Source organism: Plecotus auritus, assembly GCF_963455305.1.
Source record: "Plecotus auritus genome assembly, chromosome: 2".
Lineage (NCBI taxonomy): Eukaryota > Metazoa > Chordata > Mammalia > Chiroptera > Vespertilionidae > Plecotus > Plecotus auritus.
This window is the reverse complement of record NC_137771.1, coordinates 35,278,976-35,423,154: the sequence shown is the minus strand read 5'-3', so window position 1 is coordinate 35,423,154 and position 144,179 is coordinate 35,278,976. Positions and strand designations below refer to the sequence as shown.

Genomic DNA, 144,179 nt, shown 5'->3' with positions numbered 1-144,179 from the left:
ACTCCACTGCCCAGAATCAGAATTTCTGAGGGTAGAGACTAGTAATCTACATTTCAGCTATTTCCCCAGATAAATCTCACCCACACACACTAAAACCTGAGAACTAGTGCATTAAGCCTACAGAAATTATACAAACATTAGCTATTATTATATAATTAAACTAATTTCTTCATTCAAACACTATTTATGGAATACAACTCTACTAGGACCTCTGTGAAGAGCAAAGAGGAAGGGGTAGTTCATCTGTTTTGAGTAATTTGCATCTATAGTGTTCTGGTATTTTGTTGCTCTGATATGTTTTCTTACACTTGACTTTTATTTACAAAAGACAACTAACTGTAAGGCAGGAATTGCCTTTATAAACTCTATACCTCAAAGAGTTTACAAAGCTACATAAGGTATTGCTCTCCTCAGCTCTCAGAAAGTTGAATTATGAATCACTAGTGAAGGCATAAGATGGTTAAATTTTTGTAATTAATAGTCAAATGTAGATTACTGCTCAAAATGTGGTCCACAGACCAGAAGCACTGGTACCATTTGGAAGATTGTTAGAAATGCAGGATCACAAGCCCATTCCAGACTACATTAATGTTTGAGAAGCACTGTACTAAAGAAAACATGTAATCAGTTACCTAACTTTTGGTGTTTTATAGGTATTGCTTATTGACTATAAAATCATATGATCATGGTAGAAATTTTTGAAAAGTGGGGCAATTCGTCCTTAATATAAAATGTATTCATAATTCTATTCCCTTTTCTTCTGAAAACATCAAAATATACATATTTTACAAAATTGGAATCATACCATATAGAGGATTTATATCTTCCTCTTTTCATTTAATTTATCATGAGTATTTCCAACAGTTATTTAAAAAAAAATAAAGTGGTACCTAGTTAAGATTTCCTTAGTATGGATAAGATAAAATGATGAATGAAGGCAGGCCATAAATGTGATATCCAATTCTAAAATGGCAGAGTTAAAAGGGGACTTAGATGTTATTTTGTTTAAACTTTTAAAGTATAGAGAAATTTACGCACAGGTAGAAAAAGTGTCTCACTGAAGGTAATTTGCTTAGGTAAACAAATGCACTGATTGAACTACTATTGTGTATCACGACCTGTCCGGTTGCCTGGAACTGTGGGGTCCCAAAGATGTGGGACTTTCACAGCAAAACTGGAACAGTCCCAGGCAAACCTAGACAGGTGAGCACCCTATTGTTAAGCTTTAGAGACAGAACAATTTATATCTGGCCTCTGCTCTCAAGTGGGAGAGACGCCGTTGTGACCAGATCATTAAAATATGGTGTGATTAAGTACCAGAAGAGCACGCAGACTGAATGAGGTGAGACTTCTGGGATCCTGAAAGCTATGGGAAAAGAAGGAATTTAAGCCAGAGTTAGGAATGGGTCAGTTTAGAAAGAATTCTCGTCTGAAGGATCACTACAAATTGCTGAGATTTTACTGTGCCCAGCACTACCCTATTTATTATCTCATTTAATCTTCACAACTACATAAGTTTAGATTTGTCATACGAGTGATGAAAATGCCATTGGAGGGTTTTAAGCGGAAGATTAATATAATTGTGTACTTTAAATATAAAATATTACTCTGGCAGTATGTAAAGTGCTTTTAAAAAATCCACTACATATGTGCTATTTTGAAATACTTTTAACTTAACTTCATCCCCAAGGCCAGTTTCATAAGAGGGATTTCAGATTCCCAATACAGTTTAAGATCAAATTAACTCTTCTATTTCTTTCGATGTCTTCTATCGACTTTCAACCAATGTACAATGCTAAAAATTGTGTAAGGAGCCCTAGCCAGTTTGGCTCAGTGGATAGGGCATCAGCCCTCAGACTGAAGGGTCTTGGGTTCGATTCTGGTCAAAGGCACATACCTCAGTTGCAGGCTCCATCCCTGGTGCAGGCAGGAGGCAACCAATTGATGTGTCTCTCTCATATCGATGTTTCTCTCTCTGTTTCTCCCCTTCCCACTCTCTCTAAAAATCAATGGAAAAATATCCTCGGGTAAGGATTAACCAGAAACAACAATGACAAAAAATTGTGTAAGGAAATCATGCTATTAGGTTTTATAATAGGGGCTTCGCGTCCTCTGTTGACTATGTGGCAATAAAACAGCAACCATTTGACCTCCAGTAGAAATAATTATTTTAGATGTTTACAGTAATTTTTTCTTGTTTCCAGGAAAATCAGAGGTCTTTACCCCTAAATTACAATAATTTATAAAATATCCAGATGCATATTTGACCCAGTTATTGGGTTTTTAAAAATTTCATATTTGTAGTCAACGTTTTCACTGTCATTGTTCCATTTCTTCATCAAAGAGCCATTTCCATTCATTAAATTGAACAGCTATTTGAATTTCATAATAGTATCATCCAGACTCTCATTTCCTATTATGCCTAGAATCATACAAATGAACTTTATTATCATTAATTATAAGTATAATAATCACTCATTAGAAATGCCATTTCTTTACAACTTCCAGATCGCCTAAGTTCATGCATGATAAATTGGCTCTCCAAATGAATTCCTGGCAGAGGCTGCAGTGAGAGCTCTACCATGTGGCTTGTGGCTGAGAAGAGCTCCCCCTGTAGGAGCTCACAGGGGGCAGTTTCTACATTGAGCATCTGCCCCTGGTGGTCAGCATGTGTCATAGCACCAGTCATTCCTGGTTGTTCTGCCATTAGGGTCAATTTGCATATTACCCTTTTATTATATAGGATGTAGCAGAAAGTCAAGCAACTTGACTTCAGAACAGTTCAGTCAGGGCTTCTCAATTGCTCTTCAGTTGTCTCATCTCTGACCTATGAATATAGTTCCTATAACATAAACCTTGAACTGTTTTTTCCCATGGACACAAATTAGCAGCTAGCAGAAGGGAGGTTATATGTTTTCTTGTGTACATGCAGAGGGAGAAAGCACTGTTTCTCAAAACCAGCAAACGGAAGTCCCAAACTCAAATTACCCCTAAACTGTTTTCCGTAGTCACAGGACTGCCATATTTGACTGATTTATACCTCACTTACCAGGGCAAATCATTATGTCAAGGGGGATAAGATTACTCTGCTTGGCTTCTGTCCATCAGAGTCCACCTCTAGAGCTGGGGTTGGAGTCAGTCATACAGGAAGGGAGGAATATCTCCCAGAGGAAGATATGAGAATGGTTAAGAAGGGGGAAAAGGAAGGTAAATGCTGGATAGGCAACCAATGAACCTCTAACATACATAACTTTTTGGATTGACAAATATGTATCAACTATTGCGGGAAGCCACCGTTTGCCAATACTGTCATGAGAGTGCACCAAGGAATGTGGAAGGCCGTTGGACTTTGCGTGTTAGCAGAGCTGATGCTAAGCAGCTCATCTGTTGAGATAGTGGTGGCTTAAGGCAATTCCCTAACCTGATAATCCTTTTACTGTTTACCAAACTTTACCGTTGATATGCCTGTATGCATTGCTAAAGGGCAAATATGTATTCAAGTAAATAAAAAGCGTACCAGGCCAGAAGTCAGTGTGCTCTTCACGAAAGAGACACCACCTGGCCCCACCCCTTAATAATTCATATTTCTTGTCTAGTGTTTGCATTTGTGCATCGGCCCCTCCTTCAGATCCTGAACCCAGCCGTGCAGGTCGTGACAAACTATTACTAGTATTGATGTTGAGGTCATCTAGAATTCCTATTGACTGTGGAACTACTGGCAGTTCTGAGCTTTCTTTCAACATTGCCCCAGCACATATCCAACTCTCTCTCCAGGAACTCCCTTTAGCCTAGCAAACTCTTGTTGACCTTTAAGGACTACTCTTCCCTGGGATGGTTTTCCTGACCTCCAATCTTGTTAGCCATTAGGGTTGACAGATGTCTGGGGTAGACCTGAATACTCTGTATGGATTGCTCATGTACTATGTACAATATAAAATATAATATAATGCCTTCAATCTTGTTATGCACCTACATAAGGCTCTCATAGCCCTCTGGTTTTCCTTCAGGGAAGCACTGACATGCTGAGATGTGATTGTCTGTTTCCATGTCTGGCTCTCCCATAGGCAGGGAGTTCCTCAAAGATCATGTTAGCATTTGGCTATAGCAGAAACCTAATGCAAACTGACTTAAACAATAAGATAATTAATTATTTCTCAAAATAGAAAGTTTATGCATTGTGCAGGCTCCAGGATTGCATGGACCAGTGGTTCGATGATGGCATCAAGAACCCATGTTTTTCCCCTCTCTCTATCATCTTCAGTGTTCACTCTCAGGCTGTTAACAGATGGCTGAAAAATTTCAGGCATTACATAATCCAGAAGGAGAAGAGGAACTTTCTCTTTCTTTGGAATAACAAAACATTTCCCAGAAGCTTCCCAGCAGATTTTCCCTCATCTTCTTGGTTGCCCCTACATTGGTCACTTGTAAGGGGAATAATTTTTCCACAAAGAGTCTAGTTTCATCTCCAAGGTAGGGTGGAAGTTGGTAACTATTTTTGTTAGTTACTACAACAAGGTCTTGCTGTCACTCCTCATCCCCTGGACTCTGATACTCTAATGTGCATGTGCCTTTGTGACTCCATTTCCCACCCCACCCTGAAACCCAGTACCATGGTCATACCCTAGACCCTATCCTTACCAATAAATGCATCCCTCCAAAAATCCCTAAAACTTCAAGTATCTCTGACTTTCTATATTTCCAGTTCACTTTTTTTTACTACTCCAACTCCAACAATCTTTCAATCCCATAGGGACTTACATTGCACGGATGACTTTACCACCTTTTCACTCTCCATCACCCCCTTCATGTCCTCATTTCCCTCCCTACCCAGTTTAAATTTCATGGTCAGTCATTATAATCACTCCCTTGTATATATTATCAACTTCCTTGCCACCTTTCATTTCACAATTCTCTTTGCATAAGACTACAACCCTGCACATATAACTCTCAGCTTATTTGTGCACCAGGACCCCTCAATATGATGAAGAAAAACACATAACAATGTTAATTAGTCTGACTCTACTCTTAATTTGTCTTTACAGCCCAGCAATCATAACACATTAGTCCATTTTATCTTTCATTATACTAGACTAGTGGCCCAGTACACGAATTTGTGCACAGTGAAAGGAAATTAATTAGAAAAACTATCTTAATATCGCTATTCACCCTTTCTCTATAATAGAAGTGTCAACCAAATTAATGATCAACAATGACAAATTGAAACACATGGCACCAACAAGAGCTTTATATGTATCATGCATGTGCGAGTCAACTTAGCCTTTTATATATATAGAATAAACTTGCTTAATTAGACCTGCTTTCTGATGTAGCTAAACTTTTTCCAGCCCAGTGAAGCACCCCAACTTCTCTTTCAAGTAATTGTCAGCAACACAGCAGTAAATATCAACATGAAGCAGATTATTATTGTAGATCATGCAGGGAGAACAAAGGGTAAAATATTTAACTGCAGCAGTGTTTGATTATATTCTTTGCAGTGAGAAAACCTGAAGTCATTTTCAAGGTCCACCATTTCCTACTTCTTTTCAGTCGGACAAGTTTCTAAGCTTTCTAAATCTATATTTTCCAACTAATGAAAAGAAAGTAGGATTCCACCAAGTCTCCTATCTACCTACTCCAGGACTTCTATGAGGATCAAAAGAGATGAGACATGGGAAAACGCTTCACAGACATTTGGTTAAAATGTAAAATGTTTGCACCTGGCTATAAAGCAAGTCGTGTTCCTGGGCTGAAGAAACTTCAAGGAGGCTAGTCACTAGGAAGAGGAAGCCAGGCGTTGCTATGTGACGTCATTACCCGGTGCCCACAGCCACCATTTCTGGGCTGGGCTGGGCTGTGGGCTGCATTTTCTGCCATGGGGTCTGGGCAGCATCGGCTGAGATTTGGTGGGCTGTCGCTCCGGGGTGATGGCGGGGCCTGTGTCCCACTTGAGGGAAGCTGAGTATTGCTTTGTGGGCACCAGGTCCACAGTAACATTTCTCTGTAAATGGCCAGTGTGTGTCACGGCAGCTCCTGCATTGAGCATCTGACCCCTGGTGGTCAGTGCACAGCATAGCGATGGGTCGGATGGTTGAACACTTGGCATATTAGCCTTTTATATATATAGATGACCTCCCATCAGATTTTTAATCTCCTGAAACCTCTAACACCTCCTTTTGTGTGCTCACTTTTAGCTGCTTTCTCTGATTCTGATTGTACTAAAAAAACAAAGGCAACTAGAAGAGAACTTCCCTAGGCTCTTACACCACATCTAGCTGCCTAACAGCATCTGTACCCATACCCTCTGCTTTCTCTGTTAATGTGTATTCATAGTCTGTGAAACTAGCAAACCCATACCTTTTTTTGTGCAGTACATCCCATCCCTTCTCACCAACTCTATTGATATTGCCCAGCAATCTTCCCATTCTCTATCCTACATCACCAATATGTTTTTAATCAGTGGTTCTCAGCCAGGGGTGATTTTGCCCACTTCCTCTCTCCCCACCAGGGCACATTTGGCAATGTCTAGAAACCCTGTGCTTATCACAACTAGGGAGGTGGGGGGAATTCTACTGCCATCTAGTGGGTAGAATGCTAAGAATGTTTCTAAATTTCTTACAATGCAAAAGGACTGCCCTCCACAACAAAAAAATTATTTTGCTCAAAATGTTAATAGTGCCAAAATTGAGAAACCCTAAACTAGATTCCTATAAGCACATCACACAAATGCTGGTATTTTTAAAAAATCACCCTCCCCTGACTCCCTATCCTCTTTCAACTTCAGCTCTATGCCCTGCTCCCCTTTACTACAAAAAAAAATCTACAAAAGCTTTATCTACTCTCACTGTGTCCACTTCCTTTCCCCTAAATCTCACTTAAAGTTTTTCAGTCTGGCTATGCCCCCAATATTCTATCAGAATTTCTTTTGTCAAGCTCACCAATAACCTCTATATTGTTAAATCTGACAAGTCAGTTTTTAGGAGTACATAATTGGGTTGATCACTATCTTTTCCTAGAAATATATTTTTCATTATTTTTCCTAGAATCTACCCTCTTCTGGTTTTCTGTATGGAAGTTCTTCTCAGTCTCCTTTTCTGGTTCCCATGTCCTAACCTGTAACTGTTGGAGTGCCCAGCACTCAGCCTTGGACTTTTGCTTGTATATAATCACTTCCTTGGTGGCCTCATGTGGCTTCAAATATCATCTATATGCTGATGAATCCCAAATTTTTATCTTTATTTTTTTTAAATAAATTTATTTTTATTGTTGAAAGTATTACAAATGTCCCGCCCCATGCCCCATTTTTTTTCCACATTGACCCCCTCCACCCCACCCCCACCCCTCCTAGGCCTTCCCCATACTATTGTCTGTGTCCATGGGCTATTTCATTTCCTAAACACCCTTTATTTCTTGTCCCTGCTAGTTTAATGACCTCCTTTCTCTTATTTATCTGGACAATATGCATGTAACCTGTGATTATAGCAAACACTTTGTGATATGTACCTTGACTCAAGGAAAAACTGAACTTTTCTCTTTTGTGTACCTACTGTGGACAATAAAGAGGTGCTTTAATAAATCATAAATTCCTAACTGGACAGGTCACAGTGGGTAGTTACACCTGGGCCTTAGTGAAAGGTTTTTAAGCCAGCCCTGTCCATTGTTCTTGTGCATCTAGGTTAACATACCTTTGAAATGTCCCTTTTCAGAGCCCTCCTATGAAAGAGTGACCACCCTCATGGGAGCACATAATCTTAACTATCCTGTAACCCAATTCCTGCCTTACCTTCTCCCACCTTCTCATAAACTTTCTTACATCATCTCCTTAATTTTAAATGCATAAAAGGAACTGCAAATTGTTATTCTCTAGAGCATTTGAGATCTTGCTCCCTGACATATGTCATCATTTTGGCTCAAATAAACTACAGGGTTGGACATTTCTTATTCAGATACACTGTCATTGCAAAGGCTTATAATCACTCTTGACAGGTCTCTGCCCCCCTTGAGACTGTGATAATCTCTCTGGAAGAATCCTCATTTTACTCTTCTCTCTACATAAACTAGTTTCCTGCAGCTTCTTTAAGAAATAATCAGCCCTGACCAGTTTGGCTCAGTGGATAGAGCGTCGGCCTGTGGACTGAAGGGTCCCAGGTTCGATTCCAGTCAAGGGTATGTACCTTGGTTGTGGGCACATCCCCAGTAGGGGGTGTGCAGGAGGCACTGATCAATGTTCCTAACTCTCTATCCCTCTCCCTTCCTCTCTGTAAAAAATCAATAAAAAATATATATATATATATTTTTTAAATATATTTTATTGATTTTTTACAGAGAGGAAGGGAGAGGGATAGAGAGCTAGAAACATCGATGAGAGAGAAACATCGATCAGCTGCCTCCTGCACACCCCCCACTGGGGATGTGCCTGCAACCAAGGTACATGCCCCTGACTGGAATCGAACTTGGGACCCTTCAGTCCGCAGGCCGACGCTCTATCCATTGAGCCAAACCAGTTTTGGCTAAAATATATTTTTTTAAAAAAAGAAATAATCACAAACTTGATAGCTTAAAACAAATGAACTTGTTTCCTCCCAGTTCTGAAGGAAAGTCCAAAATTAGTAAACTAGGCCAAAAATTAAAGTGTCTGTGTGGCTGTGCTTCCCCTGGGGACATCCTACATAATAAAAGCCTAAGTGGCATCACACACGATGTCATCACAAGATGGCCACTCTCACGTCATCACAAGATGGCTGCCACAAGCTGGCCATCACAAGATGGCTGTCACAAGATGGCTGCCAGGGGAGGGCAGTTGTGGGAATCAGACCAGCAGGGGAGGGCAGTTGTGGGTGATTGGGCAGGCAGGGGAGGGCAGTTGGGTGCCACCAGGCATGCAGGGGAAGGCAGTTGGGGGGGGACCAGGCTTACAGGGGAGGGCAGTTGGGGGCGATCAGGCTAGTAGGGGAGGGCAGTTGGGAGTGATCGGGCCGGCAGGGGAGTGGTTAGGGGGTGATCAGGCTGGCAGGCAGAAGCGGTTAGGAGCCAGCAGTCCTGGATTGTGAGAGGGATGTCCAACTGCCTAAACCAGCAGTTGGACATCCCCCAAGGGGTCCCAGATTGAAGAGGGTGCAGGCTGGGTTGAGGGACACCCTCCCTCCACCCATGCCTGAATTTTGTGCACCAGGCCTCTAGTTAGGATATAATCTGTCATTGTCTCCTCCAGCTTCAGATGATTGTCAGCATTTCTTGTTTTGTAGCTGCATCACCCCATCTCTTGCCTTCTTAGTTACCTTGCCTTCTCTTCTGTTTGTCCAATTTTTTTATCTTTAGCCTGGACTTCTTCCCTGCCCTCCAGACCCATATATCCAATCCCCTACTCATCATCTCCATCTGAATATTTAATAAGTGTAGTTTAAAGCTTGGCATTTCTAAACTGAGTTCCAGATATTTATCTTAAAACTTGCTTCTTCCTCAGCCTTATTCATCAAAGTAAATTACACTCTTCCATTTCGTTAAGGTAAAACCTTGGTGTCACCTTGACTTCACTCTCTCATATCCCAATTTGATCTACCAGCAGCAAACTTACCAAGCTCTACCTTTAAAATACTGTATATCAGAATCAGACCACTTACTACCTCTACTGCTACCATCCTGATCCTAGCCATCATCATCTCTTCCCTGGATTATTGCAACAGTCTCCTAACTGGTCTCCCTACTTGCACCCTTATTCATTATCAACACAGCAATCAGAATGAAAATGTGTCATCAGAAAGTAGATCATATCACTTCTTGGTTTTTCATTTTTCTCCACATAAAAGCCAAAATTCGTGGTGCTCTGATCCTCTGAGAGTAGCCTGTGTCATTCCCTTCTCCCACTTCTTCCCCTATAGGCACACATCTCCTAAACTCTAAAGGTCCCCACTAGGGGAGCAATGGGAAGCGGCAGCTGTCCCAGGCTAATCCCCTGAACCTGTCTCCAGGGCCCTCTTTTCTCTGACTTCCCAGAGAGCTAAGGCAGCCCAGCCAAGGATCTCCTGTTGCTTCTTCTACCCAAGCCCTTCCTTGTTTTACTTCCCCCAGCTTTAATAAACATAGCCTCATAGTCACCTAGATGTGTATTGTAAAAGTTTTTCTACACAAAATAAAACCCCCACAATTAAATATTTACTTTAAAACAAATTCTTAGAATACTCACTCTGTTCCAGGTACACTGGCCTCTGTGCTGTTCCTGGATCACACCAAACACTGGAGCCTCAAGGTTGTCTACTTGCTCTTCCCTCTATCTGGAATGCTCTCGTGGTGTGTGTGTGTGTGTGTGTGTGTGTGTGTGTGTGTGTGTGTGTGTGTGAGAGAGAGAGAGAGAGAGAGAGAGAGAGAGGGAGGGAGGGAGAGAGAATGCAAGTCTTTGCCTAAATACCATCTTCCTAGAGGGGCCTTTTCTATCTCACTGGTACTTCCTGTTCCTCTTCCCTGCTTTATTCTTCCTGGCTGTTAGTAGCATCTAAAATACTATATTTTCCACCATCACCACCCTACCCCCACCAAGTGGTTCAGTTGGTTGGAGCGTCCTCCCATCTACCAAAATGTTGCGGGTTTGATTCTTGGTCAGGGCACAAACCTGGGTGTCAGGTTCAATCCCGCTCAGTAAGGGCACATATGGGAAGCAACCAATCGATGTCTCTTTCACAATGATGTTTCCTTCTCGCTCCCTTCCTCTGTCTCCAAAATTGATAAGCATATCCTCCGGAGAGGATTCAAACAAACAAACAAATGAACCCTACAACATTCTCTATAAGAATATCTTAAAAAATAAAAAATAAAACACGATATGTTTTACATATTTGTCTGTCTTCCCCTAATAGAACGTAAGCTCCATGAAGCCATGTTGATTTGTTTATTGTTGTATCCCTAATGCTTGCCTCACATATAGGAGGTTCTCATACTTTTTTCTGTGGAAAGAATGAGGCAACTACAATGACCATTACAGGGAGGAACTGTCTCTGACTCATCTGAAACCCTGGTGTCCTACAGAGACACAGAATAGGGACCAGTAAAACAAATGAATCTTCATTGTTGTTTCGAGTAGTTTTACTTGGCATGTGTTTCAGTGCTTTCTTGAGTCTGATGGATAACAGTTTCTCCTCTTTCCCCATCCCTTAAATATTCCTATGGGGAGACAGAGATCTCCCTGGGCACTCTTTCTAAGTCACTTGATATCTGGGATCTCCTTTCTCCTTGTTCCTGGAACGTTTAACCCTGAGATCCCAGCCAAGCCCTGGGCATATAAGACAACATCACTCCTGCAGGCTCCGTTTTTTGAATAGCTGTGCTTTCCACCTAATTTTAGGTGCCTGACACCCCTATCAGATTGATTTCTCCTTCAGTGAAAAACAATAATTGGCTTTGCTGTGTCCTGAGTACTTGGCACAGGGCCTAAAACATACTTGGCACTCCATAAATGGTATTTGACTAAGCCTTTGCCTATTGCTACTTTACTTCCTATTATTTTAGAGCCTCATTCTTTCCATACTTCCATGTAGCCACCATAATACCTTAGTAAATTTATTAGTAGACATATCTCTATGGTGTTGTGATTAATAACATAGACTTTGGAATCCATTGAATCTCAGCTCTGCAATTTACTGATTATATAACTTTGGGCAATATAACTAACCTCTCTAGCATCTCTTTCTCTATTAGCAAAATGGAAATAACAATGCCACAGAAAATTATGGTAAGATTAGATTCAATAGTGTATATTAAATCCTAGCACTCCAGCACATAATAGCTTAATGAATAATAACACTAATATTTTCTAGCCAATAATAATGACAATACAACTATGAGTATCTTGAGGGTCAGTGACTGTATTTCTAGCATCTAAAGAGTGTAGACCTTACACTCTGTAAGGGAGGGAAATGATGAGGTATGGGGCTCCTGATGCCATTGGAGCCACATTATGAAGGATTAAGGAGTTTGCCCTTTATTCTTTACATAATGAAGAGTAAATCAAAGAGTTATGTAACACCTAAAGCAAAGAACAAACTAGAGAGCCTGTTTGTGAGTAGCAAATGAGGAAAGCCAGGAGAGCTGTGAGGGGCCACGTTAACAACTCATTGAACTTTATGGTGACTGACATCAGTAATGCACTTAGGCTATAGTTACATGATGTCAGGCTTTCAGATGAAAACGGAAAACTTCAGTCAAACATCGGGTTGTTTAGTCTACCCAACATCAAAGACCTGGCTGTTCTGAAACTTTCAGATGTTTGGCTGAAAGGTTTAGTTTTCATCTAAGGGGACTGGTATACACAATCACTATGAATTTTGTCAGCTTCAGGCTTGAGGTTTTCTTTTTTTAATCATAAAAACATTTTTTATGACAACATAAAAGGAATGTTTTTTAAAGAAATACAAAACCTCCTTAACTTTACCTCTTTAAAACAACTGGTTTTATTTTTGCGTATTCCCTTTATAGCATATAAAGTTTACATTGCATACCTATAGTGAACATATGTTTGTGTCCTTTTCTTTGCACTTAGTATTATGCTGTAATATTTAAATTTTAATATAATTCATATTAAAAATAATTACTATATAATATTATCAACTGAATACACTAGACTTCTACTGAATTTTAACATCCTGAGACTGTTGGAATTTTTTTTTAAATATATTTTCATTGATTTCAAAGAGGAAGGGAGAGGGAGAGAAAGGGAGAAACATCAATGATGAGAGAGAACAACTGATCAGTTGCCTCCTGCACTCCCCCTCCTGGGGACCAAGCCCGCAACCCTGGGCATGTGCCCTTGACTGGAATCGAACCTGGGACGCTTCAGTCCACAGGCCAACGCTTTATAACACTGAGCCAAACCGGCCAGGGCTATTGGAAATTTTGTTGACTCTAATTTTTTATTAAAATGAGTAAATTTTTGTTTATTGATTTTTTTCTCTAAATAATTTTATAGGATAACCAGTTAAAGGTCAAAGTATTTTTATGACTCAATATAGGTTTATATATACCAAAGTAATTATATTAATTTATAGTGATAATAATATTGAATGATAACCACAATCTTACCAACATTGATGTTATAATCTCCATGCTTTAAATTTTGGCCAGTTGAACCAGTTTTACATAATAGCATATATGTTATTATATATAACATGCATTATATATTATATGTTTTATGTAACATAATGTATTATAATCTATACTAGAGGTCCAGTGCACGAAATCAGGCACAAGTAGGGTCCCTAGCCCGCGATCAGGGCCATGTCTGCCGCCCTGCAACACCCCCTGAAGCTCCACAACGCTTGCCTCCGCCACCCCGCAAAGCTCCACAACACTCTCCTCCGCCGCCCTGTAATGCTCCGTGAAGCTCCCCACCCCACTACGCTCTATCGATGCTCCTTGCCACCGCCCTGTGATGCTCCAGGACACTCGCCGCCCCACAATGCTCCATGATGCTCACCTCCGCCACCCCACAAAGCTTCAAGAAGCTCCCCACCCCGCGATGCTCGCCGCTGGATGCTCACTGCCCACTGGCCACCGCTGTTCAATAGTCCCTAGTCCTGCCCCACCGCCATCCCCAGGGGGAGGGACCGAGAGGTAGTCAATGCACCTCATAGTGACTGGTCGATGGTCGTTATGGTCGCTGGCCTTTTATTATATAGGATACGTGTTAATCTCTTCTACTCTTCCAAAACATCGATAAAATGAGAAAATAAATAAATAAATAAGTAAAATGAGTACAAATGGTGGTTTTAAAGGTGTCAACTCATGATGAAAGAGAGTGTCAGTGGACATGTTTTTAGAAGAGGGAAAAGTTAGCAGAGTTGAGAAAGCTGAAGTGTATACTAAGAGGAGATTCCAATGGGATGCTATAGAAACTAACAAGAATAATTATTATATATTAGGAGCCCAGTGTGCAAAATCGCGCGGCACCGCCCACCCACCTGCAGCCCTGCCTTGACACCTGAACCTGTCCACGCAGAGCTCCAGTGTGCCTGGCCCAGCCCCCAAACCCTCTGGCCTTCTCTGGCCACTTCAAGCCCCTCCCTCAGTCCCTCGAGTCACCTTGGGCTGGTCCCGCCTTCTCCAGGCACCTCCCTGCTTCCACCCTGTCTCTGGAGCAACGTGGCAGCTCCACCCCGTCATGGCGCTGGAGGAGAGCGTGGAAGCCTCCCACCTGCTGCGCTGTGCTCCTTCCCCTGGCAGGTGGGCCGCGGGGCACTCAGAGTGCGAGCGGTGGGTGGTGAAGGACTGGTGAGGGGGGCGCTATGGGCTCTCACCCCTGCCCTCCCAGGCATGGGATGGTCCTGCCTCCTCAGGGTGTCTGCCTGCTTCCAACCTGTCTCCAGAGCAACGCCCCAGCTAATATGCTAATGACCTGGTTATTACCTGACCTATGTTACTTGTCCAAGGTCACATAGCAAAATCTTAAGCCCAGGCTATCTGGTTACAAGTGCATCCCCTTAACTACTACATTGTATTGTCTCTTAAGAAAGGCTCAGTAACTCTAGGCAGCTTGACTCAGTGAATAGAGTATTGGCCTATAGACTAAAGGGTCCCCAGTTCAATTCAGGTGAAGAGCACATACCTGGGTTGCAGGCTTGATCCCTGGCCCAGGTTGGGTGGGTGTGGGAGCCAGCTAATAGATGTGTCTCTCTCACATCGATGTTTCTCTCTCTGTGTCTCTCCCCTCTTTTCCACTACTCTAAAAATCAATGGTAAAATATTCTCAGATGAGGATTAACACACAGAGAGAAGAAGAAATAGAAGAAGACGAAGATGAAGATGAAGAAGAGGAGGAGGAGGAAGAAAGGCTCAGTAATTTGAGGCACAGAGAATTGTGGAAGGCAGGGGTAAGGTCTGAAGACTGGTTGAAAGTCTGTGTAGAGAGAAACTAGACTTGTAGGTCCCTTCTCCCAACTCATCCAACTGGACTACTTTATCTCCCCACCCTAGCAGGAGATTTGATCTCTGGAAAAATTGCATCTGAGAGGCTAAAGCCCAGAGAAATTAGGTGCAGTAATAGGGGAAGAGAAGTGTCAACTGAAAACAGGGGATTAAGTGAATGTTTGCTTATTGAATGGTAAGTGCTCCAGCCCCTTACTCAGCTTAGAATACTTGGATAGCTGGACAGCCATACCTGTCTCTACTACCCAAGAGAAGAAACTGCAGAAACTGATCAGTTTCAGGAAAAAAGAACTACAAATAGATATTTTGGGGTCCTCCTTTACTACCCTACAGCAGCAATTTTCAACCTTTTTCATTTCATGATATGCATAAACCAATTACTAAAATTCTACAGCCTAGCAAAAAATGTTTCTTGCTTATCTGACAAAATAATAGGTATAATTTTTATTTTTTTCATACCAGTCGCCTATTGTTGTGTTAGCTGTTGGCTTTTTATTTATTTATTTATTTGACAACTTAAGGGAAAAGAGGAGAGTGCCCATGACTATATAGTCAGGTATTTATGTTTTAAAAATTCTGTGGCACATGGGTTGAAAATTGCTGCCCTACAGTGAAGCCCCCAAACAACAAATCTTGTCTATTTACACAGAGCTTACAATTGACATTTTAGTACCTTACTACTTCATATGAAGGGCTGCAAAAATTCACCAAATATTTGAAAAAATACTCCAAAATGAGAGAAGCCAAAAGAAACAAACAGAAAATTGGAACTAAAAGGAAACTGGCAAATTAGGGAACAGAAAAAAATTTTTAAATGATCATCAATGTACTTAGATAAGAATAGATATTATATTCACGAAGCAAGACTAAGATGCTTGCCTGCCTTCCTTCCTTCCTTCCTTTCTTTTTATGAAAAAGGAATAATAAGCCCTAGCCGATTTGGCTCAGTAGATAGAGCGTCGGCCTACGGACCAAAGGGTCCCGGATTCGATTCTGGTCAAGGGCATGTACCTCAGTTGCAGGCTCCTCCCCTGCCGTGGCCCTGGCCAGGTCGTGCAGGAGGCAACCAGTTGATGTGTTTCTGTCACACTGATATTTCTCTCTGTCTTTCCCTCCCTCTTTCACTCTCCCTAAAAATCAATGGAAAAATATCCTCGGGTGAGGATTTAAAAAAAAAAAAAAAAGGAGTAATAAGGAAACAACATAAAAATTAAAAACATGACAGCAGAAACTTAAAAAAATCAATAGAAGGGTTGGAAATTAAAATTGAAGTAACAAAAGAAAGATAGAAAGAAAGAAAGAAAGAAAGAAAGAAAGAAAGAAAGAAAGAAAGAAAGGAAGAAAGGAAGAAAGGAAGGAAGAAAGAAAAGAAAGAAAAGAAAAGTCGAACAAAGTGTTTGACAATAGAAGAGAAAATTGGAAGGCCAATTCAGGAGATACAACATACAAACAATATGAGTTTCAAAAGAGAAAGCAAAGAGACAAAGTAAAACAAATTATGGAAAGAATACAAGAAAAATTTCCAGAACTGAAGAATATATGTTTTTAATTTGTAAAGGCTTATCAAGGGACTGAGCACAATGAATTAGGAAAATACCGGTGTCAAGATAATTCATTAAGAAAGTTCAGCCCTGGCAGGTGTTGCTAAGTGTTTAGAGAGTTGGCCTGGGCACCAAAGGATCTTGGTTGGATAGCACCGTGAAGGCCTGAGGAGGGGTGGGAGCAGAGTGGAAAAGGGGGATATCTGTCATACTTTCAACAATAAAGAGACATTTTTTTTTTTAAAAAAAAAAAAGATACTTCAGAACACTAGGAGATAAAGAAAGTAGTATGCTCAAGCTTCCAGAGGAAAATAATGGTATCATATATGGGATAGAGAGGGAATTGAAATAACATTAAATGACTCAACAAACACTAGAAGATAGAATACAAAGTAGCAATGCCTAAAAAGTTCTGGGTAAAAATTATTTTCAACCTAGAATTCTGTATCCAGAGACCTAACAATCAACTGTGAAGACATATTGAGACTTGCAGAGTCTCCAAAAAGAATTACTTCTTGTACCTCTTTTCCAGGGAGCTACTATAGAATATGTGCCAACAAAATTAGGAAGATAGAAAAAAAAGACAGAGAGAGAGAGGGAGTGAGAGTGTGTCATGGTATTGGTAAAACAGAACTATATAACGCAGGAGAGAGGTGAAGAGAATCCCCACAGTGTTTATAAAGGAAAATCCTAGGATGACGTTTAACATGTATAAAGATGGAGGAAAATGGAGGGCTCCAGGACTTACATCTTCAGGAAAATAAATGGAACAGATAAATTATCTGATGTATTTGAAAATGTAGAAAATCATGACATAGAGAACTAAGCAAATAAAAAATAAAATTATCAACAGATATAAGAAAAGTATGTACAAGAAAGGAAATACAATTATAATAGAGTGCTTAGCTTGTCAGTAAACAATCTATATATATAAAAGCCTAAGCAACCTTTATGACTGAATGACTGGAACAATCAGTCGACCAGTTGCTATGACGTGCACTGACCACCAGGGGGCAGATGCTCAATGCAGGAGCTGCCCCCTGGTGGTCAGTGTGTTCCCACAGCCAACCTCCCATGGCCCCTCCCCTCCCTGCTGGCCAACCTCCCGGGGTCCCTCCCCCCCAGCTGACCGGCCCCCTGATAGGCCTTGATCGCTGGTCAGGCTGAGGGACCCCACCCATGCATGAATTCATGCACTGGGCCTCTAGTACTTATAATAATTCAAAGAGTGAATTTTTATTTAGTCAAAAATTCTATTTTAACTACATTAGGAAGAGAAAATTGGGGCCTAGAGTGATGGAAGAGGGCTGAATCCTTATCTTTCACAATAGGAATTCAAAAGATAATGTCTAAAATCTATCATAATAAAAGTGTAATAGGCAAGTCAATCGAACGGCCAAACAGTGGAACGACCGGCCAGACGACCACACTATGACACCCACTGGCACCAGGCCAGCCAAGGCGAGTGCAATGCAATTGGTCGGGGTCCCGCCATCACCCCATGATTGCCCTGCAGAGGAAGGCCCAGGCCACCGGCTGGTGGGACGATCAATCAGCGGACTCCACAATCACCCCAAAGAGAGACGCCCAGGCTACCTGGCTGGTGGCACTGTGGCAGGTAGGCGGGGCCTCTCTCTGCAGGGTGATCGATTGCGGTGCTCCCAGACTGTGAGAGGGCACAGGCCTGGCTGAGGGACACCCCCCCCTGAGTGCACAAATTTCATGCACCAGGCCTCTAGTTGATAAATAAAAAGTACCACTATAAGCATATTCTTTAAATGGAAGTAAATGCCAAAAGAAATAGCTTTAAAAGTTTGAGGAGGAGGTTAGAGATTGAAGATGGGTGAGGCTGGAGGTCATATTTTTCATTACAAGTCTTATAGAATTATTTGACTTTATAAAAACAATGTGAATATATTATTTTGATTACTTGTTTTTTACATTTTTAAACAAATAATTTTATTTGAGTTATCTTTTTTCTTTTTTAATATACTTTTATTGATTACAGAGAAGAAGGGAAAGGAAAAGAGAGATGTGAGAGAATCATTGATTGGCTGCCCCCTACTGGGGATCTAGCCACAACCCGGGCATGTACCCTTACTGGGAATGGAACCATGACCTCCTGGTTCATAGGTCGGCGCTCAAACACTGAGTCATGTTGGCCAGGCTGAATTTTCTTTTTTTTTTCTTAAAAAACAAAACAAAACAAAACACTTTTTTTTATAATTGGTCCACGTTGGTAGAAGTTTGTTACAAAACTGGGCCTGTACAATGTGAGGGGAGGGGTCCACTCTGCCAGACATCAGCACTAGGGCTGGTGCAGCACAGAGCCCTGTGGTGGGCTTCTTCACCCCCAGGAAAGGGCAACAGGTCCAAACACAGCCGCTTAAGAGGAAGACGTCACTGGGGCCCTACACCTTGGCAATGGCAAAAGGCTTTTCCACCTCGATCTTGCAATGATCACATCCTTCATGGGGCTTCTCCTGACGATCCATCTCTGTGCTTTCCCTCTTTCCTACCACTTCCATGCCCTCTAGAACTCTGCCGAACACTACGTGCTTGCCATCCAGCCAGGCTGCTTGATTGTCGTGATAAAGAATTGGGAGCCGTTGGTGTCTGCTGGCATTGGCCATGCTCCCCCAGCCGGGCCCATAGTGTTTCAGCTTGAAGTTCTCATCCGGGAAGCGTTCACCTAGATGCTCTTACCTCCAGTGCCATCTCTCCGAGTGAAGTCCTGAATTTTCTTAATTGAAGATTTTGATCATGAGTTTCTATGCTGACTGCAAGCTACTTTAACAAGCATTTATGTATGTGTTAGGTGTCTTGCCTGGCACTGGAGATAAATAAATGAGCAGAATTAAATATTTAGCCTTAAATAACTCTTAGTACAGGTGAGAAAGTAATCAAGTAATTATTAAACAGATGACAAAAGCTATAATAGAGAATGTGCAGGGCATTATAGAAACAGAAAGGAGTGCATATAGGACTTTGCCTTGGGATAGGTGGATCTGAGCTGCATCATAAAGGGGGATAATGGAAGAGAGAGCTTTTCCAGGCAAATGGAATTGATGTAAAATGGTTGGAGGCAGCCCGGCTGGTGTGGCTCAATGGTTGAACATTACCCATGCACCAAGAGGTCACTGGTTCCATTCCCAGTCATGGTACATGCCTGGGTTTCAGGCTCAATCCCCAGTAGAGGGTGTACAATAGACAGCTGATCAATTTTTCTTTCTCCCTTTCTCTCTGAAAATCAATAAAAACATATATATATATATATATATATATATATATATATATATATATATATTTTAAAAGGGGTTAGAAGTGTCAGCAAGTTTCCTTTGTCATATTTGTTAAGGCTGGAAGGTAGGATGAATAGAGTGTGGGATTTGCCTCAGCTTTTGTTCCATTTTATTTGGGTTGGGTTAAGTTCTGTGACCTTTGGTAGACATTTTAAAATAACAGAAATGTGCCTGTTCTTAAAATGTAGCTGGGGTTCTGCCTTAGCAGTGGAAATAATGCCAACAGTTATAAATGGCACCACGTCACAAATGGGAAGGCCAGGAAAACACTAACATATGCAAACTCTTTTAGTATGTGTTCTCTAACAGCCTCAGTGTGTCTGATTTGCCCTGTGAGGGGGCCCCTGAGTTGTAGAGAAAGTTCCTGACTTTCCAAATTATGAACATAAGCTTTTTATCCAAGCCTCTCCAATCAAATAATAGGCATCATTTAATCATCTTTCAAAATATTATGCCAAAAGGGAAATAGATATTAGCTATGAAAATGAACACTAATCCAATGTATTCCTCGGTTCCCTTTCCACCATTTCCACAACACCAGCCTAGTTCAGAGCTCGATATCAGACCATTGCAACTGTGTTCTGACAACCTTCTCTATGCCTCCAGGCTCTTCCATTCAATCCATTTCTCCTTGCTACCAGATTGTTCTTTCTAAAACACAGACCTAATCATGGAATTCCTTTGATTAAAAAACAAAACACAAAAATAACTTCATTGCCTCCCCATAGCATACTAATTATGTGGTCTTGGACAAATGACAAAACCTGTTTCTACATCTATAAGAAGAGGGATAGCATCATTTATCTGAGTGAGGATTCAGTGATAATTTTCCTTTTGAGGTCCACTGTGGCCCTGTAGATAAACCTAAAACACTTGGCAGGCACACAAGTCTCTCCATCTTCTGGCCCTTTCCTACCTTTCCAGCTTCATCTCCCCCATTCTCCCTTGTATTTGCTGCTTCAACAATTCTGAAGTGCTTGAAATTTCCTAAGCTGTCCAAGTTTTTTAATTTTTGCACATGCTGTTCATTCTCTCTGAAGTGTCTTTCCCTTGATGTCTACTTACTCAGTTCTTCTTCATCCTTCAAAACTCATTAAAATATTTATTGAATACATAATTATACATAGTCTATGTTCCTCTAGTCACTTAACAAATGCCTAAATTCCATCTGGAGTAGTCCCAAACTTTAGTGGCTTAGATCAACATTTTATTTTTCACAATTTTGTAGTTTGGGAATCCAGTCAGGCCTAGGCTAGTCCCTTCTGTGCCACACAAAGTCAATTTAGGTAACCTAGAGGTATTCATTTAGCTTCACTCACATGCGTTGAGACTTGGAAGGAATGGCTAGAAAGCTGCCTTCATTTGGCCCCCTCTCTCTCTAGAAAGTCTCAGTGTGGTCTCTCCAGCAGAGTACATGGTGGCTCAGGACTCAAAGAGAAAATATCCCCTGGAGAATTACTAGTCTCTTAAGACTTGGGCTTGTAAACAAGCACAGTGCCACTTCTATTGATCAAAACAATCATACCGGTAGAGCCCACTCAGACTCCAGAGAAGAGGTTCATCCAACCTGTCAATCACAGGAGGATCAATGAATTTATAGCCATCTTTATCTGCCACTGTCTGCCATCAGGCTACAAATTATTTACAATTTTTAAAAATACATTCACACGCAAAAAAAAAAAGAGATAAAAAATGAAAAAAAAAATATACATTCACCTCTTCCAAGTATCTATCCCCCCAAACTCAGCCCATTATAGCCTCAGATTTAAGATTAAGGTCCATGATCTCATCATCTGAATAAATTCCCAGTGTGGATGAGGCTCCTGAGATGTAACTCCTAGAGTGTACCTTCTTGAGTATTGTTCCTTTCAACATGAAGATCTCTGAACTAAGGAAATAAATTACCTTCCCCTTCACACTCTTGACTACAATGGTGAGAAAGGCATAAGATAACTGCAACAGACACTGATGTTCAAAAGAGTTTGGTGGAGGTGGTAGGTAGGGGGAATGGAAGCACATAGCAATCACTGGTGCATAGAAATTCTGAAAGCTGGCTAGGCACATGTTACCAGATCCTTAATGAAGGTCTAGTCATGCTCCCTGGGAATGGGTCTCTGTGATTTTTGTTCTGCCCTGTGAGTCATCATTCTTTTTCCATAAAAAAAAGCCCATTTTTATAGTTGAGTAAGTTTCTCAGCCTTCTCTCTGCCCATAGTAGGTTAGGAGTACAAAGATGTCTTTTAATTCTGTATTGTCTCTGCTAGCTTCAGGCCAAGCTAACGTAATCCTTTTAAAATTTGAAGCTTTCTCTGTATCAAATTATACTCTACTCATTATCAAAGAGACACATCCACAAATTCTCTTTCAGATAGCCTTTCTCAACCTTGGGCCCCCTGTGAAGCTGCTTAGAAATCTTATTGTTTAACACAGAAGATCCATGAGGCACAGCATTAAGATCCTCAGAATTTTTCCCTCCTAGGAATAATTTTTAAAGGATTTAAGAGACATTGCCTTAAATCTCTCTGAGGTCTTAACACAAGATTTTACAGTTTCATCCTTGACTTGTATTTACCCTGTGATCTCATTTTGCTGGCAACACCTTGGATTTGATCTTCACCATGAGGCCATTTGTTCCTTTGGGATCCTTGTGCTGTCTGGAAATACTATCCTGGACCCTTCTTCAGTTTACCTCTCTCTTCTTATATTTTATCATGGATAGCTAGAAAACACACACACACACACACACACACACACACACACACACACACACACACGACACTTTGTACTTTCTGCCTGGAAATTCACCAGCCAGGCCCTTAAGTTTATTAGGTACCTTTCTATTTTCCATGTTACCACAAGTAACCATGTTGCCAAACCTTCCTCCACCTTTCAATAACAATTCTTTGATTGTTCTGCAAGTCCTCACCAATGATCTTCTCCAGGCCTTTCCAGCTTTCTCTAACAGACTCCTCAAGGCTCACAGCTAACATCATATTTTCAATAGTGAACAACTGAAAGTTTTTCCTCTAAGATCAGGAAAAAGGTAAGAATACCCACTTTCTTTTTAAAAATATTTTTATTTCTATTGATTTCAGAGAGGAAGGGAGAGGGAGAGAGAGAGAAATACCAATGATGAGAGAGAACCATTAATCAGTTGCCTTCTGCATGCCCCCTACTGGGGATCGAGCCTGAAACCCGGGCATGTGCCCTTGACTGGAATCGAACCTGGGACCTTTCAGTCTGCAGGCTGATGCTCTATCCACCAAGCCAAACCAGCTAGGGCAAGAATACCCACTTTCAACATAGAAGTTCTAGCCAGAGCAATTTGTAAGAAAAGAAATAGAGACACCCAAAGGATAATGTAAAATTATCTCTATTTGCAGATGACATAATCTTATAAGTAGAAAACCCTAAAGATTAAAAAAACACTGTTAGAACTAATTAATAAATTCAGCAAAGTAGCAGGATACAGAGTCAACACAAATATCAGTTGCATTTCTATATACTAACAATAAACAATTTGAAAAGGAAATTACAAAAATAATTATTTAACAATAGCAACAAAAAGAATAAAATACTTGGAATCAGCTTAACCAAGGATGTAAAACATTAATACAATGAAAACTATAAAACATCCTTGAAAGAAACTAAGAAGACATAATAAATGGAAATACATCTCATGTTCATGGAATGGAAGACTTAATATTCATAAAGTGTCAATATTACCCAAAACAATTTATAGATTCAATATAATCCCTATCAAAATCCCAACTACTGTTGTTGTTGTTTTTTTTACAGAAAGAAAAACCCATCCTAAAATTCATTTGGAATCTCAAGGGACCCTAAATAGCCAAAATAATCTTGAAAAAAGAAGAACAAAACTGGGGAACTCACACTTCCTATTTCAAAATTACTGCATAGCTACAGTAAACAAAACAATGTGGTCTTGGCATAAAGACAGCCATATAGACCAATGGAATCAAATAGAAAGCTCAGAAATAAACCCTCACGTATGTAGTCAATGATTTTTTTTACAAGGGCATCTAAGCCATTTAATAGGGAAAGGACAATTTTTTTTTTTACAAATGGTGCTGGAAAAAAAATGGGTATACATACACAAAATAATGAAGTTGGACCTTTAGCGAACACCATAAAAAATTAGCTCAAAATGGATTAAGGCCCTAAATGTAAGACCTAAAACAATAAAATTCTTAGAAGAAAATGTAGGTCAAAAGCTTCAGCCCAGCTGGCATGGCTCAGTGGTTGAGCATCGACCTATGAACCAGGAGGTCTCGGTTTGATTCCCGTCAGGGTACATGACTGGGTTGTGCAGGAGGCAGCTGATCAATGACTCTCTCTCATCATTGATGTTTCTGTCTCTCTCTCCATCTTCATTCCTCTCTGAAATATATATTAAAAAGCTTCAGAACACTGGACTTGACAATGATTTCTTAGCTATGACACCAGGGGCATAGGTAACAAAAAATAGACAACTTGGACTTTATGAAACTTTTTTTAAATTGTGCAACAAAAGACACTATCAACAGAGTAAAACGGAAAACCACAAAATGAGAGAAAATACTGGCAAATCATATACCTGGTTAGGGTTTAATATTCAAAGTATACAGAACTTCTAAAACTCAACAACAAAACACAATTCAAAAATGGGAAAAGGACTTGAATAGACATTTTTCCGGTGCTGGCAGCAGGCGGCAGTGGAGGCGCTGCCCGCCCTGATGGGCCCCAATAAGAGTGGGACCTTGGCAGGATGGTGGAGCAGGTGAGTGGGCAGCACCAGGCCAAGGCAGTTGCACGCGGGGGCCTGATCGCCCCACAGACAGCGACCAGCGGCAGCGGCAGCGGCAGGGCGGGCAGGGCGGGCAGGGGGGCCGCCGTCCATCTCCCAGGCACGAGGGAGCCTGGCAGGGCCCTGACCCTGACCGATCACCCCGCAGGTGGGATGGTGGAGTAGGTGAGGGTGTGGCGCCAGGCCAAGGTGGAGTGCCAGGTGGGGCTGCGGGGTTGCACTAATTCGTGCACCGGGCCTATAGTAAACAATAAAATTGATAAGCCTCTAACCAGGCTAAGAAAAAAAGAGAGAGGACACATATTACTAACATCAGAAATGGAAAAGGACTCTGGCTGGTGTGCCTCAGCTGATTGGAATGTTGTCCCATATACTGAAAGGTTGCAGGTTTGATTCCTGGTCATGGCACATACCTAAGTTGTGAGTTCTATCACTGGTCAGGACACCTAAGAAGGCAACCAATCGATGTTCTCTCCCACAACGATGTTATAGAACGTACAACACCAAGTGTGAAACTAATGTAAGCAAGGATTTTGTGATATTGATGTGTCCTTGTAGGTTCATCATTGTAACAAATGCATCATTTGGGTGCAGAATGTTGATAATGGGGAAGCTATGCATGTGTGGGGACAGGCTGTATATGGTACATCTCTGTACCTTCTTCTTAATATTGATACAAATCTAAAACTGCTCTAAAAATGAAGTCCATTTTTAAAAAAAAATCTGGCTCTCATATCTGATTTTGCTTTAGACCTACTGTCAGAGAAAACCAGAGCCAGACAGAAGTTAAAGTGGTGAAGGCAAATTTTATTCAAGAATTATTGCAGTAGGGGAAGAGAGACCTCAATATAGAACTGCACTCCATTGTGAATGCAAAAAGAACAAATGGGGCCCAGCCAGCATGGCTCAATGGTTGAGTGTTGACCTATGAACCAGGAGGTCATGGTTCGATTCCTAGTCAGAACACATACCTGGGATGCAGGCTCGATCCCTAGTGTGGCGCGTGCAGGAGGCAGCCAATCGATGATTCTCTCTCATCATTGATGTTTCTATCTCTTTCTCCTTTCCCTTCCTCTTTGAAATCAATAAAAATATATATTTTTTAAAAGAACAAGTGGGGATTTATGGGTAAAGAACAAGGTGGGGAGTCAGTGGATGCTAAATTACTAAGAGGAAACATTGGAGATAAGGGGAATTCTAGCTAAACCTAGTTGGTAGGATTTTTGCTCAAGTCAGGTCAAGGTGGTCAGATACCCAGGGTGGGAGATTTTGGCTAAACTGGAATAAGTGGGTCAAGCACAGAACCCAAGGCCAGGGCCTTTAAGGCTTAGAGGAGCCTGGCAGAGTTAGGTCAAGGAGAGTCTTTGTCACTGCAATAGCCCTGGTTACTATTTCCAATTTTAAATTGTTTTGTGATTAGTTCACACTCTGGTCTACAGGGCACTTCCCAAGAGCTCCTTTCTAAAGCTGTGTTAGAAAGAGAGATCACTGAATAGCTTACAAAGGTACCTGTGGATGTCAAAGGCACTCAAGATCAATCTTTCCCATTTCCTTGTTTTTACACACTGAAGGAGGAATATCATGATGAAAAAAGATGTAGTCCTTTCCCACAGCCTAATAAAGGTAACTTGTATATGATTCAAATCCTGGCTTTACTACTGAATAGCCATGTTGTTACCAGACTGGAACCAGACCCAGTGTGGGTCTGCCTCTGGCCAGCCTATAGTATGTGGGTTTTTTACTTTGTGTAGGAAAGATTTCACAAGTCCTGGTGACTTTGAGAGTATATTTATTAAAGCTTGGGATAGTGAAACAAGGAAGGGCTTAGAATAAAAGAAGCCAACAGACCCTGGCTGGTGTGACTCAGTTGGGTTGGAGCATTGTCCCGTGCATGGGAAAGTTGCCAGTTCGATTGCCGGTTGGGGTTGGTATGGGAGGCAACCAATTGATATTTCTCTCTCACTGTGATGTTTCTCTCCCTTCCTTCCTCTTTAAAATCAATCAATCAATCAATCAATCAATAGCAGCCAACAACCAACAGGATAGAGCCTAGGTGGGGCTGCTTTGGCTCTCTAGAGACATGATAGGAAAAAAGTGATCCAAGGTGGGGTTGCTGTAGGCTTACTGAAAAGTCAGAGAAAAGGTGGCCTTGGAGACAGGTTCAGGGGGTTAGCCCGGTATGAACTGCTACTACTCATTGCCCCCGCTTGCAACTCTCATGGGGACCCTTAATGATTTAGGAGAGAAAAGCACTTGCTCGAGAGAGAGGGAAAGCATGTGCTGGGTCCTTCTTGAGGGTTTTAAAGTTTGGGAGTTTAGCAGAGGTCTTAGAGGAGGATCTCAATAGTATATTCCTCAGCTTTATGCTGATGTGCCAAAATGTGGTTTATTTTCTTAACTTCATTGCCCTTGGGTGTGGTTGGCGCAAATGGCACTAATTGGATTTCTTCTATCTCTCTGAGAAGGGTGATTTAAGCTATTTACCCTCTGGTTGGAGAGCAGAAGTGTAAATCATTTACTCTTAACTGTCCTTGTTTAGAAAAATATAGGATTTTGCAATTTACTAAATAGTTGTAAACTGCTTGGCCATTTATCTGTCTGTTTCCCTATTCCACTTGTCCTGGCTTACTGACCTGCCTCAATGTGAAGCCATGTTTCTGTTTTTACAAAACAAGAATATCAATATGTACCTTTCAGGGCTTTTATGTGTCTGGCTTAAGCTAATAAATGGCAGTTATGATTATATTTATTAAAAATTACATTGAAATTCATATATGATATGTAGATATACACAATATAATAACAGATCCCATTTATTTTATATTATTACGTATACTAGAGGCCTGTTGCACAATATTCGTGCAAGTGTAGGCCCCTGGCTTTACTCCCAGCCATCCGGGAGCAGGCAAGTCCCTGCTCCCCGGCCGCCTGGAGCCAGCATGTCCCTGCTCCTACCAGAAGCCAGCAAGTCCCCGCTCCCCGGCCGCCCGGAGCCGGCAAGTCCGCGCTTCTGTCTGGAGCACCACTCCAGTAGCTCCCTCCACCACCCCGCTTCCCCTCATAGCAGGCTTCACACCACTCCGCACCTGCGTATGCAAATTAACCTCCATCTTTGTTGGGTTAATTTGCATACTCACTCTGATTGGCTGTGGGCGTAGCGGAGTGATGGTTAATTTGCATGTTTCTCTTTTATTAGGTAAGATTCCAATTAAGTGAAATCAAGGACAGCTATGTAAAGAAAGTGGTCTTAGCCCTGGCTGGGTGGCTCAGTTAGTTGGAGTGTAGTCCCGCTGCACCAGGGCTGTGGGTTTGATTGCCGGTCATGGCACATTCAAGAATCAACCAATGAAGGCATAGATAAGTGGAACAACAAATTGATCTCCCATTCTCTCTCTCTCCCTCTCCCGTCCCTCTCAAACAAATCAATCAATTAAAAAATAATTTTAAAAAGTGGTCTTAAAAGATGGCTGAATTTCAACATGTCAAAAAGTCAGAGGTGGAAAAGCATAGTGAAAACAGGGCCTGGCAAGTAGTGTGATGTGGCTGGAGTGTAAGGATGCCTCGTTGGAGCTGGAAATAAGGATGGAACTAAATGGTGCAAAGCCTTAAGGCCATGCAAAATTTCTGAACCACAAGTCTATGAATGCTCTCTGATCACATTTCTCATGGCAGTAGTATGGAAAATAGATTAATGATTCAGAGGCAGGAGCATCCTGAAGAAGCTGTTGCAATAGTTCAGAGGATACAAGGAAAATTGCAATGGGAGGGTGGGAGGGGGCGGGGGGAAGAGGCATGTGCCTGAAATGTTCTCCCCTAAGGATCCAATGATTTCACTTTTCCAAGCTAGAGAGAATTAAGCAATCATTTGGGGGGATGTGTGAAAGATGCTGATGCAAACATGGCATAAGTTATACGCCTATTTAGGTGGGAGCTATTAATGGGAAGGAAGGCAAGTCTTGGAGAAGAGGGCACACAGCAAGAGGGTTATATTTAATATGGGATATGAGTGCATTTAAATAATATAGTGATTTTATAGAATAGGGATTCCAAGAATCCTTTCAGATCCTCACCCAAATGGTCTAATCACTCTCCTCTAGGTCCTCTAAAAATCTTTGGTGGGTGAGACAGAGAACTCATCTGTTTGTCTTCCCAGGGGAACTCTGAGCTCCATTAGCAACAAGCCAGGTCTGGTAAATACGTTTTCCTAGTGCTTAGCATAGGTTCTGGAGCATAAATAAATAAGTAAATAAATAAATAAATTTAAATAAGTAAATAAATGAAATCAGGAAATGGTGCATAAAAAAAAGGGAGTCAAAACCCGCCTCTTGTCTTCTTGTTGAGTTAATATTAGGAGCACTTTCACCTTTCTTGTTGCCTTCTTTTGCATACATTCATTGCTTTTGATTTTTGTTCATTCAACCAAGAAGGAGCCTACTGTACCTTAGGCAATGTGCCAGGCCTTGCACAGAGCAGGGGACAGATAATTCAGCTTGATCAGACTGTGACAGAGAAAAGCCCAGGCACTGAAAGCACAGAGGAGACTAACACAGACTGGAGTGTCAGGAGAGGCTTCCTGGGAGAAATGCAGTTGGGTCCAAGCAGGCTCAGTGGGGATAATGATTAGTCTGAAAGAGGTAAAAGGTCTGGAGTGAGTTTCTGTTAAAGAACAACATGAGTAGCTTGGGTCGGCATGGGTCAGTGGTTGAGTGTTGACCTATGAACCAGGAGCTCACGGTTCGATTCCCAGTCAGGGCACATGCCTGGGTTGCAGGCTTGGTCCCAGGTATGGGGCGTGCAGGAGGCAGCCAAGCAATGATTCTCTCCTATCACTGATGTTTCTTTCTCTCTCTCCCTCTCGCTTCCTCTCTGAAATCAATAAAAATATACTTAAAAAGAACAACATGAGTAAAGGCCTCAACCAAAGGGAACAGTTTTCTAGGTAACGGAAAGTAATTAGCCTAGAGTTTAGAATATGGGAGGAAACAATGCTGCTAATGAGTTTAGGGAGGTAGGCAGATTTTTAAACCATTTGAGAATGAATAATTTAGTCATAACAGTATTGGGAAGCTATTGAAGGTTTTAAACAGAATGCCATCAGACTTACATTTAAAAAGATAATTCAACTGTACATATAATGGATTGGATGGGGGCAACGGTGAATGCAGGGACAACAGCTTTGAAAGTATTGCAATAGTGTGGGTGAGAAATGATGGTGGCTTGGACTATGATGGTGAGAAAGCAAAGACACAGAACAATCTGAGATATACAACTGGAGGAAGAATCTCTCTGGCTGTGATGTAGGAGGATAATGAAGTGATTGGATAGATAGGAAAGGTTCATTAGTGAGTTTGGACTTTAAAGGATAAAGGGGAAGCCATTTAATATTTTAAATGTATTGGATGAATACATTCTGCTATCCTATCTAATAAAAGAGTAATATGCAAATTGACTGTACCTACAATACACCCACAAGCCACGCCCACCAGCCAATCAGGAGCAAATATGCAAATAAACCCAACCAAGATAGCTGCGGCCACGGAGAGCAGGAGGGAGGCTTGGGTTTCCCTGGCAATGGAGGAAGCCAAGCTTTCCACCTGCCCTTGCCGGCCTAGGCCTCCACTCAATGCTACAAAGTTTCAATGATAGAAGATAAATAAATGCCAACAAAAATGGCAGCAGCCACGGAGCTGGAGAGAGCAGGAGGCTAGAGCTGTCCCTGGCGATGGAGGAAGCCAAGCTTCTGCAGCCCTGGCCGGCCTAGGCCTCCACTCTAGGCTATAAAGTTTCAATTATAGAAGATAAATAAATACCAACAGAAATGGCTGCCGCCACGAGCAGAAGGCTTGGCTCCACTCCAGGCTACAAAGTTTCAATTGTAGAAGATAAATAAATCCCAGATACCAGGGCCTCCACTTGGGTCGCCGGGGGTGTGGCATGGCCAGCCTGCAAACCACCACAGGCCCCTCACCCAGGCTGCACCACGCCCCAAGGGAACCCCCACCCTAATCCGGAACACCCTTCAAGGCAAACCAGCTGGCCCCCACCCATGCACCAGGCCTCTATCCTATCTAATAAAAGAGTAATATGCAGATTGACCATCACTCCAACACACAAGATGGCTGCCCCCATGTGGTCAAAGATCCTGCCCCCATGTGGACACAAGATGGCCACCACAAGATGGCCAACAGGGGAGGGCAGTTGGGAGGGACCAGGCCTGCAAGGGAGGGCAGTTAGGGGTGACCAGGCCTGCAGGGGAAGACAGTTAGGGGCAAAAAGGCTGGCAGGGGAGCAGTTAGGCATCAATCAGGCTGTCAGGGGAGTGGTTAGGGGGTGATCAGGCTGGTAGGCAGAAGAGGTTAGGGGCAATCAGGAAGGCAGGAAGGCGAGCAGTTGGGAGCCAGCAGTCCTGGATTGAGAGGGATGTCCGACTGCCCGTTTAGGCCCGATCCCAGTGGGACATCCCTCAAGGGGTCCCAGATTGGAGAGGGTGCAGGCTGGGCTGAGGGACCCCCCCCCCCCCCCCCCCCGCACAAATTTCGTTTAGTATGTTTATAGAAGGATCACCAGGCAGAAGGTGGTGAGAAGACTCAGGACAGTGCACAAGTAAAAGCCCAGACAAGCGGGTAGGGAGAGTGGCTGTGGGAGGAGACTTCAAAGGTTTCGGAGTCGGGGACCGAACCTGAGAGAAGCAGGAACAGCCGGTGAACAGCTGAGGGAGGGGGAAGCGGGGCCGGAGCTGCCCACGCCTCCGGCGCCGGGGGCGGGACCAGGGCACGCACGGCGGCGTGACGCAGGCCGCAGCTGGCCTCGTTTAGGCCGCTGCCGCCGCCGCTCTGAGGCGGAGTAGGATGAGGCCCGGGGCCGCGGCTCTGGCGTCTGCAGGGGCAGCGGCAGCTGAGGCAGCAGCTGAGGCAGCCGCGACGGCCGCGCCCCCTGCTCCTGACCTGGATTAGGCCCAGCGGCTCCGTGGCCGCCGCCGCCCCGCGGGGGGGCGGGGTGGGGAAGTGTCTGGTCTCCCCGCCCGCCCCCCCCCCACCACATCACCGCCTCGCTGGAGGCTCTTGCCGCGACCCCAGCGGCGCCCGCGGCCCAGCCCTGAGCCCCCGCCCCGGGGGCTGGCATGAGCGGCGCTTCGGCGGCGCCGGGGGGCGGGGGAGCCGCCGCCTGAACCCCGGCCTGCCGCCGACCCCTCCTCGCTGACCGCGGCTGACCGCGGAGCTTACGAAAGACCCCGCCACTGCTTACCCCCCTCACCCCCAGATCACACACCCTAGCCTCGGAAGATGGGGAACTGCCTCAAATCCCCCACTTCGGATGACATCTCTCTGCTCCACGAGTCTCAGTCCGACCGGGCTAGTTTCGGCGAAGGGACGGAGCCGGACCAGGAGCCGCCGCCGCCATATCAGGTAGGGGAGGGTGTGTGCGGGGAAGGGGGTGCGAGGGGGAGAGGCGGCGTCGGCGAGGTGGAGGGGGCTTCGGGGCTGTCAGTGCCCCTGACCTCGGCAGGGCCTGGCGTGGGGGGCGTTGACCCGCTTAGGGCTGTTTCTGAGGGCGATGGCTCCCTACTCCCAGAAATGGGGGATCCTTCGCCTCTTCCCAAGCACGGTGTGGGGCTGGTACTCCGTCCTTGAGTTGTGGGATCCGAGTCTGTGATCCCAGCCCCGTGGCCAGCGGCTGGTGGTTTGCTTGTGGAGTTGGGAGTGACATTTTCCTGCCTTTATGCCTGAATCGAGATTTTCTCAACGCACCGCAGACTGGCTTATGGGATCTGGATGGGTGGTTGCCTCCCACCCGTTTATGTTTTTATGTGTGCTCATCCTCTCCTCCCTCCTGCCCACTCCCCTGTTTGTGTTCACTGGATCTGCTAGGTGTTCATTTCTCCTACTTGGGAGATCTCTAAGTGGTGATATTAGTCCCATCATATCAAGAGTTACTTGATGGTGGTGGTTTTTTGTTTTTTTTTAAGAGTTACTTGTTTACATATTTTTTATTAAGTTTTAAACCCCTCCTTCTTTACTCCACCCCATGACACACCTTTTAAACGCTTTGACTTAAAACTTGATTATCTTGAACTTTGGGAACCTTTAAACATGACTTGAGAAATACCTTCTGTTACTCGTGGTTCTCCCTTTGTATCAAAGACTTTCTTCTAAATAGTTTCATTGCTTTTTGTACAACCATCAGCACCCCCAGATGTGTTTACACAATTAATAAAGAGCTATGCCCTCTTGAGAAAACTCAAGGTAGATATGTAGATGTTATTATTCATAATATATACAAACCTTTTCTCTACTTCTTCAGGTTTAAGTGATGTTGGTTAAAAACTTTTTTCCCAGAAGGACTTTGCAGAGTTAAGTGGCTTAATTTTTTTCCTGAGGGGGTTTCGTTTTCTAATTGGGCAGGCTCCTTTGTTGTTTCATGGTGACATCATTATCTAGTGATGTTCTTTTCTCATTCCTGTGTAAACCAGTGTCTCATGATAGCAGAAAAACCTGATCACCCAAGCTGGTTTTCTGAATAAAGCCCTTCAGGGGCTTTTCATAAATACCAGTCCAGTCCAGTCCTAATTGTGGCATACAGAAGCCTCCAGGACTTACCTCGTGTTCTGTATTCCAGGCTTACCAAGCCTTTGCTCCAGTTGCTCCCTTTGCTTGGAGCCCTTCCCCCAAGGTCAGCCAGGTGAACATCTAATCCTCTTTGAGGACTCAGCTCTCCTGTCACCTCATATCTGGAGTCTCTACATTCCCCTCCCTCCTGTCCCAAATCTATCACTCCCTTGTTTGTGTCCTCCTGAACCCTCCACACTTCCATAAACAGCACACAGAACACTTACCTGAGTGTTAATAACCTTGTTTAGTTAGATGTATGTCTCATCCTTGAGGCATTTCCCTCTTTCTACAGTGTAAACTGCATGCAGGCAGGGGCCATGTGTCTGTCTCCTATTTGCGGTTCTATCCCCAGCATCTGGTTCATAGTAGATACTCAGTAACTGGGACAAATGAAAACTGTAAGACTTGAGAACAGCATACATGTGCCCAATGCTTTGTGCAATTTTTGGCACAGAAAAGCACTTAAATGTTGAAGGAATTAATGAATTTGAATTTAATACTATGTTTTGTAAATTTACACACCCATTTCTTCCAAAGAACTGCCACAGGGAAAGTCTCTTTAAAAATACAAACTAAGGGGGGAAAAGGAGGCATATGTAGTACTTTCAACAATAAAGATTTAATTTAGAAAAACATAAGCTAAATCTGGCTGTCTTTCTGAATTTTTGAAGCAAGTAATTTGTTTATATTTCACTTTCTGTTTACCTTAAAATACTATAAGACTATGTATGTGCTTATTTCAGTTTCATGAGCAAATTTTTGTAGTGGTATGGTTTTATTTCAAAATCTTCTTTCATATTTTCTAGCCCCTTTCCAGGCAAATTGAATATCTTTGACTTATTGCCCCTTTTGTACTTACGATAACATAGTGTTGAGAATTGTATTGCCTTTTTCCAGGAGGACTAGATGATAATGAGAGGTTTGGGGGGTTTATTTTTTGGTATCATGGAGGAACATTTTTTTGAAACATGTTATTTGTGACAGTGGGAGTTTTTTGTGGTTGTCCTTTCCTGAAATAAATGACCCAGATGCTGATATGCAAATTTGGTTGGTATCAATTGAAAGAAAAGAATTTCTTTTAAAAATAGGAACATAAAAAGAGAAACTTGAGTAGAAAAAATTTTGTTCCCCAGGAAGGAAATGAGATTTTCAAGAATGATTTATTTAGATGACCTGAGAAACCCCATTCAAAGTAAATTATTTATTTTTCAGTGGACAGAAGTAACTCCTCTCACCTTAAATAGTATATAATTAGCAGAGTTACAGGAATATTGGCTAATTATTATTTTTTTTTTTTACTAATTTCTTGAAAGGATAGTCTCAGCTGCAACAGAATTAATTTATTTTCATAAAGGAAATAGATGATTATAAAGGAACACACTGGTATTTTTCTGTAGTGAAGAGATGTTTGTGTTTGTGTTGCACAATGTATATATATATGCCAAGAGCTCTAACTTCTGGTTATTTCTTATTAGCAGGATCTAACAGATTTTTATTTTTTATTTTGCATAAAAGTAATCACTGTACCATTACTGTCAAAGTTTATAGGAAGTACATATTTCTTTCCTGGGTTTTTTTTCATAGCCTCCTAACTGGTCTCTCTTGCCTTCCCATTAAGTCTGTTCCTTTTTTAAAAAAGATTTTTTATTGATTATCTAGAAAGAGAGGAAGGGAGAGAAAGAGACATCCACATTGACATTGATTGCATCCTGTACGACCCCCACCATCAGGGATGGAGCCCATAGCCCAGGCACAGGCACATGCCCTGACCAGGAATCAACCAGCACCAGCATGGTGCATGAGACAACACCTAACCAACTGAGCCACCCCGGCCAGGGCCCAATAAGTCTGTTCTTAATTCAGCAGCCTGCTGAGTGATTCTGATACAACAGATCATGACACCCTGCTCAACCTTCTATGGATACCCATTTCATTCAGTGTAAAAGCCAAATTCCTTACAGTGTCCCATAATCTGTACTAATCTATACTAATAAAAGGGTAATACACTAATTAGACTGGGAGACCTTCCAGGAGACCTTCTGGACAAAGCCATGGTGGCAGGGCCAAGGCAGAGGTGGTTAGGGGCAATCAGGGCAGGAGGGGAGGGCAGTTGGGGGCGAGCAGGCCGGCAGGGGGGGCCAGTTGGGGGCGAGCAGGCCAGCAGGGGGCGCAATTGGGGCGAGAAGGCCGGTGCGGGGGTGGGGGGGGGACAGTTGGGAGCGAGCAGGCCGGCAGGCAGAGTGGTTAGGGGCCATCAGGCAGGCAGGCAGGTGAGCAGTTAGGAGCCAGCGGTCCCAGATTGAAGAGGGTGCAGGCCAGGCTGAGGGGGACTCCCCCCCCCATGCATGAATTTCATGCACTGGGCCACTAGTCCCTATATAATTTGTACCCTCTGCCCCACACATACCTCTCCACACTCTACTACTCTACCCCCTGCTGGCTTCCCTTTAGCCTTTCCGGCTTTCTTGACCCAGTATACTCCAGGACCTTTGCCCTGGTTTCTGTGCCTGGAGTGCTCTTACCCCAGTATCACCATGGCTGACTCCCTTGCCTTCTTCAAGTCTTTACGCAAATGACACTTTCTTAAACCCTCTCTGACCATTCTTTTTAAATTGCAGCTTGCCACAATATCCTGGAATTCTTCCTTACTCTGTTCTGTTTTCCCCCCATAGCATTTATCACTTTCTAACAATATCTTTATTTATTATGTTTATTATCTTTCTCCTCCCACTAAGTGGTAAGCTTCCTGAGGAAAGGGAATTTTTAAAGAAACAGTTTTACAAGTACCTAGAACAGTGCCTGGCACACATTAGGCACTCAATTATTGGTTGAATGAATGGATTTTTAAAAAAATGAATTAATGTGTTTATTTTGAGGCAAGTGCATTTGAATGTCTTATAAGAACTATGTGTATTCCTACTGCCTTTTCCCCTTGATTATGGGTCATTTTTAAGGTATCAATTCTAAAATTCAAATCTCAATAATATTAAATATAGGTTTAAAATAATTATTGATAAAATAATTTAGGGTTTAGTTCACCCTGTATATATTCTATAACAGAACATTTATTTTATGAGAAAGTACTTGAATGCTTGTCCTTAGAGAAATAGGAGGAAAGAGGTTAGAGCTTTTCTTGAATTAGAAGGTAAAACAAAGAAATTTGGCATGCCCTCTATTCTCTCTTTCTGGAGTGTTTAGAAATATACAAAGGGAATATGCTTGGAGAGAGGATAAGTCATGAAAAAATGAGGAGTGAAGGTCTTTAAGAAGAAAGGGCCAGTAGGTAGCCCCAGCACCCAAAGGTATATGTGAATAGGTTGAGGTACTACTGTTACTCTAAAACCCTGTTTGTCATATGCTAATTCAAGAGCGGTATCTTATTAAAAGAGCTTAATATTCATTGAACAACAACAACAAAAGCCACTTAACAGTATTTCTATCTGAACATATATATATATGTATGTTTCAGTTTTGTAGTAGTTATATAACTTGAGAATTACTAATCTCTTCCTCCTGTCCTATACTTTGTGATGAATACATTTGTGATTTTAAAATCAGAAGTAAAATTAGTTATTGTTAACATAGCAGTGGATGCAAGTATAGCTCTGGTTTTGGAGTTTGATAGATCTGAATTCAAATTCTTGTCACTTATATGTAAAATATGAAGAGTTTATTAGGTTATCCTGTGTTTTGAGGAGCTTCTTTCACAAGTAACAAAACATAACATTTTGGATATTTCATATTGTGACTGAATAAAGCTTTCTTCAAGATACTTTTAAAAAAAGGTTTGATCTCTTCTATAGAACTTATTAAAAGTAACCCCCCCCTTGCCAAAACCGGTTTGGCTCAGTGGATAGAGCGTCAGCCTGCGGACTGAAAGGTCCCAGGTTCGATTCCGGTCAAGGGCATGTAACTTGGTTGCGGGCACATCCCCAGTGGGAGGTGTGCAGGAGGCAGCTGGTCGATGTTTCTCTCTCATCGATGTTTCTGACTATCTATCACTCTTCCTTCCTCTCTGTAAAAAATCAATAAAATATATTAAAAAAAAAAAAAAAAAAGTAACCCCCCTCCTTTAAAAGTCTATAATATAATCTATACTAATAAAAGGGTAATATGCTAATTAGACTGGGAGACCTTCCAGGAGACCTTCCGGATGTTCTTCTGGACAAAGCCATGGTGGCGGGGCCGAGGTAGAGGTGGTTAGAGGCCAAGAGGGGAGGGCAGTTGTGGGTGATCAGGCCAGGATGGGATGGCAGTTGTGGGTGATCAGGCCAGGATGGGACAGCAGTTGTGGGTGATCAGGTTGGTGGGGGCGGGGCCATTGGGGGTAAGCAGACCAGCAGGGGGGCCAGTTGGGGGCGAGCAGGCCGTCAGTGGGGATCAGTTGGAGGTGATCAGGATAGCAGGGAGGGGGCAGTTTGGAGTGAGCAGGCCAGCAGGGGGCAGTTGGGGACGAGCAGACCAGTGGGGAGGGAAGGTAGGGGCGAGCAGGCCAGCAAGGGCGGGCAGTTGGGAGTGAGCAGGCCGGCAGGGAAGGTAGTTGGGGGTGATCATGCTGGCCGGGGAGGCATTTGGGGGCGAGCAGGTCGGCAGCGGGGGGCAGTTGGGGGTGAGCAAGCCGGCAGGCAGAGTGGTTAGGGGCAATCAGGCAGGCAGGCAGGCAGGTGAGCGGTTAGGAGCCAGCAGTCCCAGATTGTGAGAGGGATGTCCAACTGCTGGTTTAGGCCTGATCCCTGTAAATCGGCAGTAGGACATCCTTCGAGGGGTCCCAGATTGGAGAGGGTGCAGGCTGGACTGAGGGACAACCTCCCACCCGGTGCACGAATTTTGTGCACTGGGCCTCTAGTATAATATAATGCTTATTTTTAAGTATACAGAGCTGTATTAATATATTCATATCTTGGGTTTTTTGGATACTTTTATGAAGTCAATTCAAGTAATTGAAGATTTTTTATGTTTTATTTTTGTTTACCATTTTGGTTGAAATTACCTCAAAATGTAGTTCACATATCTTGGTCTTATTGAACAGATTATTTAATTTTTAAAAAAATGCCCTATGTATGACGTTTATCCTTCTCCTCTTAAAGTTTTACCTTTTCACTGAGGTGCAGATCAACTCCAACCTCTTTAATGAAGCCTTCCTTGACCATTTTTTCCTCCCTCACTCCTGATTTTATTTGTATTATTTGGAAATCATATTACCTTATAAATTAGCTCTGATACTTTAACAATTATTTTCTTTCCAGATTACAGTTTTCTTAAAAATGAAAATGAGGTAAGATTTTAAACTTTTTTTTTTAAATATTTTTTTATTGATTTCAGAGAGGGAGGGAGAGAGAGAGAGAGAGAGAAAGAAAGAAAAAGAGATAGAGAGGCATCAATAATGAAAGAGAATCATTGATCGGCCGCCTCCTACACGCCCCCTACTAGGGATTGAGCCCGAAACTCAGGCATGTGCCCTTGACCAGATTCGAACCTGGAACCCTTCATTCCTCAGGCCAACACTCTATCCATTCAGCCAAACCAGCCAGGGCTGGATTTTACATTTTCTTGGTGGAGTGGAATGGTACCTTACATATTCTGGACACCCAGTGACTAACTTAGAACTATGCCATCTCCCTCTTATTGTCACCACCATAATTGAGGTCCTCATTACCTCTTAGAATAACCTAATTGACATCTCTCCTCCCCATTCATTTCATTCCTTGCTGCTAAACAAATTCTAACCAGATCAGATCCCTTGCCTCTTAATCCTTGATTCTTCATGACTTGTCACTGAAAATCTCTGTCTTAAATCTCTGTCAAAGTCATAATCTGGCTCCTTATATAGTTTTTCAGCTTTTTAAGTCTGACTCTAGTCAGACAAAACAGTTGTAATCTATATATGCCTCTGTTTTCCAACCTCTGCCTTTGCTCATTCTATTCCCATTGCCATTAGTACTCTTCCCTTATTTCTAATGTAAATTCTAGCTTTCGAGGTCCAGCTCAAATGCCACGAATCCTTTTCTCATCTCCAGCATGAATAATTCTTACTCCTAACTTCTTTAAAGAGTTTGTTTACCATTCCTCGGACACTCTCTTTACCCTTACTATTTGATTTTAATTATAACAATGTCACATCTCCTCTGCTAGAATCCAAGTCTGATGATTCATCTTTGCATTGCTAGAACTGTTTTTCACATAGTAGGCACTCAAATACTTGAGTAAATGTGAATATCGGTTATTTTGTTTTTCTGTAAGAGTGTTAAGTTTGCATTTTTTTTAAAATACTTATTGCTGCCCTAACCGGTTTGGCTCAATGGATAGAGCATCAGCCTGCGGACTCAAGGGTCCCAGGTTCGATTCCGGTCAAGGGCATGTACCTTGGTTGCAGGCACATCCCCAGTAGGAGGTGTGCAGGAGGCAGCTGATCGATGTTTCTCTCTCATCGATGTTTCTAACTCTCTCTCCCTCTCCCTTCCTCTCTGTAAAAAATCAATAAAAATATTTAAAAAAAATACTTATTGCTTTTAGAGAGAGAGGAGGAAGGGGAAGAGAGAGACATTGATTTTGTTGTTTCACCCATTTATGCATTCATTGGATGCTACTTGTATGTGCTCTGACCTGGGGTCAAACCTGCAGCCTTGGTGTATGGGAATGACGCTCCAACCAGCTAACCTCCCCGGCTAGGCTGGTTGTTTCCTTCTGTATAAATTGTTCCCAGAATCATGTGCTTTAGTGTTTGGCCTTTGTACTTTAAAGGGTTCTGCTACTTTCCTCTTCCACATTAACTATTTTTATCTGACTGTATTCAGTTTTCTTCTGTCACTTCTAATTTTTAAGTGCATGAACTTTGGGAAACTTAATCTCTTTATCTTTTTCATTCAAGTTTGGTTTGTGTTCTTTGTAGTTTAGCTTTTCTTGGTTTTTGTAAAACGAATAAGTAAAGATTATTTGTTTGCTTATTTACTTAAAATCTTTGTTGTTAGGGGGTTTATTTGTTTATGCCTGATTTCCCACTCTGGATGTCCTTCAATTAAGGCTCATTTTTTGCCATTAAGCATGTATGCACCTTTAAGAGTAGGACAGTCAGTGTGTCACTTTAATTCTAGAGCTAATTATAAGGTAATTTGAGAAGATGGGGTAATAAGTTACTTGGTAGATAAGACCTGGAAAACTTGACTTCCTTAAAATATTTTTTAGTTAATGCTTTCTAGAAACATTTTATCATAAAATTTAGAGCTTTAAAATCTTAGTACAATACTTTAGAATGGGATTCTTTTTTAAAAAGGTCTTAATTTTATTTGGTTTCCTCTAAACAGGAAAATTGTCACAGAATAGCTACTGTAGGTTCTTTCTGACTTTTTTATTCAACTTGTGTTCCTTCTTTCTGCCTCTGTCTTTTTTTTTTAATATTGCTGTAATTAATTTTCTAAAAAATATTTTTATTGATTTTCAGAGAGAAAGGGAGAGGGAAAGAGAAATAGAAACATCAGTGATGAGAGTGATGAGAGAGAATCATTGATTGGCTACCTCCTGGATGCCCCCTACTGGGAATCGAGCCCACAACCCCAGCATGTGCCCTTGACCAACATTGAACCCAGGACCCTTCAGTCCGCAGGTTGACACTCTATCCACTGAGCCAAACTGGCTGGTGCCTCCTTCTGTCTTTATTATGCCTCAGCCAAGTTTAAATGAGGAGGGGAATGAAAGGATGATTGTAAATACAATTGGAATTAAATGTTGTATTTCTTTGTCATCTTGTCTCAAGCCATTTTTAATTATCTTCTGTGTATTACCTTCCTTCAAGCAAAGAGATAGGGATGATGTATTTTTTTATTTATTTATTCAAATAGATTATTAAAAAATAGGCTGGAACAATTTTCCAGGAGTCGATTCCTTACCAGTAACTTTTTTTTTAAATATATATTTTATTGATTTTTTACAGAGAGGAAGGGAGAGGGATAGAGAGTTAGAAACATCGATGGGAGAGGAACATCGATCAGCTGCCTCTTGCACACCTCCTACTAGGGATGTGCCTGCATCCAAGGTACATGCCCTTGACTGGAATCGAACCTGGGACCCTTCAGTCCGTAGGCCAACACTCTACCCACTGAGCCAAACCGGTCAGGGCCCTTACCAGTAACTTTTAATAATGAATTTAACAAACACTTATGATTTTACTAAAATGCTCAGAATTCAGGATTATTATACTAGGGGCCCAGTGCACGAATTCGTGCACCTTGAAAGGAACAGGGACAGGTCTCAGCCCATCCTCCGTGCCCCTGCCCAGCCCCTCCTGCCACAGCCCCTGGTCCCCTGCTCCTGCCACTGCTGCTGCTGCCCCCATGCGCTGACAGCGCCGGCCCTGCTTGCTCCTCAGGAGCAGGGGGAGGTGGAGAAGCCCTCAGGGCGATCGGGGCCAATAGCTGCTGCTTGCACCAGCTGATGGTGCCGAGTGATTGGGACCGGCGCCGAGTGCTGGCAGTGGGTGTGAGTGGTGGCTCAGGCGCTGGCAGCAGGTGCAATCAGGGCGGCGCCGGCAGTGGGTGTGAGTGGCAGCTGCTGGCCCCAGTCGCCCCTCAGGAGCAGGGGGAGGTGGAGAAGCCCTGAGGTGCAATTGGGGCCGGCAGCTGCAGCTTGCACCTGCTAATGGCGCTGAGCAATCGGGGCTGGCACTAGTCGCCAACAGACGGTGCAAGCAGTGGCTCTGGCGCCAGCAGCAGGTTCGAGCGCCGGGCGGGACCGCGGTGCATGGGAGCAAAGAATTTTCAGTAATCACCAGAGGCTCGTCCCGATGACAGCAACCAGCGCCTGGCCTTGGTCTGGTGCCCTTGCTCACCTGCTTCACCATCCCGCCTCGGCCAACGCCTGCCATGTTCTGTGCTCTGCCGCCTGCTACTGATGCCCACCATATTCTGTGCGCGGCCTCGGGTGGTCAGCGCACATCATAGTGACCAGTTGTTCAGTTGTTCTGCCCTTTGATCTATTTGTGTATTGGGGTTTTATATATATAGATAAATGAAATTAAGAGTGATGTGGTAAAAGATACTAAAGACTCACAGAAAGTGGAAACGTGAGTGAAAGATATAAGGAACAGCTGGCTTACAGATAGCCAAAGTGTGTGTTTTTAATGGCAGAAGAGATTGCTAAATGCAATTGAGAAGTAAAGTGATAAGGGAGAACTAAATATATTTTCTGCTCTTGGAGCCTGCCTGACCTTTTGATTTTGACATTCAGTTTGGCTTTATGTTGCTTTTGAAGTCTTAGAAGAGTTCCTTTATTTTAACTGATAATGAATACTTTGAGTTCAGCCCTGGCCACATGGCTCGGTTAGTTGGAATGTTGTCCCCTATACCAAAAGGTTGTGTGTTCAATTCCTGGTCAGGGCACATTGCTAGGTTTCAGATTCCTTCTCCAGTTGGGATACATACAGGAGGCAACTGATTGATGTCTCTCTCTCTTTCTCTTCCTCCCGTCCTCCCTCCTTCTCTCCCTTCCTCTCTCTAAAATTAATAAAACAACAACATATCCTTGAGTGAGGATTAAAAAAAAGAATACTTTGAATTTAGTTTAATGTGAACACATATATACCTATCTTTTAATTAAATAGCCAACCTGGAGTGTGCTTCCAGGGGCCAGTTGAGTAATTATCTTGTTACTTAATCCAGAGAGCATACAGTAAGATAACAGAGATCTTAAAGTGTGGGAAATAAAGCAATCCTCCAGATATATTTATTTTTAAATTTATTAAAATTTTCTGAATTTCTTACGAAGCTGAATGGCTTTAAGAAACTTTTGCCCTAGCTGGTTTGGCTTGGTGGATAGAGCATCAGCCTTCAGACTGAAGGGTCCCACGTTTGATTCCAGTGCAGGAGACAACCAATCAATGATTTCTTCTCATCATTGATGTTTCTATCTCTCTCCCTCTCCTTCCTCTCTGAAATCAATACAAATATATTGGGGAAAAAAAATAAGAGTGAGACTTTTATAACTGACCCAACTAGTTAAAATTACATATAATTTTGTATAACCATTTAATTCTTTGATTTGTTGGGGGTGGGGACAGGGAAGAAGCAATTTACCATAAACTGAGTTGCAAGGCTTTACGGATAAAAAGCAGGATACTTGATACCTATTTTCTGTCACCAAGTATGTTAGGCACCCAGGGGAAAGGAGAAATGAATCCTTTACTCCCGAGGAAGCTACCATATTAGTTAAGGGGCCCAAATTAATGCTTATACATGAAGCATTTTATTATAGTTTATTGTGAAATAGTATAACCAAGTATTATATGTTTGATGTAAACTTTGAAGTTGAAGGATCAGTTTGTGATATGACAGTGAATCACAAACTTACTTTTTAGGTTCTGAAGACTTTAAATGAAGTCTTATGTGAACATCAGTGTAAAAAAGGAATAAAAGCAGCCCTGGCTGGTGTCAGTGGTTAGAGTGTTGGCCTGAGCACAGAAGGGTCATGGGTTCAATTCCTGGTCAAGGGCACATACCTGGATTGCAGGTTTGATCCCCAGCCCTGGTTAGGGGGATGTGGGAGGCAATCAGTTGATGTGAGATCTCTCTCACCTCAAAGTTTCTCTCACTCTCTCTCTCTCTTTCTCTCCCCCTTCCTCCCTTCCACTCTCTCTAAAAATCAATGGAAAAAATATCCTCTAAAGATAAGTGGAAAAATGTGAAGATTAACAAAAAATCAAACAAACAAAAAAGAATAAAAGCAAAAGAGCTGCCCTTATTAAACTATGAGTAGGGTAACTTGGAGCCAAAAAAATAATGAGTAGGTGGTGATCATGAATTCTATAATCTTATGCAGTTAGAGTATAATATACAAGGGTGGGCAAAAGTAGGTTTTCAGTTGTAATACAAATAAATACTACAATAATAAATAATAATATAGTACACTGTGTTTTGCATACTCACAATTGTAAACCTGCTTTTGCCAACCCTGTATATGTTTGTGTAAACCTTTTTATTGTTTATATACAATAAGCAGTATTTCTTTAATAGTATCTTAATAGTGTAGTGTACTTCTACATATTAGAGCCACTATGAAGATAGAGCCTATTTCCACCACCCCCTAAAGATTCCCTCATACCCCATCCAACAGTCAATAACTTTTTCCCAAGGTAACCACTCTTTTGACCTCTTATAACCATAATTGTGTTTTGTCTAGTTTTGAAGTTAAATAGAATAATTTGTACAGCATTGTGAATTTTTTTGTATTCTTAATATGTATGTGATAATAGTGCATACTATTTTTTCTTGCTGTATAGTATTCAATTGTATAAATATATTTTTTTATTAATTCTATTGATGTATATTTGAGTTGTGTTAATTTTTGGCTACATAAATCTGCTGTGACCATTCTTTTTATGTACATAATGTATATAAGCACCTGATTATTTTGAGTATATATTTAGGAGTGGAATTGCTTTGTAATGGGGTAGGTATATGTTTAGTTTTTCCCACAGCATTTTATTACAGTACTTTTCAAAATACAGAGAAGACAGAATTGTTTGGACACCCATATTCCCACCACTCATATTCTGCAGTTAACATTTTGCGATATTTGTTTTAACACATATCCATCCCTCTATCAATCCATTCTGGTTTTTGATGCATTTCAAAATAAGTTGCTAAGTAGTTTTCCAAAGTGGTTTCACCAATTTACAATCCTAACAGCAATGTGTAAAAATTCTATTTGCACTACATCCTTACCAGCACCTGGTATTGTCAGTCTTATTTTTATTTTCATTTTTATATATTGATTTTGTTTTTTGAGAGAGAGAGAGAGAGAGAGAGAGAGAGAGAGAGAGAGAGAGAGATCAGTTTATTGTTGTTCCACTCATTTATGCATTTATTGGTTGATTCTTGTATGTGCCCTGCCTGGGATCAAACCCACAACCTTGATGTATTGGGACCATGTTCTAACCAACTGAGCTACCTCATCAGGTTTGTAGTTCTTATTTTAGACATTTTGATAAGTGTGTAGAAGTACTTCATTGTGGTCTTAATTTGCACTTCCTCAGTGAGAAATACATCCAGTATACATACTAATATGTGTTGTGTTTTTTTGTTTGTGGCTACCCTCTTTCACTTACTATAATGTTTTCAAGATTCATCTATGTTGTAGCATGTGTCAAGACTTCATTCCTTTTTATTGTGAAATATTCCATTGTATGGATCTGCCTCATTTTGTTTAGCCATTCATCAGTTGATGAACATTTGAGTTTCTACTTTTTGTCTCTTATGAATGCTGCCAGGACCATTTATTTGTGTACAAGTTTTTATATAGATGTGTTTTCATTTCTCTTGGTCACAAACCTACTAGTGGAATTGCTGTGTCATATAATTCCATATTTAACCTTTTGAGGAACTGCTAAACTGTTCTCCAAAGCATTTGTACTATTTTACATACCCATCAGCAGTGCTCAAGGGTTCCAATTTCTGCATGTTGTCCAAAACCTTATTTTTTTTTTTTTATTATAACCATCCTATTGGCTATACTAGTGAAGTATCTCAGTGTGGTTTTGATTGCATTTTCCTACAGGCTGATCATGTTGAGCATCTTTTTATGTGCTTGTTGGCCATTTGTATATCGTCTTTGGAGAATGTTTGTTCAGATCCTGTGCCCATTTTTAATCAGGTTGTCTCTTTATTATTGAGTTGTAAGAGTTCTTTATATATTCTAGTCCCTTGTCAGATATATGATTTGCAAAAGTTTTCTACCATTTTGTGAGTTGTCTTTTCACTTTCTTGATGGTGTTATTTGAAACACAAAAGTTATGAATTCTGATGAAATCCAATTTATTTTTTTCTTTTGTTGCTTTAGCTTTCAGTGGTTGTGTCTTAAGTTTAGCTTAAGATCACAAAAGTTCATTCCTATGTTTTCTTCTAAGAATTATTTTTAGTTCACACAATTAGGTATATGACCCATTTGGAGTTAATTTTTGTGTATAGTTTAAGGAAGGCCCACATTTATTCTTTTGTGTGTGACTATTCTGTTGTTACAACACCATTTGTGGAAAAGAGTATTCCCCATTGTCTTGGCATTCCTGTCCAAAATCAATTGTCTGTAAGTGTAAGGGTTTATTGCTGAACTCTTCAATTTTGCTCCATTGATCTGTATATTTATCCTTAATGCTAGTACTACACTAGCTTTGTAATAAGTTTTGAACTCAGGAAGTATGAGTCTTCCAACTTTGTTCTTATTATTCAACATTGTTTTCACTATTCTTAGTTTTTGTAATTTCATATAAATTTTAGGATCAGCTGTCAATTCATGCAAATAAGCCAGCTGGGATTTTGATAGAGCCACGTTTGATTTTTTATTTTTTTTATTTTTTGCTAATCCTCACCTGAGGATATTTTTCCATTGATTTTTTTTTTTTTTTTTTTTTTTTTTTTAGAGAGAGTGGAAGAGAGAGGGAAAGACAGAGAGAAACATCAATGTGAGAGAAACACATAGATTGGTTGTCTCCTTCACATGCCCCGACCAGGGCCCAGGCCAGAGAGGAGCCTGAAAATCAAGGTCCCTGCCCTTGGTTGGAATCGAACCCTGGACCCTTTGGTCTGTAGGTCGACGCTCTATCCACTGAGCCAAACCGGGTAGGGCTGGATTTTTTTTTTAATGATCCTACATTGAAACATCATTATCAACCAAAGTTGATAGTTTACATTAGGGTTTACTCTTGGTGGTGTACACTAATATGAGTTTGGACAAATGTATAATGACATGGTTCCACCATTATAGCATCATGCAGAATAGTTTCCTTGACCTAAAAATCCTCTGTGGTCCACCTTTTCATCTTTCCCTACCCCTAATCCTGGCAGCCAATGATCCTTTTACTGTCTCTATAATTTTGCCTTTATCAGAATGTTATATAACTAGAATCATACAATAAGTAGCCTTTTCACATTGGCTTATTTTACTTAGTAATATGCATTTAAGGTTCCTTTAGAAATATGCACTTAAAGTTCCTCCATTTCTTTTCATGGCTTAATAGCTAATTTCTTTTTAACACCAAATAGTACTTCATTGTCTGGATGTACCATAGTTTATTTATCCAATCACTTATTAAAGGACATCTTAGATGCTTCCAGGTTTTGGCAGTTATGAATAAAGCTGCTAAACACATCTATGAGCGGGGTTTTGGGTGGACATAAGTTTTTAACTCCTTTGGGTAAAAAGCAAGGAACACTTGCTGGATTATATTTGGTAAGAGTATATTTATGTTTAGTTTTGTAAGAAACCACCAAACTGTCTTCCATAGTGGCTGTGCCATTTTGTATTCTCACCAGCAATGAGTGAGAGTTCCTCTTGTTCCACATCCTAAATAGCATTTGATGTTGTCAGTGTTTTGGATTTTCACCATTCTAATAGGTGTATAGAATAGTATTTTTTTTTTTTTTTGCTTACTTTAATTTGTAATTCCCAGCATTTATTAGTGTGATCCCCTTTAAGTGGGACAGGATGGAAAGAGGTGAATGGCGTTGGATATTTCCCTTCCCCCACATGGAAGGTTAGAACTAGCTGAATTTGAGTATTACCCTTTCCTCAGATAGATTAGCATCTGATAAAACCCCAGCAGGTTGGTGCTGGCAAAATAGTTTCTCCTCAGGGCAGGCCTGATTAGAATAGAATGCTCTGGTATATGTCAAAATGGTCCCTTTTCTCCCCCCCCCCCCCCCCCCTTTTGGAGGCACAAGAAAATTTTTCTCTGATATTCACTTTGAGGAACTGGTAGAGTTCTTGGGGATAAAACTTACAAAAAGTAGGAGGTCCCCCTGGAGTTTTTAACTCAGACTTGATTTCTCTGAGCCCCATTCAATTGTAATTCAGGTTTTCTTATCCCAGTGCTGGTTTTGCTCATGGTTCCTGCTCCAGTAAGTTGTGATTTTCTTTATTCACCTGTCTATCTCTTTAATTTTTGAATCAGTAGTCTGCACTGTGACCTCACTTCTCTGACTGATCAAGTAGAGTTGTTGATTTTCCAGTTTGTTCATCTTTCTAGAATTTGTTATGGTGGAGTGGTGGCTTATGTAAACTCCTTATAGGCCAGACTAGAAACTAGAAATTCTTAATTTTCATAATAATTCTGTGACTATGATTATTGTTATTCCCGTCTTATAGATGAAGAAACAGTCTTTGCAGTAGAACTGGGCATCCTCTGAGTATTGAGTTTTAGACAGAAGAGGTAATTGTAATTGCACAGTGTGGCAGAGGAATTGTAGAAGAATAAAAGTAGATATGATACACTAGATTTGTCTCAAAGGCAGTCATGGGAACCTGGGAGTCCATTCCCAGTAGAGTGAAATCTATCAGAAAATGGGGTATTGGAATCAAGTAGTATATTGAGGTAATGAGACTTCTTTATAATGAAGTGGTTGGTTAAAAACATTTCATAAATCATATAATGGTAGGTTTCACATTGCATAGCAATGTTCTGCTAAATTGACAAAAATACCCCTGTGCATAACATCTATTTTGTCTTTTGAAGATAAGCAGAGCTGCCACTCAGCAAAATGCTGAAGTTAGCAAAGTGTGTTTTTGGTGTTCCCATGTTCTCTAACCTTTTTTCCCCCCCCTTAAGTGATCAGGGCTTTCTGTCTAACCGTTCTCTCCCAAATCAAAATAAAATATGGTACATTTATTATTAATAGATATTAAAGCACTAATTCCTGTCTATTAATTAAAATTAATTGGCCCAGCAGGCATGGCTCAGTGGTTGAGTGTCAACCTATGAACCAGGAGGTCACGATTCGATTCCCAGTCGGGGCACATGCCCATGTTGCAGGCCCAATTCCGATATCTCATCATTGATGTTTCTATCTCTCACTCTCTTCATTTCTGAAATCAATAAAAACATATTTAAAAAAAGATTAATTATAGTACAGTAGGTCCTCGAATAACATTGTTTCCTTCAATGTGGTTTCATTATAACATTAAGGGGGCGGGGGGGAGGACTCCTGGCTGGGGCCACTGTCTGTGTGGAGTTGGCACATTCTCACTTCTGGGTGGTTTTCTCCAAGTACTCTGGTTTCCTCCCACATCCAAAGATGTGCACTTTGGGTGAATCAGTATATCTTAGGTGTCCTAGTATGCGTAAGTGTGGGGATGTGTGAGTGGCCCTGCCATGAAAGGGCGTCCTGCCCCATGGGTTCCTGCCTTGTGCCCTGAGTTGCTGGGATGGGCTTTGTTCACCTTGAAATCTGAACTGAAATAAGTGTATTGGAAAAGAATTATTGTACTTGTTTCTATTAATCTTTCTTAAATGTATGGAAATCTCATATTTATTCAATGTTTAATATTAGAAGTGCTTTGGGTTTTTATTTTAGAAGTTTGGTGATGTTTTTGTGATTAAAAAATATACCATAGGAACTTAATTCTTGTTTATATCAACTAGCCTATGGTAAAATTGGTTTCTTTATACTAACATTATTTTATTTAAAGTTGCAGCTTCCTAGAACCTGTTAGCGACATTAAGTGGGCACTTACTGTATGGTGTGCATGTATTTTATTTAGCAGTGTCTCCACTGGTAATTTGTATCCTAGTTTCTTGCCTCTTACTGTAATAGTTTTTTAAAATGTAGAAAGTAACAGTAGTAGATTTGGAGCTAAGAGAGCTCCAAAGCAATAGGGTAATGAAGGAGCAAAGATATCCAAAAAACAAGATTCTTAAAAAGTAAAAAAGGCCATAGCTGGTTTTGCTCAGTGGATAGAGCATTGGTTGGAGGACTGAAGGGTCAAGGGTTCAATTCCAATCAAGGGCATGGACCTGGGTTGCAGGCTCGATCCCCGGCGCCAGTGCAGGAGGCAACCATTAGATGTATGTTTCTCTGTCTCTACCCCTCCTTTCCATTCTCTCTAAAAATCAATGGAGTTTGAGAGAACTAAGATGGCAGCGTAGATAAGTGCCACTACTCCCTGCCTCCCACAACCATATCAGAATTACAACTAAAATATAGAACAACCATCATTCAGGACCATCTGAAATCTGGCTGGCTGGAAGTCCTACAACTAGAGAAGTAAAGAAGAAAGCACAAGGATACTGGTAGGAGGGGCGGAGGCTTGGAACTGTCTGGTCCAACACCCATGTGTGGTGCTTTTCCAGTTGGGAGAGAGATCTCAGCTACAGAAACCTGTGAGGAGCAAGGGGTCCCAGCCCCACACCAGACCCCCACCCCAGGGTTCCAGAGCTGGGAAGAGAAGTCCCTGTAACTTTGGGCTATAAAAACCAGTGGGGATTGTGGCTGAGTGACATGGAGGCTACTGGAGATCCAGGCAGTTCCTCTTAAAGGGCCGGCACACCAACTTACACAGACTTGCTCTCTCTGAGCCCCAGCACTGGGGCAACGGCTTAGGGAGAGCCAGGGACATATGGGGAGGAACTGGATTGTCTGGCATAGGAGCAAGAACTTGGGGAGGCTTTCTCCCAGACAGGGGTGCTTGCAGGGGTCATTGTTCCTGTGCTGGGACCTCCCCCATCACAGAGCTGACTAGCAGCCATATCTGAGTTTCCATCAGCATGGCCCACACTCTTTGCTCCACCCTGGTGATTCCCTGAGATCCTGCCCCATCCAATTTGCAGCCCCACCCAAGCTGTTTGCAGGGGCTTTTCCATATGAATGGCCTGTTCTGGCTCAGGCTTCAGGCTTTCCTAAAATCTCTCAAGCAAGCAGCAGCTGGTGTCAGCATGCCCCAAACCTATCAATAAGAGGCCCAAGACAGCTTGGCCTCACCTGGGCACTTTTGGGCCCAACACAAGTGGCTGTCATCTGCAGGTCATTCTGTGGCTCCTGCCAGGTGGCCCCAGGCTGACTTTGCACCTACACGGAGGCCCCAGAGCTAGTGCACCTGGTGGACAGTTTCAGACCATATCAGATTACAACTTTACACGTCTACCAGCAACATATTCAAGGGGCAGACTCAGTAAGCACCAAAGCCCCACTGAAGCAAGTCCTGTTCCAGAGAGGTATCTCCTGTACAGCAGTTCTTCCACTGTAATCACAGCTGGCACTCACAGCCAATTGGCCTGGAGGAAAATTCCTCCCAGTGACACCAACAGCAATCAAGGCTCAACTACAAGACAGGGCACACAGCCCAAACAGGGGCACACCTAGAGTGTCCAGCTCAGGTGACAGGGGAGGCTGAACCACTGGGCCCTACAGGACACCTACTACACAAGGCCACTCTACCAATTCCAGGAGATGTAGCAGCTCTACCTAATACATAGAAAAAAAAACACAGGGAAGCAGCCAAAATGTGGCAACAAAAAAAACAGGTCACAAATGAAAAAACAGAAGAAATCTCTAGAAAAAGAACTAAATGAAATGGAAGCAAGCAAACTACTAGATACAGAGTTCAAGGAGCTTAATGAGAGCGTCAAGGGACTTAGTGAGACTTTCAATGATCTTAGGGAGAACTTCAAAGACATGAAAAAGGACCATTCAGAAATTAAGTATATACTAACTGAAAGAATAATTTACAGGGATTCAACAGTAGAGTAGAGGATTTCAAGAATCAAATCAACGATTTGGAATGTAAGGAAGCAAAAAACACCCAATCAGAAGAGCAAAAAGAAAAAAATTATCCAAAAATATGAAGATAGTGTAAGGAGCCTCTGGGACAACTTCAAGTGTACCAGTGTTCACATTATAAGGGGGTGTCAGAAGGAGAAGAGAGAGCAAGATATTGAAAATCTATTTGAAGGAAAACTTCCCCTATCTGGTGAATGAAATAGACTTACAAATCCAGGAAGTGCAGAGAGTTCCAAACAAGAGGAACCCAAAGAGGCCCATACCAAGATACTTCATAATTAAAATGCCAAAGGTTAAAGACAGAGAATCTTAAAAGCAGCAAGAGAAAAGCAGTTAGTAAGAAGAAGAAAGACAAAAAATATGAACAATAAAATGGCAATAAATATATATAAATAGTTGAACCTAAAAATTAAAATAAATGAACATGAAATCTAATGAACAAATTAAACTGATGAATAAAATAGAACCAGAGGCATGGGACCATGGGGCGGAGTGATGAATCTCAGAGGGAAAGGGGGTGAGGGATACAGGAAAAGATTAACCAAAGAACTTACATGCATATGTGCATTACCTATGGACACAGACAATAGGGTGGTGAAGGCTTGGGGCGGAGTGGGAACCAATTGAGGGGGGCAATGGAGGGAAAAAAGGGGGACATCTGTAATACTCTTAACAAGATTTTTTTAAAAAATCAGTGGAGAAAATATCCTTGGGTGAAGATTAACAAAACAAAAAAAGTAAAAAAGGAAGATGGGGTATTAAAATCACACAGAATCTAATGGATCTAGTTATAGAAAGTACAACTGCAATTAGATTTAAGTGAAATTTTCCAGTTTAAAAAGGCTTTATTTCAGATTTAAAAAGAAACATTCACAAGATACTATAAAATTTTACAACACCATTGTCAACATTTTTTGTTCCAATATACTACTTTGGTAATCAGTAAGACTGATTCTCAACTGGGTCCTTTTTCAAACTTCACAACACACATTTTCCATTCTCACTTCTCCCGTAAATCACTGAAATGTTGACTTCTGAACAAATTTACATCTCATTTTATTGCTTCATAATTGCTAGGTTAGTTGTTATATTCTGGAAGTAATACAGTGGCACCTCTAGAGTCTTGAATTATGTAGGACTATTTGTGTTATTGGGTGAAGTAAATTCTGCTTTTAATTCTTGTACTTGGTTTTAATCATTTTATTTTCATTGTCTTTTCCCCACTCTCAGATGGTTCTTCGTCTACTATCAATGTGTCTGCCCTTATAGTACCTCTATTAAAATTCTGCATATTGGAAAAATCAGATAACCAAGTTTGTCCAATTTCCTAGGAGCTGCCAATAGAAAGATCTCAAAGGCAGTGCCTATGAGTAAAGAAGCTTTTTGTTTGTAAATAAACTATTTGGGGATTTCATACACGGGCACCTTGTTGTTTTTAAGTTTAAAAGATGTGTTTTTAAAGTTTCCTTGGCACAATCTTGTTTAAGTAAAGTCAATTTTAGCAGGTTATCCACATGCATATGAGAGTAGAAAAGATAAAGGAAAGAAACCTTCTTTAATATTGAATAAGCTTATCAGTGTTTCATTTTTCACATACACCTCCTCTTCCCCACTGTTTCATTATCTGGAATTTCCTCTCATCCCTAGATTTTGTTTCTCAAGATGCTTTTTATTTATTTTGTAAAACATGCTTTAATTAGTTAGGGTTCCTTATAAGATCTAAGTTCTGCCTTTCTGCCTCTGAGGCCACCATGGTTCCTGTGAAAAAGCTCGTGGCGAAGAGGGGCAAAAAAAAGAAGCAGTTTCTAAAGTTTACCCTTGACTGCACCCACCCCGTAGAAGATGGAATCAAGGACGCTGCCAACTTTGCGCAGTTTCTTCAGGAGAGAATTAAAGTGAATAGAAAAGCTGGAAATCTTAGCGGAGGGGTTGTAGCCATTGAAAGAAGCAAGAGTAAGGTCACTGTACCGTCTGAGTGGCCTTTTTCCGAAAGGTATTTGGAATATCTCACCAAAAAAATATTTGAGAAGAATCATCTACGTGACTGGTTGCACGTAGTTGCTAACAGCAAAGAGAGTTATGAATTGCGTTACTTCTAGATATACCAGGATGAAGAAGAGGAGGAAGATGAGGATTAAAGCTCATTTACCTGGCAAATTTTGTAAGAATTCTTGATAAAACTTGGGAACCAAGGAAGAAAAAAAAAAAAAGAGATCTAAGTTTTTAAGCTCAATGTAATCTTTAGATTGATGGATACATAACCCTTAGATTCATAGATCCCTATAGGACCAGGGATAGAACTGCATTTCAGTATAACTGATTTCCTTGGTAATCTTATGTATTCATTCAAAAAAATATCTAAGAAGGGTCCATAAATTTCATCAGATTGCCAAAGGTTTCTGTGCCACAAAGAAGGTTAAGAATTCCTAAGAGGAAGTCTCTGAATTGCAGGTCATGAGTTCATATCATTGCTGCCAGAAACCACAAAGCCTTTGGGGTTTGAGCCACAGAGTTCTGATAAAGATGTGCGGTATAAGAATTCAGTTGAATTTTGCTGTTGCAACACTATTAGGTAAATTGTCAGAATTCATTTAAGATTAGATAGCATGAAATAGGACCATTTAAAAATGGCTGAAATTCTGAAATCTATGTAGAAAATTAACTTGAAGTATAATTTCTTTGTCATAGATGAAAAAATTTTGTATCAGAATCTCAAAAAAATTGCTAAGGGGGAAAAGGAAGACATATGTAATACTTTAAACAATAAAAGGGAACTTCTATAATACTTTCAACAATAAATTTCAAAAATGAAAAAAAATTGCTAAGACTTTGGGCTTGCAAACATTTTTTTAAAAACTCACAATAAAAAAATACATTCACACCATGCTTCAGTTTATAAAACTGGAAACAAGTTTCATAAAACAGTATTGACTTTTATTATATATTCTGTATATTCTATTTTATATTTTTAAAAGCTCCTAGCTATGAGCCTCTAAAACTGATTTCACAATCCACAGGTAGGTCTTGACTTGCAGTTTAGAAAACATTTCATGATGCAGAGCCAAAAAGATAAGATTGTGAAATAATTTAAAATATTTTGTATGTCCTGAATTTTAAACAAGGTCTCTTAGGAATCCAAACTTGCCTCTCTATAAAAGCATATCCAAGAGAAATGAAAACATGTTCACATAGAAACTTTTACACAGATGCTCACAGTAGTATATTTATAATAGCCATGAAGTGGAAACAATTCAAATGTCCATCAACTGATGAATGGTTAGGCTGGAGAATTTGGCGGGGGAGAGGGGGTGGGGGGAGGGCGGGGCGTGGAATGGGGAATGACTGCTAATGGGTATTTGGGTTTCTTTTGGGTATGATGAAAATGTTCTAAAATTGTGATAATGGTTACATAACTTTTAACATACTAAAAGTCATTCAATTGTATACTTTAAATAGGTTAATTATATTGTGTGAATTGTATCTCAATAAAGGTATTATATTAAACTAGAGGCCTGATGCACGAAGATTTGTGCAAGAATGGGCCTTTCTTCCCTTGGCTGCCAGCACGGCCTTCGCTCCGGCCGGAGCCACCTTTCTGCCTTCCAAAGCTGCCCAGAGGCCCAGAGTGGCTGGGACGGTGCGGAACGCCTGTGTCATCGCCATGGCGATGATGCAAGTGTCCCAGCCACTTGGCGCCTTTGTATGCAAATTAGTCCATCATCTTTGTTGGGTTTATTTGCATACTCACTCCTGATTGGCTGGTCGGTATCGCGAAGGTATGGTCAATTTGCATCTTTCTCTTTTGTTAGTGTAGATGTAGGCATTTTGCCTTATAGTGATACCATATTTCCTCAATGATGAGATGTATTTTTTAAAACTGGTCAATGCTTTTTGCAATCAGAATGTAAATTTTAATTGGTGTGTACATTTACTGGGCTGAAATGGTTTTCCATTTAGCTTCAAAAATTGTTAGAATCCGCCCTGGCCCGTTTGGCTAAGTGGATAGAGCGTGGTCTGTGGACTGAAAGGTCCCAGGTTCGATTCCGGTCAAGAGCATGTACATTGGTTGCAGGCACATCCCCAGTAGGAGGTGTGCAGGAGGCAGCTGATCGATGTTTCTCTCTCATCGATGTTTCTAACTATCCCTCTCCTTTCCTCTCTGTAAAAAAATCAATAAAATATATATATTTTTAAAAATTGTTAGAATCCAAGAAATATACTTCCTAAAGAGTTACTTTGCAAAATTCAACCTAAGTTCAACAGTCTTTGGAAGAAATTAATATTTATTGGTGATGTTAGCCCTGGCCCTTCAAAAAATAACTTTAAAAAAAAAAAAGAGGGGGAGGTTATCTGTTAGAGAACTTAATGCAGTAAATGTAATACCAGACTTCCTGAGCTTCAAAGCCAACCCTTGGCTGCTACAGACATATTCTTTTTGGAATTAATACACTTTTTTTAAGCTTACATCTTTTAACTGCTTAAAGGTACATATATCCTGACTCTGATGATTGGTTTTGCAAAGATTCTTGGGCTTATTGCTTTTAGCTTTTAAGTAGGAATATTATTTTTGCATTTTCCGTTTTTAAGGATGAAAGACAAATTATGAAATGCATATTCTTATTCTTTGAGCTGGTAAAATTCAAAGATAGGATGCTTAAATGAGAAAAATTTCAGTGTTTTTTGGCTGTAACAAAGAATAACTTATACATTTAGTCCAAGTAATATTTCTTGGTCTACAACTACCCTGGAGATCTGCCCCACTGGTAAGCAATTCTTTTTCAGTAAGTAGGTGCTATTTCCCATCTGGAAGCTAGTTTGCTTGATGAGAAGGAAAAGGCAGTCTAACTTAGGGAATAAAATGGTGGTGGTGCCGAGGAGACTCTTGTCTTAGACAAAATTAACTCCGAGGTGCTTATTTTAATGATTAGAACCAGAAAACTTTAAAGGAACCAATACCCATCTCTCTTAGGGCTTCAGGCTTTTTCATTTGTGGGCTCTCCTAATTTCTGCTTCACTCAGCATTTCTAATCTATCTTTTATACTATCAGTTTCCGCATAAACTCAGTTTACACATGCCTCTTATTTGCTGCTCAGTGACCTTTCAGGTCAGTTGTGATTCAGTTTTCCAGTTCTCATTCTAAAAGAAGAATCTAAATAGTTCAATCTCTCTTCACCAGTCAGGAGGTGCACATTATCAAATGTTGGCTACCCTATGGGTCAACTAAAATGTACTACTATGCCTGTCCCAGAAGTTGCCAGATCATGGGCAGTTTAGAATAGTAGGACCTGTGGGTGAGGTAATATCTTCTTTTTGCTTACTATTTCTCTATCCCCTACTATAAGGGATTTAGGCTTCATAAAGACCTTATCTGTCTTGGTCAATATCTCCTTTGCCTAAAACAGTATCTGAAATGTGATTGTGTGTTCAAGAAATACTATAGTTTGTGCCTGGGCTCAAAATGTGACCTTGATTTCAGTTGTTTTGATATTTAGATAGATGAATAAGCTTATCTAATGACTTGCTAATGCTGAATGCTTGTGGTGATAATGCCTACCAACCCTTCTCTAATTAGGATACTGTTTATAACCCTGTACGATAAGTGGTCAGTGAATATTTATGTAACGAATGAAAGAAGCCGACTTTTTCATTTCTTTAAAAAATAAGCAAACAAATGCCGAACTACTTCCCTGGAAGCAGTGTTGTTTTTTTTCATGCAGATCACTCTGGTTTGTATATTTTCTCATTAAATATAACATCATATCATTTGTCAGTATCATGGATGGGATGCTAACTCTTTTCCCCTCTATATGTATGATTGTATAATTTTTTTATATTTCTTTTTATTGATTTCAGAGAGGAAGGGAGGAGAGAGAGATAGAAACATCAATGATGAGAGAGAATCATGAATCAGCTGCCTCTTACACGCCCCCTACTGGGGATAGAGCCCGCAACCCAGGCATGTGCCCTTGGCCAGAATCGAACCTGGGACCCCTCAGTCCGCAGACCGACGCTCTATCCACTGAGCCAAGCCGGCTAGGGCTGTGTATAATTTATGTAAAAATTATCCTTTATAGTTCAGGAACCCCATTAATGCTAATCTTTGGGTTTTTTGGTTGGATAGTTGTTTGGTTTGGGGGCTTCTTGGTCAAGAATCATTGAACAGCAGTTTGAATGTGCATTGAGACCATCTATTCCAAATTCTCCATTTTATGGCCTTGAGTTTCAGTCTGGCAAAATTCAGAGAAAACATTCCCAGTGGGAGACTGCAGCTGGAGAGGGGGTGGTGCCAGCAGCCACTTGTAAGGCTGTAAGGAAAAAATCAGAAGAGCTTACTCTTCGTTCTTACTGGAGGAAAGGATACAGCTTTTGGTGACAAGCTGCATTCTTTAGCAGTGACTTTATTTTTCCTTTACCACAAACCAGACTTGTACTATTTCCAGCCTCAGCACATTATTTAGGCACTTCCCCACTGCATTGTTTTAGTTTCTGAAATTATATCATATTCCCTAAATTTAGTCCAACTTGTAATGCAGTACCCTTCAGATAGACACGTTTACACTTTGATCTGTTTCTTTCTTGGCTTGTAAACTCCCTAGGATTGGGGCCCATTATATTTTTCACAACATCCATCCTTTTATAGGTGCTTCATTATATATTAACAAGCAACTGGAATGCTTCAGAGATTTTTCTCATGAGGGCAGACCTTGCTTTTTTTGTGTGACTGACCCTGTCTTTTTCCTCTACTCTGCCTCAGCATATTTTGGAATCCTTTGTTTATTTTTTGTTCTACCCCTTCCATGCTGCTGCATTTCTTTTCCTAACACACATTTTAATTTTAAATTATTCATTTTCTTTAAGGTAAATGCTTTTCCTTGGATTGTCTTGTTTGTTTTTGTTGTTTGCATGGATAATTAAAGAAAGCATTAAGGAGGGGAAAATGTTTAAATTTAGACATTTAAGTAGTTGATAGGGATAAAGGGAAAGAGAGAAGAATGATGAATTAGGAAGGATGTCTACCTTGGATGATTAGTGATGTCATTAGAGGAAGGCCCAGATATTGAGCCCCTCTCTTGGTAGGTACTTGACTTACATTTTCTTAGTTATCCTATATAATAAAGAGGTAATATGCAAATTGACCCTCACGCCCTCACAAGATGGCTGCCTACGACCACCAGGCCAACAGGGTGTTAGTGAGGGACAACCAAATGACTGAACAGCAGGCTGCGTGGGGCGACCAGGCTGACAGGGGGCTTAGTGAGGGTCGACCAAACGACTGAACAGCAGGCTGTGTGGGTCAACCAGGCCGGCGGGGGGGGTGGGGGCAGTTAGGGGTGATGAGGCTGGCAGAGGGGGGGGCAGTTGGGGGCGACCTGGCCAGCAGGGAGGGGGAAGTTAGGGGTGATCAGGCTGGCACACAGAGGCAGTGGGGGGGGGGCAGTTAGGGGCAATCAGGCAGGCAGGCAGGTAAGCGATTAGGAGCCAGCAGTCCAGGATTGTGAGAGGGATGTCCAACTGCTGGTTTAGGCCCAATCCCCAGGATCAAGCCTAAACCAGCAGTCGGACATCCCCCGAGTGGTCCCAGATTGGAGAGGGTGCAGGCTGGGCTGAGGGGACCCGCCCCCCCTCATGCACGAATTTCATGCACTGGGCCTCTAGTACATTATAATACACTTTGAAGATAGGTATTCTGTTCAGTTTTCTGATGAGGACCTTATGCTTAGAAGTATTATGGTCGCATACCTGATTAGTGCCAGGGCTAAAATTCCATGAAATGTCTATGCTCTTTCCACTATAATTTTCTATCATTAACCTAGATCAGCCGTGGGCAAACTACGGCCCGCGGGCCGGATCCGGCCCGTTCGGCTGTTCTATCTGGCCTGCAGAGCCGAAAGAGCAGAGGGTTCTCTTGCTCTCCCCTCCGCTCCTTTACTTTGAATTGATATTAGTTCACACAAACACTCCATCCATGCTTTTGTTCCGGCCCTCCGGTCCAGTTTAAGAACCCATTGTGGCCCTCAAGTCAAAAAGTTTGCCCACCCCTGACCTAGATAGTGGGCATAAATATTTTTTTCTTTTTCTTTTTTTAATGTATTTTATTGATATTTTACAGAGAGGAAGGGAGAGGGATAGAGAGCTAGAAACATCGATGAGAGAGAAACATCGATCAGCTGCCTCCTGCACACCTCCCACTGGGGATGTGCCCACAACCAAGGTACATGCCCTTGACCGGAATCGAACCCGGGACCCTTGAGTCCGCAGGCCAACGCTCTATCCACTGAGCCAAACCGGTTTCGGCTCTTTTTTCTTTTTGTTAATCTTCACCTGAGGATATTTTTTCCATTGCTTTTCAGAGAGAGTAGAAGGGAGGGAGAGGAAAAGAGGAGGCGGAACGGAATATCTGTGTGAGAAACACATCAACCAGTTGCCTCTCACACATGCCCCGACCAGGGGCAGGGAGCGAACCCACAACCCAGATACATGCCCTTGACCAGGAACTGAACCTGTGACTCTTCAATTCACTGGCCAATGGTCTGATCCAAGCATGTCAAACTCAAAGGCTAACATGGGCCAAATAAACAAGGTTTAAGTTTATGTAGGCCGCAAAAAAAATAAAAGCTTAAATTTTCATAGAAACGTAGGTTTATTTCGATAGAGACATGCTGAATACAAAGGGCTGAAATAAATGAGTAATCATTAACATAAAATAATAGAACATTTTAATAAAAATTAATATTTTTTTCTTGAACATTAACTTATCAGACACTGAACAACTATACAAAGTAACAAGTGTAATGCAAATCTATTTTTATTGTTCTCCAAAAGCAAAGTTATTTCCTGTTGCGCAAACCAAACAAGTTAGTACAAGACTAATGATGTAGCAATCAGCTGCTAAAATAAACTAGAGGCCCGGTGAACGGATTTGTGCATGCGGGGTGGGGGGGTTCCCCAGCCTGGCCTGCACCCTCTCACAATCTAGGACCCCTCAGGGGATGTCCAACTGCCAGTTTAGGCCCAATTCCCGCAGGCCAGACCAGCAGTCGGACATCCCCCGAGGGATGTAGCAGTGCACAAAGTGGCAGGTGGTCAGGGAGGAGCCCAAGCTGGGCCGGGCACCGCCCAGCTCGGCACTTGGCGCTCTCACCACTCTTTTGCCGCGCTCTCGCTACTCAGCCAGAAGCTGCACTCGCCACTCCTTAGCACTACGGTGGAGCTGTGGAGGTGAGAGAGGCTCCCACCACCACCACTGCGCTCACCAGCTGTGAGCCTGAATTCTGGCTGACGGCGCTCCTGCTGTGGGAGCGCACTGACCACCAGGGGGCAGCTCCTGCTTTGAGTGTCTGCCCCGTGGTGGTCAGTGCGCATCATAGCGACCAGTCATTCTGGTCGTTCTGTCATAAAGGTCGCTTAGGCTTTTATATAGATTATGTATAACAGGATATTGTAAAAATTAAGTTACGAAATTTTTATTAAAACGTGTCTTATATACCAGTGGTTGGCAAACCGCGGCTCGCGAGCCACATGTGGCTCTTTGGCCCCTTGAGTGTGGCTCTTCCACAAAATACCCCAGCCTGGGAGCGTCTATTTTGAAGAAGTGGCGTTAGAAGAAGTTTAAGTTTAAAAAATTTGGCTCTCAAAAGAAATTTCAATCGTTGTACTGTTGAAATTTGGCTCTGTTGACTAATGAGTTTGCCGACCACTGTTATATATCATTATATTGGCTGGGCTGCAAAAATATTTGTTGTGGGCTACATGTGGCCCGTGGGCCGCAAGTTTGACATGCTTGGTCTAACCACTGAACATACCAACCAGGGCAGGGCATAGATATTCTGAGTTTGAGAAGGATTGTGGAAGTAGGAAGAGATAATTAGTTTGGTTTTAGGCATCTTGCAGTTTCTGTGGGATAGATAGGTAAAAAATTTGAAAGAGGCAACAAACCAGGTATTGTCACTTGTAGAAAGAATCTTGGTTATAACTTTTTTTAAAATATATTTTTATTGATTTCAGAGAGGAAGAGAGAGGTAGAAACATCAATAATGAGAGGAAATCATTGATTGGCTGTGTCCTGCATGTTGGACTGAGCCCGCAACCCAGACATGTGCTCTTGACCGGAATCGAACCTGGGACCCTTCTGTCTGCAGGCCGACGCTCTATCCACTGAGCCAAACCAACTAGGGCTTGGTTATAATTTTTATCAAGTTTCACTTTTTGGTTTATTGTGGCTTAATCCAAATCATTAGCAGTTTTTTATAGCATGTTTACAAAATCCTGATATAAATATACTAGAGGCCCAGTGTATGAAATTCTTGCATGGATGCAGTCCCTAGGCCTGGCCGGCGATTGAAGCGTGAGCGTCTGGCATGGAAGAGCAGGTCCCAGCTGACCTCTGGGCCCTGGGCATCACCTGGGCCCTTGGGCCCCCACACGCCCCCTCCACCTGAGTCATCGGGCCCCCACCTGGCTCCCACAGCGCCTTGGAGCCGGGTGGTGGCCCCGCCCCCTGCTGCCACCGCTGGTCACGATCTGTGGGGCGTTCGAGCCCCGCTCACACCCACCTTGGCCTGGCACCGCCTGCTCATCTGCTCCACCATCCTGCCATGGTCCTACTTTCATCAGGGCCCATTGGGGCCAGCAGCGCATCCGCTGCCACATTCTATGCCACCCCCTGCTGGTCAGCACATGTAATAGTGAGCGGTCGAATTTCTGGTCGAGGGGACAGTTTGAATATTAGGCTTTTATTATATAGAATGACATGAATTACAGAAACATGAGTGCTTTGGTTTAAATCAGTTACCCAGAAATGTTTATTGAGTCCCTACTATGTGTCAGATACTGTGCTGAATGAATAGTATACATTGGTAAGCAAACAGACACAATCCCTACCCTTATCAAGCTTATAGTCTAGTGGAGAGGAAGTACATTAGTCAAATAATCACATAGATAATCACATACCTTTTTAGCCCAAGTACAAAATACCTCTTCTATATATATAAAGAGGTAATATGCAAATTAGCCAGTATGCCTTAAGGTGTCACAATTGGCTCAGGAGGAGGCTGCATCATGACTGGCTCAGGAGGACCTGTGCATGCAGATGGGCAGGAGGGGACTGAGTGCCGCCCCCAGTCCCAGCAGCTGCAGGGAGCAGAGACACAACACCAGGGCTGGGGGCGTGCTCTGAGCATCTGGGGTGCGACTTGGAGCACACCCCCACCCCAGCAGGCACACACCAGGGGGGCCTCTGTGTGTGAGCTACAGAGGAAACACCTTTTCTGACCGCTCATTGGCTAAGCTCCCTGTACACTGCCACTCGCAGTGTTCTTGGTAACTTGGGTAATAAGAATCCAAGAAGGTGATCTAGGGTTTTTCCACCTCACTCCTGGAGGAAAAAACGAAGGTCCGGTGCTGGAGGGGCTAAGAAATGTTATATCCTGCCCTAGCTGGTTTGGCTTAGTGGCTATAGCCTCAGCCTGTGGACTGTGGGGTCCGGGTTCAATTCTGATCAAGGGCATGTACCTATGTTGCAGGCTCCTCCCTGCTCATGCAGGAGACAACCAATCGCAGTGTCCTTCTCACATTGATGCTTCTCTCTGTCTTTCCTTCTCTCTTCCCTGCTCTCTAAAAATCAATGGAAACATATCCTCAGGTGAGGATAAAAAAAAGAAAGAAAGAAATGTCATATATCCTATGAAAGATACATCTTGAAAATGCCTAAAGAAAGTTGTCATTTTTTCATGGTGAAGGGACTGGAGTCCGAGTTGATGAAAACACCTTGGCAGCTGCGGCAGCCAGCAGTGGCAGCAGCAGGGGGTGATGGGGGTAGCGCCTTCCCCTGATCAGCCTGGTCACCTCCCTCAGAGGTCGTGACTGTTAAGGCGTCCTGGACAAATTTGCATGTTACCTCTTTATATATATAGACTAGAGGCCCGATGCACGAAATTCGTGCATGGAGGGGGGGGTCCCCTCAGCCCAGCCTGCACCCTCTCACAATTCTAGACCACTGGCTCCTAAGTGCTCACCTGCCTGTCTGCCTGGTCAACCCTTACTGCCCCCTGTGCTGTCATGGTCACCCACTACTGCCTCCCCTGCCAGCCTGCTCACCCCCAATTGCCCCCCCCCGCTGGTCTGCTCGTCCACACCTTCCCTCCCCACTGGCCTGTTCGCCCCCAACTGTACCCCTGCTGGCCTGCTCACTCGAAACTGCACCCCCCCCGCTATCCTGATCACATCCAACTGACCCCCACTGACATCCTTCTCGCCCCCAACTGGCCCCCCTGCTGGTCTGCTTACCCCAACAGCCCCGACTCCACCAGCCTGATCACTCACAACTGCTATCCCATCCTGGCCTGATCACCCACAACTGCCCTCCCCTCTTGGCCTCTAACCGCCTCTACCTTGGCCTCGCCATCATGGCTTTGTCCAGAAGAATGTCCGGAAGTTCTCCTGGAAGATCTCCCAGTCTAATTAGCATATTACCCTTTTATTAGTATAGATAGAGGCCTGGTGCACGTGTGGGGGCCGGCTGGTTTGCCCTGAAGGGTGTCCAGGATCAGGGTGGGGGTTCCCTGGGGCATGGGGCGGCCTGGGTAAGGGGCTGAGGGCCATTTTCAGGCTGGTCAAGCCCCCCAGTGAGGAGCTGAGGGCTGTTTTCAGGCTGGCCACGCCCCCAGTGATCCAGGCTCCCAGCCCCTCCATTTTTGCTTTTTTTTTTTTTCAGCACCTCCTTGAGCGGAGGCCAGGGCCAGCTTGAAGCAGGTATCTGGGATTAATCTTCTATAATTGAAACTTTGTAGCCTTGAGCGGAGGCCAGGGCGGGCAGGAAGCTTGGCTTCCTCCATCGCTGGGGGTAAGCCAAGCCTCCTGCTTGCTCCAGCTCCATGGCTGCCACCATCTTGGTTGGGTTAATTTGCATACTTGCTCCTGATTGGCTGGTGGGTGTGGTTTGTGGGTGTAGCGGAGGTATGATCAATTTGCATGTTTCTCTCTTATTAGATAGGATTGGCAGGGGGTCCCAGGAAATGGAAAGAAACACTGGAGTAAGTTAATGGATTACTATTTAGCATTTGTAGATGACATTTTTAGTAGACCATTTATTCATCTATCCAGTAAGGAGCAAAAACACAATTCTTATCATGGATCTTACAGGTTGGTGGGGAAGGCAGACATTCAAATTACAACTATGTGTAAAATTACATCCATGACAAATGCTGTAAAGGAAAGTAACTTGGTGTATAAGAACCCATAATAGAGGAGAATGGTTAGTTAGGAAAGTTTTCTGAAAAAGTAATTGTTTAATTGAGCTCTGAAGGAAGAAAAGAATGTATTTAAGCAGAGTGGTGATGGAAGAGAATGTTTCATGCAGAGTACAGCAGGTGCTATGACTTCATATAAGAAAACCCTGGTTTTTTAAAGGATCTGAAAGAAGGCCAATTGGGCTGGACAGCTGTGAGTGAATTGTTAGATGAGGAAGGACAGATAGATAGGTAGGTTACCAGACTTTGGAGGTCATGCTAAGGACGTTGGCCTCCATCCTAACAGCAGTGGGAAGCAAAAGAGTTTTAAAGTGTGTGTGAGGAGGGCATATGGTTGGATTTGTTTTGAAAGGATTGCTCTTACTTCTAGGTAGAGAACAAATTGAGATTTTGCTAGCTAATTTTGTACACCAGGGAAGAAATAGAGGCTTAGATAGGAGTACTGGCAATACACATAGAAAGAAATGAACAGATTTTGTCAGTATTTTAGTAGAAAATAAATTCACTAGAATTTGGTGGTTTGTTGAATATGGGAGAGTAAGGGAGATGGAGATGCCAAAGATGTTTCTGTCTTAAAGAACTGGATAGAGCCCTGACCAGTTTGGCTCAGTGGATAGAGCGTCGGCCTGCGGACTCAAGGGTCCCAGGTTCGGTTCCGGTCTAGGGCATGTACCTTGGTTGTGGGCACATCCCCGGTAGAGGGTGTGCGGGAGGCGGCTGATTAATGTTTCTCTCTCATTGATGTTTCTAACTCTCTCTCCCTCTCCCTTCCTCTCTGTAAAAAAAAAAATAAAAAATACATTTAAAAAAATTTTTAAAAAAAGAGTAAGTAATATTATAAAAAAAAAAAAAAAGAACTGGATAGAAAGTGTCATTCACTGAGACAATGAAGTCTCAAAGAGGACCAGATTTTGAAGGGGAGTTCATTTTTTGGCCATGTTGAATTTGAAGTTCAAGTACTTTTGGGACATCAAATTGGAACTGTTAGGTAGAGCCTGGAGCTTAAAAGGGAGATTTAAACAGGAGTATATATTTGTGAATTGTTTTTATTTAGTTGGTAATTTTAGCTTTTAGCATGGGTATAGTTATTAAGTGAAGAGTATAGGGCAGAAGAAACCAGGATAAAACATGTCACATTTATGACTCCAAATAATTACATTCTGAGGTACTAGGGATTAGGACTTCAATATGGATTTTGGGAGACAAAATTTAACCCATAACAACATCTCTATCTCAAAAGTGTTTTTCTCTATGTGAAATAATAAATGTTCATAATATTAGTTCCTTCAGGGATCTTTTTAAATTTACTTTGCGAAAAGAAATAAAACACAAGTACTGTTGTCACAACATACCTTTTTCACAAAGGAACATTTCTAACGAACATCTCCAAATAAACTATTTTAAAACAAAGGAATCAATGCAGACACTATTCCTCACTCTGAATATTATCTAGAATGTTCATCAATGCATACAAGGACTCATGGGACTTAACATATAATTGTAATCATAACTATGATTTATTATGGCAAAAAAATACAAATCAAAATCAGCAAAGGGATAAGGTGCATGTGTCCATAGGAAACAGGCACAAGCTTCCAAGAGTTCTCTGTTAGTGGTGTCAAACAGAATGAGTTTAATTCCTCCAGCACTGAATGGTACCAATATGTGTGAACAGCTGTCTACCAAAGAAGCCCAAGGTACAGGGTAGGCACTCACTGGCTAACACACATCAAAATTCCAGACTTCCAGAAGGAAAGCAGGTATTCAGCATAAACCATATTATTTACACAAAGAGTTTAGGCACAGTAAGCTATCAGTTAGGGAATGGTGAGAACTGTCCCAGAATCTAAATCTTTAAAAATTGTGGTTTTTATTTTCCTGTTTAATCTGCCATTCAATGGCTTCTAGCTTATATTAGAAAGTCCATTTGCCACCTAGAAAATACCATTGGATCTCTAGGTACTAAGCAATAACTCATACATCAGGCCTTTTTGTATTGTTCTGTTTTTATTGATTTTGAGAGAGAGGGGAAAGGAGAAGGATAGAGAGAAACATCCAATGACAGAGAAATAGCCGTCAACTGTCTTCTTCACTCCCCCTGCTGGGGATCAAGCCCACAACCTGGGCATTGTGCCCTGACCTGGAATCAAACTGCGACATCCTGGTTCATAGGTCAAGGCTTAACCTCTGAGCCACACCGGCTTTCAGGTCATTTTTAACAAATAAGCTGGCAATTAAAATTAGGTGTGTGTGGTAAGAAGGGTGAGGCCACATCCATCTTTATTTTTAAATGTATTTTTATTGGTTTCAGAAAGGAAGGGAAAGGGAGAGAAAGATAGAAACATCAATGATAAGAGAGAATCATTGATTGGCTGCCTCCTGCACGCTCTACTGGGGATTGAGCCCATAACCCAGGCATGTGCCCTGACGGGAATTGAACCCTAACCTCCTGGTTTATTGGTCGACACTCAATCCCTGAGCCACACCAGCTGGGCCACATCCATCATTAAAATATCAGGAGTTCTTAGTCATTTTCTATCCTCTGTGGCTTTCTAAAAAGTTACATGTAAACAGAAATTAGAATATTGGGTCATTTAAAATATCTAGGTGGTATTTAGGGAGTTTAACAACAACAACAACAAATACCAAATAAGAAAATGCATTCATAATGTGAATAATTAAAAGATAGGATTTTAATTTTAATATCTAGTAGTATGTTTCTTCATAAAGTAGATTTTCATTTTCTGTTGTGCTTTCTGTGTTCTCTGTCCACAAAAGTGAACCATAAGACTGAAAAAAGCTAGCCTTTTAAAAAGCACATGCTTAGAGATATAGTTTAGTTCTTTTTGTTTGTAGTAGGCGTGTTCAAGGATTTTGGAGTCCCTTATTACCCATAGTCTTATACCAGTTGTTCCAGTGTGACTTCATATGTGTCATATCTTGGTGTGGATGGCAGCTCGTCAAGAATGGCCAGTTGGACTGGGACTGTGAGAGTCAGGAAGGTAGTTTAGACTGGGAATTGTAATCCAAGGGTTGAAAAACTGAGAGCTGGCAGGAGTCACAACAGAGGTCAAAATGTTTCTTGTATTAGGGACAAGCCAAAAAGCCAGAAACAAAGCCAGGGACAGTAGCAGTTAGCAAACCAGTCATTTGATGATGAGGAGAAAACTAAGGGATGGAATAACTTACAAATGTTGACATTTACAAAGCCTTTGATGTTATCTTATATACAAGTGTATCATCACCCTCTAAAGTGCTGCTATTAGCTCCTATATTCAAAGATATGAAGAGACTTGGTTCAAGTCACCACAGTAAATAGCCAAGATTCCAGTTTTTTAATATTTCAGGCTGAAAATCCCATATTCTTAGATATAAGTGTTTTTTAAATTGTGTTCCATTGATTCATAGGATTCTGCTAAGGTACCCCAAGTAAGGGGTGGGGTGGGAATGGGGAGGCTCATCCCTTTTAGGTGACATTCCATCCCAGCCCCATTCTACCAGAGTAGGTCAGTCTTAAATATTTTGATTCTAAATAAGATTCCTTTGAACAACAGTTATATTGCTTAAAAACTCAGTGAATTAGTAGGTATGTTACCTTTTTAGACCAGGTAGTTTATGAAAGTGACACTGGACACTAGAAATTCCCAAAGTGAGTGCAAGGAGAAACTGTCCTATAGTGTTTTAAAACAACTTTCTTAACTTAGGTAGCAGCAGAATTTGACCTTCTCCCAACTTTACAGTAAGAACTATATGAAGTAGCCCACAGGAGTTCCAATTGAAGGATAGACAGAGAAGGTATGATTAGACTTAGAGTTTATTTTTCTACCAGTAATAGAATCTGTTTTCACAGGGGCAATTTATAGATGGATTTGATGTTCTTTGAAATTCTTAATTCTAGACATTATTGAAATTATAAAACCTTTATTGCAGATGAAAACCTTTATAGAACCCTTTATTAGAAACTAGAGGCCCTGTGCACAAAATGGTGCACTGGTGCGGTGCGGTCCAGCCAGCCTGGCCCCAATCAGAGCGGATTGAGGCCGGAACTGTTGGGAGGAGGAGACAGTGGGAGGTTGGTTGGCCAGCCCGGCCCCAATCAGGCCTGATCAGGGCCGAGCTGGCTGGGGGGGAGAGGGCTGCGGGTGATTGTCGGGCCCTGCCCCCAATTGGTGGGGAGGGCCGATTGAGGGCTTGGGCGGCTGTGGGGAGGGGCTGTGGGCAGTGGGCTAGCCGGCCCCTCCCCCAAATTTGGTGGGGGGGACTGATCGGTTGTCAGCAGTGTGGGAACCCCTTTCACGTCCCGCGTGGTTCAGGGTTCCTGTTCAGGGTTCGGGTTCTGGAGAAGGCCGCACACAAATGAAAAGAGACTCGGAAAAGTATTAATTTGGAAATATTGGGGGCCAGGCGGGAGCCCAACTCTAGTGGAAGGACTACCCTTTGCTCTGGCCTTTCAATCCCTTTTATTGAGACTATGGGATACGCCCATAACCTTTAGGCAGGAAATTCCAATAACAGAAATTTACATAGGAGAAACAGAGGTGGAGGCTGCTTCAGCTAACAATGTTTCAACTAAACAGTGAGTGATCAAAACAATTAAGGTTGTTGACCAGCCTTCCCAGTTTCCTGTCCACATCCTTCCATCAGTGGTAGAATGATTGGCCTCCGGCACAGCAGCTGTGGTAGGGGCCGTGGGAGGTTGGCTGGCCAGCCCCACACACAGTATGGGGGAACGATTGGGGGTGGAGCTGGCTTGGGGGAGGGGCCGTGGGCAGTTGGCTGGTGGTCCTGCCCCTGATCGGAGTGGGGGGGGCCAATCTAGGGTGGGGCTGGGCGGGGAGAGGGGCTGCAGGAGGTTGGCTAGCCAGCCTCGCCCCCTATTGGAGTGGGGGGTGCGATCAGAAGTGGGGTGGCCAGGGGGAGGGACTGCAGGAAGTTGGCTGCCCAGCCCTGCCCCCTATTGGGGTGGGGGGGTGCGATCGGGGGCGGGCCAGCTGGGGGGAGGGACTGGGGGCCTATCATGGTGGGGCGGGCTGATCAGGGGTAGGGCTGGCTGGGGGGGGGGGGCGGAGAGGGCGTTTGGCCGTCCCCCGCTCTTGATCAGGGTGGGAGAGTATGATCAGGGGCAGGCCAGCAGGGGGGTGGTGCCGCAAGGTTGGCCAGCTGGCCCCACCCCCTGACCTGGCAGATTCGCTAGCCACAGTGGGCATCATAGCGACCTGTCGTTACAACTGTTATGGTCCCTGGCTTTTTATATACATAGACTAGAGGCCCATTGCATGATATTCGTGCAAGAATAGGCCTTCCTTCCCCTGGCTTCGCTCCCTGCCACCCGGGAGCTGGCAAGTTCTCGCTCCCAGCTGGAGCACTGCTCCTGTAGCTCCCTCCACTCTCCTCCCTCCCCCTCATAGCAGGCCTCCCACCCCAGCTGATAGCTCTGTGCCTGCATATGCAAATTAACCTGCCATCTTTGGGTTAATTTGCATACTCACTCCTCATTGGCTATTGGCTAGCGGAGGTATGGTCAATTTACATGTTTGTCCATTATTATGTAAGATGCCTTATTTTGATGGCTTTCTTGAAATGTTATTTCATTGTACTGTTCTTCAAAGTGATGTAAATGGACAAAATCCAGATCATTTAATTTATTGGTCTTCTTGCTATCTAGCAGCCAAGCGTAGTGTAATGGAAATTACTAGCTTAAAGGGAGACCAGAATTCTAATTCCAACTTATGTGACTGTAGGTAGGCAAACTTAGGCCTATAAAATGGATTCTAAGATTCCTTTAAATATATATATATATATATATATATATATATTATATATATATATATATATATATATATATATATATATATTGCAAAGAGGAAGAGAGAGGGAAAGAGAGATAGAAACATCAATGAGAGAGAATCATTGATTGGCTGCTTTCTGTACGTCCCCTACTGGGGATCAAGCCCAAAACCTAGGCATGTGCCCTTAACAAGAATAGAACCTGGGACCCTTCAGTCCACAGGCTGACACTCTATCCCAGCCGTGGGCAAACTACGGCCCGCGGGCCAGATCCGGCCCGTTCGGCTGTTCTATCCGGCCTGCGGAGCCTAAAGAGCGGAGGGTTCTCTTGCTCTCCCCTCCGCTCCTTTACTTTGAATTTATATTAGTTCACATAAACACTCCATCCATGCTTTTGTTCCGGCCCTCCGGTCCAGTTTAAGAACCCATTGTGGCCCTCGAGTCAAAAAGTTTGCCCACCCTTGCCAAAACCGGTTTGGCTCGGTGGATAGAGCGTCAGCCTGCGGACTGAGGGGTCGCAGGTTCGATTCTGGTCAAGGGCATGTACCTTGGTTGCGGGCACATCCCCAGTGGGAGGTGTGCAGGAGGCAGCTGATCGATGTTTCTCTCTCATCGATGTTTCTAACTCTCTATTCCTCTCCCTTCCTCTCTGTAAAAAGTCAATAAAATATATTTAAAAAAAAAAAAAAAGTTTGCCCACCCCTGCTCTATCCACTGAGCCAAACTAGCTAGGGCCTAAGATTCCTTTTTGAGAAGTTTTAACTTATCTGCCAATCCCCTTCATTTTTTAAATTAAATTTTATTTATTTGAATTTCTGCTTTATTGAGGTATGATTAATATATTAAATTGTAAATCCCATTCATTTCTTAAAGTAAACATTAGAATACTATTCTGTCTACACTAATAAAAGAGAAACATGCAAATTGACCGTACCTCTGCTACACCCACCAGCCATGCCCACCAGCCAATCAGGAGCGAGTATGCAAATTAACCCAACCAAGATGGCTGCGGCCACGGAGCGAGCAGGAGGCTTGGGTTTCCCCAGCAATGGAGGGAGCCAAGCTTCCCACCCGTTCTGGCCGGCCCTGGTCTCCGCTCAAGGCTACAAAGTTTCAATTATAGCAGATAAATAAATCCCAAAAAAAATGGCGGCAGCCAGGGAGCTGGAGAGAGCAGGGGGCTTGGGTTGCCCCTGGCGATGGAGGAAGCCAAGCTTCCTGGTTGGCCCTGGCCTCCGCTCAAGGCTACAAAGTTTTAATTATAGAAGATAAATAAATCCCAGATACCAGGGCCTCCGCTTGGGTCGCTGGGGGGCATGGCCAGTCTGCAAACCACCACAGGCCCCTCGCCCAGGCCGCCCCATGCCCCAAGGGAACCCCCACCCTGATCTGGGGCACCCTTCAGGGCAAACCAGCTGGCCCCCACCCATGCACCAGGCCTCTATCCTATCTAATAAAAGAGTAATATGCAAATTAACTGTCACTCCAATACACAAGATGGCTACCCCTATGTGGTCAAAGATGGCTGCCCCCATGTGGACACAAGATGGCCAGCAGGGGAGGGTAGTTGGGAGGGACCAGGCCTGCAAGGGAGGGCAGTTGTGGGCGATCAGGCCAGCAGGAGAGGGCAGTTGGACGGGACCAGGTCTGCAAGGGAGGGCAGTTGGGGGGCGATCAAGCCTGCAGGGAAGGGTAGTTAGGGGTGACCAGGCCAGCAGAGGAGGGAAGTTGGGGGCGACCGGGCCTGCAGGGAAGGGCAATTGAGGGGACCCAGGCCTGCAGGGGAGGGCAGTTAGGGGCAATCAGGCTGGCAGGGGAGCAGTTGGGCATCAATCAGGCTGGCAAGGGAGTGATTAGGGGGTGATCAGGCTGGCAGGCAGAAGCATTTAGGGGCAATCAGGAAGGCAGGAAGGCAGGCAGGCAAGCAGTTGGGAGCCAGCAGTTCCGGATTGTGAGAAGGATGTCCATCGGGGATCGGGCCTAAACTGGCAGTCGGACATCCCCCAAGGGGTCCCAGATTGGAAAGGGTGCAGGCTGTGCTGAGGGACACACACACACCTGTGCACAAATTTCATGCACTGGGCCCCTAGTAGTCATATAATATTAAAACTGCAATCATAATAGCTAATGTTTATTTAAAGAGCCTTTATATGTTTATCCCATGCTGTACCATATATTCTTGCAATTCCCATTTTCAGAGAGAGGAAAAGAGAGGGAGAGATAGAAACATCAATGATGAGAGAGAATCATTGATCAGCTGCCTCCTGCACTCCCCCTACTGGGGATCGAGCCCACAACCCGGGCATGTGCCCTGACTGAGAACTGAACTGTGATCTGGTTCATAGGTTGATGCTCAATCACCGAGCCACATTGGCTGGGCCCCATTTATTCTTACAGTGGTCTTAGTACTTTACATATGAAGAAACTGAGGCTCATAGAGGTTAAATAACTTGGTCTGAAAGTTAGTAAGTGGCAGAGCAAGGTCAGTCTTTTTGTCTCTGAACCATGAAACTTTTCTGCATTGAAAGCTTGCCTGCTAGGTATAAAACCTTGAAGTGTTGACTATCTAAACCCGAGATGTAATGGCCATATTTATTATCATTAATAACTAAAGTCATATAACTGTTATGCACTGTAAAACCTGGTTAAGAAAGTTATTCTTCGCCGAAACCGGTTTGGCTCAGTGGATAGAGTGTCAGCCTGCGGACTGAAAGGTCCCAGGTTCTATTCCAGTCAAGGGCACGTACCTTGGTTGCGGGCACATCCCCAGTGGGAGGTGTGCAGGAGGCAGCTGATCGATGTTTCTCTCTCATCGATGTTTCTAACTCTCTATCCCTCTCCCTTCCTCTCTGTAAAATATCAATAAAATATTTTTTAAAAAGTTATTTTTCTAGTGCATAAAACAAATATATATATATATATATATATATATATATATATGTATATATATATATATATACACACACACACACACATATATATATATATATATAGCATATAAAATGTTCTTGGAGTTTAAGCTACAAACTGAAAAATTTTGTATATACACAAAGTTTATTTAAAAGGAAATATTCATTTCTTAAAAAATAATTGTTTATAAAGCAAAATATTGCCTGTGGTCATAGTGTTATAGATAGATATACATGGCTGAAAGAAAGCTTTCAAGCTCTACCAGAGAAATACAGAAATATAGTTTGGTGCTTATATTCCTCTGTGAAAGCTAGAACAGGGTTGGTGGAAGGAAGTGGAAGAGGGGATGGGAGATAAATGGTGATGGATAGAGACTGCCTGGGGGTGGTGAGCACACAGTACAGATGATGTGTTGTAAAATCATGCACCTGAAGCCTATAGACTTTTGTTAACTAGGGTCACCCCAATAAATTCAATAAAAGGGGTGTGGGAGACCAATTGACACTCTCCTCACTTGATGACTGCACTGTAACTGAAGTTTTCTGTATTCTGTATAATCTTCCTAATTCTCTTATAGGTAGACAACACCTATGTAATTAAGCTGAGACTAGAAGCAGAATCTGTCAATATTGGATGTCAGGGAAGAGGATTTGGGAATGTTTCATTCATGTCAACAACCTACTTCATAGGGTAGAATTTAGACCAATGGACCTGTAGGGAAGGATTTAAAAATTACCAAGAGTAAAGTTAGTAAGATGGAAAAGCATGCTAGTTTGGCTGCAATAATAGTTACAGCTTGTTGAAAGCAATATTAATGATTATGTATAGTAGTAATTTCCATTTATTGAGTTCTTGCACTTCACCAGCTTTCTCATTTAAGCCTTATAACACCACTGTAAGTAAGGTAGGATCTAATCCAGGTAAGTTAAATAGCTTAAACATGGTAGCTCTTTGTTAAGTGGCAGAGAAATATCTTAAGCCCAAGGTTTCAGGATTCAAGAGCCATACTTAATCATATGATATCTTCTTTGCATGTAATATGCATGAACTAAATATTTAGATGAAAAAAAATAATTTTGATAAGCATTCACATGCTTATTATTTCCTAAATGATTAGATAGAAGTATGAAAGTAGTTAAAGTAACTATTAATTTATATGGAAATTTATAGAACATTAAACTTTGAATTGCTGGCATTCTGCTTATGCCAGAGAATATACTCTTAATTATTTGATAAAGCATTTACTGGGTTTGAGCTCTTTAATTATACATTTGTTCTGAATCTCAGAGAAAAGGAATATTTCAAGTCTTATGTTAAAACTAGAGGCCAGATGCACGAAATTCGTGCCAGAGTAGGCCTTCCCAGCCCCAGCTGCCCTTGCAGCCCCAGCTTCGTCCGGAAGGATGTCCAGATAGTCGTTGCGCTATTCGGCCATTTGGTCGATTTGCATATTACCCTTTTATTATTATAGATGTCTTTAACAGGAAACTCAATAATTATTTTCTAATGTAGGTAGTTATGATTTGACATTATATTTCCTGTGAAAGTTTCATACATAGATTCAAAGTGTTTTGTCTCCATTAGTTTATTCAGTAAAGATGTTCTCTGGAAAACATATTAGGTGGCTCAAATAGTTCTAGCCACAATGAAATTATTAGGTCTTACAATTATTAGTATCTAACTCATACTTCATTGAGGTGCCTTCTCAAATGTCTCATCAGAGAGGTTTTTCCTGAGCATACTCTCTAAAGTAGCATCCTCCATCACTCTAGGAACTTTTATTTTGTTTATTCTCAACTCCCCATCACCTGACACATAAGAGTACTCAGTGAATATCTGTTGAAAGAATGTATGAAGAGTATGAATAAAATTACTTTATAAATGTAAGTAGAAAAAAGCAATATGGCAATATGTCTAAATTAGTATATTTTATATGGTAATATATGCAAGTAAGTGAATGTTATAAGTAGATATTTGGTTATTTAATATATATCCCTAAAAGCTCTTTATTCCATTTGGGCAGAAAGGTGTCCTCATTTTGACACTCAGTTATCATATCCAAATATGTATCCTTCAGCCTAAAAGGAATTTTTAAAAAGTTTATTGCAAAAATATCCAGTCTTTTCAAGTAAATAATAAATTAATTTTAAGGTTGCTGTCTATGTGAAAAGAAAAAATAAGTTCGCAAATAAGAGTCTATCATGGCCAGTTCTAATATAAATAATGGTATACTGAGGCCGCAAAACTCCATTGTGACCTACAGAATATTGCATACATTTCATTAGATTGATTAATTATATTGATTACCTATTTGTGTATCAGGAGTGAATATATCTGGTTTTATGATCTTCATGGAGAATACTTCATATAACATGCTTTTTTCTTTTCAGGGAAGCTTGTATTTACTGTACATCCTTCAAAGTAGGTCAGATATGCTAAAATTAAAGCTGGCTAAAACAGAATCTTATACTACTGTACACTAGCTCAGTCTACCTCTCCCCAAACTCCCCTTTTCCCTTCCAACCAAAAAAAGAAGAAACAAAAGGAAAATATAAACCAGAAAACAGGTTTTTAAAAACTAATTCTTTTCTCCATTTCTTAAAATTCAGGAACAAGTTCCAGTTCCGGTCTATCATCCAACACCTAGCCAGACCCGCCTAGCAACTCAGCTGACTGAAGAGGAACAAATTAGGATAGCTCAAAGAATAGGCCTTATACAACATCTGCCTAAAGGAGTTTATGACCCTGGAAGAGATGGATCAGAAAAAAAGATCCGGGAGTAAGTTTCAATAAATTTATACATGTTTTAAAGATCTATTTTAAGAGATTTTCTTATGAAAAATATTCTCCTGCATTTTGGAAGTCAGTTAATATATACAGTTAATGCAAGATAATGTTTAGATAAAGTAATTTAAGAAGAATTTGAATTCTGACCATTTTATATGTTGCTTGTGTCCATTTGGATGAAAGTTGATGTCAATTAAAAAATGATTCATCTGTTGTAAGTATAAACTAGTACCAACATTGCCTTGTCAGTTGGGAAAGCAAATTGGCAATGTGTCAAGGACCTTCAGGTCTATACCCTTTTAGACAGTTAATTCTATAGATCTATCCCAAAATGTTATTTCACTCTCGTATAGCTTTATGCATAAAGATATTCACCATAGTTTTATTCAGTGAAAAATAATAGTAGAGGTATAGTTAAGTAAATTGTGGTATAGGAATACTTTGATTTGAATACTTTGATAAGTTATGTAGCCATAATCAACCGGCTTATTCTTAAGATTTTGTATATCCTATCTAATAAAGAGGGAATATGCTAATTGACCATCATGCCCTCACAAAGATGGTGGCACCCACAGCCAATAAGGAGGGAATATGCTAATAGACTGTCACGCCTTCAAAGATGGCGGCACCCACAGCCACAAGATGGCGGCACCCAATCCCCTCAGCCCCGCCGGGGCGGCAGGCAGGTCCGGCCATTCCACGCGCCTGCTTTCAGAGTCCCCCAGTCCCCTCATCCCCGCAGCTGCCCAGGGCTGGCCCAAGGCACAGGCAAGCCTCGGATGGCGGCTGCCCAGCCGCCCAGGGCCACCCGAGGCTCAGGTAACCAGGGCCAGCTGAGGCTTGCGCTGCCTGCAATGGCAGCAGCAGAGGTGTGATGGGGGCGTCGCCTTCCCCTGATCGCCGGGTCACCTCCCGCCCTTGAGGGCTCCTGGACTGTAAGAGGGGGCAGGCTGAGCTGAGGCACCCCCCCTCCAGTGCATGAATTTTCATGCACCGGGCCTCTAGTATATAAATAAAAGCTATCAGACTGAAAGTAAAATTGTTTACTAAAGGTTTTAGTGATATGAGGAAAATCTTGATTCATTTCTTAATTTGTGGAGTAATATTATTAAGCCTGGTGAGTTGAATATTGTATAAAATTTTACTTCTGGGGAGTTTTTGACCTCAGAGTTATTATCTGAGAGTTTCTAATTAAGACAGCCATACTCCTTTGAGGTTGAGAGTGGTCTTGCCAATACATGCATAAACCAATTTACTTTGTTGATGTTTGACTGTTTGAGCTATAGCACCAGTTAGTGCTAGCACTTAGGATCATATCCTATCTAGAACATTTTTTTAATAATTAAAAAAGACTGGTGAAGAAAAAGACTCAGAATTTTAACATTCTTCTTTTTATTATAATACTAGAGGCCCGGTGCATGAAATTTGTGCACTGCGGGGAGGGGTGTCCCTCAGCCCAGCCTGCACCCACTCCAATCTGGGACTGCACGGTGGATGTCTCACTGCCGGTTTAGGCCCAATCCCTGACGGACATTCTTCTCACAATCTGGGACTGCTGGCTCCCAACTGCTCACCTGCCTGCCAGCCTAAGCACCCCCTAACCACTCCCCGGCCAGCCTGATAGACGCCTAACTGCTCCCCTGCCGGCCCGATCGCCCCCAACTGCCCTCCGCAGCAGGCCTGGTCTCCCCCCACAACTGCCCTCCGCTGCAGGCCTGGTCTCCCCCCCCCCCCAACTGCCCTCCCCTGCAGACCTGGTCTCCCCCTCCTCCCCCCAGCTGCCTTCCCCTGCCGGCCCGGTCACCCCTAACTGCCCTCCCCTGCTGGCCTGGTTGCCCCTAACTGCCCTCCCCTGCTGGCCTGATCGCCCATAACTACCCTCCCCTGCCGCCATCTTATGGCAGCCATCTTGTGCGAGGGTCAATTTGCATATTGCCTCTTTATTATATAGGATGTTTTTATTGATTTTAGAGAGGGAGGGAGGGAGAGGGATAGAAATACCTATGAGAGAGAAACACCAGTTGGCTGCCTCCTACACACCCTCTGCTGTGGATCGAGCCTGCAGTCCAGTCATGTGCCCTGACCTCTTGGTTCATGGGTCAGTACTAACCACTGAGAACACTAGTCAGTCTAGAACACTGACTTGAAACACTGCAGAATTGGGTTGCTTTTTGAACCTGAAGCAAAGTACAATGAACTTGAAACTGGGATTGATGAAGAGAATTCCAGCCTACAGCAGTCCAGTAAATAGGCTGAAATTAGTGGTTCTGTTTTTGTATACATATAGTTATTAAAATGAAAACTCTTATTTCTGGACTTACACTAAAAACTCAGTTCGTGTCAACAAAATTTATCTAGCCAGTGGTTTCCTACCTAAAGCATCACATTTTCCTTCCAGTGTCTTCTACATGTAGCTCTTTTACAAGCACAGTTCTAGCAATGGCCTTGATCCCCATGTGGTCCATTTCTTTTTGTTCTCTTGATTGCTCTCAAAGTCTGTATATTTCCAGGGGATTGAAATGAGAGGTTGTAGATGGTCTAACACAGTGGTCAGCAAACTGCGGCTCGCGAGCCACATGCGGCTCTTTGGCCCCTTCAGTGTGGCTCTTCCACAAAATACCACAGCCTGGGTGAGTCTATTTTGAAGAAGTGGCGTTAGAAGAAGTTTAAGTTTAAAAAATTTGGCTCTCAAAAGAAATTTCAATCATTGTACTGTTGATATTTGGCTCTGTTGACTACTGAATTTGCCGACCACTGGTCTAACACTTATAGGAAAAAAAATTCAATTTGCTTTGATCACTGGCAAACCATTTTTATCTGTTTCAGATTAACACTGTCATTGTAATGGGATTTTAAAGATTATTCTATACGGACCACTTTTCTATAAATGCTTTCTGATTATTTCTCTCTCGCTCCCAACAGGTGTGTGATCTGTATGATGGACTTTGTTTATGGGGACCCAATTCGATTTCTGCCGTGCATGCACATCTATCACCTGGACTGTATAGATGACTGGTTGATGAGATCCTTCACATGCCCCTCCTGCATGGAGCCAGTTGATGCAGCACTGCTTTCGTCCTATGAGACTAATTGAGCCAGGATCTGTCATCTGACTTCAAGTGAACCTTCATTTTTTTGGTGGTTTTGATCTTTTGTCACTGAGCCCAAAGAGCCAGGGATTAGGAATTAAGATCATGCACAAAAGTTTCCTAAAAATTCCTGAATGGCTGCAGATGTTGGGGAAAAGTACGTCATATTTTAGAAACTTAGGGGGAAAAGTAGGATGGTATTTTTATGTAAAGCCTTGACCCAGTGTTTAAAATATATAATTGTATTTAGATCTTGTTATTGCTCCAGTACATAGGAATTGTGTAAAGTGTTACAGCAGCTGTTATATGTTTAAATCGTGTGTGTTGAAGATTAGGGAAAAGATAGTGGTTGTTTTTCCTAAATGAAATAACTTTCTTCTTCCCCCACCCAAATTCTTTTCTGAAGTTGCTAGCATTTGGGTCAAGGTTTTATTAAAAGCTACATTTTATAACACTGGCACAAAAAAAGTAGTTTTAAGCTTGTTTGCACAGTTCTTTTTTTCCATTGGAAATGGAATTCATTGCCTTAGGTCTTTTTAAATAGTGTATTATTATCGTTGGGGCTGGCTCTATGCTTGAAAACCAGTTTATTTATAACCTGTTATAAGTGCTATATCTGTTTGCAGTTAGGAAATGCAGAATTCAAAGTGATCTCCTAGCTTGTAAGCAAACTGAGATGCACTATCCCTTTCTATAAAAAAACAGGAGTTAATGTGTCAAGAAACCAACTCTAGTATGGGGTTTAGTATTACCCTTTCCAGTGTGTTTTATCTAATTATTTTGGTTAATATGGTGATAATTAAAAGTCAAGGTAAATTTTAAAAATTAAGATTTCTGATTTATTGAGCTTGAATTATGCCACAGTACTTATGTAAAAATGAAAGTGGCACCATGGTGAAACTGAGAAAAGTTTCTCGGTTTTAACAATTTTGATTTATTCTTTCTTGTGACCTCCTTCCCTGTTGTCTTGAACCATAGCAAAAGGATACTGCATCTCTTATTGTAGTGCTGAGGTTATTGAAATTATACAAAACACATCTCAGTCTCTGTTTCTTGGAAAGTCCTGCTAGCTGACTGGCAAGTCTAGTATAAGCAAGGATAATTAAGATATATGTATTTCATGTTTTGCACACAAATGCTGAATTTGTATAACCACATGACTTCATAGTTGTGATCTCAAAAAAGAAGGAATTTCTCCTTTATTTTTTTCTTGCAGTTAATGTAAGAACACTGACTCTAAGCTTCTGAAGTGTTAGAGGTAGAGATGGTCTAGTAAAGATGTAGTTGTAATGTTTTATCTATTTAGCATGTGTTTATTTTTCCGTATGTACTCAGAGGTGGTTTATTTGTTCAGCTCAGTGATATTACAGCTAAATCATTCATTAGCAAAAGGAGAAGCAGTTTCAACCTAACAAATAAGAAATGTTTCTTATTATTTTATATTGAGTTGAATATTTGACTCTAACACTTTTCTAGATACAAAATACAAGTATCTTGAAGGTTCTTCATAACTGCATATAGAGGAATTTAGTATGTCATAAGTACTTTTTAAAGATTTGACATTTGGCTGTAATATCCATATGTTGGTTAATTTTCTTATGAGCCCCATGATGGAAAGACTTAAAGATGAATTTGAGAGAAAAAAAAATGAAAGGAATTAGATTGTCAGGTTCTATTAAATTGTTACATGTATCTTGCTTAATTTTTGTTCATTAAGTTATATCCACCCAATTACATAAAGCAAATTTGGAGGAAACACCTGAAGTTGTGCAATATTTTTAGTGATATTACTGTTTTTATCCTTGTGTTTTCTATTCAAACATGATGTCTGTGTTATCAAGTATTATAGTCAGACTTTCTTTTTTCTAGATCTTTAAATTTGGTAAATGAACTTTTTAAAAACTCATTTTTTATGTTGCTGTTAGTCTTTCTTTATACATGGCTTCTTTCACAGAAGTTTGGTAGTATTGAAGGTTCCATTGAGTTTGGTAGTATTGAAGGTAGTATTGAGTTGAATGCTTTTTTTTTTTTTAGGTACTTTGTATTCTTTGATTTTGACCTTCACATACATGTTAAAAACCACCAATTTTGGCTTTAACTAAGTTAAATAAAGTTATAATACAGTTGTAAAGAGCTAAAGTTAGAGTTGATTACATAACAATATTTCCCAAGTTTTCTAATCTTTTCTTTAAAATATATATGTATAGATTTAGTCAGTTACTTTTTAATCTTTGGGTATATATACTTTGGAGAAAGTATTTTTATGGCTTGGTATTTCATCATAAATTTAGAAGCTTAATAGATTCAGATTTTCTAAAGCCAGATGATAGGCTCACCATATTTAGATTAGCATGTTCATGCTTGGCTATAGGATTTAAAATGTCTGAAAAGCCTGATGAGGAAAAATTAAAAGAATGCTATTCTTTTAAATGTAAACTCAACAAATTTAAATACTAGTAGTTCACACAAACCTTTTCAATTCTATGAGTGTTCTTTGTAGAGGATTTCTTAACCCAGATATTATAACTCTCCCTACTACCAGTACATACCGTGTGATATTAAAACAGTATGATTTTACAGAATACAGTGAGCATTGAAGTAACAAATTCTCTAGGTACAAAGCTCCTTTGTAAGGAAGCATGCATTTTAAAAAAGGAGAATGGGAATCAGGAAAAGAAGGTAAGTTTCTTTGGCATAATTCAGAAATGTATGCAGCTTGGTGGCTACCTCTGCTTACAAAGACATTAGCTAGTAGTCAGTTTCTAAGTCAACTGATTCACTTGCATTTAAGTGCATCATAGCTGACATAATAACCTCAACTAATATTTTTTTAATCTTTATTATTGAAAGTATTACAGATGTCCCCCATTGACCCCTTCTAGCTCACCCCGCCCTCCATGCCAGGCCTTCACCACATTATTGTCTATATCCACGGGTCAACTAATTTTTTAAGCCTTTAATTTTGAAATTAGTGGACACGGGAAAAGTTGGATTTTTGGTTAGTAGCTCCTGAAGTAATATTAAATTTATTCACCTGAATTTAAAGATCATCTAGTCTTTTATTGGGTGGAGAGAAAGCCAGAAAAGATAGTTTGTTTTCCCCTTCCTGTCTACCTCTAAATAGCTCTCTTGCTCCAGCCTTACACTCAACTAGACTTCCCTAAGACACAAGCCTGATTTGGGATGTTCCCATCAGGGGAGTCATGGGCATGAGAGCCAGTATCCTCCTGATGCATTATATTAATCCTGTGGGGACTTAGCTGAATTCCTTCTTGTTTTCCCCACTTGGTCCCAGTTTCTAAGTATTTTGCTATTGAGGTCTCTTGTTTCCATTAACTTTGTGCTTTCTCACAAAGGCTGTTTGATGCTCCTGCTCCCTTTGGAAATGAATTGGTATTACAGGCTAGCCTGCCTATTAGAAAGTTTGGATCTACCCATTTATCTCTTTAAATACATTTTTTCCTAAGGAAGATATTCTCAAAACCTAGGTGCTTATTTAATAAATGCTTGTTAAATAAAGTATAGAGTAAAAATGTCCAACTACAAAATTTCATCATTGCATTGAATATAATTGTTGATTGACCCTCCGTGAGGTGAGATTTTCTTAAGAGCTATCAAAGATAATATCTGAAAGAATTTTTTCTTGGTTCTATATGCATCAAAATATGTATTTGTCTATGCTCAGGTAGTGATTTAATGTTCACAGTTCAAATTTAGACAGGGCTTTAGTTTGTGATGATTAATCAGGGATGGGGAACCTTTTTCTGCCAAGGACCATTTGGGTATTTATAACATCATTCACAGGCCATACAGACTTATCAACTTAAAAATTAGCCTGCTATATTTGGTCAGGCATTTAACTCACCCCTAATGCCTTGCAGGGCCAGACCAAATGATTTCGAGAGCCTTATATGGCCCTCTGGCTGGATGTTCCCCATCCCTGATTTAAGTGAAACATAAGGTTAATGGAGTAAATAACTGTAAATGTTCAGTCCTATTGCATTATATAAACATCTTAAAACAGTACTTTTCATAAGTGGTTTAAAAGATATAGTAAGTTAATTATGTATTTAGGGAAAATTTATTGGACTATTTGTTAGCTCTGCACATATAGCATTTTTAAAATATGTTTTTATTTTTTAATATATATTTTTTGTTGATTTCAGAGAGGAAGGGAGAGGGAGAGAGTGGTTGAAACATCAATGATGAGAGAATCATCAACTGGCTGCCTCCCACACACCCCCTACTGGGCATGTGCCTTGATTGGAAATTGAACCATGACCTCCTGGTTCATAGGTCAGTGCTCAAATATTGAGCCACATGGACTGCACATACAGTATTTTTAACCTGAGAAAAATAATCTCCATCTATTTTCTAGTTCCTAAGAGTTGCATTTACAACATATAGAAGTTCGTAAATGAATGCGACAAAAGTATTTGGGGAATATTAATTTAAACATACTTTGTAATTCCTTTTATAAGAGCCTCTGCTTAAAGCATCCCAGAAAAAATTGATTAGCTTAATTCTAACCAGCCCTTTTTAAAACCATACAGGGGTAAGTTAAAAATTAACAGCAGTACTGGGTGTTGAGAGTTTGATTGTTTAGATAAGTGTATTCAGACTTTGCTTTTCCATTTGTCCTTTGGCATTTCCTTGTTCTTTAGCATGGAAATAGAAAATCCCAACAAATCCTCTTCAAGCCATTAATTGATTCATAAAATTTTTGTGAGAGGCATTAGTGAAATTATACAAAAGAGGTTTGGATTAATCTGCCCATTTTAATTGTCCACATTGTTCTTGTTTGCTTTATCACTCTGAGCAATAGGCATTAGCTCAGGACAATAACTGGAACCATTTGACTACTGTTACTGATAGACTAAAACCACTTACTATTTCATAAAAATTTTAAGGAAATTTTAAGAGTGATACTAACTTTCCTTTATAATTTTGTTTCTTGAGAAAAGTTACTGTCCACTTGAAGATTTAGTCATCTTTGGATGCTTTCCACAGAAAGTTTGTTTTCCTCTGCATATGAATGAAGAATGAAGCAGCATTATGAATAAGGTACACATTTTAGGCATCTAAGATTGTGTTAAAAGGAGCAGCAGCACCTGTTTGCTTTGAACTCTTTTTATAACGTCAGGGCTTGCAGGGGTCCTCAAACTACAGCCCACGGGCCACATGCGGCCCGCCGAGGACATTTATCCGGCCCGCCGGGTGCTGCTGCCTGTCCTGCTTAGCAGCCGACTCGTCCCAGGCCCGCAGTGCGCATAGGAATTTGTTCGTAGTTTTTTTTTTAAACTATAGTCTGGCCCTCCAACGGTCTGAGGTACGGTGAACTGGCCCCCTGTTTAAAAAGTTTGAGGACCCCTGGATAGGCTCCAGATTTCTTGGCACTGAAAAAAGAAGTTGAAGTGGGTAACTGAAGGTTTGCCTAGTCATAGTGGTGAACTCTTTAGTGCTTGTGAGAAAATTTGGTTGGCTTTGCAGAAGTGATGAGCCCAGCTTTTATCTGGAGCCACATAGTAATTTAGACATTTGGGATCCAAAGGCATTGTGTGAATTGGAAAGCCTGGAATATGTCAGAAAGACATTGAGATTGGCTTCTAACACTCTTCATACTTGAGGTGGGAGAATAGGCTACATTCTGCCAATTCCAGAATCAGAGCCAATCCTTGAGCTTTTACACTGTGCAAAATCATGACCTTCTGTCTGTGAGGATAGCTGAACTCAGCAGATAGATTATAAATTAATAGCTACAGTTTTAGGATGTGCAGTGTGTGGGGAGGGGAAATTGTTTTTCACAAACCATTTGTCATCATGGCCCTTGCTGTGATGCGATCTTGACATGAGCAAGAATAATTTATAAACATTTTTCTTTCTGGTAGTGAGCAGGTACTATATCTAATAGGGCATTTTGAGATGGTTTGTTATTGCAAGTACCGTTCTCGGGATTATTTATTTCTTAAACTGAGTTAATTGCTTTGAAGATATCTTTGAAGTAAGAAATCACATTTATGGATATGGGTTTTGATAAACTGGGTTTCTGATTTCCATGATGAGCAAAGGACATGAAATGCCAACTCACATGGACTCTTAGAGCCTGACTATCACTTAGCATATTGAAAGTATTTTTTTCCTTTAGTAGCTGGTGAAGGGGAGATTTATTTTTATCAGCAAGTTTACAGAAAGCAGAGGCAAGTGTTGCTGGATATCTTTGGTATGGAACCAGCTCCTAAATTCCATGTTTAACTCTATAGAATCCATTCTTCATGTAGCAGCTAAAATAATTTTGAGTAAATTGGATCGTGTCATTCCTCTGCTTAGAACTTGTATAGCTTCCCAGTGTACTGAGAGTAAAACCCAAACTTCTTAATGAAGATCCATTGGCTTTCTGCTCTCTTCTTTCATAGTACTCTACCTTATAGCCTTGTTAGACTTTCTTTTTGTGCCTTCTAAAATGTCAAGCTTGTTCCTATCTCAAATCTTTTGGAATTACAGTTTCTGCCTGTAGTTCGCTTCAGTCGTTTCAATGACTGGCTTATCCTCTGGACCAAACACATCCCCTTTTTATATACTCCTACTAGTATGTCTTCCTTAGCAGACTAAGCTCCGTGAGATCAAGATATTTGGGTGAAGGGAAGGAGAAAATGGGGAAGAAGAGAGCCCTAAGGAATCTGAACATTTCTGATTGAGAGGGAGCCATCATCAAGGAAGTTCCCATTGGAAAATAGGGATCTTATAAAGAAGGGCAAAGGCAACATTCTGATAAACTTTGTCACTAACCAGTACCACAGACTGTACCCACTGTCCTCATTCTTCCCTTCACCTATGAAAGTTTCTGTATATGAACTTTGAAAAAAAAGGTCATATAGTGGATGCATGTTGTTTTTGTTTGCCCAGTATCCCATCCTTTTTGTAGTAAAAACCTCCAACTGGCATATGACCCATTTGGACCAATTGTAGTACCTCACTCCCTTTCTAAGGCAGTGTGATTCTCAAACTTCAGTGCGCATCAAATCAACCTAGAGTGCTTGTTAAAATTTAGATTACCTGGCCTCACCCTTCTATCAAATCCCCTGATGATCTCATGCTGATCTGGGGAAACTGGTCTAAGGGATGGACATTTAATCAAGCTGGACTAATCTGAGTTCTTATCTGGGATTTTTCATACTGGAGTAGGAAAAGAAGCTCGCTTCTTCTGGTCACAAAGCTGTAAGGATGTGAGGTCTGAACTGCCATGTACACCCCTGCCATGCAGAGAAGCCAGTTCAAGAGAATAAATCTAACACAGGAGCAAAGTCAAGAGATGGAGAGCACTAGAGCCCTTGATTCAGTCATCCCCTAGGCCAGTGGTCAGCAAACTGCGACTCGCGAGACACGATTTGCCACTGTGTTGACTAATGAGTTTGCCGACCGCTGGGATAGGGGCTTAATCACAAGGAACAACAGCAGCCTGTAATTATTGGAATCGAGAGTCTAGGTCAGTGGTCAGCAAACTCATTAGTCAACAGAGCGGCAAACCGAGGCTCGCGAGCCGCAGTTTGCTGACCACTGTCTTAGGCCAGCGGTCGCCAACTGGTGGTCCGCAGATCACTGGTGGTCCGTGAGATCCAAAAGGTTGGCGACTGGTGGTTTAAGGGAACCTTTGGAGCAGCGGCCGCCAAGACCACTGGTGGTCCATGAGGTCCGAAAGTTTGGCGACCGCTGCCCTAGGCCAAACCCACCACTGCCTTCCCACAGTATATGTGGCCCAATGAATTTCCCATGTAAAGTTAGTATTTTTAATAGATCAGGCTTTTCTCTAACTGTAAATTTGCTCACAACCTCTTCCATAGATAGTTAACAGAAAGCCGTAGTCCAGGGGTGTCAGATTTCTGGCCCATGTACCACTTTGACCCACAGATATGATATTGCCAAACTTAAAATTGAATGCCTTTAGCATACACGTACCAGTTTTCAAATGTTCCTACTTCTTATTGTCTTACTAGAGGTCTGGTGCACGAATTCGTGCATGGGTGGGGTCCCTCAGGGTGGCCTGCAGAGTTCGGGCCCCAGATCGCAGCCACAGCCCCACTGGCACTCCGCCTTGGCCTGGAGCCGCCCCCTAACCTTCATCCCACCTGTGGGGCAATCAGTCAGGGCTGGGCCCCCTGCTCTGCTCCCTCAGTACCTGGGAGCCAGGCGGCGGCCGTGCTCCCCACCATCGCTGCTGGTCACCATTTGTAGGACAATTGGTGGGGTGATCAGGCCCCAGCTTGCACCTGCCTTGGCCTGGCGCCGCCCACTCACCTGCTCCTGCTCCACCATCCTACCGCAGTCTGCTCTCTTTGGGGCCTTTGGGGGCCAGCAGCGCCTCCACTGCGGCCCACTGCCAGCACCACATCGCAAACACCTGCCATGTTCTGCGCTGCCCCCTGGTGGTCAGTGCACATCATAGTAAGCGGTCGGTCTCCCGGTTGAATGACAGCCCGAGGGGACAATTTGCATATTAGGCTTTTATTATGTAGGATACCAAACCTCTTCTAGCATATGGTTTGCTGCCCCTCAAGCCTCAATCCAGGCCTGAGTCTCTACATCTGTTCAGGCCTCACTTCTTGTCTCTAGAGTAGCTGACCAGACTCTACCTATCCATCTGGGGATTAGATCATGCCTTTTCCTCCAATAGCCCTTGATCGTTTTATGAGCAAATACTGTTGCTTAAGGGTTGCCTTTTTTTCCCTTTTGGCTTTATTGAAGTTAGACCCTATCCCTACCTCAGGAAGCCTAGTGGCCTGGGGAAACTGCCACACAGACATATGCTCTGTGTGTTTCAAGCCAAGAGTTTCTAGTGTTTGAGTTTTTAGCCAGTACCTTAAGTGTGGCCTAAGTGACTATAAATCAATCCAACTTTTAAATTGATCATTTTAAGCTCAACCAGCAGTTTAGCAAAGTGTGGGCTTTAGAGTTCAACTGCCTGGCTTCAAATCTTTATGCTGCAAAGTAACCAGGTGATCTTAGGCAAGTTATTTAACCAGTTCCAGTTTTCTCATCTGTAAAATCACAGTAATAGTCCCTTCTTCATAGTGTGGTTATGTGGATTAGAACCATGTCAAGTGCTTAAACTAGCAACTGGTAAATAATGAGCACTTGATATTAGCTATTTTTCTTCCACCCAGAGCATATAGCGTCTAGTGTTCAGAAGTGTTTGTTAATGATTTGAAGAAAAACAAGACAACCCAGTCCAGTCATTTGTGAGGTGTTAGCTGTGACGTGTCTGATTAAACTTTAATGTCAACTTTAAGAAGTCCATAGTGACCTTTAGTAATTGTATATCTTCCCAGAGGAAGGACTGTATTACATTTTGTCACTTGACAGTTGAATTTGTGCAGTGGAGGCAATTCATAGATTGCTAACTTAGATCAAGCCCCCAAATGAGGCTCCTTGTTTGTGGACTCACCCTGTTGGGCAGTAGTGAACTTTGCACCAGGTGTCCCAGGAGCTATGCTAACCCAAGCAGAAAGACACTTTCTAGCGTTGGAGAGCTACCTCTGGGGACAGGGGTGAGGAGTTCCCAGTTGGTTTTCAGAATCCAGGTACCTCTCATTTATTACTGCATTAGTGTGATGGTGCTAAGGACATAAGGAAACAGTTGTTGAAAAGGCACATTGTTAGCTTTAATTTTTAAACAAACGAGAAGTTGTCTATCCCCCATTATTTTAGAAGAAATAAAACTTGGGAGTAACTCCAGAAATAAGTGTCTTTGGATTTTATTCCTTTGTTGAATGTAGTTACAGGCTAGGGTTTTCTAAAACCTCCTGGGGCTGTTCTTCAGTTGCTGGGAATCGCCCACCTGGATCTCAGCCAAGTCTTGGGTTGGTGTTGGCCCTTTAGGGTCCTGTCTTTGCTGTTGGGTCCTGGCTTTTTTTGCATGAATGACGATAGAGGTCTTGGAAACACTCCCATTCTGACTTGAGAGATAAGGAATAGGGAATCCTGCCAACACATGGGAGAACTGATAGGGAGCAGCACACTGCTGAAAGCCAGCCAGCCAGCCCCTGGGTCTGTGATCAGTGAGAGGCAGAGGTAGACTTTCCGTTGTCAAGGGCCTGTTCAGGTCATGTTACACAGTTGCTGCTTCCTAACAACTGAGTTCCTCTGTGTGGCACAGAATGCAGACTTGCCCCAAATGAGGATTATTTGCTCGCTGGGTATCCTGGGCTACAGTCAGGGCCCCTGATTGAGGAAGCCTATCATTTCTGGTTAAGTTTTGGCAAAAAGTAGAGAGTTGTGTATCTGTTGCCTCATTTTGGAGATGAAAACCCACCAACAGACTTGACCAGAGTTAGAATTCTAACTGTTGACAGCAGGAAAGAGAGTAATCTAGTCCAAATTACTAGTTTTTAGAGGGTCTGTGATTTTCCTAAGGTTACTCTGAAAATCAGTCAGTAGCAAAGCAGGGACTACAATTCAAGTCTCCTTATTTTTAGGCCAAAACTCTCCACCTGACCAGCTGCCTATCCAGGGCAATTGTGCTGGAAAAGTCTTTAAGAGAAGTAACCAGAGTGAGAAGCCCATAATGGAAGTTTCACCTTCAAAGGCCTCTGCACAAGGATATAGTGTCAGACACCCAATATGGTCACCCTTCACTCTCCTCCACATACATGTTTTTAACAGACTATCTCAAGCGGCAGCTGGGATAAAGGAGACAAAATCCACTGATTTCTTTTATCAGCCAGGCTGCAGCCAGGGCAGCAGACAGAGGTAAAGGTGACGTAGGCTAATTAATGAAGCCCAGCAAGAAAACAGCAACAAACACTGACAAGGAAACCATCTGACTAAACTTTAAAATACAAGCGGAAGCACCTAAAATAAATGTTGAAATAAAGCATTTTATAAACTATTTCGCAAATTATATTTGGTATCTATGGCCAGTACTGCTTTTATACAGCAGCAGGTAGAGTTCTAATATGTGGGGAAGCCACTAAATGCTGTCCTCTCAGCAGCCTGGCACTAGTCACCTCTGACCCTGCCCTGCCCAGCCACCTAGAAACAAACTGGTCTCCCAGCACCCAGGCTTTGGAGGAGATAGAGCTTGCAGAGGGCTGCTCTATGGAGAGCATTCTTTTGTCTAGTTCTAACAAAATGAGGAAAAAAAAAAAACTTCGTAGCATTCTGCTCTGAAGGTACTAAGTGCAAAGGAGGACCTTGAATGAGGGTTTTCTGCTTTTCTTTCCCTAATTAGAAAATGCCTATAACCCATTGCTTCATTCAATGTCAGTCATAGGAAGCTGGTTGACTGTACATTAATAGATTAACCCACGCAGCCACTGACAGATGCTCAAAAGTGTTTGCTAAATACAGCAGTGCTGGAAGATTGGAAAAGTTGCCTACGGTCCTTCCCTTAAAGAAATTGCATTCATGTATTTGTGGAGTCACATGTTCATATATGACTATTTTTATTGTGTCCATGATTTTTCTAGGGAAATGGTTAAATTGAAGTATGCTGTCATGAGATTGTGAATGGTAAAATTTGGTGTTGGTTACTGAACTTTTGAGTTCTCATTTTAACCATCCCAGAAGTTGCAAATGCAGGTGCTTTTAGAGACCAGAAAAATAATATAAGTATTTAAAGTGGCCTCTACTCAGCTCCAACTGATTGTTGCCTTATTGCCTTATCGTAATGAGGCCCCGTGTTGCCAGATGTTTTTGTTGCTTTTTTTAAAATTAGAGGTCAGAAACCAGACTTATTTGTGAAATCTCCCCATTTTTAAATGTTAACTTATTCTAAATTTTTTTTAAATATCATGTTGTCCAAATAAAACATATCTGGGCCATATGGTTTCTCATCCAAACTTTCTGCCCTGCCTAAGAATTCAACACATATTTTACTGAAATACTAGTAGATGTTGCATGATCTTTTTTAAATATAAGTTTTATTACTGAAATATTTCTTTTCTCTTAACTAAAAAAAATTGAAACACATAAAATATGCCAAGAATTACCATCCTATTTCTAAGAAAAATGCTGTCAGTAAATAAATGTACCTCAGAATGAAGTAGAGAAGATTTTATAAATTATTCCCAATGGTTTCAATCTGAGGGAATCCCCCCACCCCACCACCACCAACAACTTAATGGCACAGAAAGAGCCACACACGCAGGTCCCCTTCTGTCAGGCCTCGGCATCCCCATTCCTTACTGGTGGAGACTGATTTCCTACAGATGAATCCCAGTGAGTTACCTCACTAAATAGACATGTTTGCTTTTTCAAAATTGGACAGATACAAAGGGAGTTAAATGAAGTGTAAGAAGTATGATAGTGGGTGTCTATGTGCAACCCCAGAAGCCTTGAAGCCTGAGGTCAGACCGTCCTGAGAGTCCTTCCAGCCCTGGAAGCTGAGACCTTGCTGAAATTTGAAAAGCAGTTTGGCCTTTGGCAGCATACAGATTTACCTCCTGATCAGTATGGGTTAAAGCAAAGATTACAGGTGGTTGGTTGGTGGTTTTTTGAAAAGCCAACTATGATCCCATCATTGTATTTCTAAGTAAAATGTAAACTGTTCATACATTCTCTTAAACATCACAGTGAAAAACAAGTACCCGTATATGTGATAGGGCAGGCAGAGGGCTCCACCTGCTCTGTCCTTGGCAAAGGACCTTGGCCACACAGATGAAAATGCAGGCTTGGCTTCTTCACGGATACTCATGTTGTGCCATCCCACTGGAGCACCGGTGGACCCCAAAGACAGGGCAGGGGGTGGGGATCAGTTTTGAAATGTTTCCAGGAGCTCTGTCCAGCTGTCTGTCTGCCAGCTTGGGAGTGCTGCGCCAAACTACAGGGACACTGATGAGACCACGGCTCTGCTTACATTCTCTAGAGAAGACTTGGCTTGGAGTGTGGCTGCCTGGATTCGAAAATGTGTCCTTGACTCCATGGAGTAATTCTTATAGTTTTGCCTGAAAGAGACCAGAGAATCAGACACTTGAGGCTGCTGTAGAAAGTGCTTTTTCTTCAGTCTGAGCTGTGGGAGCCCACCAGCCAAGGAAGAGTTGTAGAGGTCTACATCCCTGTTTCTGTCTAGAGAAAGTTGGGTGGTCTGCCAATAGGGATTAACAGAAAGGGTGTGTAGCCAGCCCTTCACCCAGACATCATGCCCTGTGGAACCCTCTTGGTCCTGATTGGTCCCTAGACTTGAGGTGTCAAGAGATAGATCTATGGGCTGGAACGCAGGGGACCAGGGTCTTCACACAGCCCTGTGGCTGACTTGAGTGTGATCCTGGGCAACTCACTTCGTGCTTCTGGGATTCTAATTCTTCATTGGTGAATTGAGAAGGAAGCCTTCCCATGCTTGGTGAGAGCTGGGCTCCCAGGGACGAGGGCCCGGGCTCTGGACTGCCATACTGCGTTTGCCAGCACCCTCCCTCTGCCCCCAGCCAGGGCTAATCAAGCCTTACTTGGCAGTTTCCAAGAGTTTGACAGCCTCTTCATTTCTGCCTTGCTCCATAAACAGCAGAGCCAGCTCCAGCAGGGCATTTGGGATCAAGTAGTGGTCATATTTAATCTTCTTTTCGCTGTGGGGAAGAGGAGGACATGGCTTATAGGCTTGCCCTTGAAACGTCCTTCAGGCTTCTCCCAGGCCTTCCCCAAATGGGAGATCTAACCCATGCCCTCAAGTGGGGTTTCTAGCTCTGAATTCTAATTTGGGAACGTTCCCACTACCTAGCCCTAGAAAGACATAGGTTCCACTGCAGAGCCTTCTAGACCTCTGCATCTGGGACCCAAATCCCTAACAGCCTATGGCTCATGTCATATCCCTGGCCACTTCCACGTCAGTCCCCAAACCCCTTATTCCTGGCTGAATTATTTATTATATTGGGAAGTGTCCTATCTCCAATCTGGCCCCTCTAACCTACCCACCATGCTGTCCCAGAACTATCCTTTTAGAACCCAGATCTGCCCTGCTTGGTATCCTTCCTCACCCTTTTCTGTCTACAGGATAAAGTTCAATCTTGTAAGCAAAACAGCCAGGCCCTTTGCAGTCTAGGTGCGCAACCCTCCCCTTATTTTGTTTGCAACCCTTTCCCTCTATAATTTCACCCAGGCAAGCCTAATCATTGTCCCTCTAACCTCAGGCATATCTGTGCCAAACATTTGCACATGCTGTCCCTACTCCACTTAAAACTCCTCCTTCATTGCTTTCTCTGCCCAATAAACTTAACTGGCATCCTTGGAAAACCTTTCCTGGTATCTTGAATTAGGTTTAGGTCCCTCCTCAGGGCACCTGCTGTCTTCTCTGCTTCCCTGTGCCACGGCCCTGATCATATCAGATTGAGTTGCCTGTAGCTGTTGATCTGTAACATTTGTAATCCACAAGGGCAAGGGCAGGGTTGGGGAACTACAAACTTCAGGGGCACCACAAAACTCAGTGTGGATAGGCTCCTCAGTCTGGCAGCCCTGCCAGATGAGGTCTGAATGATCTGTGCCCTGCAAGGCCCTGGCACAGAGTAGACACTAGTACACATGTAGTGCCTAGGGGGAGGCACTGGAGTGCACAGAAGGGAGAAGCAGTCCTAAAAAGTCTACCCAGGAGAACCAGGCCACAGTAGCCATCTGGATTGGGAGCAGCCACAGAGGCACTTACTTGGCAGAGATGCTCCTGAAATTTTCCTCAGCCTCCTGGACACGGCCCAGGTATTTCAGACACAGGCCTTTCAGCAGCTTCACCAAGCACTCATCATCCACTGAGTACTCATTCTCTGAGAACAGGGCAGTGAGAGGAGAAAACAGGCTTGTTTATTTCTGCAACAGTTACTCATGGAATCCCTACTCTGTGCTGGGCCCTGAAGACACAGAGATGACTCACAGATGGTCCCTATTCTCAGGGAGCTCACATCTGGGAAGGAAAGACATACTAAGATGATGACAATACAGTGAATCAAGCAAGGCTGCTTGAAGGAGGCCAGAGGCTGTGGGAGCCCATCGGAGGCCTTGACTCTACCTGGGGGACAAGAGACAGCTTGGAGGAGCTGTCATTGAAGCTCAGTCTAGAAAGGCACATCCCCCAGTAGGGGGTGTGCAGGAGGCAGCTGATGGATGTTTCTCTCTCATTGATGTTTCTAACTCTCTATCCCTCTCCCTTCCTCTCTGTAAAATATCAATAAAATATATTTTTTAAAAAATAAAAGAAAGGCAAAGGTCAGTTACCAGGGTAGAGAAAGAAGGACGGACATTTTTGGTAGAGGAAAACTTCAACTGCAAGTCCTGTGGTCTGACCCAGCCTGGCAGATTCAAGGGCCTGGGGTAGTCACCTGGGCCCTTTTCCAGCATCTCTTCAGCCTTGGTGATAATCTCAAGTATCCCATCTGTGAGTTCGGGCTGCTTCCCAATCACAGCGTAGCCATTCCAAATGTACATCATTTCCTGAAGGTAGGGGAGCAAGTCAGTCCTAGGTTTCTTTAATGGGGTCTCAGTTTCCCCATCTGTAAAATGGGCAGCTCAGGTCAGAGGGTCACTAAAGGCCCTTATAAGCTTCTAAATATTGGAGAAATAATTTACCTCAGCACTTCAGTATTTCCAATAGAGTTTAAGACTGTGTCACTTCACCTGTTCCCCCAAGGCGTTGGGCTTGAGTTACCATCATGAAAACTATGAAACTCCCTGATTCCTTTTTCTGCCTTGACTTCTAGGAAGCTCAGAATACTAACATGTTCATTCATAGTAATTTTGCTTGGGTTAGCATTTTCTAAACTATCAAACCAAGTAATAGATGTGAAAGTGATTTGTATACATAAAGTTCTAGAAAGACATTACTGTTATGGTTCTTGTTATGTTCTAGGGAGGGAATTTAAGTTTAGACCAGTGTTTCTGAAGATCATAATATGGTCCAAAGTTAGCAAATGTTCCATTAAAAAAAAAGTTCCAGGGCCCAATGAGTTAGGAAAAAACGTATTCAAGCTTCTTGAGACTTACCCTGCTGATTGGTATATAAAAGCTTCAAGGTCTACATTATATACACTTTGTTTAGAACAGTCTTACCTAATATATTTCAGAAATCATTTTACGCATAAATGGTATTTTCCAGATTATAATTTGGGAAATTCCTAAATTTTTGGTATAGGTGCTTCCCCTACCCTTCCTTACAACACCCCCCCCCCAATTTGATGACAATAGTTTTACTTTATAAAATATTTCTAAATAGAGATAGTCAGGATACAAGTTCTAAATACATTCTATAAATATTGAATGCTTTTATTTATAAAGTGTCTTAACATTTTATCAGCTGATTCTCATAACTGTTCTATGAAATGGGCAAGGTATATATTACCCCATTTTATATTAAAGAAGGGGGACCCTACCCAAGGTCACAAATTAATGAATAGTAGTAGATTCAGGACCAATAAAAGGCCTTTGAGGACCTTTTCTACTTCTCTGATGCCTGCTAAAATCATGCATGGAATTAGCATCATAAAAATGATTCAGAACATAGGCTCAAAAACCAGACTATTTGGGTTTAAATCCTGACTCTAACTCACTAGCTGTGCAACCTGGACAAGTTATTTTACCTTTCTACTTATATCTTTTCCACTTATTAGATATCTTCCTACTTTTATAATCTATTGGGACTTAGTATCCCCATCTGTAAAATGGGAATACCACCAGCATCTACTCAGAGGTTTATTGTGAGGACCAAATGAGGCCATGGGCAATGGGTGTGAGTAACCTTGAACACAGCTATTAATAACAGTGTCAGCTATTATTTCAGAGCTGACTATACCTCATTCCCAGGGCTCAGGGGCTCAGAAAAGCTCAGTCCAGTGATGGGAACAGTGTAAACAACAATCACGTAACAAGATTGAAACAATCAGGGTAGGAACAGGAGCAGCCTCTGCCTGGGGACAGGGTGTAGGCTGTCTAGGAAGGCTGCTCACTTGTCGCCCCACCCCCAGGAGACCAGACTCATCTGTCTCCGCATCCCAGGTGAATTGTGAAATCCCTCCAGGCCCCTGAGGCATGAAGGTCTTTCTCCCTCATCCACTTCCTCTGGGCCCATGGTTGTACCCCTGGCTCTCAGCTAATCCCTATAATCCCAAACAAATGCAATCCCAAAAGACCCTCCCACCCACCAGAGCAGGGATTGGCAATGAGATGGGTTTGGAAGCGAGGTAGCGCCTGGACTTCCTGATGGCAAACTTCTCTGTGGGTAGAGATTTCCCAGCTATCTTGAGTTTCAGGCCTGGCACAGCCCTGCAAGAGAGATGAGGAGGGTGGGGGAGGGTGAGAAAAAGCAAGAGAGAACTGAGTCCACAGACTGCCCAGTGGCTGCTTGGCACCTCTCTGGGCCTCAGTTTCCCCATCTATTTGATGATCATGTTGGACTCACAGCCTACATCTTGTTTCACAGGCCTTGACCCAAGACCTGACCACTTCCTGTGGGTAGGCAAAGGGCTCCTTCACACCAGCTGGCAGAGGAGAGAATATACACAAACGCCCAGGCCTGTTCTGCCTTCTAGCTGTCTCTTCTCCAGTCAGCCAGCCCCATTTCCGGAGGGGCTGACCCCATTTCACAGTGGAGACTAATACCCCAAGAACGGGAGGGACCTGCCCAAGACCGCACATCTGGAAGCTTTAATTAGCTCTTGCCACAGGCAGTTGTGGCCTCCTCAGCTGTTTGTAAGGGCAGAGTAAAATGTGGTATGCAGCCAAGCAAGCCTCCACATCTGGGGCCTCACCCACCCAGCTCCATCCCACCTTCCAGATTTCTGCCACAGTCACGGGGTGTGGCTGTGACCCTCAAGCCTGAGCCGCCCAGGAAACAACTGGACCTAGTTGTGAGCTCCCCCACCAAACACCACCCCTGTTTATTCACGGCAAAACTTCTCTGGGCTGTTTTCCCCTTTCCAAAATGGAGATAATGATATGAAGGAGAGCAGAATTGTCACCCCACAACAGGCCTCTTTGGCATAAGGATTATTTTAAGCTGGTTATTTTTAAAAAATAGCAGACACAGGAAAAGCTCTTGAAAACCTAGAAGTTACCTTTTGTGAGAGACATTTATATTTACAAGGGATATCCCATCTGTTAGGGTACCTCCCTCTCTGTATCAGGAAGAGGGGGATGACTAAATCTCTAGATGCTCATCAGTGCAGAAGAAAATGACTTCATTATGCATCACAACCTTACCCTTGGTTATGCTTTTCTGGTAACCCCACATACTGGTTCCCCACCCCCAACACCTTTAGTCTTCAGCTGAAGATGGTATTTACGGTGCTGGATTCAGCCATTTTGGTGAGTTGCTCAGTTTTCCTGGGTCTCTCCCTCTCCCACATGTACAGGAGGCATTCAGGTTATTGAACTTCTGTTTGTTTTGCTCCTGTGAATCTGTCTTTTATTATGGGGGGAGGAGAAGGGTCTCAGCCCAGACCTAGAAGAATAGAGGGAAATGATCTTCCTCCCCCGTTCTCAACCTGCAAGGCTGAGCCTGCCCCAGAGCCTTTGCAGCAAAAGCAAACACAGCAGCTACAGGTGAGAATGAAAACAGCCCCCTTTGTGGCCCCAGGCCCTACCCCAGGGTCTTTAAGTATATTCTCTATTGGATTTGCAAAACAGCCCTGCCAGGCAGAGGTTATTCCCATTTTATGGATGCTGAGATTGTCTGAGGTGACCCAGATAAGTAATGGCAAAGGCTGGATTTAATCCTGTTTATTTGATCCAACTCTTTGGCTCTCTGTGTGCTTCTCTGAGTGTTAGCAGGTTAACTCAGCCAAGGGTACGTCTCTGGACCTCAGTGTCCTACTGACCTGACGAAAGAGGCTCAGTGGGAAGGGTGGTGACAAGACCACTTTGGTGAAAGAAAGCCTCCGAACAGACTCAAAGGGCTCTAATAAGCAGCCCCAGGAGGTGGTGATGGAAGGGAATGGTGGGCATGTGGGGCAATCCTGGGGGAGGGTCCGGGCGCTCAGGGCCAGGGATGCTGTCAGCTCAGGGTGTCTGGATAGACCCTGGCTGAAGCCCACAATGGGGGTGCAATGGTAGAACTCACCTAAACAACTCCACTTCATCATCCCCAAACGGCTTGTAGTCGTCCTTCCCAAACATGCTGAGGTAGGCAGCCTTCATGTAGATGTAGGTAGCCTGTGAGAGGCAGGGCAAGAGTCGTGTGAGGAGCCCACCTTCCCAGAACAGCTGTGGAGGCTTGTGGAGCTGCAGACCACATGTTACTCTGCTGAGGAAGCCACAACCCACATGGCAATTCATCTGGCACAAATACCTCATTTGGCCCAGCAGAGGAGCTAACATTATCCCCCAGCCCCAGGGGAGAAACAGGGGGAGCTGAAGCAGCTTGAGAACTTGAGCTGGGAGTTAAATCCAGGACGGGCCCATATGAAAGCAGCTGCCACCCTCTCCACTCTGAAGCAATGGAGAAAGTGACTCAAGCAACCAGTGGATGCACAGGCAGTGCTGAGGATAGGATGGAGATATGCAGGCCAGGCAGCAAGGGCTTCTGGGAAGCAATTACTTCCGACCGGGCCCCTGAAGGCCAACAGGAAGATTCACAGAGACACACAGACCCTGAGGATGGACTTGCCAGGCAAGGGAAACAGCTGAGCAGAGCCTGTGTATAACCAAGATACAGATAGGCAGCATAAAGTATGGGATGCATAAATGAGATGTGAGGCAAGAAGAGTGAGCAGGACCCTGGGCCACGGCTATCTGAACTGGTGAAACTGCCTACTGTGTGCTAGGTGCTCTACATACATCACCTCACGTGATCCCAAAGACAATGCTAGGGTAGGCACCCTCTGCTTCCTGGGACCTCAGAGCTGCTTGGGGCAGAGCTGGGAGTGACCCCAGGTTTGTGTGGCTTTAAGGGCCTTGTCCACTGGATCCACAGCCACCCCTGACAAGAAAGGGGCGGCTGTGCAGAACCCCCTTCCTCCGCCCAGAGATCCTGAAAGCTGTGCCCCTTCCCCATAAGTCCAGTGCCAGAGGAGTCTGGCTCTGTGCTGCCCTCCAGTGGCCGAGCCCTGATCCACAGCTCCTGCCACCCCAGCTGCTGCCAAGGAGCTACCTGCCCTCCTGCCATTAGTGCAGAAAGAAGTGTACTGGGTGGAGGAGGAACCGGAGCCGGACATCCTGGAGCCTAGCCTCTGGAGAAGGCGGAAAGCAGCTCCACCTGGCAGCCCAACCCATGCTGAAGCCCAGGGCTACTCCTAGTTCTACGCTGACCTCAGCACCTCAGTCGGTCCTTCACAAAAACAGAAAAACTGTTTTGTGGGGTGTGGTGGGAAGAATCCCCCCTCACTGAAACCTGTTCCCCATCCCACCTTCAGCTTCCTGGTGTCATCCTTGCCTTCTCCCTCTTCCCCATCTTGGCCAGCACTGAGTCACTAAGTCCTCATGATTTTACCTTCCCTCTAGCTTTTGCATCCACTGGCCTTGAGCTATCATTCACCTCACTTACTGCACCAGCCTCCACACTGCTCCTGCTCCAGGCCACCAGGGATGATGTCTTTCTATTGTCCTAGTTTATATGGTCTCCTAACCCAGTGGTCGGCAAACCGCGGCTCGCAAGCCAAATGCGGCTCTTTGGCCCCTTGAGTGTGGCTCTTCAACAAAATACCACGTGCGAGCGCGCACGTACAGTGCGATTGAAACTTCACGGCCCATGCGCAGAAGTCAGTTTTCGGCTCTCAAAAGAAATTTCAATCATTGTACTGTTGATATTTGGCTCTGTTGACTAATGAGTTTGCCGACCCCATCTTTCTGCACCCCCTCCTGCCCCTGCAAGCCATTACCCACACCATGCCAGTCAGATCTTTTTATGTCAAATTACGTCCGTATGTCCTTGAAATGTTCTTGTGATATCCCATCACACAGGATAAAACCCAAACCCCCTCTCATGGCCTGCAAGCCCCATCCAGTCTCCCCCAGTTTCCTCTCCAATTTCATCTCCCACTGTGTCCCCCTCCCTTATATCATTCTAACCACCCTGGCTTCTGGGCCATTTCCAGAATACGTGAAAGGCACTTGGCTTCAGGTGGCAGTGCCCAGCAACCACAGGAGGGAGTTCTTAAAGCCCAAATCTAAACCACAAGCATCAAGGGTACCTTCACTGTCAGATTAAAGCCTAAACAGCCACTCAGGGCCCTCCCTGACCTGCTCTTCCGGCTCCTCTTCTGCCAATTATTCCCCATCACCCCTTAAACTCACCCCAGGCCTTTGCCTGTGCCTTTCCTCTGCCTAAGATGTCATTGTTCCTTCTCTGCCAGGCTTATCCGTTGGCTTCCTCTAAGAGGCTTCTCCTCCCCCAAGACAGCTCACCCACCTTGAGTCACCAGGAGGTAGGTGATGCAGTGACCTAGCATTGTGACACCCTTGGACATCAAGCTATTAAGGGATCTATGGGGCACATTGATGGAAAACAGCAGCCGCCTCCTCTGATGGGACTTCTGTCTCCCCAGGGTTATCTGTTTGCCCTGGTTCCTGTCGTTTCTGTATTACTCTACCAGGGTCTGTGCAGTCAGATAGCCCTTGTCTTCAAGAAGCTCCAGCAGCCCTGGCCAGTGCTACTCAGTGGTTAGAACACCAACCCCTATATCAAAGGCTCATGGGTTCGATTCTCAAACCTGGGTTGCAGGCTCGATCCCCATCCCAGTAGGGGCATGTGCAGGAGCCAACCAATTGATGCGTCATTCTCACATCAATGTTTCTCTCTCTCCCTCACTCCTCCTCCCTGTTCTCCCCAGTTCCCCCCAGCACTCGGTGTGAGCCCACCTTGGACCAGGAGTTCTCCTTGCTGAGCAGGTCGGCGTAGAAGTAGGCCATCTTCCACTGGCCCTTGTAGGTGAAGCACCACATCAGCTCCCAGTAGCACATGTGGTGGAACTGCTTCCAGTGCTGCTGGGCCTCACAACACTCCTCGAAGCGCCGGACGGCCTGTGGGCACCTGCTGTTCGGCCTTCTGGTGCCCCCCAGCCAAGCCCACCCACCCTCTGCACCCACCCAACTCCACTGCAGGCCCAGCCTGCTCCAGTGCACATGGTCCACCACTGTGCGGGAGACGGGCCTCCAGTCCTTATTATTCCCCCAAGTCTCACACAGCCTCAGGCCCAGTTCCTGCCTCTCTCTGCAAGCTCTAGTCTTTCCATGACAAAGTGAAAGTACAGGATAGAGCTATCATAGAGGGAGAGCAGGAGTGGAAAGTGTTAACATTAAAGCAATGTAATAGCATCTGTGCCTCAGAATAAACTCCAAAGGTTTCCGTAGCTCCTCCGGAGTGAGCTGGATCTGGGGCATCTGTCCTGCTGCCGGAGGAGTCACAGCCAGGGCAGCGGGAGATCCCAGGACTCCACACTGTGGAGTCCATCCTGGGCCTTGGCTTAGTGCTGGGGTCTCTGCCACGACTGTGGTCCTCCCCTCTCCACCCCATCCGATGGCTCCCTCCCTTCTATGGAGCCCTCACTCTCCACCACCAGCACGCCCCCCACCTCCCCGGCATTCACTGGGTCCAGCCTGTCACCACACCCTGAGTACTAGTAAGTGGGTCTTCCCATGTCCCTGCCTTACACCAGCACCTCCCTCTCCAGGAGCGCTGCGTCCTAATCTCCCCGTCAGAACCCTCTTCTCCCCAAACTGCCTCAGAAGTGCCTCTCCCACTCCTGCTCTGCTGTCCGTTTTCTCTTGGGCCCCCCTCCCAGCTGACCCTGTCCCTGAGTATATCTCTGTGCGTCTGACTTCCTGTTGGCCTGGGAGACCCCATTACTCACGGCGTCAACGTTGCCTTTGATGGCTTCAATCCGCCCTGCAAAGAACAGGAAGATGGCACCCTGCAAAGACATGTGTGGGTCTGTGTGGGCCCATGCAGCACAGGTGGGCAAGGGTGTCTGGCAGCAGTGGAGCTCACCTTAGGGTATCGCTTCAGGTAGGGCTTCAAGAGCTTTTCTGCCTCCTCGATGTTGACATTCCCAGTGCCTGAAGGAGGTGGGGGTACAACACATGTCACCACCACCACGGGCTCCTGTGATCCTCCCGGCAACCCACCAGGGCCTTCTCAGGGCCTCTGTTCCCCCCTCTGTGAAATGGGGATAATATTCTTCTATCTCTAGAGGGATGGGAGGATTAAATAAGCACAGATGTCACCTCTAGCATATTACAGGGCTCAATAACTAAGAGTCCATGCCCACTAACCCCAAGGAGCTGTGCCCAGAACCCCAAGGAGCTGCCTACAGTGTCCTCACACCTCTACAAGGTGGGCATGGGCATCGCCATTTCACAGATGAGAAAACTGAGGTTGGGACCTACTCAAACTATGAGGAAGTGAGTAGTCAACAGGCCCCAGGACAGTTGAGGTGGCTCTGTTGTTTGTGGTTTCAGTGCCCCATCCCTAGTCTCAGGGGTCCAGTCAGGGTGTGTAACCCCTCACCCTCTTGACCCCTGCCCTTAGAGCCAACCACACCCCAGAGGACCTGCACTGGCCCCAAGGACACTCCTACCGAGCACGAAGGTGAGGAAGGTGTGGTAGCACAGCAGCAGCATGACGCAGAGCACGGCTCGGAAGCTGTGCCCCGAGGCACCCTCCGCCAGCTGCAGCAGCCCATAGTCCTGGGGACAAGAGGCCAGATTGAGGCCAGCAAGGCCTGGGCTCCCCAAGCCCACCCTGGGACCCACGGAGGGACAGGGGCCTGGAGGTGCTGCTGGAGATGGGGGCAGAGTGGTGTACCTAGGAGGCCAGGTCAGCTGCCCCCAGGCTGTGCCACCTTCCTGCGGGGAGCACACACTGCTGCTAAGGCCACAGCAGAGGCTCGGGTCTAGATGTCCCCACCTCCTCCACAGCCCCTCGCCCATTCTTCCCTTTTCCACCTGTTTGGCTGGTGGAGGGTGCTGAGGCCCTGAGCAGCCCCAGGCCTGGTAAGGGGAGGAGGAATGACAAGAAGGCAGATAATCCTAACCCACAGGCCCAGGGCACAGATGGGACCACGAGGATTGTGGTCTGGGAAGGCTCCCTGGAGAAGAAGACTCCAGAGCCTGGCTGGGGAGGAGCAGAAGCCAGACCCCACTCATATCCCTGACGGCACTCTGCCTCTTAGTCTGTCCTCCAGTGTTCCTGTGCTTGCTAGGGTACAAATCTGCCTCCCCTGCCTCACACCCTCCAGGGCTCCCCTACTTCCAGGATAAAGACAGAGCTGGCGCTGGTGCCTCCATTCTGGCCTCGCCACCTCTCTTCCTGGCCAGGCAGGCCGCACTGTCGCAATTCGGCCGGCAGTTCTCAAGCTCTTCCCGCCCAGCATCATCCTGAAATCCTACCTGTGACCCAAGGGCCTTCTTAAGAAAACAAAACTGAAAGGGACTTTCAGAGCCTCCCACCAGTGTTTTCCCGCCCGGGTCATGGACCACATGTGGTGACCAATATTTTAGAGGTCCACGCACAGGCATGAGGAAGCAGAGGGTCCCACGGGAGGGTCTTCCCTTCTCAGTTCTCTATCTGTCCGTCTGACGGTGTCCGGGAGAACACCTGGGCTCCGTGCTGGGCCTGTTCAACATCGCTCTGGCTCTGAGCTCCCTTCCCCACGGAGGGAACGGCCTTGGCAGACCACTGGGTTTTTGTAACATTGTTTGGTCCTCATAGTATTTACTGTTATGATTGTGTTCTGTGTAGCATATTTATTTTAAGTAAATTTAAATAAAACTTATGAGCTATTTTTCAGAAAAATAATATATAACTAATAATATAGAGGTCTGTGCACATGGCAAAAATCAACAAGGGCTAGAAAAAGTTCAAATTTGAGAAACACTGACCTGGTTTATTTATTTTATTTTATTTTTATTTTTTAATAGTTTTATTGATTTCAGAGAGGAAGGGAGAGAGAAAGAGAGATAGAAACATCAATGATGAGAGACTCATGATTGGCTGCCTCCTGCACCGCCCCCTACTGGGGATTGAGCCTGCAACCCAGACATGTGCCCTTGACCGGAATCGAACCTGGGACCCTTCAGTTCGCAGGCTGACACTCTATCCACTGAGCCAAACCAGGTTGGGCACTGACCTGGTTTTAAAAAGCCCTTGTTTTACTGAAAAGAGGCTCAATGTCACAGGGAGAAGGGCATGCCTTCTAGCCAAGTTCCTTCCTTCACACCAAGTCTCCTCTGCCAGGAAGCCTTTCTTGATCTACCTGGGTACTCAGGTTCCTGCCCTCAGTAAAGTGAGTCTGGTTTCCCGCCTCAAGGCCTGATGCATAATACAGCTTCTCTTGGGCATGTCCCACACCAGAATATAGTCCAGAGGAAGGGACTTGCTCTAGCTCTTCACCTGTCAGGCTCAGGAAACAAGCCCCAGGCCCCTGCACAGAGCTGCCTTTCACAGCCACCCTTGCCCCAGAGCCTCCACCCTGTGAGGTGACCAGGCAGGGCTCATGACTGGAGAGTAGACTGAAGGCCAGAGAGATCTGGGCCTTGTCCAGGGAACTCATACCGATGGGGGCTGAGCCAGAATTGGCCCCTCGGCCCCGCAGCCCCTCATGCACCTCTCATTTAGCTGAGTTCCAGTCCTGGAGCTGGGGGGTCTAGGGTCCCAGAAAGTAGGCATTACCTTGTTTCCTGAAAACCCCACAAACTCCAGCAGCCTCAGGATCCTAGTAGGAAGCATGGACAGCGTCTGCAGGAACAGAAGCAGGTGGGCACGTGCAGGGGCAGCTGCCCTTCCCACTCCCCAAACCCCAGAGTCCTGGGGGTCATCTTGGGGGTGCAGGCCCTGTGTCTGCAATGCCAGGTTTCCTGGAAAGCCAGCTTCCCCAGACAGAGAAGTCTGACAGTCGACAGAAGTGAACTGCGCCCAAATTCTCACCACTCCCAGCTGGGTCACCTTGGGCAAGTTACATATCCTCTCTATGCCTCCGTTTCCTCATGTGTAAAATGGGAATAATAATAGCCCTTACCTCATGGGGGTGCTGTGCAGATGGATCAAATTAATCCATGTAAAGCCCATAGAAGGGGCCTGCACATGTTAGTCAGCTATTGTCATTACTACACCGAACCCATGCTTTGGACCAGGGACTCTCACTGCATTTGATCCTCAGAACAGCCCAGCATATAGGGCTTATTGACCCTTTTGACAGATGGGGAGATTGAGGCACAGGTAAGTGGCAGGACCTGTCCAAGGCCCCAAAGCTCATCAGAGGTGGAGGGAGTCCTTGAACCCAGGACCGTCTGGCTATAACCTGCTAAAGCATCCACTGCACTTTGCAGCTGTATTTCTCAGCACCTTGGCCCAGGATCCCAGCTCCCATATTACATATGAGGAAACTGGCACTCAGAGTGGGGCCAGGACCCCTACCCCAAGGCCTGCTCTAAGAACAGGCTTTGCCTGAAGTGGAGAGTGCCGCTCCCACCCCTTATCCACTACCCCATATCACACACACACACACACACACACACACACACACACACACACACACACGCTCCTCCCAGGTGCAGGCACGGCTCTTCTGAGCCTCCCTGCTAACTCCTACCGTTCCTTCAGCCTAGAATGCCCTTCCCTGCCTAGAAAACTTCCCCCACCTATGGCTGCTTCAAGATCCAGCTCAAATACTACCCCCTCCATGAAACCTTCCACAATCCCCCAGGAAGGAGTTTGGCTCTCCAGTCGCTGTGGGTCATCAGCTGTTTCCGGGCCTGTCCCCTTCCCTGCCATTGGTTCGTGTTTAACCACCAGCCTCCAAGGCTGAAAAGGCCCTGGTTTACTGTTTGTCCATTTCTGATGCTATAAATATTGCCACTACAGTAGATTTTAAGCTTTCAACTTGACCTGGGAAGAAATGCACAAAAGGGACTCTGGAGCCAGTGCCAGCACCCACTCCACCCCCACCCAAGCTGGGCACCCCCCAGGCTACAACAGGTCAGCTTCACCACTGAGGCCAGGGTTGGCACAAAGCCAGGAGCGCAGCAAAGACCATGTGTGTGGCGGGATGTGCGGGGGAGATTAATTTTGAGCCCAGACACTGGACATGGGCAGGGGCACTCCTACTCACCAGGTTGAAGGCACCCACACCAAGCTTCACGCCTCCTTCAAAGTGCCTGTGGTTCTCCCCCTTGCAGTATTGTGAGGACTGCACGAGGCTGTCCAGCTCCCTGCAGAGGGAAGCAAAGCACATATTGGGGGCTGGGTCTCATCCCAGCTGGGCCTAACAATGCCCCGTTCCCAGCTGACCTCAGAACTCTCGGTGTAGAGATATAACAGTTCCAGCAATCCAGGAAGCTGGTATTTCCAACCACCTCTCCCACCGTAATAACACACTCCTCACCCCTAAATGTCAGCCATATCAGCCATAGCGCACCTGCCTTGTCCAATACCTAGGCAGTTGCTTGTGCTCTGCATTTTGTCTAAAACACTTTCTCAACCTCAGCACCACTGGCATTTTAGGCTGAATAATTCTTTTTTTGGGTGAGGGGGCTGTCCCGTGCATCGTAGGATATTTAGCAGCATCCCTGGTTTCCACCCACTAGATGCCAGTTGTGACAAACAAAATGTCTCATGGGGGTGGGGATTACCCCCAGTTGAGAACCACTGGGCTAACTCCAACACCCCCTCTTCCTGGAGTCTCCTGGTTAGAATCCAGCTCTTTGCCCAGCCACCAGCTGTACAAAGCCCATATCACAGCGGCCTGGGACAGCACAGAGGCTTTAAGGTGCGCCTGCCTTCTTCCCTGCCTTAAGCATCTTGAAGGCTTTTAATCAGCAGACACTGGCTGAGGCCTCTCTGTGCCAGGCACTGAGGGACAGCAGGGAGCCACCAAGCTGCGGCCCCCCCCCCCAAGCCTCCCATGGGGTCTGTGAAGGTAAGGAGGGCCTCAAAGGAGAACCCTGGGGCTCGACGCAGTCTGGGCTTCAGGGAAGGCTTCCCTAACGAGCTGACATTTGAGCTGAAAACTAAGAGATGAGGAGGGATGAGCCTGGCACAGAAACAGTGTTCCTGGCAGAGAGAACAACATGTCCAAAGGCCGTGAGGTACGAATGGGGTTGGCCATGACCCACGACCTCATTCTAAGGCGAGAGGAGCCTCGGAACTTGGCAGGGGGTGACCTGACAAGCCTTGTGCTTTGGAAACATCATGCTGGCAGCTGGTGGGGAGACTGGAGGAGCCAGAATGCTCATCTGCTTTCCCTCACACAATTCCGGCACCGACCCACCATGGGTGTGGTGCCCACATATTGCACGGTGTGTTACACCCAGCAATACCTTGCAGTCACACTCAAACTCTCTCTGCTGGGAAATGGTCACATTAAATGGGAGAAATAGAGATGATAAATAGTCTCACGTCAATTCAAGTAAACTTTTAATGGAAAATGATTTTTAATGCCAAACTTGGGGTGGGGGAATGAGCTTCCAGAGCTCTTTGGATTCGGGAATTATAGATGTTTGTAATACCATGTTAGGTAAAAGTGTTCTGTTTTGAGTCTTCATTCTTTCATCCATAGACATGGCCTCTGCCTTGCCCAGTGCTGAGATGGCACAGAAATGATCTGGCCCTCGGGCAGTTGCTTCCATCTGAGGGGGTATGTGGACACCATCCCTGTGTACTGGAGAGGTCAAGGAAGGCTTCATGGGGAAAGGCTTCATCTGGATGTGTAGGAGTTCTGCTGCTATTCTCAAAAATTACTGTGTCTTTCCTCCTGCCCCCACCATACCAAGCTGTTAGTTCAAAATCTGTGTCTTAAATACCTAGTTCAAGGTCAGGCACAGAGTAAGCAGTCAGGGGAACCAACAGACACTCCCAGGAAAACCAGGGGAATAATATTCCAGAAAGCTGAGGTCCTGAGGGTGCAGAAACCTGCCTGAGGTCACACAGCATCCTAGGCGTCCTGCCTCCAGCCAGTGCCCTCCGCCTCCCACGGAGCAGCCCGAGAGGCCCTGCGTAGCAGATGCTGTGCCCCAGGCCCCCCGCCTGCCCCACTCACTTGTAAGTCTGGTAGCTGTTTCGAACTTTGATGCCGCCCTTGATGAAGCTCACCATGTTCTCATCCTGCAGGAGGGAGAGACGCTAAGAGCTGGGCCTGGGTGGGTAGCCAGAGAAAGATCATACAAGACTCTGAGCCCTGCCTTCCCCTCCCTAGGTCCAGCTCTATGAGGGGCCCTAGAGGGATGGGGTCAGAGGTCAGCCAAACCAGGTCTCCCTGCCCTTGGGACTTGAGATGAGGGTCTTGCTTACCAAACAAGACCTCCAAAATGCCCCCTTCATGCTGGGAGAAAGGCCTGGAGGAGACACTCCCCATGATTCCCTCATGGTTCCCAGTGCCTCCTCTCCCTGGAGGAATGTGAGACGGGAAGAGGGGCGCTCATTTTTGGATTGTTGGTGTTTTTCACAAGCTGGTATTTATCACATCTGTAATTTAAAGCACTAATACCTACAGCCCACCCAGCTGTTCCACTCCTGGGTGTACGCCCAAGAAAAATGGATGAACATGGGCTGTGGAAGTGGCCTTCAAGAATGTTTACAGCCCGCTGCTGATAGCGGCCAAGAACCAGAAACAACCCAAATCCCCTTCGGCAGGAGAATGAATAAACAAACTGGTGTATTCACAGAAAGAACATCACACAGCCACAGGACTGGGTGAAGAAAGCAAGTCCCACACAGCTTGAGGCCTTACAAAGCTTGACGCCAACTAAAACATAATATGCTGTTCAGACATAAATTGGAAGATGAAAAGGCTATTTTTAAAAAATAGGATGGATGGGAAGTGATTAACATAAAACTCTAGCTAGTGTTCCCCCCCCTGTGGAGGGAGGCAGGGCACAGGGTGGGAGGGGCCCAGAGGGGAGGAGACTTGCTAGCAATGTTGTGTTCTCCAGTTGGGTGGGGGGGTTCGTGAGCGTTTATTTATTATGTGTGATACTAGAATAAACAAAATAAAAGGACATTCCTGGTGCAATTATTACAGTGATCCTAATGAAGGATTAGGATTAAATCCAGTTCTAATCACCAAAGGCCCAAAGAGATAGAAAAAATAGCAAAGAAAATTAAAAAGCACCCCAACAATAAAATTTATATGTGCTTTTCCACCCTAATACATATATTTACATGATGATTATATGTGACAATTATAACCCAGACTTTTTGGTAAAATCATGAGGTGATGGTTCTCTAATTACCATTGTGGGTAAGGAGTGCAGGTTCCTAGTCGGCCAGGTCTGGGTTCAAATCCCAGCTCTGCTCCTTCCCTTAAACCCTCCCCTTTGCAGGTTTGCGAGATGAAGATTAAATAATATATGTCAATGTTTGTGAACACAAACATGTGTAAGGTATGTAAAAACCACACACCTGTAATGTATGTGCAAAGTTTGGTACGTTGTAGAAGATGCTACAAGTCAGCTTTTTGAATGAATCAAGTCAGCTCGTAAAGCAGTCTCTGTGACCATGCCTGTCATCCCATGTGACCCTCAACAGGAGCAAGCAGTCCGGAGGTGGAAGCGCATCCTGGTAGCGGATGGAGCCCACACCTCTGCCACTGAGCCTGGCCAGGGCTGGGAGTGCTGGGTGACTGAGCCTCAGTCCTTATTGAACCCCATGGGAACTGATCGTGGCTGCTGTAGACCCTTCTGCCTTTGACACGGTGGCCCATCTTCTGAACTCCCCAGGCTGCTTGTATAAGTAGAGGGTTCCTACCTGCAGGAAGGTCAGGGCTGCTCTCTGCAGCAGGCATTCTGCGTAGCAGACCTCAGCGTGGATTTCCTCTGTGGGGAGAAAACCAAAGCCCTGTGGCCTCCGGGGACTCCTGGCAGGAAGCTTGGGCCAAATCCTCCCCACTGCCAATTCCCACACTCCCCACCCCATCACCCAGGTCAGGTTCTGCAGTGCTCACGCTGGTCTGAATTCTTTGCTTGCATTTCCTGCCCCTGGTCTTGCACCTGGTTCCCCCACCCAACACCCAGGATGTCAGCACAGGGCCCTCAGCTGCTCTCCTGTCCTCCAAGCCCCGCTGTGGCTGTGCACCAACACCCCACGGGGGCCGGGCAAGGAGAAGGTGCTGGGTGAGCAGATGAACAAAGAAGCTGTGGGAGCAAGGGAAGGAGACCTCACAGCCAGGGACACTTTCCAGAAGACAGGGCATTTGGGTTGAAAAAGGAGAAGGCCCAGGAGAGCCAAACCATTCCAATGTTGAGGGACGGCTGAGGCCCAGGAAGTTGAAGTGGGTGAGGTGGGAGGGGGGGGCAGGGAAAGGAAAGGCCACTTGCAGAGGGACCTGATGGGGAATTACAGATTTGGTCCTGTGGGCGACAGGGAGCCATGGGAGATATGAAGGAGGGAATGGCACCATCACATGCACTGTTTCTTGGGGGAACCTTCTAGGGCTCTCGAGGTGGGGAAGGCCATTTGCCTCCTATTGAAGAGCCCCAAATTGTTCACGGTTGCCTGCTGCTACCTCCAGGGTTGTTGCGTGGGGCACAAAGACACCACATGGCTCTGGCCACACAGACCATCCTCCACTGCCTTCAGCTGCCTTGTCCCGGGTGTCACCTTCTAAAACCACGTTCCCGCTGGGGCAGACGAGATCACTGCTACCTAAACCAGGAAACCTAACTGCACACAGTGCTCAGGCACCCTGGCCCGAGGAGCAAAGCACAGAGACTCTTGCGCTGTCTTCCAGGTCCTCGGCAGGTGATGCCAGCAGGCAAGAGTCTTATTGGCTCCCCCTTCCTTCACCAGAGAGCCACTCCTCAAACCCCATGTGTGTCCCAGCATCAGGCCAGGGCTCAGCCCCCTCCGCGGGACTGGGAGGATGACCGCCCTTCCTGCCACTCCCGGGGCCTGAACTGGGCTGCCCGGGGCCAGCAGGGCTGAGAAGACATCTGGGTGCCACACCTTCCGTGAATTGATCCATGTTGGGGCGGTGCACAAGGTTGCTGAAAGAATCTGTTACAGAGGACTTCTTCCGGTACCTGAAGAGGAGAAAGGAGCCTCTGATCATTCAGGGAATGTGAGTGAGGGTCCCAGGTGAGCTCCTGCCCCTCCCCGGGGACTCTACACACTGAACCCAGGCGACTTCTCCAGCTCCAGGGCTTTCTCACACCCGGGCCCTGCTGTTGCCTTGGTTGGAACCCTCTCTCCTCCCTCCTCTGCTGCTAGTCATCCTTCACAAACCAGCTCTGGCATCACCTCCTCCAGGAAGCCTCCCTCTCCTCCAGCTGAACCCCCAGAACCCTTAGTGCTTCCCTACATCACACTGGGATGCCACTTTTTGTGCCTGTCTTCCCACCAGGCAATGTGAGCATCAAACTGGCTGGGGTCTGGTGATTCGCTGGGTGGCCAGCACCCAGCACAGGGCATAGCCTAGGGCAGTGGTCAGCAAACTTTGGCTCGCGAGCCGCAGTTTGCCGACCACTGGCCTAGGACAAGCATGATTGTGTGCCCAATGAGTGAGAGTCACCTGGGCACAAACACTCAGGGTCTATTGATTCATTAATTTAAGCAGTAACATATACTGAACACCAATTACACACCAGGTCCTGTGACTTGTATTTTCATTCAGTCTCCATGACAACCCTGTCATCGCACCCATTTTATACATGGGAAAGTCAAGACCCCAGAGGGACCAGCCTAAGGTCAGAGAGTTATTAATGATGGAGCCAGAATGTGTCTCCTCCTCATCAGGCCTGGCCCTGGGAGCCCAGTGAGTGGCTCCGATAACAAGGTTCCTGAGGCGGTGCTGACAGGGCCAGCTGTTAGCCTTGGGGACACAGCCTCTTCGCCAAAAGGAGCAGGACTCATAATGGCATTTTAGGCACTGGGATAGGCCAGGGTGGCAGAAGGATGGGCCTCATGACCCCTCAGCCCTGTCTGCCCCAGGGCCTGACCTCTGACACAGCAACTGTGCCTCCTTCATCATGTTGCCAGCAAGCAGGATGTCCTGAGGGTCAAAGGTCATCATGGCCTGCATCTCCAGGATGGTGGCATACGTCAGTGAGTGGTACATGCTCTCCTTGGTTCTGCCGGAGAGAAAGGACATGAGAGCACCGCCTCCCAGAACGTCAGAGACAGCTGGCTCTGTGCCAACTGCCCACCACCCCCTCCCATTCTGCCTGGGGGCTGAGGGAGGTCCCAGGGAGGGAAGAGACTTGCCCAAGGTCTAAAGACCTCAGATCCCAGAGAAACCAAGATGGCGGCATAGGTAAGCACCTAAACTGCTGCCTCACACAACAATTTCAAAACTACAACTAAAAGACAGAACGGACACCATCCAGAACCACAGGAAAGCTGGCTGAGTGAAAATTCTACAACTAGAAGGAAAGAGGAAAGCTCACAGAGAATTGGAGGTACGGCAAAGGGTATTTGTGCGCGCAGAGAGGAAGGGCGGCTGAGAGCCTGGCTGACTTTCTCTGGTGGAAGGGGGAAGGAAGCCCCCGAACGCACTGAACCCCAGTTCTGACTGCACTGAACCCCAGTCCCGGGCGAAACCCCGTGGACCCAGGCTCATACGGGGGAGTCTGGACTGTCAGGTAGAGAGAAAGGCGCCCGGAGACTTGGAGACCCGGGGGAGACCCGGGGGAGCCCCGGCGGACAGGGGTCTGGAGGCGCGCGCGCCTGTGTGCACAAAGGCTGCGGAGGTTGCCACAGGCTTTCCCTAGCAGAAGGGAGTCGGAAGCTCCTGACTGCACTAAACCCCAGTTCTGACTGCACTGAACCCCAGTACCAGGCGAGCCCCTGGGGACCCACGCTCTTATGGGGGGGAATCTGGACTCTCTGGCGGAGACTAGGGAGCCGGGGAAGGCAGAGGTCTGGGGGTGCGCGCGCTCAAGGGCAAGGCTGACTGGAAGCCAAGGCTGTCTGCTCCGCCCTGAGACTCCACCCCATCCAAGCTGAGCACAGAGGCTATTGCAGTTTGACAAGTCTAATCCTATAAGGCTGTCTCCAGCACCGAACTTCTCCCAACGTAGATGCAGCTGATCCTTACAGCCAACTGGCCTGGAGGTCAATTCCTCCCAGTGATACCAACAACAATCAAGACTTAACTACAACAAGGCTGTACACACAGTCCACAAAGGGGTACACCAAGAGTGTCCGCCTCAGGTTAACTGGGGAGGCCAACCCACTGGGAAACCTAGCACACAAATCTACCCTACCAACTCAGGGAAGCAGTGAAAATGCGGCGTCAAAGAAACAGATCACAAACGAAAGAAGTGGAGGAAAACAAACAACTGGATATAGAATTCAAAACCACGGTTATAAGGCTTTTCAAGAATATCCTAGAAAAGGCTGATAAATATAATGAGACCCTCGAAGATATGAAAAAGGACCAACTAGAAATTAATCATACACTGACTGAAATAAAAAATATTATACAGAGACCCAACAACAGACTAGAGGAACTCAAGAATCAAGTCAAAGAACTGAAATACAAAGAAGCAAAAAACACTCAACCGAAAAAGAAAAAAGAAAAAAAAATCCAAAAAGTTGAAGATAGTGTAAGAAGACTCTGGGACACCTTCAAGCATACCAACATCAGAATTATGGGGGTGCCAGAAGAAGAGAGAGAGCAAGATACTGAAAACCTATTTGAAGAAATAATGACTGAAAACTTCCCCCACCTGGTGAAAGAAATAGACTTTCAAGTCCAGGAAGCACACAGAACCCCAAACAAAAGGAATCCAAAGAGGACCACAACAAGACACATCATAATTAAAATGCCAAGAGCAAAAGACAAAGAGAGAATCTTAAAAGCAGCAAGAGAAAAACAGTTAATTACCTACAAGGGAGCACCCATACGATTGTCAGCTGATTTCTCAACAGAAACTATGCAGTCCAGACGGGAGTGGCAAGAAATTTTCAAAGTGATGAATAGCAAGAACCTACAACCAAGAATACTCTACCCAGCAAAGCTATCATTCAGAATTGAAGGGCAGATAAAGAGCTTCACAGATAAGAAAAAGCTAAAGGAGTTCATCACCACCAAACCAGTATTGTATGAAATGCTGAAAGGTATTCTTAAAGAAGAGGAAGAAGAAAAAAGTAAAGAGAAAAATTATGAACAATAAATACATATCTATCAACAAGTGAACCTAAAAATCAAGTGAATTAAAAACCTGAGGAACAGAATAAACTGGTGAATATAATAGAATCAGGGGCATAGAAAGGGAGTGGACTGATAATTCTCAGGGGGAAAGGGGTATGGGGGGTTCAGGAAGAGACTGGACAAAAATCATACACCTATGGATGAGGACAGTTGGGGGGGAGGTAAGGGCAGAAGGTGGGGTGGGAACCGGGTGGAGGGGAGCTATGGGGGGGAAAGGAGAAACAATTGTAATAATCTGAATAAAGATTTATTTTTAAAAAATAAATAAATAAAGACCTCAGATCCCAGCAAAGTGGCTATAAGTGACGTTCCAAATCTGAGCCTCAGTTTCTCTTCTGTTCTGTAGAGATAACAGCAACAGGCTGCTGTGAAGACTCAAAACTGGCCTCAGGCCGCACTTCCCAGCACTCAGGCAGGGCCCACCTCTACCTTCTCCCTCACCTCACAGGTGCAGGCGGAGGGAGCCCAAGTCTTGTCCATGGGATCATTTGGATCCTCAGCCCCACCCCTGGGCTTCCCGGGACCTCCTCCTCCTCCCACCGCCTGCCTTTCCGAGTCCACCCTCAGATCATGATGCTCTCTGGCTAAGCCTCTCTGGTTAAACCTCCAGGCTTCCACATCCCAAGAGATAACACTTGGGTCCGAGGCTCCAAACAATGCAGGCCCCGCCCACCTCTCCAGCCCAGTGGTCCTGTCACTTCTGCTTCTGCCCTGTGATCTGGTCACTTTCAAGACTGAACCGCACGTGCTCTCCTCAAGAAAATCCCACAGTCTCCCTCCTCCCAGGTCTTTGTACTTGCTGTTCCCTCAATTTGCAATATCCTTCCCCTCCCCTCCTGTTCCCTGAGAATCAGGGCCACTTGGAATCCCGGGCTCCCTCCTCAGGGAGCATGTGTCTGTAACTGCGGAGAGGCTCAAACGGAGGCGCTTGCATCCGCAGAGTCCCAGCTCCCTCCCCAGACTGTGGGCACCTCAGTGACAGAGCTTGTGTAGGATGCACCTCTGTCCTCAGCACCAGTGTACGTCAGGCAGGAAGCCTTCCCTCAGCCTCCTCAACTATAGGCTGTGCTGGGACTGGGGTGCGGGGTGGGGAACAGTTAGTCTAACACATGGAGAGAGCAGCAGGCAAGTTGGAATGAGAACAATGCCAGTCCCGCTCTGTACTCGGAGAAGTCAGAACGGGTCTGGGCCTTGATTTATGTTCCTGAAAATGGGAACAATCATGCTGGTCTGCCTGGGTCCTTGTGGGCTGGCTGGGGAGTACCCTTAGCTGGCACACAGTAGGTGCCGCAGTGGTTTCACTCCCTTCCCTGCATCCCCTCATTAATTACTCGCGAGCTGCAGTTTGCCAGCCACTGACTTAGGAAACTCCTCAGTGCCAGGCTCTGCTGGGAACTTCGGGGCAGAGAGATGACTAAGGTTTATAGACTATGCGACTGAAAAATCACGTGATTTTACCCATTTTCCTGCTATTCTCATTCTCAAAACACCTCTGTAAGTTAAGGTGCTCTTTTCTGGGTCACCCTCAGGTGAGGGAGTTAAAGACGGAAGGAAACCAATGGCTGGCCCCACCGCTGCCCAGCCTGGGAGCTGTCCTCACCGCCCAGATCTTTGCGTGGACTGTTTAATCTGAGGGCAGTGGCCTGTGGAAAGGAGGCCACGGCCTGCAGTGGGGGCGGAACTCAGGCTTCTGAGTCCCTCAGACACGGGGTGGAATCTGGCCTTGCCAGTCACCAGCTGTACGGTCCTGGAGAGTCTTGTGGCCTCTCTGAGCCTTAAGTTCCTCCTCTGTAAAACGGATACCATGACCCTTCTCTCCCAGGACTCTGGTTGGCTTAAAGAGGATGTCAGGGCCAGGGCCATATCGCTGATGATCAACAAATGTGAGCTCCTCCATGTCCTGCCAGGGTCAAGGGTCACTGCCCTAGATAAAAACTTACTCCTTAAAGAGGGGTATCTTTTTTTTTTTTTTTTTTTAATATATTTTTTACAGAGAGGAAGGGAGAGGGATAGAGAGTTAGAAACATCGATCAGCTGCCTCCTGCACACTCCCCACTGGGGATGTGCCCGCAACCAAAGTACATGCCCTTGACCAGAATCGAACCTGGGACCCTTCAGTCCGCAGGCCAACGCTCTATCCACTGAGCCAAACCGGTCAGGGCAAGGGGGGGGGGGGTATCTTTTAACGCACAGACCTATGCTTCCCCAGATAACCCCCTGCCACCAGGCCTCTCTGACTCTCAAGCCGCCTTTCTCTTCCTCTCTCCCCTAATACCACCCCCTTCCCAGGCCTGAGGCCAGGGACTCAGCCCCACCCACTCAGCCCCACCTGCTGAGCCCAGTCTGGTGCTGGGCCCAGGAGGAAGAATAGCCCCCCTGGGCAGCTGGCAGGCAAAGTGGAATTTCCAGTCTGAGGCCAAGGCCACAGCACGCTCCTGGCCCCTCCCAGCCCACCACCTGGAAGCTCCCCACTGTGGTATGGACTGGGGTTTGGGATACAGAGGAATGAAAACCTCCCTGACTTTAGACACGCCACGTTTTTGTCTGCACACACAGCATCTAGACCCCTGGGAGCAACAGGCCCTCAGCTCTGAACGGGACCCAGCCATGGAGCATCATGCCCCGTGGGGGGCTCACCGCCTGGGCTTGGACCAGCTATCAAGATGGGGCGGGCACTGGAAGAGCCCTCAAAAGAGCTGGTGATGGAACCAGGGGCTCCTTGGCCACCCGGAGTCAGCTAAGCCCCGTGGCCTCCAGCCCTGCCCTCCGCCGCCAGTAGCCAAGGCTCTGGGCCTTGTCAGCTACTTGTCAGCCAGCCTTGTCCCCATTATCTGGGCCTCCCGACTCTGACCCAACCCTCACTGATCCTTCCTGGGCACGTTCCTACCTGGGTCCTAGCCTAAGGCACACATCTGAGGACCTCTCTGGGCAAGGCTGCTCCAGGCTGGAAGGCAGAGGCAGCCCCCCTGCTTCCAAGCCTCTCTATTTACTTTATTCTCCTTAAAGCCCACCCATCCCACTTTCTGGTCCTCTCAGACCCCACCTCACTGCCCTCCTCTGCAGCCCAAGCTCCTTCTAGGACAGCGGTTGCCAACCGGTGGTCCGCAGACCACTGGTGGTCCGTGAGGTCCGAAAGGTTGGCGACGGCTGCTCTAGGGGACTCACACCCCTCGTCCACCTTCAATCACCCAGCCCTCTCCCTTCTGGGATCTGCTTTAGCTCCCTCACTCCACCCAGGCCACGTGACTCTGCTCCTCAAATACACGGGCCCCTCCCTCCATCACTGCCAGGCCTTTGTACAACCTGTTCCCTCTGCCTAGAAAGGTCCTCTCCACCTGGCTGCCTCCTTCTCATCCAGCCCATCTTAGCATAAATGTCACTTCCTCTAGGAGGCCATCCAGGGCTGGCTTCGTGGTGTGTAATCTGTGAGTTACACTGGACCTCATGCCTAAAAAGGCCCCATGCTTGGTTTTATATTCTGCTACTGCTGTTTTGAAATCCTTAATCATTTTTGAACAAAGGACCCCGTATTTTCATCTTGCAATGAGCCCCAGAAATTATGTGGCCAGTCCTAAAGCCTTCCTGACCAGCCCCGCCCCACGTGAGCTGGTATAAACCCTGGCACCCCTTATTGCTTGTTTCGCTGAGAATAGCCCAAGCCTTGCTCAGTATTGCAGCCCCAGAACCCAGCACGCTCATGAGGTTTTGCTGAATGAACCAGCACCAGGTGCCCAATCACCCCATCCCCTGGATCACACCTTGACCTCCTCCTCATCCCACAGAATGGCTCTGCCTCTGGAGTCTTAAATGTGTTCAGTGGTTAGAGCGTCAGCCGGCACACCAAAGGGTCGAGAGTTTGATTCCCGGTCAAGGGCACATACCTCTCACCAACTGAGCTACCTGGCCAGGGCAGAAGTTAGCTGTCTTATACCTCTGCCCCATCTCCCTTCCCTCATCCCCCTCTTACCATTCTATCACAGTATTTGGCTAGATCAATAATAAATGTTTACATTATTATAACTAATAATATAATAACTAATAATATTATAACTAATAATGTGGCCTCCATCCCTCTCGCCTTCCCTCCCTTTCACTCTTTCTAAAAAAATCAATGAAAAATATATCCTCTGGTGAGGAATTTTTTTTTAATAATAAAAAAAGGAATTTCTGGAGGAACATGCTCTGATAAAATGAGGAAGGAGACAAGAGAGAAAAGGCTGGGATCAAGCAAAGAGGAAAGCAGCAAAGAGAGTTGCAGGAGACCGCTGGGAGGCGGCCAGTAGACCTGTCTGTCCTCCAGGAGACAGGTTTCCAGGAAAAGGAAAAACTGAGTGCTCACCTGGTATGTCTGAACATTTAGGGGAAAACTCATAAGCTCTTCTGAGTTTTATCCATGATCTGATGGAGCGGTTATAAAGCGTTCAGGAAATATGTATAGCAAGTTAGGAGACAACGATTAATTCTAGAAAGGAAATGTAGTCCTACAATCTTTGAGGGGCATTAACTACATAGTTATAATAACGTAAACATTTATTATTGATCTAGCCAAATACTGTGATAGTATGGTAAGAGGGGGATAAAGGAAGGGAGATGGGGCAGAGGTATAAGACAGCTAACTTCTGCCCTGGCCAGGTAGCTCAGTTGGTGAGAGTGTTGTCCCAATAAACCAAGGTTGCGGGTTCGATTCCCCAGTCAGGGCACATACAAAAATCAACCAATGATGCATAAATAAGTGGAACAACAAATCAATGTTTTTTTCCTCTTTCTCTTTCTCCTTCCCTATTTCTTTCTGAAATCAATAAATAAGGTTTTTTAAAAATGAAAGCTAGCTTATTTACCAATAGATGATGTTTAAAAGTAAAAAGTAACAAAAGAGTGAATTTTATGGTACCTGAATTTTATCTCAATTTCAGTTTTTGAAAAACTGCAAAAAAAAACTTAAAACAGAGCAGTATAAGCATATTATTTGGAAATAAGGCAGTAAATGCTAGAAGAATTAATGACTAACCGTCATTATTACCCTACAAGGCTTAAGTAAAGGCAACTCAAGTCGTAAGTGCTTTAGAGAAAAATAAAAAGGGGCTGTGTTAACTGATAGCAGAGAAACCCCCAGTGCATTCAATGGGAACAAGACATCAAAGGAGAAGAGGCCGAAAGGACCTGCGGGGAAGGAAGTCACAGTGACCTTGGGGAGGGCTGGCTGCTCACAGTGGTGGAGTGGGGAGCCTGAGCCATTTTTATGGGACTCTCAGGGGTCATTCAGTTCCATGGGGATCCCCTCACAGCAGAACTCAGGTTCTCCATGACACAACAACCCCCATCCCTACACCCATACGTGGGCTCTCACAAGCGCCTGTGCACGCACGCCTCCTACCCCCTGCCTGGGCTTAAGCCTCACCTGGGCTTGAGGTAGCTGAGTGCTTCTGAGAACTGGTTGGTGAGGAAGAGGTCCAGGGCAGTCATGCACTGGTCCAGGGCCTCATGGAGGCTGTTCACGGGCGTCCTGATGAGAGAGACACGTGGTGTGAGACGGGGCCTTCAACCCCACCCCTCGCTGGAACAGAGCCTCACAGGGACCACCTGACTCCTTGGTGGGATTTGGAAGCCTGTCATGAGCTCCTCCAGGCTGCCCGCTGGGGCACAAGGACAATTTGGACCCACCTCTAAGTGTTCCTAAAGAGGGAGGAGAGCAGAATGGGGTGACATCTGAGAATGGGGAGAGGTTTGGGGGAGCGAGGACAGGGGAGCAAGGAAAGCTCAGAAATAAATTTATCTTACCTATCACGAGGGTAAAGAGAGTCTTTGTGGCCCCTCTGACCCATTGGGCTTTTCTGTCCCCCCCTCTGGGGGGCACAGCCCACCCTCTAAATTCCACGTCCCTCCTTTTCTCCCTCCTTCTCAGGCCTTCTCCTGCCCCCTTGGGCCTGTACTCTAGAACCCAGAGACACCGTCACAATGGGCTCCAGTGGGCAGAACGTAAGAGCTGCCAGGGTCCTTTATGCTCAAGGGTCACCTTCCCAGTGGCATCTCAACATATTCCAGTCCTTACACTTCTCTATAGCTCTTATCTTCTGACATATATTTTTAACTTATTTTTGTGTTTATAGTCTGTCCCTTTCCACTAAAATAAGCCTTCTGAGGGCAGGAATCTTTGTTTTGTTCACTGCTGTATCCCCAGCATCCAGTATCTTGGTACAAAGTGAGCTTTTGATAAATATTAAGTGAATGAATGAAGAATCTTAGGCTAGGAGCACAAACCTCTGACCTTTCTGGACTTCAGCTTCCCCATTTGAAAATGATAGATGAAACTAGGAGACCCCAAAGTCCTCTCTGAAGATTTTGAGAATGTCTCTTCTCAAGGTCTCTTTTGAGTAAGCAAAGGTTCCGAAATGGACCTCGATGATCTTGCTGAAAAGAGATCCTTTTCCTCAAAGAAAGTTAATAGAAAGTCCTTTCTCCACCAGGTAAACTCCTACACATACCTTAAGGCCCAGCTCTAATGTCTCCCCCTCTGTGATGCATCAGCAGATCTTCCCAGGCAAATTGAAACATGTCTTGTTTAGAATTGAACTCTTGTTTGTTCTCCCAAATCTGTTCTCCCCCAGTCTTTAATGAATCCCTCTACCCAGCGCTTGAAGCCAGAAATCTGATAGTCATCTTTCACAGATCCCTCTCCCTGGCTTCTATCACCTATTCTATCCCTAAGCCCTATCCTCCCTTTTGAACATCTCTTAACCCATCCCTTCAGTGCCCAGTGTCCTCCCGTGCAGGCCACCATCATCTTTTCCCAGGTCTAATGGGATACTCTCCCTCCATTCCCGCCCCTCCTATCCCTTCTCTCTCTGTGTTAGACCATTTTATTCTATACTAGAGGCCCGGTGCACGAAATTCGTGCGGGGGTGGGGGGGGTGTCCCTCAGCCCAGCCTGTACCCTCTCCAATCTGGGACCCCTCGAGGGATGTCCGACTGCCCGTTCCCGGTAGAATCGGGCCTAAATGGGCAGTCGGACATCCCTCTCACAATCCAGGACTACTGGCTCCCAACTGCTCACCTGCCTGCCTTCCTGGTTGCCCCTAACTGCTTCTGCCTGCCAGCCTGATCACCCCTTAACCACTCTCCTGCCAGCCTGATCGATGCCTAACTGCTCCCCTGCCAGCCTGTTTGCCCCTAACTGCCCTCCCCTGCAGGCCTGGTCACCCCTAACTGCCCTCCCCTGCAGGCCTAGTCACCCCTAACTGCCCTCCCCTGCAGGCCTGGTCACCCCTAACTGCCCTCCCCTGCAGGCCTGGTCACCCCTAACTGCCCTCCCCTGCAGGCCTGGGTCCCCCCCAACTGCCCTCCCCTGCAGGCCTCGTACTCCCCAACTGCCCTCCCCTGCAGGTCTGGTTACCCCTAACTGCCCTACCTTGCAGGCCTGGTCACCCCTAACTGCCCTCCCCTGCAGGCCTCGTACTCCCCAACTGCCCTCCCCTGCAGGCCTGGTTACCCCTAACTGCCCTCCCCTGCAGGCCTAGTACTCCCCAACTGCTCTCCCCTGCAGGCCTGGGTCCCCCCCAACTGCCCTTCCCTGCAGGCCTGGTCGCCCCAACTTCCCTCCTCTGCCGGCCTGGTCACCCCTAACTGCCCTCCCCTGCAGGCTTGATCGCCCCCAACTGTCCTCCCTTGCAGCCCTGGTCCCTCCCAACTGCCCTCCCCTGCTGGCCTGATCGCCCACAACTGCCCTCCCTTGCAGGCGTGGTCCCTCCCAACTGCCCTCCCCTGCTGGCCATCTTGTGGTGGCCATCTTGTGGCAGCCATCTTGTGTCCACATGGGGGCAGCCATCTTTGACGACATGGGGGCAGCTATCTTGTGTGTTGGAGTGATGGTCAGTTTGCATATTACTCTTTTATTAGATAGGATAGAGGCCTGGTGCATGGGTGGGGCCAGCTGGTTTGCCCTGAAGGGTGTCCCAGATCAGGGTGGGTGTTCCCTTGGGGCATGGGGCGGCCTGGGCAAGGGGCCTGTGGTGGTTTGCAGGCTGGCCACGCCCCCTGGCGACCCAAGCGGAGGCCCTGGTATCTGGAATTTATTTATCTTTTATAATTGAAACTTTGTAGCCTAGAGTGGAGCCAAGCCTTCTTCTCCCTCCATGGCAGCAGCCATTTCTGTTGGGATTTATTTATCTTCTATAATTGAAACTTTGTAGCCTTAAGCGGATGCCTGGGCCATTCAGGGTGTGCGGAAAGCTTGGCTTCCTCCATTGCCAGGGAAACCCAAGCCTCCCTCCTGCTCTCTGTGGCCACAGCCATCTTGGTTGGGTTTATTTGCATATCCACTCCTGATTGGCTGGTGGTCATGGCTCATGGGCGTGGCTTGTGGGTGTAGCTGAGGTACGGTCAATTTGCATATCACTCTTTTATTAGATAGGATGGTCTTTTATTCTATATTCTCTCTTTTTTTCTTTTTTTTTTCTTTTTTTCTATTCTATATTCTCTTAACTCTACCTCTTTGACTCTCTTTGTTAGAGTCTGAGTAATTTCTTTAGCTCTTCCATTTCACGAATTCTCTTTAGATGTGTCTAATCTGCTACTTATCCTGTCTACTGAGTTTTTCATTTCAGTGGTTATATTTTTCATCTCCAGAAATTCCACTTTGTTCTTTTTTAAATCTGCTTGGCCATCTTGGGCAGTATTTTCTTCCCTGCCTTATTGTTTCAAGTCTACCTTTGATTTCTTTACACATTTTAAACACAATTATTTATATCTTGTGTGTCAATTCTGGTATCTTAGACTCTCAGAGAAATGATTTCTTGCTTCTGGTGCCTATCGCTCACAGTGACTTGTTTGCTTGTATGTTTTGTATTTTTACCATGAGTTCCGATTTGATGAGATCATTTGGGATGAGGACATGTTCCTCAAGGGAGGATTTTCATTCATTTTGCCAGGTTCCCTGGGACACTACCTCCCTGAGACCACTTAAGTTACTTTTTTAATCTAGCATTTTCAGGACCACAAAGGTAGTGTGTTTTCAAATCCAAAATTTGTGTGAGGGCAGCATTTATAACTCCCCAGGGAACCTTTTTGTCCCCATCAGAACTGCTGTCGCCCTTCGCGGTGGTGGATGTTTCTCCTGGTCAATGCTCCTGTTTGCTGAGGCCACCCTTTGAAGGTCCCAGATTCACGTGGAGGGCGGGAGGCTCTGTTCCAACCCCTGGCACTGTGGGTGGGCAGGCCCAGGGCCTTCTTTCCCATCCCCTGAGTGGCCGTTAAAACTCAAAGATCTGGGTTTCTGGAATTTGTAAATACCCCCAGGTTGCTGTGGCTTCATCTCATTTACCAGCCTGATTTGAGCTCCCTCTTTATTGTTGGCTCAAGAGGATTTCTGTTACTTCTGTAGAAGCTCAGGAATGTATTTTAAAGGATGTTTGTTGTAACCGATCCAGCCTCCCGGTGGTTTTTTTAAGGAAGAATGTTGGAAGTGTTATTCCCTCTAATCTGTCCCTCCCATAACAGCCGAGACTTGAACTCCTTCACTGCCTTCTCATTACTCTTAGGATAAAGACTGAGTTCCTTTCTGTGGCCAAAATGGCCCCACGCGAAGCAACCCCTGTCCCTCTCTTCATGAGGCAGGGGCAGTGTCTTCCTTTTGCCCAGGGCCTAGCTTGGTGTTCAGTGCACCCATCTCCGTTGGATGACTCAACGAAGAACAGTGAGCACTTAATGGCCCCAGGTGTTTAACTGGCATTCTCTCCTTGAGCCCTCACTAAGCCATGTGAAGTGGTTATTAACCCCACTGCAGGTGAGGAGACTGAAGCACAAGGAAGAGGTGACTTGGCCAAGGTCACATGCCCAAACATGGGTTCTAACCTGAGATTCTGCGTGAGCCAGTGCCCACCAGCTCAGCCCAGGGAGTCAAGTCTGTTGTCCTGGCTTATGTGCATCTCTGCACAATTCCAGAGCCAAGTCTGCCTCCCATTTCTGTGCAACACCCCCTACCACCACCTCCACCTCCCTACAAGGAACAACCTGGAGAGAAAGAGGCACAGACAGATGGACGGACAACACAGAGGCACTTATTCCCAGCACCTCTTCTATTTAACTGTAGTGAGCTGGGTCTGAGCTGACCTCTCCGGACTGGAAGCTGCTTTTGGGAGGCCCTGGGACTGATGTCCTCCCCACCCCCCCCCAAATACCCACTAATCTCTGGCTCTGGGCCAGGCCTGGGGACACAGAGCAGGCCCAGGAACTCATAGTCTATAACAGTGGTCGGCAAATTGCGGCTCTCGAGCCACATGCAGCTCTTTGGCCCCTTGAGTGTGGCTCTTCCACAAAATACCACGGCCTGGGCGAGTCTATTTTGAAGAAGTGGTGTTAGAAGAAGTTTAAGTTTAAAAAATTTGGCCCTCAAAAGAAATTTCAATCATTGTACTGTTGATATTTGGCTCTGTTGACTAATGAGTTTGCCGACCACTGGTCTATAGGAAGGACAGTTGCAGGCAGAGGCAGTGACAGCCAGAGGCCTCCTGGGAATCACTGGGCTGGAGGGGCCCAGAAGTGGGGGTGGGACTTTCAAGGAAGCTTTCTGGAAAAGATGGCACTGAAATGAGGACAAGATGAAGAAAAAAAGTCCAAGAAGGAGACAGAGTGTGAGCCAAGGGCTGGAGGCATACCAACGTGAGGAGGAGGCAGAGCTGTAGGGCAGGGCAGGAAGACAGGCCTCTGGACGGCCTGCTGGGTGGCGGGGGGGGTGGGGGGGGGTGGGGGAGGGGCAGCTGGCTGGCTGGGAGCGCAGGAAGGCTAGGGACAGCTGGCCCCATTGATTTAATAACAGCACTAACAACCACCCACCACTACCATGAAAATATCACTAAGTTATCTAAATTGATGACTAATGATTTCACTCAATCCTCCCGCCAGCCCCAAGAGGCAGGTGCTCTTATCTACATTTGAAAGATAAGGAAGTGAAGACAGGAGCCTATTCTGCTCCTCTCAGGAACCTGGAAGTCAGAAACGCTTCCTGCAAAAGCAACCTCGCCAAGTCTTTCCCCTCTCCGGGCTGACTGGGGTCCCCACTTGTCCGCAGGCTTTCCCTGCGTCTTCAAGGGCTTCCTGCTGAGGCCACCTCGCTGGGCCAGGCCAATATATTCCTGAGCTCCCAAGTGGTGGCAGTAACCTCTCCAGTGTGCCTTGGGGAAACAGAGGATTGGAGGGGGAACTAAGCTGATGGAGCATGAAGCAGGGCTGGTGACCAATGGCAGGAGCTTTGGTACAGTGGGGAGGGGCGTAAGGCCAAGGTAAGAAGAGTTCTGGAGGCCCAGGGGGAGCATCAGACAGCTTGGAGCTCTCTCCTTCCCTCTCACCTCCCTGCTTTAATCTGCCTGAAACTGCTACCTTTAGTGCCTGATAGGCAGGGCTAGGAGGAGCTGGGGGACCCTCAGTCCCAGCTCCAGATAGAAACCCCCTGACCTGGGGTGAGGTGGTGTGGGACAGTGGAGGCAGGGCAAGGACCTCACTCAGGGAGCAGAGGAAGTCAGAGCTGGCTTTTTACTTCCTGCTTCACCATTGGGGGTGGGGGGGAGGGCGCTGGCTCAGAGGATAAGGCAATGGGTCTATGGCAGGGGTGGGCAAACTTTTTAACTCGAGGGCCACAATGGGTTCTTAAACTGGACCGGAGGGCCGGAACAAAAGCATGGATGGAGTGTTTGTGTGAACTAATATAAATTCAAAGTAAAGGAGCGGAGGGGAGAGCAAGAGAACCCGATAGAACAGCCGGATCCGGCCCACGGGCCGTAGTTTGCCCACGGCTGGTCTATGGGGACCTAGCACTTCTAAAGCGATCTTCCTAAATTGCAAATATGATTGTGACTCTACTTCCAAAGACTCCCCGTTAGCTCTGCATAAAGCAGATATCACGGGTCATGGAGTGAGGTGGTGTGGCCTAGTGCAGATGGCATTCAAGAGGTTTGAAGGCAGACAGCCCTGGACTGCAGCTGCAGCTCAGCAATTCCTTATTGGAGAAACCTGGCAAGGTGCTTTAACCTCTATAAGCCTGTTTCCCCATCAATAAAATGGGAGGCGGAAACAACGGAGACAATGTAAAGCACAATAAGAAGTTCACAGAAAAAGTTAGTGACTAGTATTTTTTCCCCAAGATTACGTATTTCCATCATTTCTTTTATTGAGTAGCTCCACTTTTATAATGAAACTACAAATAAGTAACTTTAAAAGATTGAGTATACATATCCTATGACCCCTATGATTATACTCCTGTGGGCAACCTAGAAGAACACTCACATATGTGTAAAGGACAATTGTATGAGAATATTCATTGTTTGAACAGCAAGACACTGGGAACCACATCAATGATCATCAAGGAGGCTGGGTAAATAAGCAAATGGGAGTCTCACATCGAGTGGTGTATCATCCCCTCAGGGCAAGTGGGGACCAGAGCCGAAAGGATCAGGAAGACTAAACCTCAGAAACCTGAAGCCAAGTGAGAAAAAGCTGCAGAATGATTCATGCTGTATGACTCCATTTGTATACAACTTTTAAAGTAAGAACAAACTACATATTTTTTTAGACTTACACACACTCAGCAAAAGAATAAAAACAGATAAAAATGATAAAACCAAAATTCAGGATGGCAATAATCTCTGTAGACTCTACAGTGTAGAGGTAAGTGGGGAGGAGGGCCGAAAGAGGCTTCAACGGTCTCTGCCACGGCTTATTTGTTTAAAAAAAAGACTATAAAATAAATGGGGCCCTAGCCGGTCTGGCTCAGTGATGAGAGTGTCAGCCTGAGGACTGAAGGGTCCTGGGTTCGATTCTGGTCGAGGGCACGTACCTCAGTTGCAGGCTCAATTTCCCACCCTGGTCTGGGTGCGTGCAGGAGGCAACAAATCGATGTCTCCCTCACATCAATGTTTCTCTCTCTCTCTCCCCCTCCCTTCCACTCTCTCTAAAAAAATCAATGGAAAAATAACCTTGGTGAGGATTAACAAAAAAATATAATGATAATAAAAAATAAAATAAATGGGGCACAATGTTAATATCTGGAAAGCTGGGTGGCAGGGGCAGGGAGCTCATTTTATTTGCTATATTTTTCTGAAGGCTTAAAATATTCCATGATTTTGAAAGTGGTGCAGATTGAAAGCTTGGTTTGTTCTCCACTGACCCTCATACACAGGGCCAGGCCCAGAGCAGGCCTCAGGGGTGTTTGTTGAGTGACTGAAAGAGTGTCTACAGTGAACGTGGCACTGCTTTGCCCCTTCCTACTCTACTCAGAACCCACCAGATGGCACTGACCAGGGGCAGGGGCAGAGGTAGATATACCTGTGTGGCCTCAAAGATAAGTGGGACCTGGAGGGCATGCAGGGAAGCAGTTATGGTTCAGGGTGAGGAAGACCCACCAGTGCTAGAAGAGTGCAAGGAGCCTCGGGTTGTCAAGAGGGCACAGACTAGGCATATGAGTGTGCAAGGAAGAGGGATGAATGTAGCTTCAATCCTGGGAGTTCAGAATTCTTTGATAGGTGCCCTGCTCCGCCTGCCTTCTGATCTGGAAACTGCTTTTCTGGACCCCGTGAGGTTGCACTCCATCGGGGCTGGGCATAAGAGGCCTAACCAGGCTCCAGATTTACACAGGCCAGCCCAGCCTCCCTGTTTTCCAAAGGAGGGACAAGTCTAGGTAGGAAACAGTGAATATATATTCTTTTACACAAGCCAGCCCAGCCTCCCTGTTTTCCAAAGGAGGGACAAGTCTAGGTAGGAAGCAGTGAACATATATTCTAGGTAGGAAGCATATATTCTTTTGAATTAGAGTTTCAGGCTTTTTCAGATATATTCCCAGAACTAGAATTGCAGTTCCATTTTTAAATTTATGAGGTAACTCCGTACTGCTTTCCACAGTGGTTGCACCAATCTGCATTCCCACCAACAGTGCACAAGGGTTCCCTTTTCTTCACATCCTCACCAACATTTGTTTGTTGATTTATTGATGGAAGACACTGACAGATTTGAGGTGATCTCATTGTGGTTTTAATTTGCATTTCTCTGATGATTAGTGATCTTGAGCATCTTTTCATATGTCTATTGGCCATCTGTGTGTTCTCTTTGGAGAAGTGTTTATTGAGGTCCTTTGGCCATTTTTTAGTTGGATTGCTTGTTTCTTTTGGGTTGTATGAGGTTTTTTTTAAATAAATTTTGGATATTAACCCCTTATCAGATGTATCATTGGCAAATATGTTCTCTCATTCAGTGGGCTGTCTTTTCACTTTGTTGATGGTTTACTTTGCTGTGCAAAAATTTTTTTTAGTTTTATATAATCTCATTATTTTTTCTTTGTCTCCCTTGCCCAAGGAGATATATCAGAAAAAATATAGCTATGAAAATGTCCGATATTTTACTGCCGATGTTTTCTTCTAGGACTTTTTAAGAAATCACTTAATTTATTTATTTATTATATTTTATTGATTTTTTACAGAGAGGAAGGGTGAGGGATAGTTAGAAATATCGATGAGAGAGAAACATCGATCAGCTGCCTCCTGCACACCCCCTACTGGGGATGTGCCTGCAACTAAGGTACATGCCCTTGACTGGAATCGAACCTGGGACCCTTCAGTCCACAGGCCAACGCTGAGCCAAACCAGACAGGGCTTATTCTAGGACTTTTATGGTTTCAAGTCTAATATTAAGTTTTTAATCCATTTTGAGTTTATTCTTGTGTATGGTGTAAGTTGGTGGTATAGTTTCATTTTTTTTGCAGGTATCTGACCAATTTTCCCAATACTATTTATTGAATAGACTATCTTTATCCCATTGTTCTTGCCTCCTTTGTCAGGCATGGGTTTATTTCTGAACTCTCTATTCTGTTCCATGTACTCTGTTTTTATGCCAGTACCATGCTGTTTTGATACCTATGACCTTGTAGTATATTTTGATATCAGATAGCATGGTTCCTCCAACTTTGTTTTTTCTCAAATTGCTGAGACTATTTGGGGTTTTTTTTGTTTGTTTCATATAAATTTTTGGAATAAGTGTTCTAGTTTTGTGAAATATGCCATTTGTATCTTGACAGGAATTGTATTGAATCTATAGATAGACTGCTTGTGTAGTATGGACCTGGAGAGTATTATGCTAAGTGAAATAAGCCAGTCAGAGAAAGACAAGTAGCATATGATATTATTTATATGTGGAATCTAATGAACAAAATAAACTAACGAATAAAACAGAAACAGACTTATAGATACAGAGAACAGACTGAGAGTTGTCAGAGGGGAGAGGGTTGGGGGCTGGGTGAAAATGGTGAAGGGATTAAGAACAAAATAACAACCCCCAAATAAACTTATAGACAGATCGCAATACGGTGATTACCAGAGGGAAATGGAGGTAGGGGGAGATAGGAGAGTAAAGGGGCGGGGGATAAATGGTGATGGAAGGAGACTTGACTTGGGGTGGTGAACACACAATACAATATACAGATAATATATTACAGAGTTGTACACTTGAAACCTATATAACTTTATTAACCAATGTCACCCCAATAAAGTCAGTTAAAAATAAATAAGTCTAGGGAGAATAAAGGACTTGGCCAAAGTCATACAACAAAAAGTCAAGTCAAGACTTATCAGTCAACCTTCTACAGCCCAGGGTATCCCCTGCCACCCAACTTCCAAGCCCTCAGCCTGGAGCACACCACAGGCCCTGTGGAGGCTCCTAGCTGGCACCAGCCTCCTCACCTGCCTGTTCAAGTGCTAGCCCCGAGGCCTTGGCAAATATTGTCCCTGGTGGTGAGGCTCCAGACTGGGCGGGCACCGCTCCCAGCTCACCTGGGTGAGATCTCCACCCAGCAACCTTCCCGCAGTCTGGGCTCCCTGCAGCTGTCCCTACCGACTGGGGCCTAGGAAAGGCAAAGGGTTGCTCCTTACCTCCCAGCAGTTAGTAGCTGTCACTGCCACGGGGGCAGGGGAGGGGTCCTGCAGGGTTTCTGCGGGGGGGGGGGGGGGGAAGGAGGGGAAGAGAGCCACGTTGAAAGTGACAACACCCACCTTTACTACTCCGGTTCCAGCTGTGCCCAATGGTTCATTTCTTAGTCTTTTAACTCCTCTAAATATCCCTGAAGATGAGGCAGTGTGGCCTGCGGGTGGGGGCTCTGGCATCAAAGGGAGCTGCGTTGGAATCCCAGACCCACCTCTCACCTCCTGGTGACCTAAGACAGGTTGCTAAGAGCTCTGCCTCAGTTTCCCCGTCTGTAACCGAGGTGGTAACGCGTCCACGCACAGGTGTAAACGCCACTAGGGAGGAAGGCGGCTCTGAACGCAGTACGTCCTGTTACTACTGATTCGTGAGAAAGTTGGGACCCAGAGGGGAGTGACGACCCGGGGTCGCCCTCGCCTGCACGCTCCCCGCGAGTTCCCCAGCCCCCTCCCCGCTCCCGGCGGCGGCGGCGCACGGAGACGGGCGGTGGGGGCGCGGGGCCGCCGGCGGGGCTGGAAGCCGCAGTGCGGGCCGCGGGGCGTGGGGAGGCCGGCTCGGCGTCCCCCCTACGCCCGGGCCCAGCCCGGCCCGCGCCCCCAGGACATCCGGGCCGCGCACTTACCCGGCGGGCAGGGCGCCCGGGGAGCCGGCCGTGCTCATCGCGGAGGGGGGCGGGCCGCGGGCCCCCGCAGACGCCAGCTGCGGCCCAGGTGCGGCCGCGGGAACCCAGCCGGGCGCTGTGCAGCGGAGCTGAGGACGCGGCGGCCGGGGAGGGGCGCGCCGGGGGCGGGGAAGGCGGCGGGGCCGGGCCGCGGGCTGCCCACCCGCGCAGTGGGGCCATGGCCGCCGCCTGCGGATGCGCCCCACCCCCGGCTCCGACAGGTGAGAGCCCATGGCCTGCGTGGCCCATGCCCGGTACCCGCAGTGCGCAGCCCCCAGGGACCGGGAGCTCGCGCCTTCCTCGCACAGCCCTACCTATTTGGGCCCAGAAAGTTCTCCTGGATGTGTCACCCTCCCCTCCTGTCACTCTCCCTCCTCCACGCAGCCGCCCGCAGCGCCGGACCGGAGCCTGCATTCATTGGTGGGGGCATTCATGCAGACTAAGTCCCGGCCTCTAGAGTCAGGCGTGGATTTTAATCCCACCCACTTGCCACTGGTGTCTGTGTTGGAGGAGACAAAAAGGCGGACAGTAATGCCGTTTAGCACTCATTGCTAGCCAGCAGCACACACTCGCCTTCTCAAATGATGCCCATACCTGCCATTTTACAGATGGGGAAACTGAGGTACAGAGTCCATGTGACTTGCTCAAGGCCACTCACCTAATAAATGGCAAGTTGTGATTGGAACCCAGCCCTCCTGACTACAAAGCTCACACTCTTGCCTCCTTGGCTCCCTCTCCCCTGAACCCCCAGGCCTAGGTGAGAGTCACCTCTAACACTCCTCAGATGCCCACCATGTGCCCAGCCCTGAGGTATAGGTCTAGGGCCAGGGTTGAAGCTCACTGGTCTGGCAGAAAGAACACTGGCCCTTGAGGAGTTAACGAGCCACCACCCCCAGGCCCCTGATGCACTTAACCATGACTCATCAGACCACGTGGCTGCCAGTAGAGCTGTCCCTTCACAAAGGCAGGTGACAGGAGGAGGAGGAACTCTAGCACCAGGGAATCAGCCCTGGCTCTAAGATGTCAGAAGAGGAAACAGGAGGAGCTTGCAGAAGCAGCTGTGGTAGGAAGAGGGCTTGAACTGGGTCCCGGGAGAGCCAGGCAGGTAGGGCCTGGTGGCGGAGGGGAGAGGTTTAGGGGAGTGCTGTTTAAATCTAAGCAGGCTATCTGCAAGGTAGCGAGTGCTTATCCTGCCCATATGTGAGCAGAGACTCAGCCGTGGGCAAACTACGGGCCGGATCTGGCTGTTCTCTCCGGTTCTCTTGCTCTCCCCTCCGCTCCTTTACTTTGAATTTATATTAGTTCACACAAACACTCCACCCATGCTTTTGTTCTGGCCCTCCGGTCCAGTTTAAGAACCCATTGTGGCCCTCAAGTCAAAAAGTTTGCCCACCCCTGGTAGATGCTCACTGGCAAGGTTCGTCTCACCTGTGGGATTCAGACATAGGCACGAAAAGATAATTAACTACAAGGAGCAGGCTATGGTGCCAGCCACCATCGGCTACAGACATCCAGCTAAGAGATAATGCTGCGCAGGCCGGAGGGGCCTGGGGGCTTCCTGGGGAAGCTGGGCAGAGTTGACCCTTGAAGTTTGTATTATTTATATACAATGAAGTCATGGAAAGAGTGCACCAGATGGGAGAACAGTGTGGGTGAAAGCATGGAGGTGGGCATGCTGGAGTTTATGAAGCTGGTGAGAAGACCAGCAACATATGTAAGAGGGGCCTTAAGGACCTGCTCCAAGTCTCAGCTCAAGAAGGCCCTCAACAAACATCTGTTTAATGAAACCGCCTCAGAATGCCCCAGAAAGCTCCGAAGTAGCTTACTCTCCCATCCGACAGATGAGAACGAACACTGAGGCTTGTACCAAGTGTAACTTGGACTCAGGTCTAGCCATAGCATAAACCCCGGTCTTGACTATTTATCCTGTGGGGAAAGTGTGTGGAAATGGGGGGGAGGGGGGATGTCACAGAAATGAGGGTGTAAGCATGGGGAAAGTGGTGCCATTGTTGTAGAAAGAGCTTAAGCTGTGAAGTCAGAGCTGCTTCTCCCTCTCTGGACCTCAGTCTTTCCATTGGCAAACCTGGGATAAATGTCCCCACCTCTCACGGATACTGTGAAGCTTATCGCGCAGTGCTTGGGTGACCTCTTGTCCCCTTCCCCCTTCACAGCCCCTTCCTCCAGGTTCTCCCTGGCACGAAGCGCTGTGTCTCCACCAGCCAGGACTCCCGGAGCCCTCCCACTCCAGAGCCCTCCTGAGCTGCTGACTGTAAAACGGGTTGTCTTAAAGTGAGTGAGCCCCACCCCGCAGGCTACAGGCTTGTTAATAATTCACAAGTAAACAGGCTGAAGAGGCTCTAACAGTCACAGCTCTTAAATATTCCCTGGAGAGGGGCCCTTGAGGAGGATCTAGGCCTGTTCCTTGGCCCAGCCTCCTCCCACCCCATGGACTCTGACTCCCACTAGCTGTGTAACCTGGAGCAAGTTACTGCCCCACTCTGCCCTTAGTTTTCATTTTCCTGCCCAATACAAAGAGGAGAGAAGACTGGACCAGGAGCTCAAGGGTCCTCCTGCTCCGATGTTCTGTTCTGGGATCGGAGCTCTCCTCCAAGTCTGTTCTCCAGGAGCTGCCTGGGTGGGTCTAAGGAAGGAGCCCAGGCAGGCACCAGGGACCACAACCAGTTTTGATTGGAAAGAAGGGGCAGAGGGATTTCTGGCATTGAGTGGCATCTTGTCAGGGGTTAGAACTTGGGCTCCAGAGCCAGGAAGATCTGGCTGGACGCCTGGCCCACCATGTCTAGCGGTGCAGCCCCAAGCAAGTCACCCTACTAGCTTGAGGCAGGGCAGGGGAGTGGTTTAGAGGGCAGGTTTGCAAGGGAGGGCTTACACTCCTGCTCTCACACCCTGACTTCATCCCTGAAATGGGGATCTTGATGGTACCAACCTCACCGGGGTGTTGCAAGGATCAAATGAGGTTAAATACCTAAAGCACCAGGATCAGGGCCTTAACATTCTTCTTTGATTTTTCATTTCCTGACCCCTAAAGCATGCTCCTACCTCTGTCCCCTATTGTCTTTTCTTCACACGGCACCAGACCCATTTGATCAGATCATGTCACTCCTCTGTTCAAAACCCTGCACCCTAAAGTCCTCACCATGGCCATGAGGCCCTGCATGACCTGCACCCCCATCCCTCTCTCTGATGTCACCTCCTTTCTCTCTCTCATTCAGCCACACTCGTCTCCTTGCTCTTCTCCAAATAGCCAGCCTCTCCCACCTTGGGCCCTTTGCACTTGCTATTCACCTGAAATGCTCTGCCTGCAAATACTCACATGAGTACCCCCTCAAACAACCTCCTTCAGATCTCAGCTTGAAGTTCACCTTCTCTGTGAGGCCTTCCCTGACTATTCTACTTAAAATGGAACTCTTGCCCTCATACCTCAAATTTCTTTCCCCTGCATTATTTTTCCCATAGCCCTTGGTACCTGACATCCTATAATTTTGCTTATCCATTTATTCTCTGTCTCTCCCCATTAAATTCTACACTCCACATGGGTGGGGATTTTTTTTTTTCATTTTTGTTCTCTATTTCCAGTGCCCAGAACAGTGCCTGGCATAAGGTAGTTGCTCAGTAAGTATTTGCTACATGAATAAGTTCTCTAAAAGCTGGGAAAATACTTTTAAAGAGCTGAATACAAAATTAGTACTAAAAAACCCCAATGTCTATGCATTTGAGAAAGCATGAAGAGGCCTCAGTTTCCTCATCCATTAGAATTGGAGACAAGCCCTCCCCAGTCAGAGCTGTAGTGGACTGAAGGGGATGATGCATCTTAACTCAGCGCACCATTGAGATCACTGAGGCGGCGGGGTGGCAGGGATGGGGGCGTTCTAGAGGCAGGGGCCTCATCCAGAGGGTCTCCGGGAGAGAAGCTGGACAGGGCAGTGGCAAGAGAAAGAGAAGGGTGACAATTTGAGTGCAGTGCTGTGCACTGAGCCTGTGGACACGTCATCCCCCTTTGACTGGTCTGACCTGTGCTCAGGGCCAGTGCTTGGGTGTGCCCTCCAGTCACCCAGGTGTAATGGAAGCATGCACTCACCCATTCTCTTGGAAAGACAGCAGAGTCACCTTCGACCTGAGATTTACATGCTCTACCTGGGGGATGGTGTTTCTTAGCTGGAGATGAATTCGTATAGGCGGTGGGTGCTTGCCAGAGCCGACTTTTCCAGGGAGTAAGGGGAAAACCTGAGGCTGTCCTCACCATGGCCATGAGGCCCTACATGACCTGCACCCCCATCTCTCTCTCTGATGTCACCTCAGGCAGGGACAAACTTTATCCCAGGGAGGAAAACGGGAATCAGAAGGAATGAAGTGTCTTCTTGTGACCTGATGTCCCACCCAGTGTCATAAGTCCTGATATAACTATATTGTTGGGGGACATGGGGAAAAACCTACCACTTATAGGGTGGAGGAAGGATTTTACCTAAAAGGAATAGATTTCTGCATTGCTGTTCAGCTGATAAAGGCTGATCTTGGAAAAGGAAAGGAAAGCTTGGGAGAGAAATTTCCTCTCTCCTGGGAGGGAAGATGTGGACGACGTACATTTGGCTCTTCCAAAAGTGGAAGTTCTTCAGAAAGGCTCCTTCCAGGATGGCCGAGGGGCTTGGAGAAGGGACATCCTATCCTATATAATAAAACTCCAATATGCAAATCGACCGAATGGCGGAACAACCGATTGCTATAATGTGCACTGACCACCAGGGGGCAGACACTCAATGCAGGAGCTGCCCGCTGGTGGTCAGTGCGCTCCCATAGGGGGAGCTCTGCTCAGCCAGAAGCCGGGCTCATGGCTGGCGAGTGCAGCGGCAGTGGTGGGAGCCTCTCCCACCTCCACTGCAGCGCTAAGGATCCCTGGGGAGCAGGCCTAAGCTGGCAGGTGGACATCCCCCAAGAGGTCCCAGACTGTGAGAGGGTGCAGGCCAGGCTGAGGGACCTCCCCCCCCTCCCGCCCCAGTGCATGAATGTCGTGCACCAGGCCTCTAGCAGAATCATAAAAACCTTCTGTTACTCTTCTCTGCTTCCTAAGTACTTTTAACAGGCAATAGGGGTTATCAGAATCCTGGGCTCAGAAGCTTCAACATTGTAGAATCTTGAATTTAAAATGACAAGTCTGATAGTCAACTCAAAGGATCTGAGAATCACAGAGGTGAAAACCCAGCACTGGCATCGGGTTCAGATCCAGTCCCAAGGAAGAGACAAAAGCTGCCCAAGGATCCCAGTCACCAGCTAGAAACTCCCGAGCCTGGTGGCAGCAGAGAGCTCCTTGGGCTTAGGCTCAAACCAAGAGCAAGAACTCTGTGGACAGCAGCCCCAGCTCCTCCGTTCTCAGGAGGTGGGGGCCGTGGTTCCCGCCCTGAGCAGCTCTGCCACTTCATTGCTCTCTCAAAAGCAATCTTCCTGCTCCCACGTCCCCTTTGTTCCCGGTGCTGCCTCCTACAGGAGCAGCCATAAGTGGGGGCTACTGGAATGGCTAGGAAGGGGCCCTATTTGTAGGCCGAGTAGATGGTGGTCCATATTGTGTAAGATGCATGGGTGTTACTTCCCTCTGTAACAGTTCCCAGCTACTGTGGACCTTGAGGAAGAAGATACCTACTGAGAATGGGCTTCTGGAGGCTAACTGGGCTCAAATTTTACAAACAGAGCCTAGCAGCCATTTCTATAAAGGGCCTCTCAGGCGACTGCACTTCAGGGGGAAGCCTGCACTAAGCTGCCTGCCTCCTGCACAGATGCTCTGCCAGCACTGCATTGCTGTCCACGGAGCCCGCCTTTATAAAGGAGTTCCTGGAATCCGGTGTCAACCAAAAGGGCTGAGGCTTTTCCCATCCAATCAGAGCTACACAGCTATATCCCTCAATCAGCTTTTTCACCCACCAATCAGAGTGGCTCCATTCTGACCAATCAGGACAGTGCTTTTTGGACCAATCAAGCATGGAGGACTTGGAACCCTCATTTGCATTAGGATGAACCAGTCATGGGCCAGGGGCGAGGACTTCTACCTACATAAATCAGCTCCTCTCTGGCTCTGAGAGCACCCTTTTCCTTTCTAAAGGTTGAAGAGGGGGAGTCTCGCTGGAGCCGAGTGGAGCAGACCCCTGCAGGGCACAGCAGACGGGCACAGAGCAGACATGCAGGCACAGAGCAAAGAGGTCCAGCCAGAGAGGGGCCTGGCCCCAGAGCTGCGGTTCCAGGGCTGCCTAAGAGCCATGCTGTTTTCAGGGCAGTGCCGTTTCACAGTTGAGCTGTTTGCACTGAATAAAGTTTCCTTTTTCACTTCACCCCAGTTTGGGGATTCCCACTCGTGTCAAATTGATGCCAATGACCTTCAGTTAACATTACCTAGTCCTGTTGCCCAGAATCCCACAACTGGCTCTCAAACCTCTCAGAAATCCCCTCTGTCCAATGCAAACCCCTCTGAAGGGAGGTTACCTCAGACCAGTGCAAGAAGGAAGCGAACCTGCATTTGCAGAATGCTGACGGAAAATGTCCTAGTGACTGTGTATTACCAGCGTGACTTCATTAGATCTTCCCACCACTTCAGCTGAGTAAACTGAGGCTCACTGAGCTCCATCAACTGAATCGAGGTCGTGGAGCCAATAAATAAGTGGCAGAACTGGATCTGAACACTCTCCCAAGCTCTTTACCCTTTGGCCAGGCTGTGGGACAAGGAAGCCTGGTGGGTGAGGGGTGAGGGTGGAGAAGTCACAGGTCCTAAGCCGGAAAAATGGAGACTTAGGTTCGTGTGTTGGGTGTGAGTTCTGGTGGGGGCAACTGGGAGCAAAGAATTTTCTGGGTATTTGTGTTCAGCAAGTTCCCTGAGGCATAAAGGCACACGTGTTCAGTCCCTCATGCACACTCCCTCACACAGGTCCATGGAGGGATGTAGAGGACTCTACTTGGCCAGAATCCCCCTTCTCCCTCTCCTCCTCACTCTCTCTCACCTCCCTCCCTTCATTAGTCATTCTGGATCTTGCCTCCCAGCCTGTGCATTCACCACTTCTCAGTTCTTCCTTCTTAGTTTCTTTTTTTTAAAAAATATGTTTTTTTTATTTATTTCAGAGAGGAAGGGAGAGGGAGAGAGACATAGAAACATCAATGATGAGAGAGAATCATCAATTGGCTGCCTCCTGCACGCCCCCTATTGGGGATTGAGCCCGCAACCCAGGCATGTGCCCTCACAGGGAATCGAACCAGTGATCTCTTGGTTCATGGGTCGATGCTCAACCACTGAGCCACACCGGTCAGCATTTCTTCTCCCCATTCCCTCCATTCTACTAATCCACACCCAGCGTCTGTCCTGCATCATCACACCAGCCTCCCCTCCAGTCTCCCTGCCTCCATCCACACTGTGACATCAGCAGTATATACACATTTGAAACACAGAAGGCTCCTGGGTGCCTAGAGGACAAAGCACAGCTGGATCCTTACAGGCAGGACAGCCCCTGGGCAAGAAATCCATCTGGACACAGCCACTCCTTACCACCCTAGCCAGGGGATCTCAGCCTCCTCAAAGATCATCCCCCCATGTCCTCATCAAAACTGAAGCATACGCTAAGCTCCATTCTGTGCTGGGCTCTGGGGACATGGGGGCAGACAACTCTGTCCACTCTCCATGTGCAGTAGGGAGACAGAAAAGGGTGACTGTGACCCAGTGTTGAAATGGTCTGCCTGTGCACAAAATCCTTTCTCCATGGGGGTCATTGTTAAATATGTAAATCCCCTCCCTAACGCCCTCTAGTGGCTTGCCAACACACGCCTTGCCTTGTTTGTTTTGGGCAGCCTGCCTCCAGGATCCCATCAGGCACTGAACCTCAACCTCCCACCCCCTTTTCTGCTCCTCAGACACCCCTCAGGCTTGTACATGAGCTGCCCTCTCTGCCAGAAATACTCTGGGCATGGTGGATTTTACTGTTTATCACATCACCCATTCTAAACCGCAAGGAGACACAGCATCCATCTGTTGTTTACTAGTTTACTTGTCTTAGAACATGGCCTCCTGAGAGCAGGGATTTGTATGTGTGAAGTCATAGTGTATCTGCAGCGCCTAGTACAATCACCTGCTCAACAATGTTTGCTGAAAGGCTGACTGAGAGCCATGAGAGGGAAGCAAAGATGCTGGAGCCTGGAACCCCCCTGAGCCTGACTCAGGTGGGGTCAGAAAGCCTGTCTAAAAGAGGTCACCTAACGTTGAGTCTGACGGGGTGAATGTCAGGAGTGGAGGCCGGCATTCCAGGCAGAGGCAACCCCACAGCCTGGCCGGGCTGTGAGAACGCCTCAAAGCCAGCTGGTGTTGGTGGAGCAGCGCGAGGGTCAGGGAGTGATGGCAAACAGGCCTGGGGGAGGGGCACAGCCTACCTCCTTGAGGTCCTTGGAAAGGGTTTAAAGCAGAAAAATGACATGGTCTGGTTTGTGTTTTAGAAGAGACCAGTCTGAAGGATGCATGGGAGGAGGAGACTGGAAGAAGTGGGAAAGTCAAGGGCTGTGGCATGGCTCCAAGGGGAATGAGCAGCTCTGAGACACGTGCAGTAGATAAGTCAGCAGAACTTGGAGACTGAGGTGGAGGTGAGGGAGAGAGGTGAGAGGGATAACGCCCAGGTTCCGGGCTTGGGCAACTAGGTGGATGACTGTGCCATTCTCTGAGATGGGAAAACAGGAGGAGGAACAGGTTTGGGGGTGAAGATGCGAAGTTTGATTTAGGGCTTGCCAAGTTTCAGGTGCTCATAGGACAGTCAGAGGGAGGCATTCCAGGGGGTAGCAGGGCAAACTTTAAGTATGTAAAGGAAAGGAGCTGGCGGTCAAGACAGCTCAGAGGAAAGGTCAGGGCTGTCTCCTCCCCCTGTCTCAGGGGAACACACCTAGAGACACCAACTCATCCAGGAGGTGGGGACAGCTGGGGAGACGGAGGTGACCCACAGGAGGGCTGACCTTTCTCCATGGGGGTCCTGGTTAAATATGTAACAATGACCTCTGGTGCGTCTAATTCCACCATGGACCAGAACTGGGACCAGGCTTCCCCCACTGCTGCCCCCAGATGTGGACCGTCCCGCAGGGCGATAGTGTGCCAGCTCTCACCTGTCAGGGCCCCCAGGGTGCCCACCTCTCCACTCATGCTTCCCTGGGGAGGGCCAGGTTCATGGGGCACCGCCGAGGGGCCGCAGCTTCCCACCCCCACCCCGCCCGCCCGAGGGCCAGATCACTTGAGTTGCCCTTGCAGGTGGCCCACAGGTGGCAGCAGGGGAAGCGGGATTGGGATGGGGACCTTAGCCCTGCCGGGGCCATAACACGCGGGCAGGGAACGCATGCAGGTGTGAGAGGCGCCGGACTGCCCTTCTGGGGCCCTCCAGCTGTTCCTGGGCCAGCAACCCGCACTCCCCCGTGTCCAGCCGTGCACTCAGCCGCCCCGCGGTTCCCTCCGCGCCTCTCGCCGAGTGCCCGCCCCGCCCAGTACCTGCGGACGCCTTTCCTAGCGGCCGCTCCCTTCCAGGCGGTCAGAAAGGCCATGGACGCGGCCGGACTCAGAGGGGGCGCGGGCGGCCCCTCGCGGCAGCAGCGGCGGTAGCGGCGGCTCTGGCGGCGGCACCTGGACGGGGCGGGCGGGGTGGACCCGAGGCTCCTCCCCAGCCAGGCCCGGCCCGGCGCCTTCCTGCCTGGCACGGGAGTCGGTGTCCCCTCCCCCGGCAGACCCCGGGACCCAGGGCAAGACCACTTCCCTCCAGAGCCATCAAGACCCATCATTCGTCACAGGGAGAAACTGAGGCCCAGGCCGGCCAGGGGTTTGCTCATGGTCACAGAGAGGGTGGTGGTGGAAGCGCCAGGACACCCCAGGCCTCTCCACTCCCAGCCTAGAGTTTGTGCAGGTGGGCGATGGCGTCACCAATGCCTTTCCCTGCTGCCTAAGTGCAGAACCTGCCTTGCTGGGCGGCACCTGAATTGGGTCAGAGGCTTGGGACTCCTGCTGGGCCCAGCACACCGCAGGAGCGGCTGGGGGAAGGCCGGGGCCGAGGTGGGAGGAGCTGCCTGGGCCTGAGACGGGAGGCTGCTGGCCTGGCCAGGCTCCGGGTCAGGACCCTGTTCACAGACTTCTGATTCCCGGCATCCCTGTGGGAGGAGGTGATCAGAGGAGACGGAGCCACAACCGGCTCCAGTACACACTTTCTTTGAAATCCCATATTTTGTCTTAGGTCATGTGCATTTTTACTTTAAATAACTGCGAACATGAAAAAGAATAAGCTCTGGAGCCAGGTGGGCCCCTACAGTGCATTGCAGCCCAGCCGGCTCCCCTGGGAGGCTCAACTAAGGCTAGGAGCAGGAGAGCTCCTGGGGGAGGAGTTCCAGAGGGATCGCTCCAGCTCCAGTTCCCTCAGTGAGAGAGGATGGGGGCTGAACACGGGCCAGGGTGGCTAAGGGACCGTTTCTGTCTCCTTTTGGGCTGGGTCTGTATCCTAGGTACTTGTGCAACACAAATTGTATGTCTAAAAAACAGTGATTTGTTCTGACAAGTAGGAGACATTCTCTAATGTTCCAAGCCTTAAGCCAGGTGTTTTACACAAATTCTTATTTAATTTCATTTTATGAAATACCCACCCCCACTTTTACAGCTGATGAGATTGCGGGTCAGAGGGGTTGATTTCCCTGAGACCAAGCTGTGCAGCCAGGGCTTAGACCAGGTCTGTCTGCTCCATCTGGTGCTTCCCCCACCTGCCTGTGGCCCACAGGGCGGCTGAGCATGGCGTGGCAGGCCTGTGCAAAGCAGAAGGCAGAAGACTCAAAGATTGTCTGGGCATTCTCTCACTTTTCCTTGGTAGGCAGCAGAGAAAACATGACCTTTCCCCCTTTCTCTGAGTACTCATGTCAAAGTCTTGGGTCAACAAGCCCCCAAGAATGCTGCTTATCTGACCACAAACCTAGAGCTTCCAGATCTGGAAAGTCCAGTTACAGTGCACCCAGGGGCCCAACCCCTCAGCCCACAGAGCCTTGTCCAGCTTGGCAGCATTGTACCCTGCAGGCAGCCAGATCACAGGCATAAATACCACAGGGCCTCAGAAGCCTGGTCTCTTAAAGGCCCAGAGCCCAGTCTAATCCCAGTGGGATTAAAGTCCCATCCAGCCTCTGAGCCCACAGCCAACACCATTTCCTCCAGGAAGCCCTCCTGTATCTCCCCAATGGAGGAGTCACTCCCTCTTTGGAGGTTACATTTTTATCTTTCTCACAGCATTTAGTATTACGCTTTTTAATCCTTACTAGTATGTTAGTTATCAATGACCATGTGAGTCTCTCTTTTCAGATTTCTGTCTCACATCTGTGTCTTCCATGGACCCTAGCACCACTGCTGCAGGTAGCAGGTGCTCGGTGTTGAGTAAATGAAGAAGGAACTAAAATTTATCAAGTTTCTATGTAGTGGCAGGCACTACACTGACGGCCTTACATACACTACTTCTAATCCGGACGACTGTTCTGAGAATATTTGACTCAGAAGTTTAGAAATGTTCCTGAGATCAGATTAGGAGCTGGAATTGGTCCCAGGGTTCTCACACGTCAAAGCTAGTTTCCTGTTCTTCTTCCCTCTTTTCTCCTTCATCGTCATTATCATCATCATTTATTTAAAGTCATGTTAGGCCTTATTCTAAACCCCTTACATGTCTCATTATTAGAACAACCCTGTCAAATGTCTCCTTTTATAATCCCAATTTCTATAGCTAAGAAAGTGAGGCAGAAGATTAAGTAACTTGCTCAAGATCACAACGGCTAATTAAGTGGCAGAGCTAGGATTCAACCCAAGCGCCAGACTCAAGTCTGTATCTTAAACCTAGCCCCAGTCTGCCTGCCACACACACTTAGAATGCATACAGCATTTATGAACCACTTTCCTAAAGCTTATCTTAGTTTGAATCCCATAACAACCCCAAGGTTTTATTCTTGCCTTTACTCTCGAGCAGACTGCCTAGGTTGGAATCTTGGCCTCACCACTTAAGAGTTGTGACTTCAGGCAAGTTACTTAACCTCTCTGTTTTCTCATTTGTAAAATGGGGATAACAATAGAACTTATCGAAAGGACTATTGTGAGGACTAAATGAGTTAATGCCAACAATATAGACTAGTGTTGGGCACACTGTGTGTATAATGTACACTTTTACTAAGTGACAGTTTTATCCATAATCAGTGAATGACGTGTTCTGGATCAATAAACTTTCAAGATGACTGAAGTTTATTCCATTTAATCATAGACATTTTCCTAAAATGTATTGTTAGCTTTCTGTCTTCTTCAACATGGACATGACAGCTCCTAGTGAGTGTCTGCCAACTGCCACCTAACAGGAACGAAGACTTTGTATCCATCATCTTTAATCCTCACAACCCTCTGAAGTAACTGTTATCACCACTGAGGACCAGAGGGATTGAGAGATTTAATCAACGGTGTGTAGCTAGGAAATGGGAAGGCCAGAATTTAGACCCATGTTTATCAGATTCCAAGGTCTGGGTTCTTTCTACAAGGCCAGGAATCCTTTTTTTTTTTTTTAAATTCTCATCTGAGGATATTTTTTCCCAAATTAGAGAGTGGAAGGGACAGGGAGAGAAACGCAGATGTGAGAAAACACATAAATTGGTTGCCTCCTGCATGCCCCTGACCAGGGCCGGGAGCCTGCAACCAAATTATGTGCCCTCAACCGGAATCGAACCCGGGACCCTTCAATCATTGCAGGCCCACGCTCTATCCAAACCGGCTAGAGCAGGAAACCTCAGCAAGCTGCAATGAATCAGGGTTTTCTTTGAGAACATCAGTTCTTGCTGAGAGCCCAGGGTTGCTGTTTCGTCTCTTAGGTGTGCAAAAAGGTAGCCTGGTGTTGTGGACGAGCCGATCTCAGAGCTAAGGCACATGGGCTGGACTCTGGCTTGGTCCCTACCAGATTGGGGGGTCTTGGCCAAGTCACTTCCATCTGTTTATACGTCATG

General features: G+C 45.3%; 3 protein-coding genes across 5 annotated transcripts; 2 read left to right on the top strand and 1 right to left on the bottom strand.

The window, feature by feature from the left end:
• The first annotated feature begins 31,330 nt into the window (after positions 1–31,330).
• Positions 31,331–81,426, top strand: RNF11 (ring finger protein 11). The gene is made up of 3 exons (XM_080655050.1): positions 31,331–31,963; positions 76,254–76,423; positions 79,354–81,426. Exons 1-3 carry the CDS (start codon positions 31,841–31,843, stop codon positions 79,523–79,525), a joined length of 465 nt encoding a protein of 154 aa, XP_080511176.1. The 5' UTR covers positions 31,331–31,840; the 3' UTR covers positions 79,526–81,426.
• On the top strand, positions 53,451–53,798 carry LOC308242211 (large ribosomal subunit protein eL22-like; the record flags this gene model as incomplete). Its single annotated transcript, XM_080656087.1, has 1 exon — positions 53,451–53,798. The coding sequence occupies one exon, from the start codon at positions 53,451–53,453 to the stop codon at positions 53,796–53,798; it is 348 nt and encodes a 115-aa protein (XP_080512213.1).
• Positions 81,427–91,228: 9,802 nt separating the features above from the next.
• Positions 91,229–140,755, bottom strand: TTC39A (tetratricopeptide repeat domain 39A). Of its 3 annotated transcripts, none has more exons than XM_080654064.1 (18): positions 131,136–131,525; positions 119,961–120,065; positions 112,347–112,478; positions 111,355–111,431; positions 110,158–110,225; positions 108,452–108,516; positions 106,526–106,625; positions 105,088–105,153; positions 102,995–103,103; positions 102,406–102,473; positions 102,269–102,328; positions 101,277–101,438; positions 98,542–98,633; positions 96,626–96,746; positions 94,811–94,922; positions 94,144–94,258; positions 92,957–93,073; positions 91,229–92,458 (listed from the first exon to the last, which is right to left on the bottom strand). In XM_080654064.1, the coding sequence occupies exons 1-18, from the start codon at positions 131,405–131,407 to the stop codon at positions 92,335–92,337; spliced, it is 1,965 nt and encodes a 654-aa protein (XP_080510190.1). In that variant the 5' UTR covers positions 131,408–131,525; the 3' UTR covers positions 91,229–92,334. The 3 variants fall into 3 exon arrangements, with proteins under 3 accessions (XP_080510190.1, XP_080510191.1, XP_080510192.1); XM_080654065.1 differs by lacking the exon at positions 131,136–131,525 and adding an exon at positions 140,677–140,755 and having other exon boundaries at positions 91,425–92,458; XM_080654066.1 differs by lacking the exon at positions 131,136–131,525 and adding an exon at positions 114,839–114,902 and having other exon boundaries at positions 91,425–92,458; positions 119,961–120,007.
• Between the last annotated feature and the right edge of the window lie 3,424 nt (positions 140,756–144,179).

Excerpts from the sequence above, each read along its gene's own strand:
- RNF11 (XM_080655050.1), top strand. The coding sequence starts at position 31,841 with ATGGGGAACTGCCTCAAATCCCCCACTTCGGATGACATCTCTCTGCTC. Across the intron at positions 31,964-76,253 it reads AGCCGCCGCCGCCATATCAG|GAACAAGTTCCAGTTCCGGT; the intron begins GTAGGGGAGGGT and ends CTTAAAATTCAG. Across the intron at positions 76,424-79,353 it reads TCAGAAAAAAAGATCCGGGA|GTGTGTGATCTGTATGATGG; the intron begins GTAAGTTTCAAT and ends CGCTCCCAACAG.
- TTC39A (XM_080654064.1), bottom strand. The coding sequence starts at position 131,407 with ATGGGCTCTCACCTGTCGGAGCCGGGGGTGGGGCGCATCCGCAGGCGG. Across the intron at positions 108,517-110,157 it reads CAGCCCTGACCTTCCTGCAG|GATGAGAACATGGTGAGCTT; the intron begins GTAGGAACCCTC and ends TCCCTCCTGCAG. Across the intron at positions 93,074-94,143 it reads TTCAGGAGCATCTCTGCCAA|CGAAAAGAAGATTAAATATG; the intron begins GTAAGTGCCTCT and ends TCTTCCCCACAG.